This window comes from Artemia sp. Qi Xiang Cuo, chromosome 8, assembly GCF_049724085.1.
Source record: "Artemia sp. Qi Xiang Cuo chromosome 8, ASM4972408v1, whole genome shotgun sequence".
Taxonomy (NCBI): Eukaryota; Metazoa; Arthropoda; class Branchiopoda; order Anostraca; family Artemiidae; genus Artemia; species Artemia sp. Qi Xiang Cuo.
This window is the reverse complement of record NC_142801.1, coordinates 21221975-21366153: the sequence shown is the minus strand read 5'-3', so window position 1 is coordinate 21366153 and position 144179 is coordinate 21221975. Positions and strand designations below refer to the sequence as shown.

The window sequence follows — 144179 nt, the reverse complement described above, 5'->3', positions numbered from 1 at the left end:
GATTAGTGATGCATTTGAAGCTGGTCTCATACCCGCAGCTGTGTTTTTGGAAATGAAAAAAGCGTTCGATACGGTGAACCACTCAGAGCTTATTCAAGCTCTTGACTCGATTGGGGTGAGGGGTTCAAGCCTGGAGTAGTTTTCATCGTATCTAAACAATCGGTATCAGATAGTTCAGAATGGGTCATTTTTATCTTCAAAAAAGAAAATACAGTGCGGGGTCCCACAAGTATCAATCCTGGGACCCCTAATTTTCATTATTTTCATTTATCGAGCGAAACACTACCTGTCAGAGGCTGGTGTCATCCTCTTTGCAGATGACACTTTGCTTTTTCTGGCAGCGCCTTCACATGATGTTTTATATTATAAAACTCATAATGCAGTTTCTGAATTTCTAACTTTTTCTCAGCAAAATATGTTAACACTAAACTTTTCTAAAACGTTCTCCATGATATTTTCTAGACTTTCGTCTAGTGCTGGAAATGACCATATTCCGGTTCAAGAAAATATGATAAAGAGAATAGCAACAACGAAGTATTTGGGGTTTTTAGTTGATGAAAACCTGTCGTGGAAAAACCATTCAAGTGCAATAGCTGAAAAATTAAGCAGAGGCCTTGGGGTGATGCGAAGAATTAAAAATCTAGCCCCAAAAAAGATCCTGAAAATGATTTATTTTTCTATATTTTACCCATATATTAGCTACGGATGCTCTATATGGGCGAGTAATTTTGCAACATGTTTCAAAAGAGTACAAAAACTTCAGAATAGAGCAGTAAAATTAATATCTGAATTTAAAGATTCTGATGAGGTTCCTGCTCATGAGCATTTTAAAAAGAATAAGTTAATGGTCGTATCCCAAATTTGAGATTACCAAGTCGCGGTTTTCTCGTATAAATATTTGAATCAGCTGCTCACTCCTGCTTTTGAAAATATTTTTACTTTTAATAGAGACCGTCATGATGATAATACAAGAAAAGCTGATAACTTAACTCATGACTCTAGGAACACCACTCGGGCATCTTTTGTGATTCGCCATTATGGTCCCCATGTTTGGAATATATTGCCCGAGCGTGTGAAAAATGCGCCTAGTCTTCCGGCTTTCAAGTCACGGGCAAAGAAGTTTCTTTTATCTCGTGAGTGAATTTGATGTCAAGCCCACTGAAGGTTGTCATTCTATTTAAAGTATTTCCCCGATAGACTTTTTGTATTTTTTTTCTTTTCTATCTACTTCTTGTATTTTCCTCTTTCTCTCTTGTTTTCTTTTATTCCTTCATCAGATGAGTTTCTTGTGTGTTGAGTAGCAAGGCATGAATGTTGTTTTAATTAGCAGACAGTGATAACCTTGCTTGCCCTTTCAAGTTTATTGCCTTTCTTGGCAGGCGGAAGGCGAATAGTGTTCTTTTTCTTTTTTAATAAATGTATATCTCATATCTCATAAAGGGATTACAACAATTCAAAAACCCTAAATAAAATTTGAAGCTTAGTAGAAATTATTGTTAGACATTGGACTTGCGGTATTTATCTTTGAAGTCATTTTTGTTAATTATTTTTATTTTTGAAATTATTTTAATTTCATTTCATTATTTAATTTAAATTTGTTATTTTAATTATAATTATTTTTGACGTGATTTTTATATATATCAGCATTGCAATGGCGTTGTCAAACTTGTAACATTTAGGTGCGGAAATTGAAGATATTCATATATGGAGAAGTTTATATTAAATTGCTTGAAGAGCAAAAAACTGGTCATTGCAAAAATGTTTGTATATATTTTGACAAGGGATTATGAAAATTTAAAAACATTAAAAAAGAAAACAAAAGTTTGAAGCTTAGTAGAAATCATTGTTAGAAATCGGACTTCGGTAATAATCAAATATCTTCGAATAGATATCAGTATGAAAAGACATTAAGTTGCGTAAACAGCAAATAACTAGCAATTGCAAAAATATTTGTATATATTTTAACAGGGGACTACAACAATTCAAAAACCTTCAAAAAGAAAACCAAAAGTTTGAAACTTAGTAGAAATCGTTGTTAGATAAATATCATTACCGAATTTATTTTCTTATAATTATAAGCTATGTCTTTTTAAGAGATGAAAAAACGTTGAGAAATTTTTAACTTCAGTTCAGAATCGCTAAAGTTATTATGTAAATTGCGAAAAAATTTATGGTAATTGAGCATTAATTTTAATAATTTAATTAAAACTAAAAAATACCAAATATTAAAAAAATACTTTGTTTTTTGTTAGATAAAATCAACTCGCTACGTTAGTGAGCTTACAGGTTTAAACGCATGCAACCAGTTATATAATGTCAGTAGGAAGGCCCAAAAAGCAAAAATTTGCAATTACTGTAAATGGTAATTTGATATCATCAATAAAACAATTTGCAACTATTACCAGTGATGATTCTCTATTTTGAATATTCAAAAATATTTGAGTATTACAGCTCTAACAACGATTTCAACTAAGCTTCAAACTTTTGGTTTTCTTTTTTAAGGTTTTGGAATTGTGGTAATCCTTTTTAAAATATATATAAATACTTTTGCAATAACCCGGCTTTTCGCTCTTTAAGCAATATGACCATAATTTGTTCTTTAACATAAACTTCATTAATCAGATGTTTTACTTACATATTTAAAATCAGCGTAAAAATCTGATCCTTTTTATGTATCTATTGGTATCAAAATTCCATTTTTTAAAGAATTCAGTTGCTCTTACTATACAGTTCGTTACCACGAACTATCTGAATATGGGCTAAGTTATGTTCTTTAACATAAACAACAAAAATTCCCATTTATAATAAGCTATATACTGATCTTTTATGTAACACGATTTTAACACTTCAGTTGCTATGAGATTTAGTTCGTTCTTTAATATAATATTTAATATAAAATATATGACGGTAAGTTTTCTATATAGGGGTTTTGGACAAGGCGGTTCTAATGTTGTACATTTTGTTTTGATGTGACTCTTTTTTTTAAGAGCTAGGGGTTTTTATATTTCTTAACATTGGACATGATCGTCTCTTTCTAGGTTGCTAGCTACCGCTACAACCCGGATTACCCATCAGTCTCTTCAGAGGCGTGGGTTCAAATCTTACCGGTATACAATTATGATTTATGCACAAAAATCAAATATCTTTGAAAAGACTGCAGTATGAAAAGACATCAAAGATGCAGTTTTTAGTGAAAAAATTTATTCTCTTTTAGAAATAATTTATTTTAGTTAAAAAATATTTTTAACCCAATTAATTTTCTTTAAAATGAGCCATTGAACAACTCTCTACGATGTACCAGTGCCAAGGTATCTGTGGAAAAGAAGAAACAAAAAAGAAACTAAATCCCGTTTAGGCAGAATGTTGCAGTAGCCGCCACTTTTCTTGATTTTCAAGCCAATATATTTCTCTTGCTGTTCAAGCCAAGGTTGCATGTTTAATGAAAAGCTTCCAAGGTATGGACCGGCAACTGTGGAGCAGTTTACAGATGTAATGGGAAATATTAGACATCGCTGTGAATATATGGAGGCATAATTGTCCTTTACTTAGTTTCAGCTTTATTCGATGATCGAGCCTTTATGTACTAACTACATCCAATAACTATGACGTCATTGATCAATATTGTATATAAAAAATTAAGTTTTTCGTAAAAAATTGATTCTATTAAAAAAAAGTAAGTACAAATGGCACTGGATATAGAGATTTCTTTTAAAATGAGCCATTGAACAACTCTCTACGATGTTCCAGTGCCAAGCTATCGGTGGAAGAGAAAGAAGTAAGAAAAAAGATGCCGTTTAGGCCGAATGCTTTAGTAGCTGCCACTTTTCTTGATTTTCAAACCAATATATTTCCCTTGCTGTTTAAGCCAAATGACAGAAAGTTTCCTATACAAAGGTTTTAGACATTGCGGTTCTATAGGTGTACTTTTTGTTTTAATCTGACTTTTTTTTACGAGTTATGGGTTTTCATATTTCTTAACATTGGACGTGATCGTCTCTTAATAGGTTGCTAGCTACCGCTGCAACAAGGATAACCGAAAAGTTGGTGGTTCAAGCCCACCCAGGGTCGATTTATTTTGTTTGACATTCAACTATCAATAAATCTTGTTTATAGTATCGATTCTTTATGTATAATGGATAATTATATAAGATAAACCTAATTGACAAACATCATTTATGATGAGCTATATCGGTCCTTTATGTAATTGTTCAAGCCAAGGGACTATAAGTTTCCTATATAGGGGCTCGCTCTTACTATATAGGGGTTCTATTGGTATCAAAATTCCCTTTTTGGAGTTTCGATTACTATTGAGCCGAGTTGAGCTCTTCAATTTTTTATGTCACGTCACATATTACTAGGTTTCATTACTAGGTTTCAGATATACTAGGTTTCATTATTTACTAGGTTTCAGATATTTCTGATGAAACTTAGATAGTTCCCATTTATAATGAACTACATAGGTCTTTTATGTAATAATATAAAATTACAAACAGGAAAAAGCCTATGGCTTTTTCTTCTCTGGAATAGTAAGAGACGAACCTCAAAGACATAGAAACTAGGTCCAATAAATGCAATGGTCTGTTCTTCCAATGGTAGTCTCTTAACATAAATCTTTTAATATAAACTAGGTTGCTAGCTACCTCAGCAGCCCGGATGTTATTAGATTGCAGCTACAGCTGTAACCATGATACTATAACAACACCAAATACAAGCACACTTTTCAGTTACTTTAGGCTAGAGTTCGTTCTTTATTGTAACAAAATTCCAATTTGCAGTATCGATCTTTTATATAATCTCTTACTATATTGCTAGCTACCGCCGCAACCCGGATTCCAGTAACTATGGGCTATAATTCGTCCTTTAATGTAATCGGTTTTTGTGAATTTTTTTTTCGAAAAAACTAAATTGAAATTTAAATTCGCAGTATGAGCATCTCAAAACCCAACATGAAATGTGTCCTGATGATCTTATTGATATTAAAATACTGTTTTTTAGAGTTTTGGTTACTATTGGGACGGGTCGCTCTTACTATACAGTTCGTTACTACGAACTGTTGGGTTAAAGATAATTTCAAAACCTTATTATATGTCATTAATTTCCGGTGAAACTTACCTTCTTTCCATTTATAATGAACTATATTTCAATCCTTTGTGTATTAGTATAGGCAAGAGTTCTTTCTGTATTGTAATAATAAAAATATGAAGACATTCATTATTGATCTAGTAGGTTTCAGACAATGTGGTTCTAATGAAGTATCTTAGTTTTTATCTGACTCTATTTTCAGGAGTTCTGGGTTTTTATATTCCTTAGCATTGAACGTGATCGTCTCTTACGAGGTTGCTAGCTACTGCTGCAACCCGGCTTCACATATATAGTTATGAGAGGCAGCGTGACTGAGTGGTCCAAGGCGCTGGTGTTAGCCACCAGTCTCTTCAGAGCAAGGGTTCAAATCTTACAGCTGGTATACGATTATGACGTTATTGATCAATCTTTAACGTGAATTATGCAGTTTTTCGTAAAAAATGACTCTATTTTGAAATATAGTTAAGTGGCCTATAAAATTTAGCAGAGGCAAGAGGTCGTTGTTTATTATACTACTTAAAAACTATTTTATTTTTAATTACAAAAATGACTAGAAGTAGCAATTTCCTTTAAAATGAGCCATTTTACTGCTCTCTATCATTTTTTAGTGCCAAGCTAGCTGAGGAGTAAAAAAGCGGAAAATGAAAAAGATGCCGTTTGTGGAGAATATCGTGGTTAAAGTCAGTTTTCTTGATTTTCAAGCCAATACATTATCTTTGTTATTCAGGCCAAAAGACAATAAGTTTGCTATATAGAAGTTTTGGACAGGCGGTTCTAATAGTATACTTTTTGTTGAGACCTGAATCTTTTTTCAAGAGTTATGGGTTACATTAGTTTTTTACTATGGGGCGTGATCGTCTCTTACTAGGTTGCTAGCTACCACTGCAATCCGGATGCAAATGGCAGAACAACTATTAGAAAACTTGTAAAATATATCGGGTTGTTTCTTGAACATTTTCCGACACAACTTGCATAGTCCTCATTTATAATGAATTATATAGATCCTTTATGTACCCTTCCTTGCCTTGATTTGCCTTGATCCAGTTGATTTAAAAAAAAAATGCGTCAGGTGCCCACACCACCATATTTCTAGTTTTGATGATATAGCAATAAAATGTGCAGGAGTGGAATGAATTTTCAAAACTGATGCTGCTGATTTCAGCACATTTTGAAAATACTAATTTAAGAGGTTTCTTTTTTGGCTCATATCAGTTCAAGCAGACGGAAGAGGTGTTTGAAGGTATCAACATTGGGCTGATAGTTGAAAAAGTTGCTGGAATGGCTGGCAGCACAAAACATCATGATAAGAAGTTGAGGGCAAATTTGGAAAGAGATGACGGAAGATAAAAATGTGTTGCATCATCATTTATATATTGATTCCATTTAATAGTTGGTTAGAGTCCTGGCTTCAGCAAATACAAGCTGAAGTAGCTCAAACGGGAGAGCGCATGCATTAAACCAAAGAAAAACCAAGAATATTGTCTAGATAAATTGTTTGAAGCAAAAGAAGTTTTGTCCCACCACCTGAACAATAAAAAGAAACAAAATTCAGCAATATGTATTTCATAATGAAAACAGACAAGCCGAGGCAAAAGAAGAAATTTTTTCTATCACTTGAACAATTAAAAGAAACAAAGATGGTCATTAATGCCCAAAATAGCTTTGAAAATCAAAAAACTGGACTAGACAAATCGTTGGAAGAAAAATAAGTTTCCTATCGCCAATTGAACAATTAAAAGAAAACAAAGCTTCGGCGATGTCTTTCACAATGAAAAAAACAAGAAAAAACAAGGCGAGGCAAAAGAATAATTTTTTGTCCCCCCAACTGAAAAAAAAAAAAAAAAAAAGGTTCGGCGATATGTCTTTCATAATGACAGAAGACAAGCTGAGGCAAAAGTTAAAGGTCTAATAAAAAAAGTAAATTTTAAAAAGGATAATTTTAGATAAATTTGGACGTCATGACATCAATAAAAGGATCAAATTGTGTTATATTATATATATTATGATTCAAATTTGAACTTTGCATCATAAGCCAAATCTTTATACACGAGAAAGAAATGAAAAAGAATAGTTGTAAGCAAAATTAATAATAAAGCCAGGATTTGAACCTGGGTCCTCATACTTCATGTATACTGCACGCACTCTCCCACCTGAGCTACTTCAGATTGAAAGTATTAATTTTTGAATCGGTATATGATGAGTTAGAATAACATAAGAAAATCTTAGCTTTCTTTTTTTTTTGATTTTAGCGTATTGGTAAATGTCTTATACATATGTATATATAAGACAGGCATCTTCTGAATTTTTTTTACCTGGCTTTTAATACGCTAAAATTCTTAAAAAAAGCTAAGATTTTCTTATGTTATTCTAATTCATCATATACCGATTCAAAAATTAATAAAACCAAGCTGAAGTAGCTCAGGCGGGATAGTGCATGCAGTATAAATGAAGTATGAGCTCCCAGGTTCAAATCCTGGCTTCAGCAAATACAAGCTGAAGTAGCTGAGGTGGGAGAGCACATGTAGTATACATGAAGTATGAGGACCCAGGTTCAAATCCTGCCTTCAGTATTAGTTTTTGTTTACAATTATTCTTTTTCATTTCTTTCTCGCATATAAAGAATTGGCTTATTATTCAAATTTCAAATTTAAATCATAATATATATAATATAACACAATTTGAGCCTTTTGTTGATGTCATGACGTCCAAATTTATCTTAAATTATCCTTTTTAAAATTTACTTTTTTTATTAGACATTTAATGTTTGTCTCTATGTCATGTCATAATGGCTTCTGTCATTATGAAAGACATATCGCCGAACCTTTGTTTTTTTTTAATTTTTCAGTTGGGAGGACAAAAATATTATTCTTTTGCCTCGGCTTGTCTTTTTTCATTATGAAAGACATATCGCCGAAGCTTTGTTTTCTTTTAATTGTTCGGTTGGCTATACGAATACTTATTTTTCTTCCAACGATCTATCTATTCCAGTTTTTTGATTTTCAAAGCTATTTTGGGCATTAATGACTATCTTTGTTTATTTTAATTGCTCAGGTGATGGAAATAATTTCTTCTTTTGCCTCGGCTTGTCAGTTTCATTATGAAATGCATATTGTTTAATTTATTGTTAGGTTCTTGGCACTTGATACGTGACTTAAACATTCAACTGAAAGTTAGATAATGGTTTTATCAAAGCAAGCTACAAGCAAGTTAAAAAAACAGTACTACAAAAAAAACAGAGATAGCATCTTGAAAAGAAAAAAGCAAAGGTATTCAACCGACCAGGCGTATCGAAAAGTAATAATTGATAGTGACAAACAGCGTTATTATAATGATGTAGTTTATAGACATGCGAAAATCGAGACAGCCAAACAAAGGAGCAAGGAACGGAAAGATAATGATGAAGATTACAGAGAAGCAACAATTGAGCAGGCTAGACAAAAGATCAAGGAACGTTATCACAATGATGAAGATTACCGAATCAAATATAAGAAATGAGAAAAGCAAAAGTATTCAACCGACCAGGTGTATCGAGAAGTAAAAATTGAGAGAGCCAAACAAAACATCAAGGAGCGTTACTGGGGTGTCAAAGGCTATAAAGAAAAAATAAAATTATCTGCGAGGTTGTACCGAAGAAAGCATAAGGACAAAGGGAAAAATTACATTCAGAAATACAAGAAGATGGCAAAAATGCAGGCTAAACTTCGTAAATTGAGAAACATTTTACGCATGTTTAACCAGGATCACAAAAAGCATTCAAAATTACAGATTAAAATTCTCTTTGAGAGAGTGGATGCTGTTGAAAAGTCGGCTAAAAATGCCCTGGCAAAACTTCATTGTAATATCCAAAAGAAATGTTGTCAGTTTAATGAAAAAATTCCAAGATATGGATTGGCAACTGCGGAACAGTTTATAGATGCAATGGAAAATATTCAACAACACAGTGAATATACGGAGGCGTACTTCTTTGAAAATTCGTATATTAATTTTGGAAGGAGCAATTGCGGTTTATGTAGCAGCAATAAAAATATATATACAAGCATACCTATCAACAGCGAAGGAAAAGCAATGTTTTTCAATTATGGCGAAAACGAACCTGTTAGGGTTATTAGTGTATGTCTTTGTAAGACGAATGATTTAAAACCAATTCCTGGAACACATCCTCAAAAAATAAATTATTTCTAACTGTGTTTTAAACAGTTCTTTTAGTTCTACTGTGTAATCGGCAAAAAATGCTCTATGTTGTAGAACAAACTGTCCTGAAAAGTACAAGACAACTATTGAAAAATGCTTTGAAACTAGATCTGACAAGGAAATTATGATGGCTGAAGTCACCTATAACAATCTGAGTAAACATTCAAAAACAAAAACTGGGCAGCAGGTTACTTGGCAATGTCATCCTGATATCTGCAAGCTCTATCCGACGGATTTTTAATTATGTCAAATTCTTTTTGAAATCCTTGAAAATAATATAGCATTAAAATTTTCAACTGACAAAGTGGTTAATTTCTACCTTGGCGGCTTGGATTATTGTGAACAATTACAGAGGCACAAGGAACCATGAGCATTCGTTGTACTGTAACCCAAACAAGGGATGTGAGAGCTATTTGCGTTCTCTAAGGGCACTAGCTCCACATTTTCCTGTCTTGACCTGTTTCATTAATAGCGTATATACGGCAGTATCAAAATCTAAGATTATACAACATATTAATCTGCTAAATCTGAGGGTTCGTACAAGGAATTCAGTCATTATTTAGAAGAGGTGTCAAGTAGACTCTATCGTAATAGTCAAGACGTCATCTACGGTGATAGCAAAATTAGATTTTCTGTAGATGAAAATACAATAATAAAATTATTTGGTGAGAGCCTTGATTAGGTAGCTAACATCAGGGATGTATACCCCAAAATGCATTGTGACAGTTGCGAGCAAAGACAAAATACCAATTGAAGAGTCTAAGATCCCTTTCAAATAAGAAAGGTTTTGATGTAATGTTGGCCACGATTGTAGAACCAAAAGGACATACCTAAAGATGACAGAGAACAGCTGATTCATTGTACAGTTTGGAAAGAGGATGTCATAGATTCATTCTCTGTCTGTGATTACTGTGCTGGGAAAATGTTGAAAAGTCAGGAGAATGTCCGATCAGTATTAAATAACTTTCATATTGACTGTACCCAGGAATGTATACAGTGTCTAAATAATTTTGAAATGGCATTACATAAAGGATCGATCCTGTTCAATACATTTACATTAAAGAACGATCTTCAGTCCATAGTAAATGAAGTGTTATAAGGAACCATTATATAGATGATGCTTACAGTTACAAGATATTAAAATACTATCATTGGAATATCAAACCATTGTCTACATTGGAACTAGTTAGTCACTTGATTGTTTGAAGTTCGTCTCTTACTATTTGAAAGAAGAAAAAGCCGTAGGCTTTTTCCTGTTTGTAACCAGATTATTATTAATGGTTAATGGTTCAGATTATGTTTAATAGCTCATTTTAAAGAAAATTGCTACATCTAGTGTATTGTGTAATTAATTAGTTAAAATAAAGAACGAACTCTTGCCTATGCAAACTTGTATAGTGGGACATAATTACATTAAAATACGATCATTGGAATAACGAACCATTGCTTACATTGGACTTAATCCGGGTTGCAGCGGTAGCTAGCAACATAGTAAGAGACGATCACGTCCAATGTTAATAAATATAAAAACCCATAGTTCTTAAAAAAGGAGTCAGATCAAAACAAAATACTCAAAGGATCGATACATTTTTTATATAAGATCCGGGTTGCAGCGGTAGCTAGCAATTTAGTCGGAGACGATCACGTCCAATGTTCAGAAATATAATAGCTAAAAGGGAGAATTTGCCTTGTTAACTAACAATATTTAAGAAAAAACCAAGTTGGTTGTATATGAGGATTTACAAATTAGGGGATCGAATACCCATACTAATTAATAAGTGAAAATATAAGATTCCTTTCAAATTAATTGATGGTTATCGCATTAATTGGATTATGCTAGCCAATAATGTAATAAAGCCCTTCCTTTAACGACTTAAGCTCAAAAGCCCACTCAGACCATATAAAAGATACTTTTAAGTGAAAATCAGTAGTAAAACCCCCCACACTTCAGACGGTGTAAAAAAATCTTCTATAAAATTTGTTAAAATTTCTCATAAAACCACGCCAAAGAAAGAAGGTGAAAACACCCTTAGCAAAAAAAATCGGTAGTAGCACCCCTCGCACTTCGAATGGAAAAAAAAAAATTATTTTCAACAATTAACAAAGGCTCAACGTAAATGGCAATTCTAATTCATAAAAGCAAAATAAAATAATAGTCAGCGAACAACCCCATGAAATACTCTGAAAACGGAATAAGAGCAATAATTCAAATGTCTATACGATATACGATAACGAAGATGGATGAACCCACAAGGATAGGAGGTTAGAGCCGAGGATGAGCATGGTGTATATTGTCCCACCATGCAATCACTTGACTTTCACCCTCTCTTGAGAAAAAGTTATGTGGATACGAGACTTGATTGCACAGCAAGACGTTGCTTGGCAAGAACTGCCTATTCGTCAAACTTCTTAAACAAATAAACCCTCAACCGTGAAAAGCCTTAGGCAATCAGGTGGGAGTCGTGTATACTGTCCCTCTGCCTCCTGATTGATCCCAGGCTACCTATGAGAAGATACTACCCAACTAGGAAATGAACGATGAATAATAAGGCGCTATAATTTACAGCTAAATTGAAGGACCCTAAACATGGGGACCCGCTGGTCAGATAGCGTGACATGTGGTGCATTTTATATCCCTTTTGTCATTATTGTTTGACCGGCGAGCTCTTATGAGGAAATCAACAAACCTCCCTGTAAAAAGTTATCCGCAAGAATTACCCTACCTGGCCCCCATCATTAGAAGATAATGTGGTAACACAAGTGACCATACGGAAATATGCGATTAAAATGGAAAGATGTCCGATACGTAGGGAATACTTTGGCTCTGTGTTTTTAACTGTTGATTATTTCAGGGAAAGACGCGTAGCAAAGGTATTTCTTACGAAGAAACAACTCGAACAGGAAAAGGAACTCAAGGATACCAGTAAAAGTTAAACACCATAAATTAAAAGGGCCAAGTAAGAAGCTATATGTAATAACAAACATCGGTAAATTTAAAAAAAATATATTATGCCATAAACCACTATAACCATTTTGAAAATATACTACTATTAAGTAATCAATTATTTTATAATCACTGATAAATTTTATATAAGAACACATTTGCAGATACGGTACGTGAGTAGCTGTCAACCACTGGTTAAGGGAAGCGCTGAAATGAGCAACCATACGGTACGTTGCCAATATTAACCTAAAATCTGGTAGAATAAATTTAAAAAAAGTAACCATGATACGATACCCAAGCCATCAACAATTAAATAATCGTAGACTAGAAAATATAATCTCATGGAATCTTAAGAAAAGACATAGTGTAGACAACATCAATGCTCCATTAAGAGAATGGGGACATGTTGATAATTCAATAAAGGAAGATGAGTTTATCAGAACAGTAGAAAATCTCAACTGTCCATAACTATATTATCTTCTGAAATCTCGAAGGACGATCTTAGAACAAAAAATGTTCCTAAGATTAACGGCAAGCTTAGTTCATTATAATTTTAGTGCGGGTGCAATGACAAGAAAACTCGAACACACCTGACTAAGTACCAACTTGGTTTTCCGAATTTTAATACAAACTGTCCCAGAAACAAAATATAGCTTATTGTCTGATTATATCGCCAACAACATTTGGTACGATCAACAATATAACTACAATTTGGCCCATTAAATTTCTCTCCATACTAATAGACCAAGGACATATGCTAAAAGGTGAAGACTTCCTCAAGGCCTTGTACGTTATCTGTGTAAGTAATATGTATCTAAATCCAATAAACCCTTCAATGGGATCCGTAATTTTTCAAGTTACCCCAAGAGACTATAAAGACATAAAGAAAATAACCCTAAATATCTTCCAAGAAGACGAAAATTTTGGAAGAAAAATATTCCCTGGGTTAGACATAATCGTGCGTGAGCAACTATGCTGTTGCCAATCACACGTAAACTTAAGTTTTTCCAGAGTAAAATAATAAATGAACAACTATCATTATCTCAGCTATGCCGGAAAGTCATTCGACAAAATATGCGAAGGAATGACATAATGGCCAGACTAGGGACACATTGTTAATATGTTGACAAAAAAAGGTAGTTTCTCAAAAGTCTCTATACCTTTAAGACGACCGCAAAGTCGTTAAACTAGAGTACGGAACTTTAGAGAATCGAATTATGTTCGAACACACAAAAAGCCAGGTGCAAGCCGGCACCGGTGAAAAAGTAGTTCAACTTCGACCCGAAGTTACCTTGTTTTCCACTCAAAATAAATATTCATTATTGGTTAATATGGAGCTTTAGATGACTCGAATTACGTTCGAATGAATGAGCACCCGATGTATTGAGGAAATGCCGGTGAAAAGGTAGTTTGACTTCGACCTAGAGTGTACCATGATCATAACTAATCTTGAAAAAATTTTAACTAGACAAAGATCAATAGAAACTACCTTTCATTTCAGAACAATGGCCAAAGCAATTATTGATACAGAGTTTATATGTATAAAGCACGCCAAAGAGAATGTTATATACTCGGCGGCAATGATCATTGTGAATAAATAAGGGGAAGAATTTTTTACGAAAAAGTGGGATGTCAAATACGATTTAAGAGAATACAACATAGGATCATATATCTTCGGATTACGTTTAGCAAATACACCCAAATATCGGCCCGCAAGAGGGAAACTGGGAATAAAATACAACAGCAGAAAGGGCAAGTACCTCCATTTTGTTCAACATGAAATAAGAAAGTTACAAAAACAATATAAAGTTCGGTAATGGTATGTTAAAGGTCCTTGCCAGACAGATTTATTACTTCTTGACAAATGAAGAAAGCAAAAATTAGTCTACAAAATTGAGGGAAATCCAAACTGTGTAAAATATCAAGGCAAACATGACCCCCTCCAAAACATAAAATACTACAAACAGTACCTATATAATCCAAAAAGTGTACTCTATAGAGCGAGGAGAAGTGAAATTATATTTAAAAGAATAAAAACCTATCAAGCAAAATGAAAAGTAACCAAAAAATCAAAAAAACTGTACAAATCGAAGTAATTAAGTCAATCCATCCACCCCTTAATGTTGAAAAAAAATTCTTGGGTGAAAGAAATTAAAATAACCACCCCCCCAGCCTAAGAAATCAGCCGTATGTTTACCATAGTAAATCAACATATTCTATGACCAGAAATTTTAACCTCACCTTGGTTACTCCCCCGAAAAAAAAGAAATCCCCTGTAATAAAATTCTGAATTCACAATCGGTTTCTAATCAAAAAACTTTTTCTTCCTATATTATGTTTAATGAAATATTAATTCCAGAAACAGCAAAAAGGATGTGGTTAACAAATTTCATGATAATCGTCGTTGCCCAAATTATAGCAAAAGATATCGTAAAACATGGAATAATCTTCAAACATAAGAATTCGTTATTCACAAGCCACAATGCCTGGAAAATATTTATGAAACTGGATTCCAAGCCGTTTGAAGCCCTATTCCTACAAGTAATGAGACAAGAGAAGAATACCAATGAATTAGAGGATTCTATATTCCAATTCTGAAAATCAGACAACGGCCACCAGACAACTAAAGACATGCACCATAAGGAAAATACAGGAGATCTACCCCCTGTACTTCCCAAACTAAAATCAAAATTCCTAATAGATGACTTTGATAAGAAAATGGCAGGGATCGATAAAGTTCTAGGAACTAACAATAGAGAAAACAGAAGGAAAAGAGAATTAAGTAATGTAGACGGATCTATAAGCGAATATACTACGGAAAAATATACTATAGGTTTCTTGTTGACAACTCCCAAGAAAAATAAGCTCTATGATGGAAATTACGCAATGCTAAATGAACTACCGAGCCTATGGACGTTTCTCAAGGAGTTATGGCAAAATCATGCTGAACAAATGTTACGAGACAAATATTATCAAAACTCACAAAGGAAAAGGACTACGGACAAATTATTAACCTAAAGGAATTAAAATTCTCAAATACACAACAAGATGATAAGAATAAAAATCCCACAGAAAGAAAAAGAAAAGATACCACGACCACCACGCCCAAACTCATGGCAAGAACAGAGGAAATACAGCCCTCACTAACGGATGCCACAACCAATACAAGTCCAGAAATAATAAAACTCAATGAATTCTCCCAAGAAAAAATTAATTACCATAACACAATTGAAACCAACGACGTTTAAAAATGGTCATGGTCCACAGGACCAACGTTTACAAAGACCAACTCCTTCGGCAACATGTATGTAAAATTTAGGGCAAGACTCCCAGTATTGCATACCGAGATACAAACGATAAAAGTACAAGCGATTAAACCAGAAGAAAAGAAAAATAAAAATAAGAAAGAGGAAGAAGACGATTACGTACATAAGAAATGTTGGAAATGTCAACAGCAACAGCAACCTTTTAAGAAAATCGAAATATATTTTCTTGTGATTATTATCTCTTCTAATCAGTAGTCGTGCCTAACCAATTCTCCTCAAGACATCCTCAGGGCTATACTGTGGTGTTTATCCTCCCCATAGTATAGTGCGGACGGTTTGATATCATCTACTTTCCCTTCTTGTTTTAGTTTTATTTTTGTGTTTAAAGCTTTTTCCAATAGGCAATGATTAGAAGTCCTCCAAAAAAAGTCCCCCCAGATCCCAAATCAAATTCCAGTGAAAGTGTCATAGTGAAAGATACCCATCCTGGCTGGTCAAGCACCCTATCTCAAAGTTCTAATGATAGCTCTAATTCGGAGAATAGGACAATGATAAGTGTAGGCGCTAATGTAACCATTAATGATGATAATGGGTTTCAAGAGGTCCTCTCAAAGAGTTCTAAGAAAAGGAAAAAAATCTCCCCATTTAAAAGCATTTCCCCTCTCCCTGCCCAAGATCCTCCCTCCAAAAACTTAGGAATCTACCTTAAAATTACTCCCACTACCCCCTTTGAAATAAAAATGATCACTGCAATAAGAGTTGCAATTTTTAAATTGCTAAAATCAATGTTCTCTCTTAACATTAACCGTGATGGACCTCTGCTAATAGCTGTAGAAGATCAGAAATCAGCAGATACAATAATTAACCTAAAATCCCTTCTGAATACCCCAATTGTTGCATCTAATTGGATCCCAAAACAATCACCAACAAAAAAAGTAGTTTAGAATGTTCCCCCAGAGATATCTACTCAGGAGTTAAAAGAAGGCTTTTCAGATAGTGCTGGAAACACAATCCCAGCTTGGGATGTTATTTAACTTAGAAAACCTAACTCTAAGGATCTAAAAACTAGTAGATCCTTTTTATTCACACTGAAGGATAAAATTGATATCCCAGAAAAATTATTCCTATCTGGGCAAATCAAACCACACAAGGAATACAAACCTAAGCCTATTCAGTGTCAGAAGTGTTTCAAACTAAGACACACGACAAACAAATGCAATGAAATTCTCCAAGAGTGTAGTAATTGTAAATCTTTCCATCCTAAAGAGCTGACAACTTGCAACAGCACTCAGCCTACATGCATCAATTGCAAAGGCCCATATGAATCTACAAATAAATCATTGTGCCCTGCATACAAGAAAAGAGATCTAACACTCCGAATATCAACAGAGAAGGCCATCCCATACCCCTTTGCAGCAATGGAAGCAAATGCTGCCCAACAATACCAAATAAAGCCTGTAATGAAACCAACCAAAACCCCCAAGTCAAACGCCCCCAATGCATCAAGCACCCCATATAAAACACCATCTTCTAAGCCCCCTAGTTCAAATTCCTATCAGAAGGAATCACCAAGCCAACAAGCCCCCTTGTCCGGTGAGATGAGGTCAGCCTGGGGCCCCCCCCCCCTCCCAAGAAGAAACAAACCAGAAACACTACCAGGAATCAATCCCTTAACCAACAAACAGGATGCACAACCAAAAATACGAACCCCAAATATATGCTTATTCATTCTAAACTGTAATGCAGTGCAGGCCATGAACATACATCATCTACAGAAAACAAAAATTATTGCAGAATTGGCAAACATCTACATCCCAGATGACATGCTCATTCAAGCAAAAAAAGATCTTGCTTTACTTTTAATAAAGCTGAACGTTGATACTCAGTCATATGAAGAATAAATCAACAACACAACATTTATCAATACTCCAATGGAATGTAAGATCACTCACAGAAAATAAGCTAAATGAACTAATATCATTTATGAATAATAGTTCCATTAATATTGCTTGCCTCCAGGAAACTCATTTAACCCAAAATCAACAAATTAAGTCTCTGGGATATACTATCCTGAGAAAGGATAGATCTTCAGAGAGAAAAGGAGGAGGTGTAGCTTTATTAATTAATAATAATATAAAATTTTGCGGCATCAATTTTCCAGATTTTGAAAATGATGTTGATGTAATTGGTATAAGTGTTTGGCTGAATAATTTAAAAACCTACATAATAAGCTTTTATAACCCTAATGGCCAAACTACAGATGCCAAGGATTTCTTTAATTATATAAATAATTCTAATATGTTAAAAAATATCATTATTTGTGGTGATTTCAATAACCACAGCCTTTTGTGGGGGAATAAACCAGCAAATAAAGCTGGTAAATTTATTGAGCATATGACTTCAAATAATCATGAATTAGCTGTTGCTACCCCTCCAAACCTGAATGCATATTTCAACCCCAAAAGTGGCAAATTCTCCACAATTGACCTACAAATTGTGTCATTAAATTTTTTGAACAAAAATTACATAAATAAAGTTGATAGTCTATGTACAAACCACTTTGCTATAGTTTGCTCCCTAAATCAACCTGCTGAAACTTTATCTCATACCTCCAAATATATCAACTCTAAAGCAAATTGGTCTATGTTCCAAAATAAGCTAAATGATGAAATCACAAGTTTCACCCAAAGTTCATGCATTTCTAACACAACAGTTGAAACACATGCTGAAGCATTGACATCTTTACATATAAATACAGCTAATCATGCTATCCCCAGGAGAACATCTAAGAAAGTATTCCCTAAAAAAATTCCTAAAGCATGGTGGACAAATGAGTGACTAAATAGATGGAGGATAAAAAAGGCAGCAAGGACAAAATTCATAAAAAAAACCAACACCTACTACATACTTAAAAAAATTACAAGCAGAATCTAATCTAAAAAGGACTATAATAGATGCTAAATATAAATACTGGAATAATTTTGCAAATAATCTCTCCAGAGAAACGCATGAGCCAATTATACATAAAGTCATATGCCAAATATGTGGGAAAAAGACTTCCCCCAACCCACTCCTGTATGAGCTTATACATAATAAAACCCATTATGATAATGATAATGAAAAGGCTAACCTATTTGCAACTCTTTTTGTTAATAAGCTAACATCAAATAATCAAAGCAAACTGTCCACAATTCCTATGAATCCAAGTTACAAACCACGCCCAGGATCCGAGTACATAACTAATCCATTTTCAATCCAGGAATTGAATAATGCAATACATCATATTAGGACCAAAACTAGCGGCAGCTATGACAATATACACCCTACATTGATAAAGAATCTCACAACTTCATACAAACAAGAACTGCTAAATTGTTATAATCACGCTTGGGCATCTTCTATGTTCCCCAATATATGGAAATGTTCGTCCCTCCTACCGATCCTAAAGAAAAATAAACCAAAAAATAACCCTGAGTCTTATAGGTCCATAATGATTACACCTGTGATGGGGAAAATAATGGAGAAAATGATTTATCACAGACTCCTCTGGTTTGTTGAGAAAAATAACATGATCCCACACACTCAAACTGGATTCAGGAAATACCACTCCTCAACAGATGCTTTCATTTTGCAAACAAATGCAATAAATGAATCTTTCTCAAAAAATAGTATCCTAGTGGCAGCTTTCCTAGATTTTGAAGGGGCATATGACAATGTGAACCACCAAATCCTTTTAAATAAACTTGCAAACCTTGGAGTACCACCTAAGCTAGTATCTTTTATTAAATCCTTCATAGAAGTGCGAAGTTTCATTATTTGTGTTGGTTCAGCCTCTTCACCCCAAAAGACAATATCCAAAGGCCTACCTCAGGGAGCAGTCCTCAGTTGCCTTCTATTTGCCCTATATCTCTGGGACATGAACCTACCCCACACGAATCTACAATATGCTGATGATCTGGTGCTATGGTCATCTGGCAACACCTTCCAGATAGCACAGTCAAATCTGCAAAAGTCACTTTTCCAGTTCTAAAAATTCTCTCAACATTCAGATTTAACCATTGCACCCATCAAGTCAAAAATTTCACCGGAAGCGAAACCATGTTAATGCAAAACTAACTCTAAATAAAACAACTATTCCAGAAGATAATCATATAAATTACCTAGGTCTCATGCTTGACCAAAAACTTAATTTCCACCTCCACATTTCAAACACAATAAAAAAATGTTATAGAAAAGCAAATATACTAAAAAGACTTCTTTCCACACCCTGGGGTTGTAAGGAGAAAACCTTACTCCGGTTTTATAAATCACATATAAGACCCCATATTGACTATGGGCTCATTGTCTATGGTGCATGTGCAAAGACCCAGATGCAAAAAATTGAAACAACACAAAATGATATAATACGTATCATATTTGGTCTTAGGAAACCCACAAGCACCAAGTTTCTGCTTATGGAGAGTGGATTAACAACAATAAGAGAGAGACGTAGCTTTCTCTCGACAAAACATCTTACAAAAATTGAATCAAATAGCTCACACACATTACATAATTGGTTAAGAAATCCAGCCATGTATAGAGGTATTGCAGATGAGTATGCCAATGTTCAAAAGAAGTTCCCTGTACCAGCAAAGTCTATTGCACCTACTTTCCCCCAATCCCCTCCATGGAATTGGTCATTTCCCATAATAAATACTGAATTTTCAAAATGGAATAAAGATTTAACCCCCATTGCTTTTGTCCAGAAAAAATTTGCAGAACTTAATACAATTACCTATAACAACCACTTCCAAATATTTGTTGATGGTTCAAAAATGAATGAGAAGGTGGGAAGTGGTGTATTCCTTCCTCACCTGAAAATTGCAATGGGCACGAGATTATTTAATAATTTATCGATAATGTCTGCTGAGTTGAATGCCATAATCATGGCATTAGAACACCTTAAGCAAAACCAATCTTTGATTGAAAATTCGAATTATATTATCATCTATTCCGACTCTTTATCAAGCCTTGAGTTGCTGGCCTCAGCTCCTCAATATAAGTTGGACATTGACACTTATCATTGTCTCAGTATTATTGATAATCTTGCTTCAAGTGGCATAAAAACTTACTTTCAGTATATTCCTAGCCACTCTGGAATAAGTGGTAATCATCAGGTTGATGAAATAGCAAAAAATGCTATAAATATTGACCAGCCAAGTGGGAGACCAATCCCGATTAGAGGTATTTACCGATTGAGGCTATCAGATATTATTTTTAATAAGATTAATCCTATCCTTTCCCCATTTCCCAACAAGTATCTTTCTAAAATGTATCATAGAATTCGTTATGGAACAAATGGACTAAATTTACTTTCATTCTCATATAAGCTTTCGAATTCAAGTGGTTCAATTCCCCTGTCCCCTCTTTGCAGGCATTGTAATATGAATAATGAAACAATTGACCATTGCCTATTTGAATGTAATATGCTGATGTCTGCACAACATACCTTGCTTTGTAAACTGTTAAAATACTTAAAACACCACAAAATCACACTATCAGCCAAGAGCCTAGCCAACTATACTTGCACACAGAAAACAGAAATCGACATCTATTATCTTATATTTGAACTCCTAGAGTCGAAAGATCTGCTGAAAGATATCTGAATATATGTAATAAATATGAGGCAATCAAGCCAGTAGCTCTGTAGCCCAAAGAGTGAAGCAAAAGGAAAAGGGCTAAATAGTTTTACTGAAAAGCCCGCTTGCTGTTAAATAGAAAAAGAAGAAGAAGGACAATAGACGGTAAACATACTTGTGCAAGATTAGCAATGGCCGATGAGCCGACAAAGGAAGATATTGAACCATTACCTAATCTAAATGAGAAAAATGCCCTAAGAGTATCGATTCACCAATCCTTCTTAATATTATATAGACAGAGACTGCAAGCACTGTTTGAATTATTCAATACAGAAATACAAAAGTTAAAGCAGAGTACCACAAGAATCTTCGAAGTATTCTTTCGAAAAAGCAAATACCGCAGATCAGCTAGTCTAGTACCTATCGTGGGAGAATTAGCCTCACGCTTGTTTGGGTTTTCGACCGAAGAAGACCTAAATATCCTAAGGGAAAACGTAGGAAAACTAAATAACGCCATGAACGTGACCTTGAATGTCCAAAAGATACAAGCTAGTATAGCCAATTATCAGAGAGACAAAATTGAGGCAATTTCAAAGAAAATATTAAAGACAGTAAACATAATGAATTATTAGAAGAATGAAGTAGATCGTTTGATTTCCGATTCGAGCCTCACCATGGTATCACTAGACATAGTGATACCATGGCAGCTGCTTAACCTGGTATCATTGCTTAACCTGGCAGCTGACGTCAGCAAATTTGAATTTGCATTATTTGCCCTTACTGGATGAACCTTGTCATATGACCTGGTGGACCCTTTGAACCTAAAAAGTATCCTGGATGAAATAAAAACGCACTTAACATTCAGACTACATCTACCAACAGAACCAGAAGTAGCAAACTTATTCCACTATTACACAAAGCTAAAGGTTCACATCACAGAAATAAATGAACAACTATTTGCAGTAGTAACAATTCCATTAATAAATCAGCAATCTATATATGACTTGTATAAAATTTCTACATTTCCAGCCAATATAGGCAAAACTAATTCATTAATGACTATCATCCCCGAAGCGGAATACTTACTTGTCGATCAAGATAGGAGAAAATATGCCTTAGCAAATCCACAGGACCTCAAGGAATGCGTAGCATTCAAAAATCTAGTATGTCAGTTAACCCTGCCAATATATAACGTTAAATCTGGATCTTGTATGTTAGATATATTTTTAAAAGAGACTCAACAAGAAGAAATTCCCAATTCATGCGAAACGCTAGTAGGCAGTACTAAACGGGAAATATTTAAACACCTTAGAAATGACCAGTGGCTATTTTCTGTTCCAAAAGAAACAGTTGGGACTATTTCTTGTTATAATAACACAGAAAGAATCGATCCAAGCTACAGAACTGAACTACAATTACAAGACGTGGGAACAATAACCATGAAACAAGGATGTCGATTAGTAGCCAAAGAAACCACGGTACAAACACCACTAATAACCACGAGCACGAATATAATAAGTCCTAAGGTGGTCAATTTCAAACCAGTCAATTTGTCGTATACAATTCCTCACATTGAAAATGAGGAAGTAAAAGCCACGATATGGTCAAAAATAGAGAATGTCAAGGGAGCCTTACCCCTAACAAAAATTAAAGAAGCCTTAGAATCTCAAATTCCCCTATTTACTAATGAAGACCAAAGATTGACATTCTTAGAAAGTAGATACGGACTATTTTCAACAAATTTTTGGTGGCATATCCTCCTGACGGTAGGATTCGTATTTGTGATCTCGTATTCTATAAGAATCGTATTGAACCTGAACTACGGAAGAATTTTGAGAATTACGCGTAGAAAAAGAGCAGAATCAGATCATATCGAGAAGAGTGAGATGCAAAACCTAAACCCGGAACTCCCAAATAGCCCTTAAGCAAAAAAATAAGGGAGGACATGATCGAACGAATGAGAGTAGAGGTCCTCATTCGTGCATTGTCCAGTCCCAAATTTCCACTTATTTTTTTGTGCAAGCCCATGCGGCTGCAAAGATGTATTTCTTAAGCGGCATGGATGCGCATAAACAATAAAGATTTGAAAATTTATAGTAAATCGAGACCTCTCATAAAAACCATGTAACCTACCTTGCAAGTAGTATTATAATAGAAAATTAAATGCTAAAGTAGATGAGTGTTGAATAACATTTAAAAATGTATTGAATATTGAACATGTGCCAAATGCACATATATACATGAATACATATAATCACCAAATTTTGAAAATCTTGTATAGTGTTATTTTTTGCAAACATAATCATTTTTCTTATGATTGACGTTACTACGAGATGAGCAACCTAGCATAGTAAACTAGTATTATTGCAAAAAGCATGTAAAAGCATGAAGATCGTTTTTACTCGTCTTGTCTTTGAATTTAACCGTACCCACATAAAAATTGATATTATTAGTACGACTAATCACGACTATTAGTTGAAACAATAGTCCCCATATAATGTTATATAAATTGAGTATTATTGCTATATGTGTTTTAACTTATGTAATTGTAAAGAGCATATGATTCTGCCCAGGTATTTATATTTTAGAAAGCAGAATAATCAGTGAAAATTTATTATTGGTGTACCCGCATGCAACACGGATACAACCCAGTAGTATCTACTCTCATCATTCGTCAACCACCGATAAGTACTCACCAAGGAAACCCCTGAAGACAATGACCTTATGACAATCCAAGTCAACCAAGCCTAGTACAAGGTAACATTACCCCAACCACTATCGGCGAACCAAGGACCCTATATATAGATATATATCTGAACTAATAATTATGTAGAAAACCACCCCAACCAGTCATGTTGTAAAACTGCATAAATATCCGTCAAATAACTATCCTTAGACGGCAAGGTCCTTAAGATTTAATGTTTAGAACACCAAGAATAACAGTGGAGTAAATCCCTTGAAGATTAAAGACCAAATCAGAGACAATATATCAGAACAAGATTCCAAATTTAAGTTTTGAACAAAAAAATATTCCAATCGTTGTTAGATGTTGCAAAACCACACCATCCTCCATGAGAAGAAGAACCAAACAGAATCACTTTTGTGGGAAATATAAACTGTACGTGCTAAATTTTTCCCAAAATGAAGTGTTAAGAAAAGAGAACGAACCATTCATTATTGTTTAATCCCCATGATTAAAAGAAGGAATAAACGTCAACAATTTACAGGAAACACAGACTGTACGAGTGTTAGATTTTCCCGAGAATAAAAGTGTCCAAGAAGAGATACCCAGCCTAGCGATTAATCCCTCAATGATGATGTATCAAAGACAATGCGCATGAACATAAAACCAGGATCAAATTTTGATTCAACCATAGTTAACGTTAAATGTTGTAACACAGCCCATAGTCCAAATAAAAGAAGACCTGAACGTGAACAATTTACGGGAAATACAGACTGTACGAGTATTAGATTTTCCCGAGAATAAGAGATACCCAGCCCAGCGATCAAGATACCCATTTCATGTAATCAATTCCCAAAGAGTTATATACCTAGTAACATGTCAATAACTTGGTAACATCCGCCCCTCGTTTTGTCACGTCAAATACGAGGTAATCACATGCACAAACCACGTGACAAACCACGCACGGACAATTTTGTGCAAGTAGTCATACTTAGGAACAACGTAAACGCTTATCCCAAGGAACAAGTGCCAAAAGATGAAACACCATGAAGACAAACTATAAACAATTAGCCGACACAATAATTAGTTCAACAGAAACCCAAAATTAAGTGACAATGTATGTGAGTATTATAGACACGTAAAATGATGAAGTAAGTGTGAATTTTATGTATCTAACTATAACTTTAGTGAATAATGAGAAACTTTTCATAATCAGATGAAAATAAGTGTAAGTTACATTACCCCAATGTTGCAATCAGACATCAAGTTTAAAAATTATATTGTGAAATCTTTTATTTGCAATCATTTATCTTATATATATATTAGTGCTCTTGAAGTCAGTTACGTATCGTATCATTATAGCGTCAGGTGGAAGTATAGTCAAGTTTAGAGAAAAAGCAAATATGTACCATTTTAACTGATAAAATAGTCGCAAAAGCAGAACTCAATTAGTTAGAACCGCGTAGAATTATTAGCATATCAGGTGAAGGAATTTTAGTATCAGGTGGAGGGAATAATAATTATTACATAATCATATAGTCAAATGTGTTAGTCAATAGAAACTCTTTGACCCTTTCGTCCAATAGAGTGTATAGGTGGAGGACTTTAAAGTGATGTTTTAATCCACGTAGTTTTATAAAACAATCACGAACATGAAAAGAAAAAAATATATATATACATATATATATCTTACCAAGGCTAAGTTAATTCAAGTAACAAATACCAAGTAAAAAAAGAAAAAGGGGGAAAGCGAGATCAAAATTTGAAAGAATAGAAAGATCAGGGTAACAAAACGATGAGGACATCGTTAAGAATGGGAAGGATGATATGTAATGGAATCAATTTCCAAGACCCCGAAATTTTCCAAGTAAAAATGCCCAGAATATAAACCCAAACAATTTAAGTAACAATTAATTGTCAAATTTGAAAAGTAGCGAAACATTGTGTTAGAATTGTAACTATGAAAATATCATTCCCAAAAAAGAAGGTAACAGCAATAAATATGCAGAATAACCAATTTCACTTGACATGCAACCAACCATGTAATCTAAATCTTGAGTTTGAAATTCCAAACGATCGACAGATGGTCTCTTGAGATAAGAAATAAAACTATGTGTACCACTATAATTACAAAGTAAAACTTTAAAAACATTTTCTTGAGATACAAAAATAAAATAAAATATCCCGCTATAATTAAAAAGTAAAACTTTAAAAACATTTTCTTGAGAGACAAAAGTAAAACTATGTAGCTCACTCTATTTATAAGGTATAAACTTTATTCAGCTAAGAAAAATTCCAAAGTGAAGTTTTAAAGAGTCATAAATCCTATCAAAAGTTAGTTAAAATTGAGTAGCTGATTTGGACAGCACTGCCCAATAGTAATAGAAGACAAAAAATTTGAACCAATAGGATCAATATAATGCGCTCTTCAGTAATGCCCATATGTAACCTTTGGCTAAAATCTCAGAGCATAGTATTTTTGAACTTAGCAATTTGCAGTTAGTCTATTTCGAGTCTTTTTCCAGTCTAGTTGCAGTCTTATTTACAGTCTTGTTTGAGCAGACTCATTTTCAACCTTTTATCCCATGTGAATTAAATAGACAATAGTATTGAACGTTACTTGTATTACCAGTGAGCAGTTTTAACCTAGTGACATATACTGCAAGTGTTTTGATATACCCGAAGCTCTGTTCCAGTTATGTGAGTAAATAAACGCATCACTTTTTATTTTATTCTCTTTATGCTAGTATTTCTCAAGATAGCTTGTCCTTGTGGCTCCACTCACTCTCAAGGGAACCAGAATTCATTCAATCTGATTTCGACTCAGGATGGCCGTTGACTCAAGCTCCCCATTTGAACTGGTAATTTAAGCTCCCTACACACGTAGTTTCGCCCCAATCAGGTATGCCACTCATGAACCATCAGCTAAGAGTTTAACTGATAATTGCCCATAGTAATAATTAACTGAAAAACTCCTATACAAGGAATTAACTTAAAGTATAAGAATAACTCCCCTTAAAATAAACCCCCCCATTAAAGAAATGAATTTCAGCCCCCCCCCCCTAAAATTGCCAATTCTGGGTTATGTTTGGTATAGCCGATATAGGGGGGGGGGGGGATGAAATTAATTTCTGATAGAAATGTTTATTATATTCGTAAACAGCATAAAAAAGGTGGTCAATATATACCAAATCATATTATTGAGTTAGGACTAAAGTGAACACACTATTCAATGCCTTTTTTTATGCTGATTACGAATATAATAAGCATTTCTATCAGAAATGAATTGCAGCCCCCCCCTATATATGCCAATTCAGGGTTAGGTTAGGTATAGCCTATATAGGGGAGGGGGGCTGAAATTCATTTCCGATAGAAATGCTTATTATATTCGTAATCAGCATAAAAAAGGCATCAAATGGTGTATTCACTTTATTTGAAACTCAATAATATGATTTGATATATATTGACCAAAAAGGCATCGAATGGTGTATTTACTTTAGTCCTAACTCAATAATATGATTTTGTAGAACTTTACCGGGGTGCATTGCCTGCACAGGCCTAAACAAACTTATCAGGCAATACCACATAGATAGCCCTTTTAACCACTAGTATTACCAACCCAAGGTTAAACACATTTAAAAAAAATATTTATTCAATAACTTCTTTGAAATCCCTTATAGCCTACAGTGATTTTTATGGGTACAGCAAACCTGTATTAGCAAAGGAACAATAAAAAACGGCCTATATAGTTCAGGGCTATATCTGGAACCATTAGGAGGGAGGTGCATTGTCTTCATAGCATAGGCAAAACCAAACTTATCAGGCAATACCATGTAGATAGCCCTTTTAACCACTAGTATTACCAACCAAAGGTTAAATTACAGTCTAGGCTACTTTTTATAGGTCATTTGACTTATTTAGAAGTCAATCAGGCTTTTTATAACCTCCAAAATAGCATTTTCTAAAATAACTCACCAAATTCCCTAAATTTATTTGAATAACAATCAAGTCATTTTATAATTTTCTATAGCCTAACATCACTCTATCTGGATAGATACTCGAAACTTGCTACATGAGCAAGTTCTTGCAATTCCTATCTTGGTTCGACAGGACTGGAATCATTTCTCGTCATTCCTTAATAAAACGGAACAATTTTTAAAGAAAACACGCGATTTGAGGACTTGTCCTAACTTTTGTGGAATCATTCCATTAAAAAACCGGCCTTTATGCGCTGAAAAGTGTTTTTTGGTTTTCGATATATTTCTTTATGGTTCGTTTACACATTGCGGAAATTCATGCGGATTTAGCAATCCGTGCGGAAATTCCGTCCGTTTTTGTGGTAGAAAAAATCTCTAGCTTTCCGCAACGTTTTGGTCAAATCATTGCGGAATCTTGGCAAGATTTTTAAATGAATAAAATCATGAGTATGGATTATCAAAAGCCACACGATCTTAAAACTTCGGTTCAAGGCTACACCCAGCTTCTATGATCCTGCGCACCCAGGCTACAAGAAAACTAAGAAAAACGGTGTCATTTGGCTCTCTATTGTTCAACAGTTTTTAGAATAGGGTAAGAACATAGGTCATGCTGTTTCAATAATTTGAAATATTTGCCTTAAAACGCAGCGTTATTTTAGCCATAGTTCGAACAGAAACGAACGGATTTCCGCAATGTGTAAACGAACCAATAAAGCGCGTCTCCATTTGGCAGATTCTACAAATCTGCACTGCCAATCTGCAAATTTTATTTCAATGGAGACTTCTTTTCCATCTCCGTATTGGCAGTTTGCAGATTATGCAACCTTCGACGTTGCTTTTTCTGCAAGATGGCAGAATCAGGGATAATGGAGATCAGACTTGGCGGATACAAAATAACTACCGGACAAATAAAAGACTCTTTTAAATATTCTCAGAAAAGAATTTTTAAAAGAAGTTTTTGATGATTTATGAAAATGGGTAAAACAGCTAAAGATACAGAAGATATAAAGGGTTATAGAAAATGAACAACAGAAGAGGTGAGTTTATTAATAGAAATATGGAAGGATTTTTATGACCAACTTTGTTCAATGGCAAATAAAATTATTATATGTGAGGAACTTGCAAATCTGATGGGGGATAAAGGCTATGAGAAGACATCCCCTACAGATTTAAAAATAAGAATTAGATACTTAACAGATCAGTACAATAGAGTGCGACCAAGATCTTCTGATACAGGGAAAGGTGGAGATGAAAAGCCAGCATGGATATTTTACAGTCAGGTGCATGAAATCTTAGGTAAGATTCTTTCTTAAACTTGTTATGGCTAATGATACCTTTTTAAGATTTTGGTGAAACTTGCATTTATAGGCATTGCTGCTTTGAAAAGTGTTCGCTCAGTCTCTTCTAAACCAAGTGCTGTAATACTGAAAAAAAGAAGCCTACCATCTCATCCCCTTTCAACACTTTTTAAATATAATAGGCATCCTTGCCCGCCCCCTTCCCCCTTAATGGGGCCAGGGATAAACCTAGGCTCTTTATAAAACTTTACAGGTTCTGTTGACTTTTACTAGGGTAAAAGGACACTTTACTAGGGTCTATGACAGTCCCAAATCTCACACTTATATCTACAAAACTGCATATGTGCTTTGGCTGTATCTTACTGATTCTATTAGCAGCCAAAACATGGAAAATGAAGAAAAAACGGGTTTAAGAAAAACAGAAATGTCAAAAGCAATTAGGCTATGTTTCAGGTTGTAAACTATTGTGGGTAGGCTTTTGCTATATTTGTTATTAGTTAAAGTGTTTTATTTGAATTATGCTTAGCCTTCTAGTTATAATATTCAAAGACCTAAATTTTAAATTGCATTTCACTGTGAGGTCCCTAGAAACTGATTAAAATAAAAATGTAGAATCTTGCAACCTAAAAAGTTGTTGGACACACTATCTAGTATTTAAAGTATTTATTATGAATCTTTATAGTTATGGATTATCTTATTTTTGTATGATTTCTTTTGACTATGTTCTATTTTCAAATTTATCTCTTAGACTAGGCACCCCTGCCTCTACTTTCTAGAAGAAACTTTGTATTGGCCCTCTTAAACTTTTGTTGTAAATGGAAACTCTTGGCATTAAATTAACTAAATGACAGGGCAGAAAAAATTGCTGACAAATTTAAATTTTCTTGAATACCATATAAAAAAAACCTTAGATATAAAAAATTCTGAGTCAAATATAAACAAATGAAAATCTTGTTCCTAATATGGCTCTGTAAATACAACAGTGACAGCTAATACCTTTTTGTTTGTGCTTTATAATTTTCAAATTTCTAGGAGTACGCCCAGCTTTCAATGAAGAAATTGCTGAGACACATGAAACACCAATTGAAGCAGATGTAGATGAAACATTGGAAAACCATAATCAAGGTTAGTAATTAACTTGTACAGTATATATTTTTTGAGTGTTTTTCTTAATTTTTTCCCAGTAATTAGTTTTGTTGGGGTCAATAAAAAAGAACTCCCATGGGATCTCTCAAATTCATAAATCTTTTCTAAGAAATGACTTTGAACAATTAGCTGAATTGTGGTTGAATAGAACTATAGCTTTTAGAAAGAAAGGGTTTTTTTCTTATTGAGGCAATGGGATTCCAACTCCTGGCATGACTATGTGTGGCCTAACATTGTTATTTTTAGAATTATAAATAAAATGTTTTATTTCCTTTTTCAAACAACTTAAAAAGTTGACACAAAGCAACAACTAGGAATGGAAATGATTAATGGCTGAGGTATTTTGTTTTTACCATAACAGACATTTCAAGACAGGTTTGCAGTACTATGAAAGGGTTTTGGTAAGATATGCAAAATACTGGACGTTTAAGCCACCGTCTTCTGTTGCCATGACTGCAGTGAAGTCAAAACCTCCATTCTTGTTGGGAGAAGTCTGTAAAAATGATGCTTTTCTTGATTATATCCAAAACATCACAATTTTTGTGGTACATTGTGAAATATTTCCCTGGAGGGGAGTGGTAAAGCTTTCTAATTTAGTTGAGTATTAATTTAGTAAAAATATATAAGACGCAAATATGAAGTTTTGAAATACCACTTTTTATTAAGATAAGGAACATATCCTGCTAAGCTCTGTTTAAGGGGAAATTGAGAAATTACCACTTCCTAGCGATTACGTGGGAAGGTGTGGTTGAGAAAAATGTATAAAAGATACATTTTATCGGAAGGGATAATCACTTATACTAACTTTATGCCGGACTGACCTCTGATCCGTTGTTTTAGAAATACTTTGGAACTTTGTCTTATCATTGTAAGTGTCTAAGTATCTTTTTATATATTATTGTTGTTTTTTTTAGACTTGTGGTCTACTTGGGACAGCCAGTCAAGCACCAAATAGATATTACTGAGGTGAGGGCACAACAAAAAGGCAAAAAGTCAGAAAATTCCATCTGAAGCTTCTTCAAACTGATTCGCAAAATACAAATTTAGCTATTGTTGAATATAATTTTGAAAAAAAAGATATATATTCTTTTAGAAAAGGATAAACCTTGCATATGTGAATGACTACTGTTAAACCTAGTATTATGCAAAAAAAACTTGCCTCAGGTTTTTGACAACCCTTGAGCACACGTAGCACGTAGCGCATAGACGTAGTTTGAGTTTTTATTTTGCGCATCATAGCGCATAGAACTGTAATTATATTTGCAAACTCGTGTTACTAAGAAATGAACAATAAATCGCTCCCCGGAAAAAAAGACTTACCTAGATGGAAATAGAAAGAACCACTTATTATAAAGGCTTATTAGCCTCAACTTGGGGATATTTCATAACTGCTATCGTGATCATGGGATTAATTCTGTCTGCAAAAACCATAATCTATTGCAAAGAAACTAATTATTAAAAAAAAAAAAAAAACTTATCTACAACCGCAGACAATTCGATTGGCACTATGATTTCATGAATATGAAAGTAAAAGAGAGATCTATGATTGATATTGAAGAGATTTTATTACTGTGTCAGCAATAATACTTGTTACTAATGTAAATAAATTCGCAGTTCGAGTTTTTACGGAAAAAAAGAAGAGTTATACCACTTTTTAAGTTGCTTTGCGAAAAATCGACGTTACAAGAAAAAAAAATGCTTGATGCTTTAATGTATTTTTGTTACTTAACATAATTGTGTAAGTTATTACACAATGCTTATATATATATATATATATATATATATATATATATATATATATATATATATATATATATATATATATATATATATATATATATATATACTATGTTTTTATCAACTTTAAGTTTTAACTAGTGATTTAATGTTTATGTAAATGTTTGACCTCGAGTCAACGTATTAAATTTTTTTGATATTTTTGATCAGTTTGATCAGTAAAATAATCAGTTTAGTGTTTAGTTTGAAAGAACAATCCAGCAAGGAACATAATTTTTCAATTTAAGCGGGATATTATTTTTGGAGTAATTAAAAAAAAAGTGGAGAAAGCAATTAAAAGTAACTAACTTTCGAATGCATTGATATATACGAAAGTTTAGCTTTTCATTGTACTATATATGTAAAAATGTATGCTTTATATGTATAATAATGTGGATATTTATTTTAGATACAGAATTAGCTATTTTTTTTTGGAAATCAAATTTTTCGTAGCATCTTTTCGGATCCATTTTTCCTTCAATCATATTTTTTTACACATTTTGGGAAGCAACAAACTTTGAAGACAGTTCAAATATATCCTGATACTATCATCGCTTACTCAATTAACTGATATTTTGGGAACTATAGCAGTAATAGAAACTTTACAACAAGTTTCTCAGAAAGTGAGATATAAACAGAACTTAATTTATGCATAGATAATGTACTACATAGCCACATAGCTTATGTTATTGAAATATGTTAAAATGCTTTGTTCTAAAAAAAAATATATGTGAAAATTTAAAAATCAATAATGTTATATGTAATTTACCCAAGGCATTTCTAAAACAAAAAAATAAACGGTATATCAACCACATCACACAGATAAATTAAATTATTAATGGGAATTAAATTTAAACTCAAAAAATTCATAAAACTTTTCTAATATAAATCTAATTTAAGCAAAACCACTAATATTATGTATAAGCCGCTTGGAGTCAAGTAAAACAGAAGATGCATATTAAGAGGGTAAAATAGTAATTTTCAGTCCTAGATAAATATAAAAATAGAAAAAATTATTAATTTAAAATTTAAATCCTTCTAAAAAAAAAAAAAAAAAAAAAAAGGAAGTGGCTAAAAAGGGACCACAAAAAAAACCTAAAGGAAACCCAATTTGGGTCGATGCACAAAATTAACCAAAGATGGCAGCAAAATAGCTGTAAACGAAATTAAGATGGTTTAAAAGTAAAATATTGAGAATTGGGACAATTCTTCTTTAAATGGGGAGTATTGTGGTAAAGCTTTCTAATTTAGTTAATTATTAATTTAGTAAAAGTATATAAGACGCAAATATGAAGTTTTGAAATACCACTTTTTATTAAGATAAGGAACATATCCTGCTAAGTTCTGTTTAACGGGAAATTGAGAAATTACCACTTCCTAGCGATTACGAGGGAAGGTGTGGTTGAGAAAAATGTATAAAAGATACATTTCATCGGAAGGGCAAATCTCTTATACTAACTTTATGCCGGACTGACCTCTGGTCCGTTGTTTTAGAAATACTTTGGGACTTTGTCTTATCATTGTAAGTGTCTAAGTATCTATTTATATATTATTGTTGTTTTTTTAGAATTTTGGTTTACTTGGGACAGCCAGTCCCAGTATACAGAATGCATCTGATTATATTATAGGTTAAATGAATAAAAGTATTCTATTTTAGACAACCTCTCTACAATCTATTTTTAGCCTCTTGAACATACCCAGTCGGTACGCCTCATTAGTTCGGTCATAGCCTAATGCACGCTACCAAAGTTTAATTACCTTAGGGCCAGAGTTTATCTCCCCTATAAAGGGAGAATAAAGGCATCTACGACTAAAACATCCAAATACCATAAGAATAACAATTCACAACAGGGGAGGGAGTAAATGTATTCATAACTTATTTTTAACAAAAACTATTTCTATTCCTCCCTCAAAAGATTGATACCAAATACAATATTTGCTAGTGAAAATCTAGTAGCAAAGTTGACATTTTGAAACTTTTTAACTTGTTCTTTATAAAAAAAAGAAGATAGAATTCAAAATTGGACATAGATCAAATTATGTAATTACGAGTTATATCCTTTTTTATATAGATCCAATGTTTAGCTAGCCCCTCATATACATTTATATATGTGTATTTTCTGTTTAAGGAACTCAAAATGCAAATCCAGGGCTAAGAATTTCAAGGAAAAGACAGCTTATCAAAGATGATACCAGTAAGTATATTCATTAAGTCTTACTAATATTAGTAAAGTAAAAATGACTTTGTTGCAAAAGCAATTGGTTCATTGCTCTAATATTTACATTCTCCCATCTTCATTTTTGGAAATAGCTATTATTCTCCATGACCACACTGCCTATTCTATGACGAACTCAATCAGAATTCCAAATAGGGATAAGTCCTTTTTTTAGACAGTGAAACGAAAATATAAAAGAAATACTCTAAATATTTCGTTGACACAGTCGGTCATCATCATCAGTAGAGTCACTAACATATCAAAATTAAAACAAACTGCTTTTATACTAAACAAAAAAATCACTTCCCGGTCAAAGCAAGTTACTAGTCCATTGACTTAAAAAGTTCACTAACTGTTCTTGAATGTTTTATACTGCGTTGAGTAAAGGTGGTACAAGTTTCTTTGAAATTGGAGGTCAAAGCAGGTTACCGGTCCATTGACTTAGAAAGTTCACTAACTGTTCTTGAATCTTGTAATACTGCGTTGAATATTCTTCTAATTAAAAATGAAATAATGCTGAATTGAGAAAGTTGCAAGTGGTGTTTTCCTTCCTCACCTGAAAATTGCAATGGGAGAGAGATTATTTAATAATTTATCTATAATGTCTGCTGAGTTAAATGCCATAATCATGGCATTAGAACACCTTAAGCAAAACCAGTCTTTGATTGAAAATTCAAATAATATTATCATCTATTCCTACTCTTTATCAAGCCTTGAGTTCCTGGCCTCAGCTCCTCAATATAAGTTGGACATTGACACTTATCATTGTCTCAGTATTATTGATACTCTTACTTCAAGTGGCATAAAAACTTACTTTCAGTACATTCCTAGCCACTCTGGCATAAGTGGTAATCATCAGGTTGATGAAATAGCAAAAAATGCTATAAATATTGACCAGCCAAGTGGGAGACCAATCCCAATTAGAGATATTTACCGATGGAGGCTATCAGATATTAATTTTAATAAGATTAATCCTATCCTTTCCCCCTTTCCCAATAAGTATCTTTCTAAAATTTATCATAGAATTCGTTCTGGAACAAATGGACTAAATTTCCTTGCATTCTCATATAAGCTTTCTAATTCAAGTGGTTCAATTCCCCTGTCCCCTCTTTGCAGGCATTGTAATATGAATAATGAAACAATTGACCATTGCCTATTTGAATGTAATATGCTGACGTCTGCACAACATACCTTGCTTTGTAAACTGTTAAAATACTTCAAACACCACAAAATCCCACTATCAGCCAAGAGCCTAGCCAACTGTACCTGCACACAGAGCATAGAAATCGACATCTATCATCTTATATTTGAACTCCTAGAGTCGAAAGATCTGCTGAAAGATATCTGAATATATCTAATAAATATGAGGCAATCAAGCCAGTAGCTCTGTAGCCCACAGAGTGAAGCAAAAGGAAAAGGGCTAAATAGTAATACTGAAAAGCCCGCCTGCTGTTAAATAGAAGAAGAAGAAGAAGTCCTTTTATTAGACAGTGAAACGAAAATATAAAAGAAATACTCTAAATATTTCGATGACACAGTCGGTCATCATCATCAGTAGAGTTACTAACTTATCAAAATTAAAACAAACTGCTTTTATACTAAACAAAATAATCACGTCCGGGTCAAAGCAAGCTACTGGTCCATTGACTTAAAAAGTTCACTAACTGTTCTTGAATTTTTTATACTGCGTTAAGTAAAGGTGGTACAAGTTTCTTTGAAATTGGAGGTCAAAGCAGGTTACCGTGTCCATTGACTTAGAAAGTTCACTAACTGTTCTTGAATCTTGTAATACTGCGTTGAATATTCTTCTAATTAAAAATGAAATAATGCTGAATTTATAGGTGCTAAATTTATCTTTTTATTCTTCTAATAGCTAATGAAATGTTGCTGATTCTGAAGTTGGTCAATCATCCCCATATATACGACGTTGCTATTATTCTCCATGACCACACTGCCTATTCTATGACGAACTCAATCAGAATTCCAAATAGGGATAAGTTCTTTTATTAGACAGTGAAATGAAAATATAAAAGAAATACTCTAAATATTTCGATGACACAGTCGGTCATCATCATCAGTAGAGTCACTAACTTATCAAAATTAAAACAAACTGCTTTTATACTAAACAAAATAATCACTTCCGGGTCAAAGCAAGTTACCGGTCCATTCACTTAAAAAGTTCACTAACTGTTCTTGAATGTTTTATACTGCGTTGAGTAAATGTGGTACAAGTTTCTTTGTAATTGGAGGTCAAAGCAGGTTACCGTGTCCATTGACTTAGAAAGTTCACTAACTGTTCTTGAATCTTGTAATACTGCGTTGAATATTCTTCTGATTAAAAATGAAATAATGCTGAATTTATAGGTGCTAAATTTATCTTTTTATTCTTCTAATAGCTAATGAAATGTTGCTGATTCTGAAGTTGGTCAATCATCCCCATATATACGACGTTGCTATTATTCTCCATGACTACACTGCCTATTCTATGACGAACTCAATCAGAATTCCAAATAGGGATAAGTCCTTTTATTAGACAGTGAAACGAAAATATAAAAGAAATACTCTAAATATTTCGTTGACACAGTCGGTCATCATCATCAGTAGAGTTACTAACTTATAAAAATTAAAACAAAGTGCTTTTATACTAAACAAAATAATCACTTCTGGGTCAAAGCAAGTTACCGGTCCAGTCACTTAAAAAGTTCACTAACTGTTCTTGAATTTTTTATACTGCGTTGAGTAAAGGTGGTACAAGTTTCTTTGAAATTGGAGGTCAAAGCAGGTTACCGGTCCATTCACTTAGAAAGTTCACTAACAGTTCTTGAATCTTGTAATATTGCGTTGAATATTCTTCTACTTAAAAATGAAATAATGCTGAGTTTAAAGGTGCTATATTTATCTTTTTATTCTACTAATAGCTAATGAAATGTTGCTTATTCAGAAGTTGGTCACTAATCCCCATATATAAGACGGTTCTATTATTATCCATGACTACACTGCCTATTCTATGACGAACTCAATCAGAATTCCAAATAGGGATAAGTCCTTTTATTAGACAGTGAAACGAAAATATAAAAGAAATACTCTAAATATTTCGATGACACAGTCGGTCATCATCATCAGTAGAGTTACTAACTTATCAAAATTAAAACAAACTGCTTTTATACTAAACAAAATAATCACTTCCGGGTCAAAGCAAGTTACCGGTCCATTGACTTAAAAAGTTCACTAACTGTTTTTGAATTTTTTATACTGCGTTGAGTATAGGTGGTACAAGTTTCTTTGAAATTGGAGGTCAAAGCAGGTTACCGGTCCATTGACTTAGAAAGTTCACTAACTGTTCTTGAATCTTGTAATATTGCGTTGAATATTATTCTAATTAAAAATGAAATAATGCTGAGTTTATAGGTGCTAAATTTATCTTTTTATTCTTCTAAGAGCTAATGAAATGTTGCTGATTCTGAAGTTGGTCAATCATCCCCATATATACGACGTTGCTATTATTCTCCATGACTACACTGCCTATTCTATGACGAACTCAATCAGAATTCCAAATAGGGATAAGTCCTTTTATTAGACAGTGAAACGAAAATATAAAAGAAATACTCTAAATATTTCGATGACACAGTCGGTCATCATCATCAGTAGAGTTACTAACTTATCAAAATTAAAACAAACTGCTTTTATACTAAACAAAATAATCACTTCCGCTCAAAGCAAGTTACCGGTCCATTGACTTAAAAAGTTCACTAACTGTTCTTGAATTTTTTATACTGCGTTGAGTAAAGCTGGTACAAGTTTCTTTGAAATTGGAGGTCAAAGCAGGTTACCGGTCCATTGACTTAGAAAGTTCACTAACTGTTCTTGAATCTTGTAATATTGCGTTGAATATTCTTCTAATTAAAAATGAAATAATGCTGAATTTATAGGTGCTAAATTTATCTTTTTATTCTTCTAATAGCTAATGAAATGTTGCTGATTCTGAAGTTGGTCAATCATCCCCATATATACGACGTTGCTATTATTCTCCATGACTATATTCAACGCAGTATTACAAGATTCAAGAACAGTTAGTGAACTTTCTAAGTCAATGGACCGGTAACCTGCTTTGACCTCCAATTTCAAAGAAACTTGTACCACCTTTACTCAACGCAGTATAAAAAATTCAAGAACAGTTAGAAATGTCTAAATTCTAACTGTTCTAAGAGTATTTCTTAGAAATGTCTAAATATTTAGACATTTCATTAGCTATTAGAAGAATAAAAAGATAAATTTAGCACCTATAAATTCAGCATTATTTCATTTTTAATTAGAAGAATATTCAACGCAGTATTACAAGATTCAAGAACAGTTAGTGAACTTTCTAAGTCAATGGACCGGTAACATGCTTTGACCTCCACTGTCAAAGAAACTTGTACCACCTTTACTCAACGCAGTATAAAAAATTCAAGAACAGTTAGTGAACTTTTGAAGTCAATGGACCGGTAACTTGCTTTGACCGGGAAGTGATTATTTTGTTTAGTATAAAAGCAGTTTGTTTTAATTTTGATAAGTTAGTGACTCTACTGATGATGATGACCGACTGTGTCATCGAAATATTTAGAGTATTTCTTTTATATTTTCGTTTCACTGTCTAATAAAAGAACTTATCCCTATTTGGAATTCTGATTGAGTTCGTCATAGAGAAGGCAGTGTAGTCATGGAGAATAATAGCAACGTCGTATATATGGGGATGATTGACCAACTTCAGAATCAGCAACATTTCATTAGCTATTAGAAGAATAAAAAGATAAATTTAGCACCTATAAATTCAGCATTTTTTCATTTTTAATTAGAAGAATATTCAACACAGTATTACAAGATTCAAGAACAGTTAGTGAACTTTCTAAGTCAATGGACACGGTAACCTGCTTTGACCTCCAATTTCAAAGAAACTTGTACCACATTTACTTAACGCAGTATAAAAAATTCAAGAAAAGTTAGTGAACTTTTTAAGTCAATGGACCGGGAACTTGCTTTGACCCAGAAGTGATTATTTTGTTTAGTATAAAAGCAGTTTGTTTTAATTTTGATAAGTTAGTAACTCTACTGATGATGATGATCGACTGTGTCATCGAAATATTTAGAGTATTTCTTTTATATTTTCGTTTCACTGTCTAATAAAAGAACTTATCCCTATTTGGAATTCTGATTGAGTTCGTCATAGAATAGGCAGTGTGGTCATGGAGAATAATAGCAACGTCGTATATATGGGGATGATTGACCAACTTCAGAATCAGCAACATTTCATTAGCTATTATAAGAATAAAAAGATAAATTTAGCACCTATAAACTCAGCATTATTTCATTTTTAATTAGAAGAATATTCAACGCAGTATTACAAGATTCAAGAACTGTTAGTGAACTTTCTAAGTGAATGGACCGGTAACCTGCTTTGACCTCCAATTTCAAAGAAAATTGTACCACCTTTACTCAACGCAGTATAAAACATTCAAGAACAGTTAGGGAACTTTTGAAGTGAATGGACCGGTAACTTGCTTTGACCGGGAAGTGATTATTTTGTTAAGTATAAAAGCAGTTTGTTTTAATTTTGATAAATTAGTAACTCTACTGATGATGATGACTGACTGTGTCATCGAAATATTTAGAGTATTTCTTTTATATTTTCGTTTCACTGTCTAATAAAAGGACTTATCCCTATTTGGAATTCTGATTGGGATTTTTGGAAATAATATTAGATAGAGAATTGGAGAGTATTTTCCTCTTTTATTTGCTTTATAAGATACCCAGTAGTCAGCTACTTGCCAAATCAATAGGTCAAATAGTGATTTATTTATTAATACAGGAAACGTAATAATAATGCTGGTCAAATAGAATATATTGCACTTAAAGAAAAAGCCAAATAAATGACAAAGATAAAAATACATTATTTGCTTCATAAGATACCCAGTAGTCAGTTACTTGCCATATCAACAGTCAAATAGTAATCGAAAATCTGTTTTTTATTTATTTACACAAGAAATATTAGAATAATGCTGGTTAAATAAAATATTATACACTTATAAAAAAAGACAAATAAATACCAAGGATAACAAATACATTATTTGCTTCATAAGACACCCAGTAGTCAGCTACTTGCCATATCAACAGTCAAATAGCAATAAAAACCCAGTTTTTTTATTTATTAACACAGGAAATGTTAGAATAATGCTGGTTAAATAAAATATAATGCACTCAAACAAAATACAAATAAATTAAAAGGATAACAAATACACAAACCACTGCTGATGAGATAAGAAATACACAAAACATTGATATTGCTGTATGGTTTGATAATTAAAATTACAAAAAAAATGGCTGAACAGAAATTTATGGGTGAACACCATTATATTTGTCCAATTTTACAGGAGTATAATATTTTGGTGAAGAAATCAGTTCTGGTGAAGAAATCATTCTTGTGGTCTTCATAATTCATCATTCTTACGTAACAATTTTTGATAATTGCCAGGATCATGGCAACTTATCTTATGGAAATTAAAGTAAAATTAAAAAACTGAGATATATTCTCAAGGATTTTTAGGGTAGCTTTATATTTTGAAAAACTCAATTTTGTTTTGTTCAAGAATAAATTTTTGAATTTGTAAATAGGTTAAACATTAGGATGATAATCGTTTCTAATGTTAAACAATGTCTGTAGGGGGGGGGGGTGTTCATGAATGTTAAAATTTAAGAACAGCATATCTCTAATGCATTTTTTTTTAATTATGCTCAAATCCTATTATTGAGCACCTTTTCACTCGAAACGACAAAGAGTAAGGCGTTAAAAAGGGGAGGGGGGGGGTTGAAAATGCTGAAATTACAAAACTAGCACTGAAAATACAAGAAATACCAACATTTTCCTTTTTCTATCCTGTATTTACAAAAGACACTAAACTTTAAAATCAGTGGCCTGCACAATCATCCTGTATAATATATAGAAAAGATATAAAACTTTAAAATCAGTGGCCTGTATTATTACCACGTATAAAATATTATGCAAAAAAAAATATAGTTCCATAAAGGAGTAATCACTACATATTTTTTTTTCCTTTCTTTTTTTGTGACTTTCAAAAACATAGCAGAAAATAAAGAACAGGTTCCTTATTGACAGAGCAGCGAAAAGTAATTCAGAAGCTTAGGGAAAGTGTCATTGTCAATCATGTATTTACAAAAGGCACTAAACTTTAAAATCAGTGGCCAGTATTATTACCCTGTATAAAATATTATGCAAAAAAACACAAATTTAGTTCAATAAAGGAGTAGTCACTACATATTTTTTTTCCTTTCTTTTTTAGGTGACTTTCAAAAACATAGCAGAAAGCAAAGAAGAGGTTCCTTATTGACAGAACAGCAAAACCTAATACAGGAACTTAGGGAAAGTGAGATTGCAGAGAAGGAAGAGAGGAAACAACTCTTTTCTTTATTCTTTGAAACTCAAAAATCACTATTGGATGCTGTTACAAAAAATAATGAAATTCTAGAGGAAATTTCAAAAGAAAGACAATCCAAAAGAAGTGTGAATAGCATGCATAGCTGCCATCACCCCAAAATGAGCAATGTGAAGGTTCTTCAAACAAATTCTTGCAATTAGATGGATGATATTCATATCATTTCCTCTGCTCCCACAGATGCAAAGAGGGCAAATAGTGTTAATACAGTAAAACCAAAATTTATGATTATTAAAAAAGAGTAGAAATAACTGCTGCTTGTTTTTTTAATTTGTAAGCATATAATTTAATAGTTTTAGATGTTATAAAAATTAAGGTGAATAAAATATATTTTGTGATGGAAAATTATGCATGTTCTCCTGGAATTAGGATCTCTTGCTTAAAGGCAATTTGAATTTATATATTTATTTTTGTATTACTTAAAGCCAAGACAGTTTCATTTTAATTGGCATCTTAGGAGACACTTTTCTACACATAAAATTATGTTAAATTTCAGGCGGTAGAAAACTATTAATTTGACAGTTCCAAGGCAATAAATACTTTATCCAGTTGATAAAGTAATACTTTTTAATTACCAAAATAACAGTTGCACTAAACAAAAATTAGTGACAGACTCTTGACAACTGAACTCACAAATTTATAGCCTTCTCTGGTTGAATTTCATGGGGTAGAAAACTAGTTATTTGACAGTTCTAAGGCAATAAATACTTTATCCCCATAGGTAAAACAACTTTTTAATTACCAAAATAACAGTTGCACTAAACAAAAATTAGTGACAGACTCTTAACAACTGAACTCACAAATTTATTGCCTTCTCTGAGCCCAAAAATGACTCACTAAGGCTTGTCGGACATCAGATCCACTTGTAGAGACCCCCTGGTGACTTTCATGCAGGAATATTCGTGGCTGTGCTCCAATGACCTGGACACGGTTTACCCTGCGATTTTGTAAATGCCTTTCAAGGCCAGACAAATAATTTTTCCACTCCTGCAACACTTCAAAGTTCCTCATTGAGCAAAACACACTTTATTTTCTGTCCCAAACTTAAAGTTTAAGCTATAAGCAAGCCTTGGAAATCTGGTTTTGACATGGCCAAATAGATTTTCAATGACCCTTCTTTCTCTGGACAACCTAAAAAAATAATCTATTGCTTAAAAGAAACAAAAAATAGCCCTGAAGTCTCAATAGTTTTATAAAAAAGCAAAAGAAACAGTCGAAACTTGAGTAAAGGGTTCTTAATTTTAAACCTTGACTTTATGGTATGGTAGAACATAATATGAACACTAAAAAAAAAAAAAAAACAATTGAGATATAGTGAGGAAAAAGATTGGATAAGAGACACCAAGTTAGAATGAAGTTAAAACAAAAAGAAAATGAACAAAATTAAAAAGACATGTTCTTACAATCTAGAGCTTTGGATAAAATGTTTTACTCTATTTTTGCAGTACATGATTCTTTATAATGACTGGGTATTATAGGGAGATACCATCTTTTGCAAAATCATCTATAATATCGTATGGCATGACAAATCTAGGAACTGAAATAAAATTAACTTTCTTAAACATATTACACACAAGAGAGCTGGGTGGTTGGACACAAGCATCAGAGCATAAGACCTACAAGAGGGAGTTTCATAACCTACAAGAGAAAGTGACACAGTCCAATGGTCCTCAGGTAAGGTCTGCACATATCACTGGGGTCCTTTATCTCAGATCAATTCATTGACTAGCAAGAATCATGATTTTACTTTCTTTTAGAGAATGATATAAATTGCTCCAGAAAATACAAAATATGTCTTGTTTTCAATAACTTTCAACCAATTTGCATTTTCTTTTTAATATTAAAAACAGGGTAAACCAAAATTTAATTCAGATTATGGATAGAATAGAATTGCAGCTATGAAATAGTAGCAAAGTGATTGGTTTTATTCACATGCTAAAACTGTGAGAGCAGAAAGATAGCATACCAAAACATATGCAGGGAATACAAACCTTAAATACCATGCATAAAATTAATAATTTGTCTTTAATCAACAATGTTCAACCAATTTACATTTGATTTTTCATTTGTAAAACAGTTTACACAAAATTTTCAAGATTTAATTCAGTAGATGGATAGAACAAAATCTCAATTATGAAAAAATATTAAAATTTTTTGTTTTTATTGACAAACTATAGGAGAGCAGAAAGATAGCATACCAAAACTTGCACAGGAAACATAAACCTTAGATCTTTCATTTTTGAAGCCATATCCATAACAGGATTTCATTATAATTAAATTTTTCAGTTTGTATTGTCATTGTCCTATCACTTTTAAAACAATAAACATTATTGTTATCATTATTGATTTTTCTTTTAATTTTTATGGAACCAATTATCTTCTGAGCTTGGAATTCTAACTGTTATTCATTTAGGTTTAATAACATATTTAAGTGTTTAATCTGTGTATCTATACTAAGCTGAGAAATATTTGACTGATTCTGGACATACTATTCTGATAAATTTACTTAAAAAAAAAACAAGCAAAATTACTTGCTTTAGAGAAAACATGGACCTTAAATCCTCTACATCTTTTCCCTACTCTGTTCACAGTGACAAGAAAAAGGAAGCCATTTGCTGGTTATGCTTAACAACAAGTTTAACAGCTTTATTTTTTGTTGTAGTATGTATTGCTCATTAAATAAACAGTCAAATATAGCAATTTTATTCCAAGACCTATAGTTTTTAATTATACTGGAAAATTAATGATATTTTTTTTCTAATTTAACCTACAAAGTTTCTAACAACCAAAAATACTTTAAAGAAAGCAGACATGAATTGGTCAGCTAATGAAAGCTCAAGAAGTAGACTATAATCTTTGGATGAAAGCTTTGAAGCCTAGAGAAAATGCAAAAAGCTTACCTTTTATTGAAAAGAATTTCTTCTGGCTCAGTTGATTGCTTTCTAAAAGGCTTCATCATCCAAGCCTCTAGTCTAAAAGTCCCATCCCCAAGAAGATGAAATGGAATCTTGACATCATTCAAATACCTTGAATAGCTGGGAAAGAGAGTGCCATTCATAGCTTTTTGGTAAATACTGGTGGACATAAATGCACCATCATCACTACATCTACCTGGTATGCCTGCTTTAGCATACAAACATTGGTACTTGGCATCTGATATCACAAGCATATTCACACTATACCAGCCCTTAAAATTATAATAGTCACTTTGATATCTTTTGGGAGGGTGGAAAGGGACATGACAACCGTCTATAGCTCCAATAGTCATAGGAAATCCCCAAAGTTCGTCAAATTCCTTTTATTTTACCATTAATTGTTCCAAGCTGGTAGGCCATTTGATTAATTCTGGCACAATAACTCTCAGTGCAGCATCTATAAAATCATGAAAGCACTTCCCAACAGTACTCCTTCCCAAGCCAAATAGTGAGCCTATTGTTTTATAATCACTGTTTGTTGCTAAAATATAGATGGCAACAGCAACTTTCTTGTCCACTCTAATTGCTGGCCTGAATTTTGTGTCATTTATTTGTATAGCATTTTCTACTTTATTCACAATCCAATAAAAGCTGTCCCAGTTCATTCTGAAATAATTGTAGAACTCAGCATTGGTGTACCTTTCACGAATATTATCCCACCAATCGTGAGTTTGAGGCATAACCCAAATTCTTTTAGAATAAAGCTCACTCCTTAGCCTTTGCAGCTCCATGAGCTGTGAATTTACATTGTCTCTCCTCCTTCTTCTTCTATTTAACAGCAAAGCGGGCTTTTCAGTAAAACTATTTAGCCCTTTTCCTTCTGCTTCACTCTGTGGGCTACAGAGCTACTGGCTTGATTGCCTCATATTTATTATATATATTCAGATATCTTTCAGCATCTTTCGACTCTAGGAGTTCAAATATAAGATGATAGATGTCGATTTCTATGCTCTGTGTGCAGGTATAGTTGCTCTTGGCTGATAGTGGGATTTTGTGGTGTTTGAAGTATTTTAACAGTTTAGAAAGCAAGGTATGTTGTGCAGACGTCAGCATATTACATTCAAATAGGCAATGGTCCATTGTTTCATTATTCATATTACAATGCCTGCAAAGAGGGGACAGGGGAATTGAACCACTTGAATTAGAAAGCTTATATGAGACTGCAAGGAAATTTAGTCCATTTGTTCCAGAACGAATTCTATGATAAATTTTAGAAAGATACTTATTGGGAAAGGGGGACAGGATAGGATTGATCTTATTAAAATTAATATCTGATAGCCTCCATCGGTAAATATCTCTAATTGGGATTGGTCTCCCACTTGGCTGGTCAATATTTATAGCATTTTTTGCTATTTCATCAACCTGATGATTACTACTTATGCCAGAGTGGCTAGGAATGTACTGAAAGTGAGTTTTTATGCCACTTGAAGCAAGATTATCAATAATACTGTGACAATGATAAGTGTCAATGTCCAACTTATATTGAGGAGCTGAGGCCAGCAACTCAAGGCTTGATAAAATGTCGGAATAGATGATAATATTAATCGAATTTTCAATCAAAGATTGGTTTTGCATAAGGTGTTCTAATGCCATGATTATGGCATTTAACTCAGCAGACATTATAGATAAATTATTAAATAATCTCTCGCCCATTGCAATTTTCAGGTGAGGAAGGAAAACACAACTTGCAACCTTATCATCCATTTTTGACCAATCAACAAATATTTTTAAGTGATTTTTATATGTAATTTTATTAATTTATGAAAGTTTTTTCTGGACAAAAGCAATGGGGGTTAAATCTTTGTTCCATTTTGAAAATTCAGTATTTATTATGGGAAATGACCAATTCCATGGAGGGGATTGGGGGAAAGTAGGTGCAATAGACTTTGCTGGTACAGGGAACTTCTTTTGAATATTGGCATACTCATCTGCAATACCTCTATACATGGCTGGATTTCTTAACCAATTATGTAATGTGTGTGAGCTATTTGATTCAATTTTTGTAAGATGTTTTATCAAGAGAAAGCTACGTCTCTCTCTTATTGTTGTTAATCCACTCTCCATGAGCAGAAACTTGGTGCTTGTGGGTTTCCTAAGACCAAATATGAGACGTATTATATCATTTTGTGTTGTTTCAATTTTTTGCATCTGGGTCTTTGCACATGCACCATAGACAATGAGCCCATAGTCAATATGGGGTCTTATATGTGATTTATAAAACTGGAGTAAGGTTTTCTCCTTACAACCCCAGGGTGTGGAAAGAAGTCTTTTTAGTATATTTGCTTTTCTATAACAGTTTTTTATTGTGTTTGAAATGTCGAGGTGGAAATTAAGTTTTTGGTCAAGCATGAGACCTAAGTAATTAATATTATTATCTTCTGGAATAGTTGTTTTATTTAGAGTTAGTTTTGCATTAACATGGTTTCGCTTCCGGTGAAATTGGATTATTTTTGACTTGGTGGGTGCAATGGGTAAATCTGAATGTTGAGAGAATTTTTCGACCTCCTTCTAGACCTTTATAAATTAGTGAAGGTCGAGTTTGTGATTATAGATAGACTCTGCAACAAGATCATTAATTCTAAATTTGATTGAACAAGACGCATCTGAAGCATATCCATTGTTTTTTTTTTACACCCGCGAATCTGTTGTTTAAATATTTGGCCGAGTGACTGCAAATGGAGATGACAATGATTGCGGATTCGGCATTCTGGCAGATTTGCAGAATCTGCCAAATGGAGACGCGCTTTATGGTTTGTTTACACATTGGAGATTTGCTCGGGTGGTCTGGCATACACGAATTCATAGGAAGAAAGGAAAACAAAACTTGAATAATTGGCGGGAGATCTGCGGGTATTTTTAGTTTGAATTGTGGTCTATCGTCTTTGATTATCTTTGCAAACAGCCAACCTTAAGCTGGTTTTCTTTTGCATAGTGAAACTAGGTGTTTACTAGTCCAGGTGTCACATTTCTTAAGTAGGCTATTCATGTAATCTAGACCTAGCATACATTAGGCTAGGCTTATATGAAGCTGAGAGTAAACCCTGTAAGCTAAATAAAATTCTTTAACATGGGAAGGAGTGGAGGTAGGTACTTCCAATAGCTTCCCAGGACATACTTTAGTCTGTAGATCCATCCCTGAAAGTTTATTTCCCTACCTAACCACTTTCCAAGATAACAAAAAGGGTAAATATTTACTAAATCATTTTATTGAGTTACAACTAAAATGAATATACTATTTGATTCCTTTTGGTCAATATATACCAAATCATATTATTGAGTTAGGACTAAAGTGAATACACCATTTGATGCCTTTTTTTATGCTGATTACAAACATAATAAGCATTTCTATCGGAAATGAATTTCATCCCCCCCCCTATATATGCCAATTCAGGGTTAGGTTGGGCTAGGTTAGGTATAGCCTATATAGGGGGGGGGGGGTGCTGAAATTCATTTCCAATAGAAATGCTTATTAGGCTATATTCGTAATCAGCATAAAAAAAGGCGGTAAAATTCGACTTTAGCTACTTTTGACTATCTTGGAAAGGGGTTAGGTTAAGAAAATGAAACTTTCAGGGATGGGTCTACAGGCTAAAGTATGTCCTGGGAAGATATTTTGAAGCATCCACCTCCACTCCTTCTCCCTCTAGAGGGTCCTGACCTTTGATGACCTTTAAAAATATATGAGTTATATAAATTAAACCTTGCAAAATAGATCTTCCGCTTAAATGAGGTACAACAAAATGGTTTTTAGCTTCACAACTTTGCTCAATCCCAATTTATAAGGTTTTAAAGATATTCAAATACATTTCATAAATTTTGGAAATAAACTATTTATAGGCTATGTCTTAAAATTCTGCTAAAATAACTGAAATTGCATTTTCAGAGCTAAAGCCAGAGAAAAAGAAACTGATAACTGAAAATTAAGGTAAAATGTTGTTGTCAAAATTTCAATGGGTATAGACCTGTCATGTAGGCAAATTTCAGGACCCTCTAGAGGGAGAAGGAGTGGAGGTAGGTACTTCAAAATACCTTCCCGGGACATACTTTAGCCTGTAGACCCATCCCTGAAAGTTTCATTGTCCTAACCTAACCCCTTCCCAAGATAGCCAAAAGTAGCTAAAGTAGAATTTTACCAAAAAGGCATCGAATGGTGTATTCACTTTATTTGAAACTCAATAATATGATTTGGTATATATTGACCTTCCTTTTTTTATGCTCTTTACAAATATAATAATCATTTCTGTCAGAAATGAATTTTAGCCCCCACCCCTATATATACCAATTCAGGGTATATATTTGCACATTAGGGGGATGGGGACAAAAGTTTAAACTTACCTCTCAGCTACATCAGAAATAAAATAACCACCCCCCCCATAATGTGAAAATATATAACCTGATTTGGTATATATAGGGGTGGGGGCTAAAATTCATTTCCAACAAAAATGGTTATTATAGCCTATTTGTAAAGGGCATTGAGTGGTATATTCACTTTAGTTGTAACTCAATAATATGATTTGGTAAATATTTACTGTCCAAATTATAATCTTTCCATGAATTTTTCTGTTGCTTGATATGGCAAGAATGTTGTCAACTTGCAATTTTTCAAGGTTCAATAGGCTATAGGCCTACACAAGATCCCATAACTGACTAGGACAAGGTGAACATAATACTTTTTCTCATACCAACTATATACTAATAATCAGTTCACCTATAAATGTAATCACCTGTAAATGCACCCCACCCTCTCATAGCCCTGGGAATATTAAAACTAAAGGAATTACTAAAACAGTGAAATTTTTATTTTATAATTTTCATGATGTTTCTATTCATCAGATAATCATGTTTTCTCACTATTATATACTTTTTAAAATCATATTCAATTATATTTTGGTAAATGATTCACTCAATCACACACAGAAATAAATTGCAAATTGAAAAGATTAACTGGTTTAATATAGGAGCTAGAAGAGTAGGCTATTGCTCTATGTTTAAGCCTACTCAAGAGGTAACACTATGCAATTCTGAAAGCAACTTGAAAAAAGTCCAAGAATAATAATAATTTCTTTTAACATTACTTAATCAAGTAAATTTAATTTAATCCTACCCCCCCCCCCCTGCATTATTATAAAAAAAATATAAAAAAAAATAATAATTTTTTATAAAAATTTTACCAAATTAAGTTATTTAATATTATATATATATATTTACATTTTTAATTTAGTTCTCAAACTTTTACAGTGTTTCCATGGGGGGGGGGGGTCAGTAAATTAGAACCTTGCTGTTGTTTAAGGTTGTTGAGTTAGGAAAATATATTGTGAATTTATTATACAAGATTCCTTTTTCTTAAATATGCATAGCAAAAGATTAGGCCAGTAAAATTCTTACTTAAGGACTTCTTGCTATCTTGAAAGGTAGTGGAATTAGATTAATGGAAATTTCTGGGCTAAAAATATAATTAGGGAAGGTTTTGCCCAGCTACTCTTTCTACCCTTTATTACTCTCTAGGGCTTAGAAAATTGTATACATGACTATCTAAGTTTTGACAAAAATGTTTTACCATGATTTTGAGTTTCTAGTTTCTTTTCCATTGGCTTTAGTTGTTGAAAAAAAAATCCTGTCATTTCAATAAAATATTAGGGCATCAAGGCAGTGGCACCAATTTATGAAAATGTAAGGAGGGGGGCAATATTTTTTTTTTTTTAATGAAGATTCCAAAAAAAACATTGAGCAAACATACATAAAACAGAGTATAGCAGCAACTTGGCTGATTGGCAAAATTGTCAACTAATCAATCCAAATCAAGTTTCTTTACCTCTTGTTTTTCAATGGCAATTATCATGAAATTGCTGAGTCTGTTGTTTCCTGTTGTTGATTGCAGATAGTTCTTCACATGCCCTAATACCAAGAAGAATTGTTCATTGCTGGCAGTGGTCACAGGCAAAGTAGCCACTAGCTTCATCAGTTTTAGCACTGTGGAATAGGCAAATAGGAGGTTGGATAAGATTTTGATGGCTTGAAGAAAATCCATCTTTGAAATATCACTTTTTGACAGATGCAGCTTTGCAAGAGAAAGCTGGGATTCTATGGCATGGTCATCTACATTGAGAATCCCTTGATAATGACACATAAACCTTTCCACTTTCAAAAGTTTGAGAAAACTGGAACTTGAGGGGTTGAAGACAGATAAAGCATTAAGCAGGGGCATATTTTACATGAAACACTGATCTATCTCACTTGTGAAATGGTCTGTTACCTCAAAGTACAGAGGTTTACTGGAGTCTGATTGAGCTGGCTGACTGTTATTGTGTTTACTGGCTTGTGAGTTTGAAAGAAAGTCTTTGAGACAAATGGAAATGGCTTGACATCTCTTGCTATGATCACTGGTTTTAGATTGTGGAGATTTTTATTCCTGGATATCATGTAAAGCCAAGAATTTGGATATGTTTTTGCTTAGAGTGTCTTGTATGTCCCAAAAGTCAGTGCAAGTGCCTTATAAATCAACAAGCAGAGCAGAACAGAGTTTATCAGAGCAACTGCTCTGATAAACAACTTACAATGACTTTTTCCATTATGTGCAAAGTTGAGACAAAAGAGGCAGAGTTGATTTTGTCCATTGCCTCAAATGCTGCCTCACCATTGGAACTATCAGAGATTGTGGCAATCACAGCAACAATACAATCAAATCTTTCCTTCACCTTTGAAATAGAGTGGACTGCATGAAACCAGCAATTCTGGATGGTCCTCTCAAGCTCCAAGACTTTTTGCCCACTGATATGCTGGGATTCCACAAATAGCTTGTATTGAGAATTGCTGCATGATATAAATGTGTAAAGTCTTTGCACCACAGAGAAAAATTCTGAAAGTTTGCTGATATTTTTTAGGCAGTCTGTCAAAACTAAGTTTAATCTGTGGGCATGACAGTGTACATAAACTGCATAAGGTACCTTCTCCCTAAACTTCGCTTGAACTCCATTAAATCCCCACTCATAATGGATGCACCATCATAACATTGGGCAATATGACACGTCAAATCTACACCATACTTTTCTATAGTTTCACAAATCAAGGTGGATAAGCTCTTGGCATCTAATTTGTGCACACAAATGGTACTCATGGTACTAGGGCCCTCCATCCTCAAGTCTTATCCTTTAGACAATTGGTGCCCCCTCAGGCATGGTATTTTGAGATAGTGTTTACCTATCTCTCTTTCACAGCTAAGTAGCAAGGTAAATCAAATGGATCTGTGTTATCAAGGTTATCAAAATGGCATATTGCAATATGTTGGAAACAGCTGTGGGTATCAAGTTGAAACTTTCCAGGGGGTGGGGGGTGGGAGGGCAAGTTGACATTGAACTATGACTTAGAGGAGAGGGTACAGCTAAATCAAAAGACATTATGTGCATCCAGGTAATCAAAATATCATACCTGCTATACCTTGAGAACAACTTGAGGGATGGAGATGAAACTTTCAGGTAGCATAGGCAAAGAAAATAGGGGGGGGGGGGTCAGGGGGACTTATATATATATATATAAATTTATTTCCCATCATAAATGTAAAATACAACACTGATGGAGTATAAAGAAAGAAAATGGAAAAAAAAAAAAAATTATGTATTTAATTTATAACATAATAATTATAATTAAAAAAAAAACCAAAAAACACCAAAACACACAAGAAAAAAAAAAAAAAAAAAAAAAAAAAAAAAAAAAAAAAAATAAGGGCAAATATCAATCAATCAATCAATCAATCAATAAATTTATTTCCCCAAAAAAAAACATGATGTAAACACGGAGTAAAACTTTAGACGGTAACAAATTACATAAAGGCACTAAACAAGGTATTCGTCGGATCCAGCGACTTCTCAAATCGCAGTCTCCGTTCCGCAATTGCTTTATAGTAGTAGACTCATAGTAGACTCATTTATTTATAAACAACTATCGTAGCCGTGGCCGAAGCCCCGACTAAATGGCGCTGTTTAGTACATTGCATAAAACTGGTCACTGGCGGTTTAAATAACTGACAAAAAAAGGCACGAAAGAATTGCTGTGACGGGTTGTTCGACACTTTGGCGGCACTAGTTGATTTTTATGGCGGGTGTTGGCGGTGATAGGTGCAGGTGGGGGAAGCAACGAACGGTGTTTCTCGGACGAAAGAAGGGACTGCCCAAAATTGCACATTAACTGTAAGCGCCTATCACGCAAAGTTGGCAGTCGTAAGGTACTAAGGGCAGCCTCATAAGAGTTGTATTTCGGGCCTAGTATCACTTTCACTGCCCTTTTTTGAAGGGCTTCCAGATCTTCACTTTGGTGTTCAATATTATGAGATTGAGGGCCCCAAACAGGACACGAATCTTCAAAGATAGGGCGCACATACGTGACTTAAACTGTCTTCATCTGCCTTTGTGAGAAACCCAAACGGCGCAAGGTAATTAGCGACTGTAATGCGTAACTACCTTTTTTCACCAGACCGGCGATGTGCGCGCTAAATGAACAGTCGTCACTGAAAGTAACCCCGAGAATCACTGAGGTTGAGGTAGTAGGGTACCAAGGAACCGGGCAAGAGAGGTCACGCTTAAGCGGATTAAACCTCATGACTTTTGTTTTATTCATATTAAGCTGGAGGTCGTTAATGCTACACGCCTCGAGAAAGGAGTTCCTGATCTCACTGCTGAACTGGGGATACACGTCTGACTTTTCAGCAAGATATTTCAGAAGTAGGGAGAGATCGTCCACGTATTTGAATCTGTCTTCAAACTCGAGGATAATGTAGTTAATTACCGCTAAAAACAAAAGAGCTGCCAGCTTAGTGCCTTGTGGTGCGCCACACGTTAGTTCAGCCCACTCAGAGTTTAAGTCACTAGGGAAGAGAGCATAGACACACTGACAGCGGTTACGCAGGAAGTCAACAACTAAGAGCAAAATATGCTTCCTAGCGCCCATCTTTTTGAGGTTATTTGCTGCTGTATAGTGGCGGATCAAGTCAAAAGCCTTACGATAGTCGACTAAAAGCAGGTCAACGAGGCTACTGCCTTTGTCCAACCACTCGGTAATCAGGTGGTAGAGACGTACTAGATAATGCGTCGTACTACTCCCTTTCAAGCAGCCGTACTGAAACGGATCTAGGGCTGGCTGAACTTGGGCTAGGAGCTCTCTATAAATAAAAGATTCAGTCACTTTAGCCATATTAGGCGTAATAGAAATCGGACGAAGCTGATTGCAGGACTTCGGGTCTTTGACTTTAGGTAAGACGCGGACGTAGGCTTTTTCCAAGCACTCGGGAATTTGTGCTCCTTGAACGACTGATTGATCACTGATGAGAGTGGTTTTGCTAAAAACATAGAATATTCTCTTAAAAGTTTAACTGGCAATTCTCCTGGGTAAGAAGCACAGTTGCTTTTTAACTTTTGAAGTTCTTTATACACCGCGAACTCGGATACTTCAACGATTGTATCTTCAGAGACGTCAGCAATGAGGGCTTCGATTTCGGCTTCGGTGAAGGACGGGTGAGTAGTACAGATTGAAGTGAAAAAGGCGTTCACTTCGGCTGATTTTATCAGCGTTTTGTCGTCTTTCTGTATCTTAATTTCACTGGTGGTACGTTTACCGGTAAGACGCTTGACTTCAGAGTGCCACCTACGGGGCTCACCTTGAAGGAGAGGCGAGACTTTGTCATGAACGTACCTTTTCTGCGCTGCTCGTAACAGTTTAACAATGCGGTTACGAAGTTTGTTTGCTTGAACAATATCCCCACTGCGATGTAACTGGCAGCGAGTTAAGATAAGCTTCTTTAGATCGGGTGTTACCCAAGGTTTGTCAGTATCACTAACAGTTATTTTTTTCTCAGGGAAATGTTCGTGATATTTACATGACAGCAAAGAGTTGAAAGTATCAACTTTCTGGTCGATATCTGTCATAGAGCAAATCTCATCAAAGTCAAACGTCCCAATCCACTGTCCAAAGGAACGAATTGCCTCTTTAGTCATAGGTCGAGTGGCAATTTTTACTTTACGTGGTGCTGGAAGGCCAACTTTGGCCTTCCAAAGAAGTGTGTTATGGTCAGAGTTATGCAACGGACCGAGAGAGCAGGGTACTTCGTAAAAATCGGGAATGTTCGTAAAAATAAGATCTAATATACTACCACTGACGTGAGTAGGGATTGAGACAACTTGCTTAAGGTCAAGCATGCTGGAGACCCATGCCTTATTAGTCTGATTGAAATCACCAGCGATTACAAAAGCAGGCGCTGCGTGTCTGCGGCGTAGGTCATCAGTGCAGTTTTGGATATACTGGATCAGTTCTTTTCTGTTCTTTGCACTTTCGGGGTAGTAAACTGCAGCTACAACCAAGCACGAATATCGCTTTGATAGGCGCTTTGGTTTGCATTCGACCCAAATTACTTCATGGCATGATTCACTGGGCTGACTTAGTAATTTACAAGGTAAGTCTTCCCGAAAGAACAGTCCGACCCCACCGCCTCGTCGGTTAATTCCTCGGTCGCGTCTCGTATTAAAAAAACACTTGTACCCCTTGATATGCCCGGTTTCATCGTTAATATCCCAACATTCTGTGATAACAGCAATGGGGGAACTCGTCTGTTTAAGAACTACTTCAAGTTCGTCGGTTTTATTGTTTAGTGATCGGGCATTACATACTAGGATATTGGGAAGTCTGCACTTCGACAAGAAAAACTCAGGTGTTAGGGGGGGGTGGGGTACTTGACAGTGACGATACTGGGTCAGCGTACCACGGACGAAGCGAAGGAGGGATTTCACTAGGAGGGATGCAGTTAACTACTGTCAGAATACGTTCCCTTGCTGTACTGAGAGACCTCGCTCTGTTGTTAGAAACGAGAACAGGGATAGCACAATTTTTATTTCTTTGGCCTCCTCTTTTCCCTCTGTGGCTACGCTTGGATCGCTGTTGACTTGGATTGACATCTGGCGGCTTTCTCAACAGTCGAAAGAGCCTTAAGTTAATGAAAATAAATGGCGCCACTGTCAGACGAGATGAATTCAGTTCGTATAAATCAGCTTTTCCGTACTTTAATGCCATCATTATTGCACTAATGGAAACTCTGACAGTCAAATTTTCGATTATTCATACCACCACAGCAGAAAAGAAACCATGAGAAAATTCACAAATAAAGCTATACTTGTACGACGCTCAGGCTGCTATTTGAGCGCTCTGGAACGCCATCTCCAATTAAACTCCAAAATACAAAATATATGGCGCCACTGTCATCGAGATGAATTCAGTTCGTATAAGTCGGCTTTTCAGTTCTTTAATGCCATCATTAGTGCACTAATGGAAACTAGGAAAGTCAAATTTTCGATTACTTACACCACCACAGCAGAAAAACCACGAGAAAATTCACAAATCAAGCTATAATTGGACGACGCTCAGGCTGCTACTTGAGCGCTACACAGTAAGGAGTAAGGAGCAAAAAGGATTTAAAAGGATCTGTGACCCCATATACAGAAACCAGGCACCGGTTTCTGGCCCAAAGAGGTATGCCAAGGAGGAACTTGGCATACCGAAAAAACAACGTTCGTAGCGTCTTCTTATCCGAGATAGTTAATATACTCCAAAAGTGTGAAAGAGCAAGCAAAAGGGGCATAGCAAATGCATTGTAAATTTTTGATAATATACTTCTTTTGTATCGAGCTTTACAGGGAACAAGCATACCATATGTCTTACGAAGCTTCGAACCAACAAATTCTGGCAAAAGCGATCGGGTATGCCTCAGATCACTCCCAATCGGAAGTCCAAGGTAACTGATACTTGGCAATAGAGGTATCGGATGACCATCTAGACAAACATTATTCGGGGAGGGCCGGTTACGCGATTTACCAAATGCGACAACCTCACTCTTCTCAGCATTAAACTTCAATCCGATTTTCCTATACTCAATACATAAAATATCAAAATTTTCCTCTATACCCGAGACAGTCCTGCTGAGAGTCAATATATCGTCAGCGTAGTTCAGAAGCGACATATCAAGGCCTCGGTAGATAAATGTCGTGCGAACTTTCTTCTGAGCCTCCAGGACACTGTTATTATATAGTGGGGGTGAAGATACACCCCCCTGCCTAATACCTTTCCATACACGTATTACACACTTCGAAATTGCAAAACCATCTCGTGTCGGTACTTTAATAACAACATACAGTTTGCTGTACATATTCCTGTAAACACGTAAAATTGAGCGATCAAGACCACGATCCTCAGCGCTGATTAAAAGCTGAGGATGAATTCCCGAGTCAAACGCACGCGAAACGTCGTGACCGGCAATAAGAAGAATATCGTCTTTCTCTTCAACATCAACTAAAACATGAGAAATAAAAATCGGTACATTTTCTCGACTGTAAAATTTTTTAAAAACGAACTGATTTTCTTTTGTCGAACATACTTCTGTTATATCATCATAAAATATACTATCTAGCAAATTACAAAGAAAATATGACAACGGGATTGTCATATATTAACTGCATTTAATTTTATCCCTTCCCTTCTTATCAACCGGGGTTACAACACCAGCACAGAACACATCGGGGACTAACCCCCGTATTATGTATTTTTTTTTGGGAGGGGGAGTGACTATGATTAGCATGGCTCTGATCCACCTAAACCTTTTTGTACTTTAAGCTCCTATGAAGATTAGAATATGTTCACCACTGAAGGTGAGGTAAATCAAAAGCTGCTATGTCATCACCAAAATAACATTTGTAATATAATTGGAATGGCCTAGGGTATGAAGTTGAAACTTTTAGTTTTGGGGGTCAAGTGGACCTTAAGTTTTTCTTTTGGGGAGGTGGGGGAGGGGCTAAAAAAAAATTCGCCAATCCACTTAACGTTTTTGCACTATAAGCCTTTACATATTGCTACTTATTCTAAGTAACCTACATTAAAGAGTATGGATAATGATGTACAATTTGTCAGCTAAAAATAATGCACTTATCATAAGCAAGTTTACATTCTTATGGATCTGGCATAAACTGGTATGGTAGGCTTACATAGACAGTGTGAAACCACTCTTGCCTAGCTTTTTGCTAACTTAAAAAGCTAGATGAAAAAACATTCAGGAATGGATCTTTAGTCCAATTATGTCCAAGGAAGCTACTTTGAAGTTCATACCACTGCTTGAAAATCCCTTTTTAGACCCATGTATGTGTTGTAGATTTCATTCTGACAATTCTATTCCTCTAGCTCAAACATTTTCCAAGATTTTGAAAAGCCTGGGTCCTGAAAGGGTAGAGGTGGATGCTCAAAAAAAAATTTCCCAAGTCATTTTCCAAATCACATTTTTAGCTCAACAATATCCCAAGTTAGCAAAAACATTAAAACTGTTATTTTACTGAACAAACCTGTCCATAAGGGGTCTGCAGCCCAGATCAGGATAAAATTCTAGATAAGTGACTTTTGCTCTAATAGAATTTTTATTTTTAGCCAGGCAAACAAACTTTCCAGGAATAAATCTAGGAAGTCTGGTTTCTTGAGCTATAAAATATGAGCTATATTCTAAGCCAAATTTATTATTATTTAATTTTTTTACCTATTACCTACTTTAAACATATCCCATGTCCATGAAAAGCCAGTACCATACAGGGAAAAGGCAAAGGAAGAATCTTAGCACAATATCTAAATCATTACTGTTCAGAAAGTTGTGGTGATAAAATAACTTGAAGACATCTTTCCATGCCTTAATTTGGGCTTAATGTCTTTTCATAGTTTTTTTCACCCAGTTTAATAACATTCCAAGAAAGCACCAAGCTGCAATCTTGCCTTTTTATCAAATTATGACGTTTTGAACTTTAAAATGTCCCTTTTTGAACCCTGAGGAGGGGAAAATGTTCTCTCCTCCTAAATATTGGTTGCAGTGTCTTTATAGTGAATATGTCTGAACTCTGTATGATAGCATTTAAAATGGTATTTAGATGTCAGTTGACATCTAAGCACTTTTGCATTACCCTGACCTGACCATGCATTGTGCTGTTTTTCTCCCTAAATTTTACCCCTAGATAATTGGTTGAAAAAATGTAACTACATGAAAATAATATTTTAATTTGTTTGTTAGCTGAGTTGTGAATGTTTTTAAGACACTATTTTATATTTCTTTTTTTAATATGAGCCTAAAAATATCTCAAATAATTAATTAATTAGACCATTAGGCTTTGTCTACCTCTGAATGATAAAAAGCTTTGATGAAAAAAGGATCAGCCTCTGTAAAGATCTGAATAATTTTTGTGCTGTGGTGGTAGATTGTCAAAATGGCCCTCTCTGGCAGTTCTATTCTGTTGATGTTGAATCCCAAAACAGATCAAATTTATAATTTTGAAGGGATAAATAAATAACAGAAAATAATCCTGTTGCTAAATCTGTAAATTAATTTTCTAATCCAGAGACAGCATTGTTTTTATAGTCATTTAATTCCAGATTCTTATTTTATTTATCCTTATAGGCTACCACTGATGCTTATTGAAGAGAAATCATTTATGCAATGTTTAGCATGTTTTGTTCTATAGTTGAATTTTAATGAAAAAGAGGAGGCTTTAAATGAATTAAAGGCGTTAGAAGAAAAGCTTGTTTGAGCAAAGTTTACATATCTCCATGCAGAGCCATGTGTCCTCTTTTATATGCAAGCTGGATAGAGGCTTTTTAAACCCAAAAATTTGATTTTTGGCCCCTCCCAAGTAGAGAATCTTAAATACATGCCAGGACTAGACTAACCTAAAAGGATCAATTCTGAAACAACAAAATGCAGTTTAACAACTAACTGTGTAAAATGAGTACTAAAGTGTAATATGGTGTGTACAGTAAGTATAACACATAGAATGTAAAAGATATGACAAAGCTGGGCATGAAAAGTAGGCCTATGTATTAAGTAAGCAGTCAATATAAGCAGTATTTGACTTTCAAATTTGTGTGGTTCTTTTTAGGCAGGAATGAGTGACAGTGCCAGGAATAAAGACACTTTTCACTGCTACCTGGCCACAATACAAGTCCAGCTATAACAACTAGGACTGGGCAACATGCCAAAACTATCATCATATTGGGATATATTTTAACAGACATAAAAGTTGAGCATATTTTCCTTCAAATTGTCCTGGAAAATCATTTTGAGAAAAGAGTGGGAATGATGTAGAAAAACTTATTAATTCTAGAGTATCTGAGTTTTTGGAGAATATTTCCTTTTTCCATTCTAATCAGTTCGGTTTTTGTAAGGGGATGTCTACTGAACAGGCAGTTTTATTTTTGACAACGTTTGTGCATGATGCTTTGGACCAAGGTTTTAAGGTGGCGTCTATTTTTTTAGATATTGTTAAAGCGTTTGATTCAGTTGACCATGAAATTTTAATTAAGAAGCTAGAAAATTGTGGAATTAGAGGAAATACGTTGAAGTTATTTGAAACTTTTTGGAGAGGTAGGACCCAGTGCGTTGACATTTCTAATGTGAGGTCTGGTGAAAGAATGGTTGATTATGATGTTCCACAGGGTTCTGTTTTAGGTTTGCTTTTATTCTTGGTTTATATTAACGACTTACAATTTTCTGTTTTGGATTTGTTAGATAGTGCACATTCTAATTGTAGGGTGATTATTCCTAGTTTTGCAGATGATACCCATTTTACTGCTGCAGCAAAGACTGAATCTGATTTAATAGAGATAATGAGAAGTGGTATGTTAGGAATAGATAAGTGGATGAGAGTGAATAAGCTTTTGTTAAACCATAGTAAATCAGGTTTTATTATGTATGGTAGATCATCAGATTTTTACCCTTGGGTTGTTGATTTGCTAATGGAGAATTATGTAATTAAGCATACAAATACTATACAATACCTTGGTGTTATTGTGGATGAAGGCCTGAGTTTTGAAAATCATGTTTCTTTTATTAGTAGTAAGATTGCAAGAAATGTTGGAATGATGAGAAAGTTAAAAAATATTTTTCAGGATTCTGTTTTGAGATTGATTTATTTTTTGTTAGTTCACCCGTATTTAGTATATTGCGTGAGTATATGGTCTAGCACATTTTCAGTGCGTTTGCAGCAGTTACGTGTGATACAAAATATGGCACTGCGAGTGTTGTCTGGAGATAATTGGAGAACCTTGGTGAGATCCCAATATGTACAGTTAAATATTATCCCTGTGTCAGGTCTTGGAAAATTTTACCATGGATTATTTATGTTTAAGTATTTTTCTAATTTGGTTCCCAAGTGTTTTTTAAATTTATTTATTTCTGGTGATGATGTACACAATTATCCTACTCGTCATGCTAGAGATATACAGACACCTCAAGTTACTAGTACTAGATTGCTATTTTCAATACGTCATGTGGGGCCAGTTGTCTGGAATAATTTGCCTGTTTCTTTAAAAAGGTCAGCGAATCTATGTAAATTCTGTCGGGACCTTAAAGCCCTTTGTCTCCCTAGGTGTGAATTTGTTTAAAGGGTGGTATAATTGAGTCACTCAGGTTTGCCTGGAACCCGTTTTTCCTGTATTTTTTTTTTTTTTTTGTTTTGTTTATTTATTATTTATGGGATGGCAACGGGAAGATTTGGAGTATGTGAAGTATTGATTTTTGGTTATTGCAACCAGGAGCTGAGTGAGTGTAAGATTTTAATTTTTTCTTCTTTTTTTCTTTTTCTTTCTTTCTTCTTTTTCTTTTTCTCTTTTTTTCTCTTCTTTCTCTTTAGTATGTTATTATAAGTGCTAATTTTAAGAGGGTAAATACTTCCGAACAAGCATTAGCTTATGGAAGGTTATTTGTTTTTTTTTGTGTTGTGTTGTTTTTGGAATAAACCCTTATCTTAGATGGAAATGTGATTACTTGAAACTTACTGCATATTATAAAACAAGAATTCCATTGCTAGCGTTTCCTTTATTTTTGTATGTAGGCTATGACAGTATCTAGGGCCATTAGGGGGTGGAGTGCATTGGCACAAATGTGACTATAAAAATCAGCAAGAGCCTAAAATGAAACATCCATTGGTGCTACTCTTTTTGTTTTGCAGGATTTCCTTTGGAGGATCTGTGACTCTGTACTAACACCCACATGGTATTGACTCTACACTAAAACTCCAAATGTGAAGTTTTGAGTCCCACCTTTGCTCAATTCAAAATTTATAAAGTTTTAAAGATTTAAAATCTATTTCTTATATTTAGGAAAAAAAACTTTGATGTGGCTTAAAATTCTAGCAAAATCATATGAATTTGATTTTCAAAAAATGGAGGCAATTAAAAAGAGACTGAAAACCCAAGATCAAGGTAAAATGTTATGTCTCAAATTCAGATAGCCATAGACCTGTCATCTGTCCAATCTTCTAAGCCCTAGTAATAAAGAAAAGGTAGAGATGGTAGCTTGATAATGCCCTTTCAGAGTATATTCTAAGCCCTGGATTCATCTACAAAAGTTTCATTCACCTAACTCAACTATATTCCAAGATAGCAAGAAGCCCCTCAATTAACTTTACCATTCCTTTGCTTCACTTTGCAATCCTCCCCCAAGTGGAACAAATAGCACAGCTCTTTTCTTATTAATTTAGCATCAACTGCTTAACAAGTTGCAGGAAGAAAAGAGTCATGCTATTGAAGTTACAATGAGTATTATATAATATGGGCTATGTATTTGTCCATTGGGGGAGGGGGGTAAAGTGAAGAAAAGCAACCTTTAGGAATGATATAAGTAGGTATTTTAGAGTATTTTAAAGTAGTTTTCAGAATCCTATAGAGTAACATCCCCAGTACTCAGACAGTGCCTAATCTTGAATAAATATTTTGATTAAACTACATCTTTCATAAATATGGACAAAAGGTTCCAATTCTTAATAATGATGTAGGTACTCGGGATTGGCTAATGGTTGGGACTGGGCTTGTAAGTACTGGTTAACTACAATCTACTACAATTTTTTATTTTTTTTTTATTTAGACTTTTAACAAAAGTTGTATTTTGCTTCATAATGCTTGCTTTCAGTTGAACATATCCATGGTATAGTCTGTGTCTGATTTAGGTATTTTGTTCTAACTTTAAGAACCTTATGTCCAGGATTAAGATGTCCTCATATGCTGACATTGAATAAACTTACATTTGTGATTAAGGTATAGCATCATCCCCTACTATGGAGCATTATACTTAACCTTCAATTCTGCAAGATGGTTCTGCTGTCCTGTTGTAAAGTGGTTTGAGCACCATTATGTCCCCTCATACCCATTGGGAATTAGGCCTTATGCTTCTAAATTATTTTTTTAAATAGGCTCATGTCAAAAGCTAAATGAGGATATCTCACATCTTCCTTGACATGATACCTGGTTATACTTAGTTTTCTCCTGCTCAAGGAACCCATTGCAAACCAACTAGCTTTTCTGACAGCCCACACCAGGAGTCCTCCATGCAGAAATTTTTCTTGGGAGATGTATCTCATTGTGCTAGGGCCAGGTATCTCAGCTCAGCACTATTTATTACCTCCTTAAGTAGTATGGCCTATTTTTGTCCCAACATTGGACCCTGATAAAATTCTCCTCCAATCTTGTGGGAACATGGCTGGACAGAAATCAATCCTTCCACAATTTTTACTGTCCAGTGCATCTATAATGCACTGTACATCTTCCTATTTCAAACTTTTGCCATTAGTGCTTATCACCCTGGTTGTGATGAGTTTTGCTGCTTCTGCAAGGCTTGTTTCTTGGTTTGGTAGATTGCACTTCTTCTTATTCTTTCTTTTTCATTGCCAGTACCACCAACAGAAATATTCCCTCTGTCCTCAAGTCTTATCTTTTAGACAATTGGTGCCCCTCAGGTATGGTATTTTGAGATAGTGTTTACCTATCTCTCTTTCACAGCTAAGCAGCAAGGTAAGTCAAAAGGATCTCCGTATTATCAAGTTTATCAAAACAGCATATTGCAATATCTTGGGAACAACTTTGCATATCAAGTTGAAACTTTCAGGGGGGGGAGGGGAGGGCAAGTTGACATTGAACTGTGACTTCTCACAGCTAAATCAAAAGACATTATGTGCATCCAGGTCATCAAAATACCCTACCTGCAATATCTTGAGAACAGCTTGAGGGGTGGAGTTCAAACTTTCAGGTAGCATAGGTAAAGAAAAGGGCAGGGGATCAGGGGGACTTATTTATTTTCGGGGGGAGGGGAGTGACTATGATTGGCATGGCTCTGATCCACCTAAACTTTTTGCACTTTAAGCTCCTTTGAAGATTAGAATATGTTCACCACTGAAGGTGAGGTAAATCAAAAGCTGCTATGTCATCACCAAAATAACATTTGTAATATAAATGGAATGGCCTAGGGTATGAAGTTGAAACTTTTAGTTTTGGGGGTCAAGTGGACACTAAGTTTTTCTTTTGGGGAGGTGGGGGAGGGGCTAAAAATATTTCCTCCAATTCACCTAAACGTTTTTGCGCTATAAGCCTGTACATGTTGCTACTTATTCTAAGCAGCTTACATTAAAGAGAATGGATAATGATGTATGATTTGTCAGCTTAAAATAATGCACTAATCAGAAGTAAGTTTACATTCTTATGGATCTGGCATAAACCAGTATGGTAGGCTTACATAGCCAGTGTGAAACCACTCTTGCCTAGCCTTTTGCTAACTTAAAAACCTAGATGAATAAAAAACTTTATGGAATAGATCTTTAGTCCAAATTATGACCAAGGAAGCTACTTTGAACTTCATACTACTGCTTGAAAATTCCTTTTTAGACCCATGTTTGAGCTTCAGATTTCCTTCTGACAGTTCTATTCCTCTAGCATAAACATTTTCCAAGATTTTGATAAGGTCAGGGTCCTGAAAGGGTGGAGATGGGTGCTCAAAAACATTTTCCCAAGTCCTAATCTAGGCTTTAGATCCATTCCTGAAAGTTTAGTTCTGCTAGCTCAACATTTTCCCAATTCCTAATCTAGGCTTTAGATCCATTTTTGGAAGTTTAACTCACCTAGCTCAACAATTATCCCAAGATACTAATCTAGGCTTTAGATCCATTCCTGAAAGTTTAATTTACTTAGCTCAACAATTTCCCATGTCCTAATCTAGGCTTTAGATCCATTCCTGAAAGTTCAATCCACTAAGCTCAACAATTTCCCAAGTCCTAATCTAGACTTTAGATCCATTCCTGAAAGTTTAATTCACCTAGCTCATTCCCAAGTCCTAATCTAGGCTTTAGATCCATTCCTGAACGTTTAATTCACCTAGCTCAACAATTTCCCAAGTTAACAAAAAGTTTCAAAATTGTTATTTTACTGAACAAACCTGTCTGTAAGGGATCTGCAGCCCAGATCAGGATAAAATTCTAGATAAGACTTTTGCTCTGCTAGAACGTTTTTATTTTTAGCTAGGCAAGCAAACCTTCCAGGAATAAATCTAGAAAGTCTGGTTTCTTGAGCTATAAAATGTGAGCTGGATTCTAAGCCAAATTTACTATTATTTTTTTTTCTTAACCTATGACTAACTTTCGTAGAATTGTTGAAATCATACTTACAGAGAAGAAATATAAATTTAGGGTTGGCAGCACTTCTGTCCCACCTTCCCCCCAGTTTTGTTTGAAGATCTATAAATCTATTTCTAGAGGTTTTATTCTACCTGCAAAACATATCCCATGTCCATGAAAAGCCAGTACCATACAGGGAAGGGGTAATGGAAGAAAGTAAGCAGAATATTTAAATCATTATAGTCAGGAAGGTTGTGGTGATAAAATAACTTAAAGACATTTTCCCATGCCTTAATTTGGGCTTTATGTCTATTTATAAAGTTCTGTTCCCTCAGTTTAATAATGTTCCAAGAAAGCACCAAGCTGCTATCTTGCATTTTTATCAAATTCTTTTTTTAAGCCTCTTCATCCATCCTTTCCCTAGGACGACACACGAACATTCTAATGCTATGTAAATTGGAACATTCAATCAGGCATGTATTCAGAGGGAGGGGGGTATCTGAAGAGTCTATACTGATAGGGGGTATTCTTCAGAAGGCAGGTCTAAAGGATTCCATCCCTCCCATTATCCACGGAAATCTCTTGAAACAAAAATATTAGAATACACAAAGATCCCAATATCTAGAACTCAAAATGTGCCTTTTGGAAGCTCGTCCCATGGAAAAAATCTATAATCCTCCCTTCTTTGGGTCTTGAGTTCATTACCCTAAGGAAGTGAATATGGTCAACTTCATGAGAATCCAAACCTTCAAATAACAAGAGTAGGATTATGCTAGTCAAAATGAAAAAGACAGAAGAAGAAATCATAAATACACAGTCTACTTCTACAAACAAACTATTGCTTAGCAGGGAAAGGCTGATTTTCTTACAAATTTCAAACATTACATGATAGTTTAGCAAGATCATGCAAAACTGTATTTCTCCTTGCAAGGGTGGTATAGGTGCAGTAGAGCCATTATTTCACAAAGAATATCAGACGATTTTTCCCCAGGGATCAAATATCAATAAGAATGCTGTTTTGGTTGGATTCGTTTTTTTTTCTTTTGTTTTTTTTTTATAGAGGATGACCTTCTGTAACATATCGCTGAAGAGGCGAAAATGTTCTCTCCTGTATGAAAAATAAAGACTGGTTGCAGCGTATTTTTAGTGTATATGTCTGGATGATTTTAAAGTGATTTAAGTGGAGAGTTTAAAGTTGTATTACAAAGAGTTTAGATAAGCATGTTTGAAAGAGTTATCCTTCAAGTAGACATTGTTAGTGTGGCCCACTGTAGAGAAATTTAACCATTATGGTTATAATCAAAGATATTGTCTGCTACAGTCTCGGCGTGTATAAAAGCTCCTCCAATTTTCTCTGTGTAAACTTGGTTCAAACAATCCAGTGTATATTTCTCAGTAGCTCAAGCCACTTTGAATAATGCTGCGAATTTGTATTATTCATGGTTGGGAACGCAGAAAGAAATGGAGTGAGCCAGCGAAGTGGTTTACTACTGTCCCATCTCACGCGTATGACTTAACTGAGTGGCCTATCCAGTATTTCTAAAAGGGGAGCTTGGACTAATTTTTAGCAAATACGAAAATTGCTAGTGCTAACTTCTAATCAACACAACAACAGGGAAACAGCTGGAATTTCATAAATAGTGGGAGAGGGATCCACAAAGTGGTGGGACTAGTGGAAATTTGCCACAAAATGTTTTACCACAAAGAGCCAACCTAATAGTTATAGCACAGATTATATATTAGGTTTTACAATAATCTGTGGTATTATATACTAATATTGCGCCATGAAGCTTCAAAACTTTTTTCTTCTTGGTAAGGAAAAACTTTTTTTGAGCCATAAAAATGCCCTTCGAAATTTGATGTAGGGCCTTTGTTTTTCTTCTAATAATTGGTGAAATAGCCCTATCCAAGAAGGTAACAAACATCTGTTAAGAAGTGTTTTTTTTTGTGAAATTCTTAGTGAGTTTTCAGAGAATTGAAGGACATCAAAAGAATTGTATTATAAGAAGAATATAAAATACTATGTGTTTTTATAATTGTTGTAAATTATGCCGCGAACATGCAAATTACGTACAAGACTTCTCTTGAAAAAGCATTTTTTTATGACTCATTAAGTTAACCCTCACGATTCTTTTCATTATCTTTCCAGTTTAGGGTTACATGAAGTTTGGTATAAAACTTGCTATGTTTCAGAATTGTGTTAAGATTATTTAAAATAATTTAATCATTCTAGTCTATGTCAGTTGCTAATCAAACTTTTTTGTCCAGGGCGTGTTTGGAGTCAGAGGGAGGGGGTATGCCCCTCACTACATCCACCAATGGCCTTACTTGCATAATTTGTTGTAGCTTAATTATTAAGCTTTAATATAACATAGCAAAAGACTTGCAGATGCCAAAACACATGATTTTAGTCATGCGCAATTCTAGGATTTTCTTTCTTTTTTGGAGAAAGGGAGGGGGTTGAGTTTTTTTTTTGATTCTTTATATTCAGTTCTCGTTTTATCTGTCTTGGCAAAATTAGCTTCGTTTTTACGAAAATTGTGATAAGAAAAAGGAGGTAACTAAATTTAATTTAGCTGCAAGACTGCATTCATGCCGACCACATAATTTCCCTTTGAGAAAAATTGATAAAACTTTGGAACTGAAATATCAATGTGAAGCACCAAATTTCCTAATCAAATGTCATCAGGTTATGGTATTGTTTAAATAAAACTTGTTTTTACCTTGATTATCCTTATGAATTCTTCCTTATCCCCTAGACGCTCGATTCCTCTTATTTCTTTTCTTGTTCTCCAGGCTGTGAGTACTGATGTCATACGCGTGATTACCCATGAAAAAATCTAATGTTGCTTATGTTTCTATTGGTTTATATGTTCTCTGTAGCAGCTACATCTCGGTCCGGCTTTGTCTAATGGCTGAGATACGGAATGATTGTACTGTTTGTATCTCTACATTGGTGTGGCCCCAAGATAGCATGTTGGAAGTGAGGTTATTGAATCTGTTGAGTTGAACTCACTTTTGACATTGAATTTATTTGGAAGAAAAATATGACAGAAACAGTTTCATTTCTAGAATATAATCTTTATGTTTTTTTCAGAAAAAGGGTATATCTCAGATGAAATAATGCTTTTAAAAATGTTTGAACTTGTCTAAAAAGTTCAGATAGTTTTTTTTTTAAGCCTAAATCCCAGAATAATAATTTAAACATTGCCAGGAGACTTGTCTCTAATATTCTGTAGCCACAATTAGAAAATAAGCATTTTTTTTTGTAAAAAAAGGCATTGAAGTCATTGATATTTTTCCTTTCTTATTTTCAAAAGCTATAAACCTTATTTGTTTTCTGTCAACAATAAAATAAATGATGTTTCCTCTTTTCATTTATTGATCAATTTTGTTGAACTGTTCACCATTACCAGCTAAAACAAAAGAATTTGTCAAAAGCACTTCAAATCTTTAAACACTATTGCCAGTGGTCAGAAACAAATGAATAATAGTTTTAAAATTTTATAGATAGAAAGCACATTTCTGTAATAACTTTACTATCTGTATTTTCTGTAGAAAGGAAAAGTGTATTTTTCATTTCTTGTGCCACCTCTTCAATATTTTCCTGGGATATGAAGGCTTTTCTGCGGATTTTCATTCTTCAAGCATACCACTAACGAAAGACTTTGACCCATTTTAGTCTCTGATTTTTTATTTCTCTGACCATTGTATGTAAGTCATAATTGTACATTTATGACTTACATACAAGGGGGAGTCAAGAAGAAGTATGATTTTTATTCTAGAAGTTTATTTGTTAAAAAAGCTCTTTATTCATTTTTTAAGCAATCTCCTTTACATAATCTATTTGTTTTGAATTTATTTACAAGGTTAAAATTATTGTTGAAACACTTTTATTTGACTGCTGTTGAATTAGATCATAGAGCATCTCCATTGTCAATGAACAACACTAAACCTTATAATGAGGAGCAATGAACCATTGTAGAAGGGTCAGCTGAAATTCTCTCTTTGGGCTCAAATGTAATCTGCCCTGTACTGCCAGAATAAGTAGACATGTAATATTTGTCTCAAAATAAAAATTATGGGTTTTGCTTTTAGTAAATAATGCTTTTCGCAGAAGGCACGTTATAGAACAGCATTTACAGGGAACTTTTGAGGGGTAGCACTGTCCCCTTACAAAGCCTTGTTTTTTTTTTTTTTAATTATCATTTCAGGCCTGAATACAATTATAAACAGTGTTTTGAATTTTAATGCCTTTTGTTTATTATATGTCTATGGTAAGAAATTTTGCTTTTTCTACTGTGTTGAAATTTTTATTTTCAATTTTGCTTCTATTTAAAATTTGCTATTTCTTCTTCTAAATAGTGGAAAAGATTCCTCTTTGGACATTGATCTAAAAAATCACCATCATATCTTTTTTAAAGTTTTGATTTACTGCTTATAAATGATTTACACAGGAAGGATTTTTAGGGAATCCTCTTTTCCAAACATACTTTCAAACGCAAATTGTTTCTAGTGGGCAAATTAGAAGCTATGAAAAGTAACAAATCCAGAATGGGGATTCTTCACTGGTTGTAAAATTTTTCAAGAATGAAAAATATCTTTGAGAATGAGCACTCGTACCCCTCTTCCAATTATAGCTTTAACTGGGCTAATTAGAGCATATAATTCAAGCGAGACCTATTTTGTTTGGGAATTACAAAGCTTTTTCTAAATCACTCCAAGTTTTGCCATCTTCCTAGAACAGCATTTTCATACTCTTCAATTTTTTGAGATCTACATGACTTTATTTAAAAATATTTTTTTTTACAACATTATCCAAATCAAATAATGGTTATCTAAAGATTGCACAACTCACTTTTGGTGAATATTAAACTTGTCTTTTTTTTAGATTTCAAGATGGCAAAAGTTCATGTTCACAATGTTGTTGTTCTTGATAATCCATCAATGTTCTCCAGCCCGTTTCAGTTTGAAATCACATTTGAATGCATAGAAGATCTCCAGGAAGATTTAGAATGGAAAATTATTTATGTTGGATCAGCAGAAAGTGAGGAGCATGATCAAGTTCTTGATACAGTGTTTGTTGGACCAGTTCCAGAAGGCCGCCACATGTTTGTGTTCCAAGCACCAGCACCAGACACATCAAAAATCCCTGCACAAGATGCTGTTGGAGTAACTGTTGTACTTTTGACATGTTCTTACAGAGACCAAGAGTTTTTACGTGTTGGCTATTATGTTAATAATGAATATACTGATCCTGAACTGAAAGAAAATCCCCCTGCAGTCCCTGAGTATGATAAACTCAGTCGAAACATATTAGCTGACAAACCAAGAGTGACAAGATTTAGGATTGATTGGAATGTAGCCAACAGCACAAAGCAAAGTGAAAATAATGACGTGAATACTAATTCTCTTGACTCAAGTGCTGGCAGTGTTCTGGCAAATGTTGTTGAGCCCATGGAGTCATAATTTCATTATAATATATTGCTTTCTACTAAATTATCTTAATTAAAATAATACTTTAAGTGAATGTGAGTGAAGTTGATAGTATTTTTCAAAGAAAGCCTCTGCTGCTGCTTTTAAAAAATTATGATGGTAAAATCAGAAATAGGAAATTGTTTATTGCAATCTACTATCTTGAAGTTTTTGAGAATAGGGCAAAACTCAAACAAAACTAGCCCATGGAGTCATACCGCCATTGTAATACATTGCCCTCTACTAAATTACGCCTTACATTAAAAAAAAGTCCTTGAATAGTAATATGAGTGAAGTTGCTAGTGTTTTGTTACAAAAGCCTCTGTTGCTATTTTTTGAAAATTATAATGAATTTAAAAACAGGATGTCATTATTGCCATCTAGCATCTTGAAGTTATTGAATAATAGCCTGTAAGTCATCAAGAATGCTGTTAGCTTCCAGTAGACCCTAAAGAGGTTTCTAAAATAATTTGTCTTCAAGCTAGATGTCATTAGTGTGAACATATTGACCAGCATGTTGCCTTATCACTAAAATTATCCTATTGACACCTACCTATCAACAAAAGGCGACGTTTTTCTTGGAAGAATACCAAGTTTTTGGGGATGCTAGCATATAGTTTATTGGTTACACCTACCTTGGGTCATTTAAAAAATAGATACAATATTGTTAGAAAAGAAATTGTGAATGGTTAAAATCTTAATTGTGGGTATTCTGAAGTGGTCTGTATTTCTTGAATTTTATTAGGCTGTTACTCATTTAAGTAGCTTACTAAAAAAAAAACAAGCAAGTAAAACTTGCTTTAATTAAGGTAAGATCCTTGTTTTGCATGCCAATAGTTGGCAATGGAAAAGTTTTTATGCTTTGTAAAATTGAAATATATCCTCTTTTTGAAAAATTCAGTATGACCCTATATTCATAATCTTTTCTTTAAAAAAAGTTAGAATCCAAAAAGCTATATAACCGATATATCTATTTTTTTCATCAGCAACATAGGCAGCACAATAGTGCTGCTTAAGTAAAGAACAATGTGGGCACAATGTATTATTTATTATTTTTTTGTTTGTTTAGACCTGGGCACTTTGTATTGAAAGCCGTAGAAACTACGGAAATGACTCATTCGATTAAAAATTGGAAGGGCTTTTGCCCTTTTTAATAGTCAAAAGTGATTGGAGGGCAACTAACACCCCTTCCACGCCCACCATTTACCCAAACACATCGAATCAAAATTTTGAGATAGCCATTTTGTTCAACATAGTTGAAAGATCCGGATACTGTATCTCCGAAAATGAAACTCCCCCCAGAGACATCAGAGCAAGGTTTGTAAGTTATGCCCAGGGGACATATAAGGTTTTTTATAGAAAGCATTGTTGTAGAAACTTCAAAAAAGGCTCATTTGATTGGAAATTGAAGGGCCAGTACAATTTTTAATAGTTGAAAGTGATTTGAGGGCAACTAACCCCCCTCTCACGCCCACCATTTCCCCAAACACATCCAATCGAAATTTTGAGATAGGCATTTTGTTCAATATACTTGAAAGGTTCGGAAATTATGTCTTTGAGGATGACGCTCCCCCCACAGCCCTTAGGGCAAGCATTGTAAGTTATGTCCTGGGGGCATATAAGGTTTTGTTATAGAAAGCGTTGTCGTTGAAACTTCAAAAAGGGCTCATTCAATTGGAAATTGAAAGGGCTAGTGACATTTTTAATAGTCAAAAGTTATTGGAGGGCAACTAACCCCCCTCTAATGCCCATCATTTCCCTAAACACGTCCAATCAAAATTTTGAGGTACCCATTTTTTTCAATTTAGTTCGAAGTTCTGCAAATTTGGTCTTTGAGAATGACAACCCCCTCTCCCCCCCCGTTCACAGCCCTCAGGGCAAGGGCTATAAGTTATGCCGTGTGGGCATATAAGGTTTTTTCATAGAAAGCATTGTCATAGAAACTTCAATAAGGGCTCATTTGATTGGAAATTGAAAGGGCAAGTGCCCTTTTTAATAGTCAAAAGTGATTGAAGGGCAACTAGCCCCCCTCTCACGCCCATAATTTACCTGTACACATACAAACAAAATTTTGAGATAGCAATTTTTTTCAACGTAGTTGAAAGGTCCAAAATTCATATCTGAAGATAAAAAGCCCCCCACAGCCTCCTGGGAAAAGGTTGCAAGTTGTGCTCTGAGACCTATAAGGTTTTTTATAGAAAGTATTGTCGAGAGAACTTCAAGAAATGCCGATTCAATTTGGATTTGAGAGGGCTAGAGCTCTTAATAGTTGTCACAACCTATCGGAGGGCAAATGCCCTCCCCCCACGCCCATCATTTTCCCAAACACTTCCGATCAACATTTTGATAAAGCCCTTTTGCTGAACGTAGTTGAAGGATCTGGCAAATTATGTCTATGAGTATGACAACCCCCAACAGCCGTCAGGGCTAAGGTTGTAAGTTATGCCCTGGGGGTATATAAGGTTGTTATATAGAAAGCATTGTCATAAAAACTTCAAAAGGGCTCATTCGATTGGAAAGTGAGAGGGTTATTGCCCTTTTTAATAGTCGAAAGTAATCAGAGGGAGAATCACCCCACACGCCCATCTTTCCCCAAACATTTTGATATGGCCATTTTGTCCAAGGTAGTTGAAAGGTCTGGAAATTATGTCTTTGAGGATGACACCTCCTCCCCCCATAGCCCTCAGGACAAGGGTAATAAGTTAGACCCTTGGGGCATATAAGGTTTTTATAGAAAGTTTTGCCCACCCCCACTCTCATCATTTCCCCAAACACTTCTAATCAAAGTTTTGAGATAGCCATTTTGTTCAACATATTTGAAAGGTCTTGAAATTATGTCTGAGGATAACAAATCCCCCAGCCCTCAGGGCAAGGGTTGTAAGTTATGCCCTGGGGGCATATAAGGTTTTCGTAGAAAGCATGGTCACATAAACTTCGGATGGAGCTCATTGGATTGAGATGCCCTAGTGCTCTTTTTAAGAGTCAAAGTGATCGGGGGGCAGCTATTGTCCCTAAAATGCATCTAATAGAAGTTTTGAGATAGCCATTCTATTCAAAATAGTCTAAATATTATATAACAAGGCTTTTGGGGTTGAAAGACACCCCAGAGATTAGGGGCAAGGGTTGTAAGTTATGCTTAGGGGGTATTCAAGGTTTTATGTAAGGGATGGTTGTTTAACTTTAAAAGAGACTCATTTGGTTGAAAATTGAAAGTTCTAGTTCCTTTTCAAGCGTTAAAAGTGATGGACGGCATTTACCCCTCCCTCCTACAACCCCTCTTTTCACCAAACACATCTGATTAAAATTATGTGACAGGGATTGTGATTTTTTTCAAAATAGTCCAAAGAACATATAATAATGTCTCTAGGGATGACAGACGCCCTTGGGATAGGGTTGTAAGTTATTTTATGTGGGTATATAAGGTTTTTATTAAATGGGCGGTAGTGTAAACATCAGATGGGGCTTATTTGATTTGAAATGAGAAGTTATAGTGCCCCTTTTAAGAATCAAAGTGATTTGAGATCAAACAGCCCCCGTCCTTGCTCAGCATTTTCCTTAACTCCTCCAATCAAAATTTGGAGATAACAAATTTATTAATTGTAGTTGAAGGTTTCGGAAATTATGTCTGTGAGGACTACACCCCCCACCCCTACAGCTCTCAGGGGAAAAGGGTTGTAAGTTATGCCCTTGGGGCATATAAGGTTCTTATAAAAAGGGTGGTCGTATACGCTTTGGAGGGGACTCATTTGGTTGAAATTGGAAGTTCTGGCTCCCTTTTAAGAGTCAATAGTGATGGAGGTTAAGTAGCACCCCCACCTAACTACCCCTCTTTTCACCAAATGCATTGGATTGAAATTGAGTAATGGCAATTTTGTTTAAATAGTCCAAAGAATATATAACAATGCTTGGTTCAACCCCCCAGAGCCCTGGGAATAGGACTTGAAGTTATGCCCTGGAGGTATATAAGGTTTTTATGGAATGGTTGGTCGAATTAAATTTAGATGGATTTCTTTTGATTTTAAATTGGAAGTTACACTGCCCTTTTTAAGTGTCAAAGTGATTTGAGAGAAACCTCCCCCCCCCCTCCTCCCACGCCGATCTTTCCCATAACAAATATCCAAACAAAGTTTTGAGACATCAACTTTTTCAGCATTGTTGAAAGATTCAGTATTTATGTGTAGCAATAGTTGTAGTAGCAGTAGTATGCAAATAGCACCTTTTTTCAACACCCCCTTCAACACATGGTGAAACTTTTAACTTAATACTGTCAACCGGTCCTGAAGCATTGCTGATACGTCGTCTTGACAACCTATATGGGCAGGGGCCAATGTGTTTCAATTTATTTCAATGCAGTTACAATAATGCCCAAAATTTTCGCCTTAATACCCTTAGGTTTATTAGTTGTAGAAGTAGCACCAGTAAGTATAGTAGTAGCATTAGGAGTACAGTTAATAGTAGTAATAGTAATAGTGGCAGTAGTTGTAGGAGAAGAAGCAGTAGTATTTTGATGCAAATATTGTCTTTTGCTTAGTTCAACATCCCCCACAACAAGCGTCGTAAATTTTAATTTCACACACGAAACTGTTCCTAAGATGTTGCTGATATGCCCTTTCGACAACCTGCATACGGATGGCAGGTTTTCATCTGTATGACAGAAATATTCTCTGAAAATTTCACCTTCATAGGTTGTGGATTTGAGCTAGCCAGAAGACACTGTGTGTATTCATTTAATGCTGCTTCCGCGGTTACCGTAACTAACGACACTCATGGCATTAAGTTGTGACTTTTAGGGGGAGTTTCAATTAAATGAAGAACCTATGTCCATGAAGGTACTAAAAGGGCGTATAAGGACATAGGCAGCCATGCTCTATCATAGCTAGTAATATCATTGATATTTTAAAGGAGCTATTTTGATTGGAAATTAAAAGTTCTAGTGCCGTCTTAAAGAGTCAAAAGTGATTGGAAGGCAATCAGCCCTCCTCTTTAGCTCATATTTTTCTACAAACTTCCAAACAAAATTTTAAGACAGCCATTTGTTCAACATAGCCAAGGCCGTACCCAGAGGGGGGTTTGACCCCCCCCCCCTCCCCCAGAAATGTTTGTTTGAATCGTAAAAACGTAACAAAAATGGATATAAACAAACTTTGTATGCGTTTTTTGTGTACCCCCCCCCCCCCCGAAAAAAAATCTTTGAGTAAAACCCCCTCCGAAAAAAAAACATGGGTACGGCCTTGAACATAGCTGAATGGTTTAGTAAATATATCTCTAGGGTTATTGGTTAGGTCAACCCCCCACAGTTATGTAATTTATCCATTATGCTTAAAAACTAACTGTTGCTTTAAAATTAAATCAAAACACTGTTTGTATGCTGGTTGCCAATAAGACATCTCAGCAATATATTATTTTCGGGGCTACTTCTATTACTACTTCTGCTCTTAAAGTTTACTAAATCAAAAGAGTGTAATTGTATCCAGGCTGTAAAAGAGCATAGATATAAGTTTTTGGGAATGGTATTAACTTTTATTTATTAGGTCAACTAGACGATGTATATGACTAAATTAAAAACTACTATTTGTGTCATAATTTTCAAAAGGGCTTATGTTGTTAAAAATTGCTGAAAAAGTGTCTCCAGCCTATAAATAGCAGGCCAAACTATAAATTCTTAAAGGAATACCGGAAAGATTCAAAAAATTATTTTTTTCCCTGAAAAAGACCATATCAATATGAAACGAACAGAAAATAATTAGAAAAAATTTCCCACAAAATAAGTTTTTCAAAAAAAAGTAAAGAACTCCATTAAACCAAAAATGAACAAAAATAGAATCAAATAATCTACCAAGCATACAACTAACACAAATAAGTATCAATTAATAAATGAAACCCAAACGAGCAGAAATTAATATGAGTAGGGTTCTAAGCCCCTAGCTTTCTAAAAGCCAGAATATAATTTGTAGTTTACTGAACAAAATTCTTTCAAATGTTTTCATTTTTATAACTTTAAGAAATCAAAAAGTAATGAAGATTTTTAGGAATAAATATCAGCATATTTAAATCAAACTGATAATGCACATTCATTTGAATTTTTTTCAGTAAAGTCCAAATTATATTCTGGCTTTTAGAAAGCATAGGGGTTTGAACCCTACTCATATTAATTTCTGCTCGTTTTGAGTTTGACTCTGCTATCTATTTTAATTTCTGTTCATTTTGGGTTTCATTTATTTATTGATGCTGATTTGTGGTAGTTGTATGCTTGATAGATTATTTGATTCTGTTTTTGTTCATTTTTGGTTTAATGTAGTTCTTTACTTTTTTTTTGAAAAACTTATTTTGTGGACATTTTTTTTATTAATCAACATAAAGGATTGCTTAAAACAAAATCAGAGAAGTAAGGCAAGCTATGATTTTGAAAACCTCTGCTGACAAAGAAGTTAAAAATGAAGATATCTTTGTAACCCATCAAAGAAATTAAAATCTCGATTTATGCAAGAAAAGCACTAAGAGTTGCCATTGTAATCACAGTAATTCAAGAAATTCGCTCATCCTTGTCATCCTGGTGAAAGGTGACAAGTTATTTAATTTGATGGATGTTTAGTTGGTTACTAAATTTGGTAGATGTAGTAATTTTGATTAAGTGAAACTGAGTTTTTTCATAGTCTAATGATATTAGTGACATTTTTCATAAGGGGATAGAACCTGCCCCAGAAGCAGGGCTTGTCTTAGATAGTAGTGTAAATTCTAAGATAAATAGGAACATTCCTGCTCTAGGAGCAAAGAGAGAACATGACCAAGAAAAAGAGAGCTGAATACAACATAGAATTTGCTTCCCACCATCTTGAGGCACACCTTGTGTCCTTGTCCCACCTAAAAAAAAAGAAATCCCATGCCAAGCATCTCACTTAAATAGTATGGTTAAGAAATAATCAATTGAAAAGCAGAGGTGAATGCCTAAACTCAGCAAAATTTTTATATTATCCTCCACTCCACTTCAAACAGTAGTGGCTCAATAAATAAACGAAAAATTTTCTACTCCATCCTTACAACATAATTAATGAATTTCTTGACCATATTTTATTTTGAATTGGATTACAATCAATACGAATTGGATTGTGAAGCCAAATAATTTAACCTATATTCAAATCGTTTATTTTCTTTAGATATTTATAATATTCAATGAGTGTATGTTTCAAAACACCTCTTGACAATCTTCAAATAGATAGGCCTATTCATGCAGCGAGGAAGAGGTTATAATCTTCTGCAAATGCAGGCTTTATGTTTAATCCTATGGGGCAACCACCTCTGTGGAAAATCGTTGCGTTGCCTATTATTATTCCTTTTCAAAGGGAGAAAAAAAAGATGTTTAATAATCATTAATAAAATAACTACTTAGGCATATATTCACTATAGTCATAGCTTCTAAATGGAACGTCAAATTCAATAAGTCCATGTGCTTTTGCCTTCAGTATTTCAACTAAGAGTTGGCTTTGTCTCTTCCTGCACAAACCAGTTTTCCTAGAATAAATATGGGTTTTACTGTTTGTAGAAATAAATTCATGTATAAAATACAGGCTTCATAGAAGAATTAGTTTTAACCAGCAAATTCGAAATGAAATTATTGAAATGCATTCGATTTAATTATTTTTCTTCAATCGAAACGTTTTCAAGTTTATATTACAAACAGAATGTTCTTCCTGCATTGAGACTCATTCTACCTTCATAAAAAATTGTATTTGTTGTTATTTCAACAGTTCTTGGTTTTCCAACTATATGGTTCACTCCTTGCAATTCAATGAAACGTCCTTTCCTTAAAAAATTCTAAGTAATTTTACAAATAACCAGGATTCAATCCCCAATTTTCCCATTTATTTCCTTCAAGGTTCAGAGCAAAAAAGTCTTAACTCTTTTAAGTTCGTCCTATCTTCACCTGTCACGAGAGAAATCCATTAAAGAAAGGTCACTAATGATACTTGTCCTGATGTCTGATTCAGTAGACTATAGGATCTACTCTGAATGTGATGATATTAATAAGATATGTGTTTTTAGGTCTTCACCTAAATCTAAAAAAGGAAGCAATCTCTGAATTTACAACAGAATTTAGATATTTCAACAATTTTAAAAGTTCTGAAAAAAAATTGATTATTTCCCCTGTACCAAAGTCAAATGAACAGACATTTGCCCCCATGATATAGACAAAAATCTGGCCTTCCCAGTTCATTGGGAAATTACTGAAATGGTTGACTTTAAACTGAGTTACTTCTAGTAGTTGACTCTAAAACGAGGATCACATTTCTTTCTTCTTTATTTTTTACTCTAAGACTCCCTACTTTTTTGTAATATATTTCATCATAATTCACTGTCATTTTTTTCACATTACTACCTATCGACCATACATTTTACTTAGTATTCCATAGCTGTATAACTTTCTGATTTCTCACATACATAATTTTTTCTCTCCTATTACATTTTACTACTATTTCCCTAAAAACCTTTTTTTTTACAATTTTCCCGTTCATACTATTCTCCATCCATTAATTTACGATACAATAATTGGAAAATTCACATTCTAGCTACCCACTGCGGCAAGGGGCTGCTCCCATTCATTAGGCCATATTTATTTATCATAATATTTATTTATATATAAACTATATATATATTACATAAACTTCGTATATAACCATATTTATTATAAACAAGTGCACACAAGTGAAAAATGCTTTTAGTTTAATATATATGAGAAAAGGTTTTCTGAATCAGGCTCTTTGAATAAGCACAAAAGAATTCTTAGAAGTAAAACGTCTTCGAATATTATATATTATGTTTTAGCTTATGTTAGAAACTTGAAAATTTTTATATGTATTTTTGAAACGACCATCCTATTTTGTCTTACAATTTTCAGGAATCACTTAAAACTTCCACGAATTTTTAAACTGACTTACTTCTAGTAGTTGTCTCTAAAACGAGTTAAGTGGTTCGTAGAATACTGGGGCTGTTAAATTAAGGATGAATCGCCTTCGTGAGTCGTTTAATGAGCAAAGGGCTGCTAGCCCTTTTGACACAAACTGACTCAACTCAGAAAATCGGCAACTTTGGTATGAAGGTCATAAATACAAAGAAAGTTCAAAAGAAAATACAGAAACAATAATCGAAACAAGCAAGAAGAACAATATACATGAAAGACGGTAAAATTTACCAAACAAAAACAATCCAGCTGATATGCCTTATTAAAAAAAAAAACTCCCAGGAAACTCCTTTGAAAAGAACTTCAAAATCTATCTAAAAAGAATCCCAACACTGCATTTTTGCCGTAGCATAAATATTTCATCTTAAATGCATTTTTGTATTTTATTTAAATACATGTGTCTCAAATACAAAACATCTAAAAAGAATCCAAACAGTGCGCAAACATAAATCTGGAATTTATCTGAAGTAAATATTATAAAAACTAATCTTAATTATAATTAACCTTATCTTTATAATTTATCAAAACATTTATTAATAGTATCCTATCCTTTAAAATATTTATCTGTACAGTTGCGTTGGCAAGTGTTTATAGATAATCGAGGAATTAACTAAAACTGAGACTCTATTAGTAACCGAAACTCTTCGAAAAAGGGGAGAAACAACCTCTAAAAGTCAAAGAATTTTAATGAAAATAACACCATAAGATTCAGCGTATCAGAGAACCCTACTGTAGAGGTTTCAAGCTCCTATCTGCAAAAATGTGGAACTTTGTATTTTTTGCCAGAAGAAAGATCACGGATGCGTGTTTATTTGTTGTTGTTTTTTTCCAGAAGCGATCGTATCGACCCAATGGTCCCAGAATATTGGAAGAGAGCTCATTCGAATGGAAATTAAAATGTTTTACTGCCCTTTTTAAGTGACCAAAAAGATTGGAGGGAACTAGGCCCCCTCCCACGCCCTTTTTTTCCAAAATCGTCCGATCAAAACTTTGAGATAGCCATTTTGTTCAGCATAGTTGAAAGGCCCAATAACTATGCTTTTGAAGACAACATGACCCCACAGCCCCTGGGAAAGGATCTTTAAGTTATAAAAGTTGTCCATTTTTACGTGTTGTATCTGCTATTGGGAAATATGCATACATGTTTCCGGTGTGGGGTAAATATTCTACTAGGGGTATTTTTTACAAGGAGCATTTTCCATGGGGAGAGAAGTTTCTGGGGGGGGGGGTGAGCTTTTCACGAGAAATTTCACATTTGGAGAATTTACCTGAATTGATATACGAAATTCTTTTTATTTGTCTTATTTTCTCTTTGCCGACTCAATTTCAAGCATGGAGATGTTAAGGGTAATTGCCCGGGGTAAATTTACCCGGGATTGAATTGTCTAAAAGATCTTTCCATGGGGAGGGGGTATTTTTCCGTGGAGATGGAGCCGGATTTCTTAGCATCATTTAAAAAACGATCAGGAATAATTACGTATATGAGGAGGGTTGGGCAACCCTGTTCAACACCTTGCTCTTTATGCTAAAATTTGAATTTTGTCCCAATTCTTTAAGGATGACTCCTGAAACACAAGGGTCGTTTAATTTGAACAATAATAAGCTTTTTTTTAACTACTAAAAAAGTCTAGCGTGAAGAGGGAGGTGTTGAGGAGGGGTAACCCCGTCATATACGTACCAATTTCTGTTGGTTTTAGGTTATAATGGTGCTCCTTACATTTAATTTATATTAAATGAATCCCATATGAGATTCATTTTATATACATCATGGTCAATTGGATTAATCGGAGCAATTTTCGTAAAGGTTGGTCATGACAAATAATGACCAATATAATCAGACAATTTAAAAATTTGTATTTGTTTACAATAATCTAGGATAATGATCCTAGAATAATTATAAATTACAATTTATCTCATTGGCTGGTCATTGTAAATACTCCTATTATTTCTCTGGTCACTTTAATTAATTGATAGCAATTTGGCAACGTGCTTAGAGCGTGACTCTCATCGGCCTATCAGTAATAAGCTCTCTGCTGGGCTCTATCGTTATTTTTATATATTTCTAAAGTTTGTTCAAATAAACGGAGACTCTATGATTTAACATTTTGTGTGTATATGTATTTGAAAGTACATATCTAAAAAACAAACAAATTTTTTAAATAGAAATCCTGAATACAAATGAAAATTTTCTCAAATTTCCAGCATTATTCAAAATGTCTAGGTAATGTAATATTATGAAATCATTTTATCCCAATTCCAATGGACAGTTTAAATTACCCGGGTATTATAAATAACGCTCAATTATTTACATTGACTATAATATATATACTTCATATCATTAAAGAACAACTTATGTGAATTCAAATGTTTTCCAGATCAACCCTGATCAAGGGCCCATTTTCATGAGGGTGGCAGTTGAACTCATGTGGTCTTCTCATCATTGTAAAAATATCATTTCTTTAACAAAAGATGGATCTCACCATCCAGCTCTACTCTGATCTCAAGGCACTAGAGCTCTTCGTCAAACTGAACGACAGATGGGTGAGAGGAGAATGGAAGCAAAAACTTACATCCGTTGAATAGATATAGCGCGAATACAGGTTCACATACTTTGATGAGTTCCACCCAGATTTCATCCTCGAGAAAATGGGCCCCAAATACCCAGAATATATCTAGTAAGCAGCATGGATGGTGATAATAGAAAGGCTGGACATACAAAATTAGGATAATATAAAAAATGACGCGAAAAATTTAATTGGTCAAATCCACATACAAACGAGAAGGTTTTTATCGATTGACAGAAACTTTGAAGGGTTTGGAGGTTTCTTGAAGGAAGGCCGAAAGAACCTTTAAAAAAATAAGGGAAGGGATTATGAAGGCGTTTATCAGTCTATGTTGGCTTGAAACAGTTATGAATTTACAATAGTAGTATTAAACTCACATATTGCTCAAGGTTTCTCCACTGTATGGATCAATGAATTGTTGAAGCAGATTTACATTCTCAAAGTGCAATAATAGATTTTCATCTCTACATATTGGACAGGCGTTGCTTGTGGTTAGTTCCCCAGCTCTCTAGAAAGTAAATTAAAGACAAGTGAGTAAACTTAAAAAAGACACTGCATATAGGTCATATCAAAGAGTTTAGTTAACTTATATGAGTGGAAACTGGCGCTAGTATCGAAAAAAGAAACTATCAACGCCATCTAGCGTCTGGCGACACTAGGCATTTGTTCATATTTTGTAATCGTTTTTTTTTAGGAACTGAGATGAGACACTTGCACTAATTAAATTAATTGATCATTATTATACTAGAAAAATGCCAAGTGTAACTAACCGCTAGATAGCGCTGATAGTTTTTGTCGACACCAGTGCCAGTTCCCACTCTTATAAGTTACCCATACTCTTTGTGACATATCATCACTTTTCTGAATATACCTTTAATATTGGATCAAATTCATAAAGCAAGCCAAAAAAGGAAAAGGAATAAGATTGACATGCCTCAAATTTCCATCAAGACTTTCATCCACTTTTGGACTTAAAAATATATTACACATAACTTAGTAACTACTCTAGACTAAATAGTATTGCCTGTTGTTCATATGTTACAAATATTGGTAGTCAGCGATGTCACATAGGTCAATTGATGCTCCTGGAAAGTATCGATACTTTCTATACTTCAATATTTTTTTTCATACTTCATATTTCTAGACTTCAATATTGTTCATATGTCACAGATATTGGTAGTCAGCGATGTCACATAGGTCAATTGATGCTCCTGGAAAGTATCGATAGTTTCTATACTTCAATACTTTTTTCATACTTCATATTTCTAGACTTCAATATTGTTCATATGTCACAGATATTGGTAGTCAGCGATGTCACATAGGTCAATTGATGCTCCTGGAAAGTATCGATACTTTCTATACTTCAATTTTTTTTTCATACTTCATATTTCTAGACTTCAATATTGTCCATATGTCACAGATATTGGTAGTCAGCGATGTCACATAGGTCAATTGATGCTCCTGGAAAGTATCGATACTTTCTATACTTCAATATTTTTTTCATACTTCATATTTCTAGACTTCAATATTGTCCATATGTCACAGATATTGGTAGTCAGCGATGTCACATAGGTCAATTGATGCTCCTGGAAAGTATCGATACTTTCTATACTTCAATATTTTTTTCATACTTCATATTTCTAGACTTCAATATTGTTCATATGTCACAGATATTGGTAGTCAGCGATGTCACATAGGTCAATTGATGCTCCTGGAAAGTATCGATACTTTCTATACTTCAATATTTTTTTTCATACTTCATATTTCTAGACTTCAATATTGTCCATATGTCACAGATATTGGTAGTCAGCGATGTCACATAGGTCAATTGATGCTCCTGGAAAGTATCGATACTTTCTATACTTCAATATTTTTTTCATACTTCATATTTCTAGACTTCAATATTGTATGTCCATATGTCACAGATATTGGTAGTCAGCGATGTCACATAGGTCAATTCATGCTCCTGGAAAGTATCGATACTTTCTATAATTCAATATTTTTTTTCATACTTCATATTTCTAGACTTCAATATTGTTCATATGTCACAAATATTGGTAGTCAGCGACGTCACATAGGTCGATTGATGCTCCTGGAAACTATCGATACTTCCTATACTTCTATATTTTTTTCGTCAGTATTACGACAAAATTCAGGCTCTACTCATTTTCATCTACTCATTTGCTCTACTCAAATTCATCATCAGACCTCATATGAGGCAGACACCTCGGTTGAGTTCAGTTCTTTTGCGCGAGAACTGGTGGTGATTTTTTATTTCAAGAGCTTATTACCATTGAGCACAATTACATCTTTATAAAAGTCTTGCAATAAGCCCATCACCGAATATGGATGCCCTTTTTGCAGGGGATCCTTTAACCCTACTGGTGACATCCATGAGGATCTAAAATTGGGTTAAAACGAGTTGTTGCACCATCCAGAGACTATTACAAACTCTAATTCAGAAATTTAATGTGGCATTAATACATGTTTTCTATAAGTACATCCACTACGGTACTATCCATCTACGGTACTTACATCCACTACCTTTCGTAAGCTATATCAACTAGTGTCACTGTTACCGTGAATGTCCGAAATTGGTGAATGTCAAAATTCACAGGTAGATATCAGGAATAGCTTTTTTTTCTCCTTGGATTTAATCAGATTTGATGGTGACAGGTTAGGTTGGGTTAAGTTTTTAACCAACTTCTGAGATTTATAACCTAATTTAACCTAACCCTAAATTTTACCATCAAAGCTTGGATAAGACTGAAAAAGCTGATTCGCAAAGTTAATTGAATATAAGAAGCGAAATTTTTATTTCCATGATAGAGGCATTTTTTATAAACAGAAAAAGGGGCTTCCAATGGGCGCCTCCCTTTCACCAATAGAGGGTGATATTTTCATGGAATACAATGAAGAAAGGGCTAATTCACAAAGTCTTTGTAAATCTGAATTTTGGGTTCGTTTAAAAGATGATATTTTTTATTCATAGGAGCATGGTGAAGAATCTTTGGGGTCTTTCCTTCACTTGCGTAACTCCTTTGACCCAAAACTCAAATTTTCTCAGGAATCAGAGGTAGATAGGCGTTTTCCTTTCTTGGATGTTCTGGTGCACCGACATGATACATGTTTCGAGTTCGGGGTTTATAGGAATCCTACATATAGTTACCGTACTTAAATTATTCCTCCAATCATTCTCCTGTAGTTAAAAGAGGAGTGGCCACTTGTCTAGTCGTAAGAGCATTGCAGGTCTGTTCACCACGTTTCCTGGATTCAGAGCTCGATCACCTTAGGGATGTTTTATTTGAGAATGGTTATCCGATTAGTTTAATAAATTCTGTAATTGAAAAACGTATTAAGAACCTACCAGATAGTGACAACAGCTAACACAAATCAAAGGGAAAATTCCATTTACCTTGGTCTCCCGTACGTAAAAGGGGTTTCAGAACGCATTTCCAGAGATCTAAAGAAAAATAACATTTACACTTATTATAGACCTGGTAAAACTATCAGTTCCCAAATTTATCAAGGTAAAGACCCTATCCCAAAAGGTGAAAACTCTAGTGTCTACAGAGTTCCATCCTAGTGTGGTCTTTGGTACATCGGGAGAACTCACCAACGGCTTACGGATAGATTAAATCAATACTCTACTTCAATAGATAACGCTTAAAAAGGGGAAAAAACCGGAAAATTTGACTCTGCCCTTGCATAACTTATCTTTGATTTTCCGGAACGTACTATTTTATTTAACCAAGCTAGTTTAATTTCTCATGACAAAGGTATTGTCCAGAACTACAGGGAAGCAGCTGAAATTTTAAATACCAACATTTAAGTCTAGCTTTGAACAGATTCTGGTGAGTTAAGAATAAACAAGTAATATTTCGGTTTTCTCAAAAGAGAAGCCAATACTTTAGCAATCCCTGAAATAAACCTTGAATCACTTTCCCAATCATATAATAAACACATCAACAACCCCTTAGGTCTCAAAGGGTGTCTGCAAGGACTGCAATAATTAAAATCAGAAATCAGATGCCATAGTTCTCCAACTTATTTAATTGCTTGTTGGTTTTGTTTTGAGTGAATGAATTGTTTTTTTTATTATTTCTCAGTTGTTCGCTTGTATCCGTTGATGGCAGTTCATAATTTTTGGATTTTGTGCAAATCGCGGATAATGGCGAATGATTCGCTTTAAGGTTCTTAGGTATTTGGTTTTAATTCTTATAATTTTTTTGGGTTTTTATTGAATTTTATTCATCTTTTGGTTTTTTGGCTTTTTCATTAGTTTTTTGTTTTTTTGTTTTTTTTTCACATTGACTTTCCGCGTTTGTTTTGTTGGTTTTTTCTTCGGGACTTTTCTTGAATATATTATTTCGTTTCGCGCTGAAGAAGAGAGGGGGTTGTCCTCTCGAAATATTCGACTTGTTTGTTTATTCAGTATTCTCATTGGGCCTTAAAAACTCTGTTTTTGATCATTTACTTTTCTTACATAATAGCAGCGAAATTGAATTTCGGACATTCACCGGTGAATGTCAACTTTAATCAGATTTCTAACATTCACAGTAACATCACCGTTTACAAATATAAGACTGCAAACATGCAGAAAGAGGGCGTGTTCAAATTATCTAAAAGAGGAGAGTACTGAGTACTGAGGAGTACCTTGCACTGTAAACAGTAGCCTACCTTGAGGAGTACCTTGCACTGAGTACCCGAGGGACAGATTTGCACTTCCTCTTAACAAACTGTCTCTTCATTCCTTCAAAAGGGTATGCAACAGAAACAACCATAGAAAAAAACAATCAAGGAACAAAGGAAGTTGGTTGGTGGCACATCAGGCGCTAAGATTTTTAGTGGCCTGGTGTGGTGAAGGGTGTAAAAAAAATTAGATAATTAACCTTATTATTTATTATAAGGGGTAGCTGCATTTATTCTACAATTTCCCTAACAATCGAGATTCAGTCTTGATTATAATGGCTGGGGAATTCCGCCTCTTCACTACTCTATTGCAAAAAACATGATAAATAACATAATTTGAAATAGGTTTTATATGCACAGCATTGAAACTGTTTTAGCAAATGGGCATACATATTTTTTTTTTTTTGTTAAACAATCTTCTTGACATAGATCTACTCCTACCATTAATAGGGGTTCGAACAGGACCGTGCGTAAAGTGTTAGCCTCAGGTGGCTTAGTGTACTGATGACTCGTTATTAGCAGTAATACTATTATTAGGGGATGGATATTTTTGTCTACAGAGGGAGTAGACAAAACACAAAACGTTTATCGAATTGTGTTACCTGCATAGCTACAATTTTAATGTAAAAAAGAGTAGATTAGCCTCTTTAAAAGTGAGGGTTGCGAGCTAGCACTGGGTCGTAAAAAATATTCGGGATCGCACAAAATTTTGCTAAGAAAAAAATTGTTGCATATTACATTTTCTACATCAGGGAAACCTAAGACAGAGTGGAAAGTGTGTATTTGTACTCTTTCTTGTAGTTTTATCACCCGCACGTAGGACTGGCAACATTGCTTGGTGTCGGGATACTACTATGGTACTTCTTGTTGATTTCCTGGCTTAAATGTTTTCTGATATCTTTACCTTTTCTCGAGAAATATCAATATTTGACTGAAAAAAAAACGAAAAAAAATTTACTTCTAGTACATTCGAACATCCCTTATCCGCTTAAGTTCCCATGTACTTGATTGTAAACAGAGCTTATTTAACCCCCCCCCCCAAAAGTGTGTCACATTTCACAATTACTGTCCCTTTTTGTTCTCTGCGTATAATTTCGCATCTTTTTTTCATTTCTGAAACATTGATTTTTTTGTTTATATATGACGTCACTTATCCTAGTAATTCTGCATTTTTCAGAGTTAGCAGGTGTAACCTATCGATAACTAATCCAGATCGTTTCAAGTAATAGTCCTACTAACCTCTGACGTAATTTACGTCTCGTGAAACGCTAAGGATAAGAAACCGGCTTTGTCGGGAACATTATCTTGGAATGTTTGAACGCACTACTCATGTACTTCGGTTATAAATGAATACAACTGTTGATTTTTTCATTGTTTTTTTTTTTTTTAATTAATTTAAAATATTAAAAAAACAAAAAACGAATGGTTTTTTTTTTTTTTTATAGTGTGGGCTGCAAAAAAAAAAATTAAAAACCTCGTACTCTACCAGGCCTCAATTAAAATTTGGGAAACGTCGAAGTAGACTATGGAGAAGAACAGGAGTCGTAGAAATTAAGAGTGAAGATCAGAGGTGATTTTAGGGGGGAGGAAAAGGCGGCACTTGCCCTGGACGCAGAAATTTCAAATGAATAACCTAACGGTTATAATGATTTTGGAATTTTATTTTTATCAAAATAAAGAAGAGGGCGCAATTGGCAAAATCTTGTTAATAACTGATAATTTTGTTAAAATTTGGCCTGAAAATTTTTGGTAGACAGGGGGTAAGGGGGATGCACTAATCAGGATTTAGCCCCGGGTGAAAGAGAGGCCAGAACTGCCACTGGTGAAGATATGTAATGAACTTGTATGACAATGGAATTGTAAATTCAATGCGTTTCTTTTAGGTACAAAATTATAATTGAGGAAAAAACGTGTACACCCTTCCTTAATACTTACTATGCAGGTTTTTCTCAGTTTGGGCTGAAACTGGCCAGCAAAATTTCTCCTATAATTTTTCCAAACTGGATCCTCTCCATATGTTTTCTCATAGGCTGAAAAAGAAGTTGGCATAAATAGTAGTGGTGAGACAAAGAATAAAACAAGAATCAAATAAACGTTCTAATTTAGTGAAATCATTCTAATATTTTCTCATCGTAAATGTTTAACACTTACTTAACAGACAAAAATCTTAAAAGCAAAAAATCAAGCTTTCTCCAATCGTTTCAACTAGTGACGCGCCTAAAATATAAAAAATACGGAGATACAAATATAGATGTAAAAATATCTCTAAAATATAAATACCTTGAAACTGACTAATAAACTGTCTTTATTGTGTTAATTGGTTTTAGGATAGAAAGAGAACACCACAAGCTTGTCAGGGTTGATAAGTCATTCAACGATGTTATTCAATGAATAACATCATGAATAACAATGAATAACATGAACGAAGTCATTCAATAATGTTGGGCACCAATAACATTGAATAACACCAATTAATGTTGATCAGTTTTAGGACTGGGTTTTCAGGCTTGCAGACATTTTTATTTGAGCAAAATGGAGCAGAATATTCACAAGATTGTCCCTTATTAATCTTCCCTAAATTAATTCCTACTCTCGACCCTTTAAGATTATGATGAAATCATTGGGATAAACGCAAGACCCCAAGTTTTCACCATTACAAAATAATTTGATTATTGCTACTTTTCTTATTCCCCAAGCTAAAAACTGCACAAGGACCTTATTATATCAACAATTACATAGTAGTACCTACTTCATCCTCTGCAAATCCCCAAACGCTTCAATATTTCTAGTGGGTAATGCTAATGATCTAGAATTTGTTTCCTCTGTAATTTCCTTAACTTGAAACAGTTAATAGAAATACAAACAACCAAGGAATTTGACTTTGTTCAAATATGTATTCTTTCTATAGCCCACCAGTCCCTCTCCCCCTTTAAGGAGAAGCTACCAGATTCATTTATTAATCTTTAGCTTCAATCTTGCTTTTCTAATTCTCCCATCAACTAATTTCAAATGCTGGTATTTCCATTTTTGGATCTTACATTACAAATGAAAACTGGCTGGCTCTCACTGGGACCAAAAACTCCTTCCCTGAGAAAAAAAAGTAAAACCTATTCTAATTGTAAATTAGATTTTAGCAGTCAATTAAAAAAAGGGTGAAAATGAATCTACTTAAGCAAGTTAAAACGTCTGAATCTAACTCGCTGTGTAAACGCAAAAAAATAAGTAAATCTGCCTTTCCATAATACACATCTAAAGTCAACGATCTGTAAGTCAAAACAATGGTATAACAGAATAAAAATGCTCGTGGAAAAACCCAAAACAATATTGATTTCCATCTCCAAGAAGAGCTCTCAGATGAAACTAGTCTCAACAAATTATTTTCCTTCATAGTAGGCTACTGAGCCCCCCGCCCCTCTCCCTAAACAAATGCCCCCAGCTTCCCCCTTACTTTGCCCTTAGATGTGGAGACAAAAACTAAGAAGATAAAAAGTGCACCACTTGTTCACTACAAATTTTGATAGAACTAATTAAAGCCTTTGCTAATAATCTTTCAAAATCGTATGTCCTTAATTTTTAATGAAATTATCTCTACTAGTGATTTCCTAAATTGCTTAAATTTTATTTCTCCTGTGAAAAAGAAAGGTAAAAAATAGGACTTTGAGAGTGATCAACCCATTACACTTACTCTTACTGTTGAAAGTAAATCTTAAGTTGTCATCTTATACGGGTTTTGAAATTTATACACAAGGTCCACCGATCTTGTTCACCTTAGAGACAAAATAAGTAAAAAAATATAAAAACTTATTTTTAACAATATTTTTCTAGCATTCATTCTTCTAGCCATGGAGTTAAAAAAGCTTTTGATTTAATTAACCACAATACATTGGTAGAAATTTTTTTTAATGGGGCTTAATTTGACCCTTATTTAGTTCAAATAGTTTTGTGTTTCCTTTCTGACAGAACATAAAAAGTTAAATACCTAAACATATATTCTGACCCTCTCCTAATTTGAAATGGTGTGTCCCTGGGAATCCTGTTAAGCCCAATTTTATCCCTTGCACTGATAAACATCTGGGTGTTGATTTTCCAGATAAATCTTACATTTTTTGATGATCTTACTGTCTAGAAAGATCAGTATACCAACCAAAATTAGAATGTTGGAAGCTAGAGCGATAACATTGGTCAAATACGCTCCTGAAACGTCGACGCTCCGAAAGATGGAGAAGGATTTGTTAGATGTTTTCCAAAGGAAAAGACGATGAAGTATTTGTTAGATGTTTTCTAAAGGAAAAGACGGAGAAGGATTTGTTAGATGTTTTCTAAAGGAAAAGACGGAGAAGGATTTGTTAGATATTTTCTAAAGGAAGTATCTACGGACTGTTTTGGGTAGCCGTGTGCTGACTGTAATTCAAACACTCCAAAGGAAAGAGAAGGATTTGTTAGATGTTTTCTAAAGGAAAAGACGGAGAAGGATTTGTTGAATGTTTTCTAAAGGAAGTGTCTACGGATTGTTTTAGGTAGCCGTCTGCTGACTGTATTTCAAACACTCCGAAAGACGGAGAAGGATTTGTTAGATGTTTTCTAAAGGAAGTGTCTACGGACTGTTTTGGGTGGCCGTCTGCTGACTGTATTTCAAACACTCCGAAAGAAGGAGAAGGATTTGTTAGATGTTCTCTAAAGGAAAAGACAGAAGGATTTTTTAGATTTTTTCTAAAGGAAAAGACGGAGAAGGATTTGTTAGGTGTTTTCTAAAGGAAAAGACGGAGAAGGATTTGTTAGATGTTTTCTAAAGGAAAATACGGAGAAGGATTTGTTAGATGTTTTCTAAAGGAAGTATCTACGGACTGTTTTGGGTAGCCGTCTGCTGACTGTAATTCAAACACTCTAAAGGACAGAGAAGGATTTGTTAGATGTTTTCTAAAGGAAAAGACGGAGAGGGATTTGTTGAATGTTTTCTAAAGGAAGTGTCTACGGACTGTTTTGGGTAGCCGTCTGCTGACTGTATTTCAAACACTCCGACTGTATTCCAAACAAACACTTTTTTTTTTTTTTTTTTTTAGTTGTTGTGCTATTTCTATGTCTTTTTTTATTATATGACCCCGAAATGCGAATTCGGCCCTTCGGGGCTTGTGATAGTCATTTTTTGAAATAAATATCTTATCTTATCTAACTCTGAAAGACGGAGAAGGATTTGTTAGAAGTTTTCTAAAGGAAGTGTCTACGGACTGTTTTGGGTAGCCTTCTGTTGACTGTATTTCAAACACTCCAAAAGACGGAGAAGGATTTGTTAGATGTTTTCTAAAGGAAAAGACAGAAGGATTTGTTAGATGTTTTCTAAAGGAAAAGACGGAGAAGGATTTGTTAGATGTTTTCTAAAGGAAGTATCTACGGACTTTTTTGGGTAGCCGTCTGCTGACTGTAATTCAAATACTCCAAACGACAGAGAAGGATTTGTTAGATGTTTTCTAAAGGAAAAGACGATGAAGGATTTTTTTGATGTTTTCTAAAGGAAAAGGCGGAGGAGGATTTGTTAGATGTTTTCTAAAGGAAGTGTCTACGGACTGTTTTGGGTAGCCGTCTGCTGACTGTAATTCAAACACTCCAAAAGACAGAGAAGGATTTGTTCGGTGTTTTCTAAAGTAAAAGACGGAGAAGGATTTGTTAGGTGTTTTTTAAAGGAAAAGACGATGAAGCATTTTATTAGATGTTTTCTAAAAGGAAAAGGCGGAGAAGGATTTGTCAGATGTTTTCTAAAGGAAGTGTCTATGGACTGTTTTGGGTAGCCGTCTGCTGACTGTAGGCTATTTCAAACACTCCGAAAGACGGAGAAGGATTTGTTAGATGTTTTCTAAAGGAAAAGACAGAAAACGATTTGCTAGATGTTTTCTAAAGGAAAAGACAGAGAAGGATTTGTATGTTTTCTAAAGGAAAAGACGGAGAAGGATTTGTTAGGTGTTTTCTAAAGGAAAAGACAGAGAAGGATTTGTTAGATGTTTTCTAAAGGAAAAGACGGAGAAGGATTTGTTAGGTGTTTTCTGAAGGAAAAGACGGAAAAGGATTTGTTAGACGTTTTCTAAAGGAAACGACGGAGAAGGATATGTTAGATGTCTCCTAAAGGAAGTGTCTACGGACTGTTTTGGCTAACCATCTGCTGACAATACTTCAAACAGTAAGTTGTACAAAAAATGTGGTTCAATTCCGTTTTCTATGGCTATAATGAGAGAAAGGTTGAGATGGCTAGGACACGTTCTACAGGTGAAGGATGACAGATTGCCAAAATTCTCCTTTTTGACCAACAATCTGTGGCGAAACGAAAAGCAGGTCGTCTCGCATTGGGCGGAGAAGGTCTCAAGAAGGATTTAAGGAAAACTAGAATTTTTTGGGAAGGTCTAAAGAGGGAGGCATTGAGTAGATTGGGATGGAGGATGAGCGTGCGTAGCTGTGTTGGCTTGGTGCTGCAGTGAGTTATTATTAGTAGTAATACTTATTGTCTTAGAGACGTATTACACAAATTTAAAGTGGCGTAATGGACACCAGACGAAGTTCTTATTAATGATATAATATACCTTCAAAGTCAAAGATTATAAAAATTAATTTCCTTAAGAGGTCCCCTTCTTTCACTTGCCCTATTCCCCCTGAATTGTTGGTTAAAACTTTAAAATTACTGGGTATTGCCATGTCAAGTGATTTAAAATGCCAACACCCAATTGGTGATTTTCCGAAACATGTAAATACCACATATTATCCCTCCTTAAATTCTCTAAAAAGTTTAGGGAATAAATCAAAACGTTCGAGAATTTTCCTCTTAATAATGGTTAAGTCACATACTGAAGTCTTTCATTGCAGATCCAATCTGGTCACCCTTTAAGGGAGGAGAAAACAAGTTCCTTACATTACACCAATAGTGCTGTCCATTACCCCCTGACAAAGTCGCTTTTGCTTAGCCATTCTTTCCCTCTTTAGACTACGCCTCCCCTGTTCTGCTTCAACAAATCCCCATTTTTACCCCAACAAAATTTTCACGGAAACATACAGAAGAATCTACCCCCTACACAACTGATAAGTAAAGTAAGAGAATTTACCCCTCCTTATTATTTATTTTACTAATTTTGGACATTCTTTTCATGTATGAAATATTTTTCAATTTGATTTTTTTTTAATTAATTATAAAGCTTTGTTTGCTGTTTCTGTTTTTTTTTCTATACTTGACATAATAATCGAATTTGGCATATTAGAGCTTGTAATAGGCTTTTGAACAAATCACTATCTTATCTATCTTACAACCCTTGTGTTTCTGGTATTATTTTTTTTTTTGGTCTAAGGGTTTGTGTCCCATGTAAGTTTTCAAGTACCTCATTTCTTCTGCAATCCTTTGGTTTCAATAATTTTGCTATCATTTGATAGCTAATATTTAGTTTTATTCATCTACCAAATTACATTTTTGAAGTTCGCTTTGCCCTTTTTTTTAAATTGAAAAATATATTGATTGAGACTAGAGAAATGTGTGAAAGTAAACAAGTTTAGACCATTTTCTACGTAATATCATAAGTCTAGGTCGATGAATGGATAAGTTGAGTTAATCGTGTGAATTAAGCTTCAAATCAAGACAGAGCTCAAATCAAACTTTAGAACATTTGAATAAGCAAAAACCATGGTTCTAAGTCATTATTCTCATCATCTATACAAGAATTAAAAACTAAAAAAAAAAAAGGAATCAGGACCTCGCAGAAGTTCCTACACTTATCCATCAAATACTGGAAACTAGACTTTCTAATAAAAGTAAAGAGGTGAAAAGAATACAAAAAAGTTGGCGTCAACATATAATCTGATTTGATAAACACAAAAATTTTAACCAAACCCTGGAATTTCACATACATCGTTCTTATAGTAGCTTTTCCAATCGAGAATCACAGTCTTTTGATACGATTTGTCATTCATTCAAAATGTGTTTACAATCAAGAGAAGGGTGTATTATAAAATGATTATTAGTTTGGAAGTGCCATCAAGTCAAAACAAAAATAAAAAGGGCAAGATCAAAAGAAAATAACACACTATAACTGTCAATCTATAAAATATAGTTAAAAAGAAGTCAATTAATCCTATGTTTCTGCAGGTTTTAGATTGCTACAGCACAATTACCTAGAAACCAGCTACTTGGGATAAACCTAAAATATTGCATTGGGAAAAAGTGGGCAAAATATTTTTTTCTCTGGTCCCAAAAAAAGGTCCTAAATACATTATTTTTTCCTGTCTTTTGTCTGACAGGTTTCACTGCTAGCATACAAATATTCTAATAACATTGTATGTTTGTTTTTCTTATCTTTCAGACTAGGTGCTTTGTATATGCATGCACATTGGCCTTTACCCTCGTTTATAAAAGTACAAAAAATATTAAGGAATCCTTAAAGAAATAATTAGTTTTTGATATAGCCCTAGGCTGAACAGGGAAAATTTTCACAGCAATATGTTTTATCAGAATTTTTAGGCAATCAAGAGCTAAATGAGACAATTTTATAAACATTATATTGACATATTTGCATGGAAATGGTTAGGTGAAGTAAATAAATGTGAAGGTGCAAGTGTACACAAACTCTAAATCTAAAAAAAAAAAAAAAACATAAAAAACACACAGGACAATGAAGAGCCAAATGATAAAAGATATCCTAGGATATCCAGATGGCTTTTGAGGATTTAGAAGTGGAAGAAAAAATTTGTCTGTGAGCTTTCTACTATGAGAAATGGAAACTAAAAAACAACAACAACAAACAAATAATTGAAGCAAATTACAATAAAGAAGTTGACTCAATTAGCAACCAAAAAAACAATAGAATTATATAATATGGCAAAAAAAAGCCAAAATACGAATTCAATATTATATGCCTATGATCTATGATCCCAGGGGCAGATATGTATCTTTAGAGGGATAGAGATCTATGATTTTTAGACAGAGAAAGAGAGGGTGGCAGAATCAGAAAAATTTCCCTTGGCAGAGGTGAGGACAGTTGACAGCACCAAAAAGTGTATTTTTTCAATATTTCTGAAGGGAGGCAGTGGTCGTTTAAACTAATCTCAAACGGGAGGGTTGCCACTCACCCCCCTACAATCCTACAGTATGTAGGCATTCAAGGTATTCCCTTGGGGGACAGGGTTAACAGCAATGAAATGTATTATTGGGACACTATCTTTCTACAATTCAAACACCCCTTCTCTGTGGAGGTTTGTTACTAATAAAAAAATTAACTACACTTCATAGTTGCCAATTCAGCCCACATGACTTCACAATTGTGAAGAACAAAAACTTCACAATTATATGTTCTTAGTACTATCATATACTATAATGTACTATCAATTGTACTATCATGGTCTTAAGCATTAGACAACAATTGCTAACCTACATTTGCTTTTCAGGTATGCAAGTGAGGTTTCTAGTGGAACTTCAATATATTTTTCTCTTCTCTGTTTCCCATTTCTTGAATAAGCCTTTTCATCATTCTTTGCTTCATTTGAACATAACCTTGATGAAACTGATGCCTAAAGAGAAGAATCAATTAAAAGAGATTCACACAATTATCCCAAATTCCATAATAACTACCAAACAGATCACTAAAAGAAAAAGTAGCCGAATAAGAAGTAATTTCCCAAATCAAAATATTTAATTTTCTCATTACAAAGGGAATCTGCTGGGATGATTTTATGAGCTATGCCAACCTCCTGACCCTCAATGCATGTAGTGCAACATATGCTGAGATAGTGTGGTCATCTACAATACTACAATATACCCTGTATTACAGTGCCTATGATTTTAACCTTGTGGCAACCAGGTGGAAATAACCACGTGGTTATCCAAGAATGAGATGGTCCAACAGCCAGCATCAGTTACTAAAAAGGCGGGGATAAAATCTAAAGATGAACCTGCAGCTGTTCAACACTGCTAGCCCTGGAAGATGATGGCATGTACTTTTTTGATACTTTAAACTTAAAGAATTAGGCCAAAGCATGTTCAGTGAATTGCATTCTGACACTACAACTGCTTTAATTTGAAAGATTAAGTCAAAGCAATTTAAGTGAATCATATTATGATACTACCGCTCTGAAATGCTACCTTAAATACGGCATTCAAGATAGTTAGTCATTTTTATGATACAAAGATCTCCTGAAACTACTTACTCTATAAACAACTCCACAGCCCTATAACTGCATGCTTATCATAGATACAAATAAACTAGCACTGTAATAACTACCTATAAATCAAAGTGGTTCTAAACTAAATGTAAATATATAGTATTCAAGAGAAGCTGTATATATATATATATATATATATATATATATATATATATATATATATATATATATATATATATATATATATATATATATATATATATATATATATATATATATATATATATATATATATATATATATATATATATATATATATATATATATATATATATATATACTTATGTATAGGTAAATTTTTCGCAAATCATATTATTGACTTACGAATAAAGTAAACATACCACTCGATGCCTTTTTATGTTCTTTCCAAATATATATATATATATATATATATATATATATATATATATATATATATATATATATAATAAAAAAAATCTATGAACCGAAGTAGCTTCACGGGATGTACAGGATTATGGTAAAGTAGCTACATAGCTTAAAAAAAATCTATAAACAAAGCTGGCTTCAGTAGTGCAAGGCACGCCAAGGCACGCAGCATTGTAACAATTATCTATAAATTAAAGTAGCTCTAAATTATCAGTAGATATATAGTAGCTATAAAGTATTCAAAAGTAGATAAATAGCTTTAAAAAAAATGTATAAACCAAAGTGACTACTAGTCTATGATGATCTACCCAAGGCTATGTTCTCCCTAGGCAATGAGGATCTACTCATGTCAAAATTCAAACTCTTGCCCTCTCAGTGTAGATAACTGCATACGTCCACGGAAACATGCACAATGTGCTGTTCCACATAAAACTCAAGGTAAGTCCCTACCTGTTGGCCCTAAGGTGCATGAACTGTGGTAAATTTGACCACCATTTGAACTTGTATATTGGGGTTTAGCCCAAAACCTAATGAAATGATGCATCTGTGTTTAGCTTCTCTTTTGGAATGTGGACAACTTTAAGTGTAATTTAAAAGCTGATGCTATTGGATGACAAGTCATTGTCCATCTGACATTATTTTGATGAATTCAAGCTAGGGTAAGTGCTGTGCAAATTTAATTCAGTGTGTTGGCAAATGTTTTTATGAATTTCTTAGTATCTGGTTCCATGGATTTTGACTTCCCTGGTGGGAATCTACTTGAGATAAAGAAATAACCCATTAAAAGATTTGGCAATTGCAAATAATTTTATAGGATAACATTTTTTGGAATATGGGCAACTTTAAGTGTAATTTAGAAGCTGGTGTTATTGCACTGCAAAGTTGTTCTCCATCTGGCATAAATAATGTAGTTAAATTGAAAGGGTAATATTGAGATAAGATATTTTATTTCAAAAAAATCGCTATCACAAGCCCACAAAGGGCCGAATTCGGACTTTGGAGTCGACAATATAAATGGTTACACTAAAAATGCAAAGAACAACAACAAAATAGAGAAAGCCATAATGAACAATCATTTAAAAGTCAATAATTAAAACTGTAAAAAGTCAATTAATAAATTTAAAAGATAAAAACTGATCAAACTAAACTTAGAGCAAGACATAAATGCATTAAAAACTGGTCAAACTAAACTTAGAGCGATAGTCGGATAAACTAGGGACTCGAATCAGCTTTGGGTAAAGGTTACTCTTAGTAAAGAACAAAACACCGCCAACTTTTTTTCCAAGTGGGTCGTCTAAAGGACGGAGTTTAATAAACTCCGTATAATTTGTCAGGCGCAGAGACCACAATATTTTAATTGATTAACTTGTCAACGAGTTCAATATTGATCCCTTACTGGTGAAATTAGTTGCCTCCTTCTTAACAAATAGATCGCAAGTTGTCAATGATTCCTTTTCCAACGAACAATAATAACAGCAAAAGAGTACATATACTACTCTTTGATTCCTGTGTTAATACTCTTTCCAAATATAATATTTGCTATCATGACAATTGTACCCCCCCCCCATTGCCTGGATACCCTGGGTTATATGCAAAAGTTCACTAATTTTGTTGTTATCATTATCATTTTTTTAACATTGGTGGAGAATATTAAATACAGAAAGAGTACTGAAAAGGAATCAAAGGATAATAGGCTTACTCTTTTGTTGTTATATTAGCTAGTTCAGAATAATGATCAATTATTTTAAATTACACGTTTTATTAAACCAAGAGTTTGGTTGGCACTGTGTACAACAAACTGTGCATGAAAATTTAACTTGAGCTTATCATCAACCAAGACTCCCAGATCTTTTTCACCATGACTACATATGAGTAGCTGTTTTGAACCATTAATGAATTATATAAAATACTGGTACAGAGGGTTATTTGCTCCAAAATCAATGACTCTACATTTCTGGATATTAAATTCAAGCTGTCAGGATTTTTCCCACTTTGACAATGCATCAAGATCAGCCTGGATGGCTATAGCACTTTGAGGGTCATGGACATGGACATCAAACTCAAATACATACCATCTCAGCCCCCAGCCTGGACAGAGCCAGGCATAGCCTGATGTCATGTACAAGAGATGATTGATATTTTTTAAAATTAGCTCTACCCACAATTAAAGACAAACAACCTAAAAAGCAAACCCACAAGATCAGTTGGCTCTATTTGGCCCTAGTAGAAGAAAGGTGGTGGGATACAATTACAGAAGCAGTTGATATTCTATTTGGAAAGATCATTGGTTGGAAGCAAATAGTACATTTCTGTTTTGGTCAAATTCTTGTGTATGGCCACTTCTGAGCAAAATAATATAAAAAGAAAGGATTAGTACTAATTAATTCTCATTCAACACAGTTTCCAAATATAATGATCACAACCTTAACAACTGGGTCCCTATGTTCCTAGACTATGTTGAAAACTTTATTAATCTTAATGGTCCGTAGACTAATAGTAAACTTTACCAATCCTGATGGTTTGCATTATGCTTTATTACTTATTTCTCATTTGCAGTTGGTTCATAATAAAATAAAATGTAAATAGACCAGTCAACAGATGGCTCTTGAATCTGTCCAACAGATGGATAACAAATTGCATAGAAGGGCTTAAAGATAACGAATTTGTGTGCCAACTGCGTAGCTTCAAGCTACCAACATTAAAATACTGTTGATGTAGAGGTGATATGGTAATGACTTAGCTTATAAATATTCGAAATATGGATGAATATGTAAACATGTAGATTAGCTAATTAGGTAAATAATGTGGTATAATCGTAGTAGGGTTTACCCAATTCAATAAGTCAGCATAAATTGATTGCTATATATAGTGTTGTAGGTTTAGATCCATTAACAGTTTGAAAGCATGTATGAAAAAATCTCTTTTTGAAGATTCGGTTTAAGTTTTTACATCTGTCAGAGGGTTTTAATTCAGTCCTAGTTGAACATTTAAATTGAGGATATTCACTTGTTTTCTTTCCAACATTTTACATTTCAGTAGTATGTGCTCAGGGGTTTCTTCTTTGATCTTACAGTACTTGCAAAATGGGCTACTGGCAACTTCTTCATTTGGCTGCTTAATTTTATATGAGAAAAAATGGTGGTTGAAGTTAGCTGGATTTGTACTCAGGCGATGAAACCAGACTGATTGCATCCTGGTTGGAAAGGGGGATAGATTTGATGGCTTTAATTTGGGTAGTGTTTTCAGTCGCAATCTAGCTATGTCCCTTATAGTTAGAGGTTTCACTGGTTCCATTTGACTTTTTGCTCCTTGCTTTGCTATATTGTCTCATTTTTCATTTCCTTCTATACCCAGGTGACTAGGTATATAATAAAATTTAATAGCACAGCCTAATCTTCCAAGGCTGCTAAGGTTTTCTTTAGTTTGATGTAAGTCTATGTCCAGTGTTTCAAAGTTAGAGTTTGTTAGGATATTGAGAGCCGATTTGGAGTCAGAGAATACTACTATATGTTTATTGCTCTGTTTCAGTTTAATTAGCGTCTCTAAGCTCAAATTGATTGCAGCTACTTCAGCTGTTAGTATGCTGGTCCCTGCCTTATGTTTTCCCATAATGCATAAGTTGTGCTCTCTTAGAAAGCACCCGCTTCCACATCCATCTTCACTTAATGATCCATCAACATATAGTTGGTTATATCCATCATATTCCTTTTTTAAGAGCTGCCCAAAATGTTGGATTGCAGTTGGGGATTCAATTTGTTCCTTTTTTGGGGGGGAGCAATTCTAGTTTAACCTCTGGGGTGATTGATATCCATGGTGGATCTTTTGCTATTTTAGTTTTAACATGCTCTAGTTTGATGGGGTATTGTGTCCTGGCCATAATTGCTGACATCAGTGGGTGATTTTTTGGCTCAAGTCAGCTAGCTCTGGCTTCTGGAAATAAGAAATGGTGAGGGGTTGTTTCCAATTTTGTCAGGTTTCTTATGGTTAAAAGTGTGTATCTATTTTCAATATGTGGAAGCCCTCCTTCTTGTAGAAGATTTTGAATCTTTGTTGTTTTTCTACATCCTGTGGCAAGGCGGATTGCTGTATCTTGCACACATTCTAATTTGTTGAAGAGCTGTTTTGTCTAAGTTCCATAGATAATCAGGCCATACTCAATTACTGGTATAATGTTCTTTGTGAAGAGTTTAAGGAGGGGTCTATCAATACTGCCCCAAGCTGTACCACATAGTTTTTGCACAAGTCTCATCTTTTTCTATGCATGATTGTATGATATGGCCAATGTGAGGGTTAAAGGTAAGGCTGTTGGCCAGGATTATTCCAAGATACTTAGTTGCACGGGTAGTTGGCATTGTAGAATTTCCTAGGGTAACTGGCTGTAATTCTACTTTTCGTCTATTATGGAAATATATGATCACTGATTTGGGGACTGATATGGGTAGTTTCATACTGGTAGAAAAGTCCTGGAGGTTGTTAGCAATAATTTGAAGTTTATTTGCAACTTCAGCAAATGTTTTCCCTGTTGCCCATGCTCCAATGTCATCTGCAAAAATTCCATGTGGTAAATGAACTTTAACGCTGTCATATATAATATGAATAATAAACAGCTGAGTACAGCTCCCTGTCGGAGTCCCTTTTTAACAGGTCTTGGGGTTGATAGTTTCCCATTTACTTTAACTTTAAAGGTTCTATTATCTAGAAAGCTATCAATCAGTTTTCTGATTGGTTGAGGGAAACCTAATGCATGGAGTCTTTCCCCTAGTATGTCTTTTTGTGTGTTATCCTATGCTCCTAAATCAATCAGTACAGCACCCAGTATTAATCCCTCATTTCATAGTTTTCTGTGCATCTGTCAAAAGTTTCAAAATGATGTCTATGTTTGAATGGTAAGCTCTGAATCCAGCTTGCTATTTTGGAAGGATGTTATAGGTCTCTGCATACCACTGGACACGGTTGTACAGCAGTCTCTCAAGCAAATTACCAACGGTTGGTAAATGAGCAAATGGTCTGTATGAATGTGGGTCATCTTTGGGTTTCCCTTGTTTGGCCACTGGTGTAATAATTGCTTGTTTTCATTGCTGGGGGAATACTCCTTGTGTGTAGCAGAGATTAAATATATGCATAAGAGCTTCTTGGAAATTTCTTGGGGCATTTGATATCCAAGAGATATGGATTTCATCTTCACCTGGGCTTGCTTTTTGATTCATTTTATTAACTGCTTGCAGGAATTCATTTGTTTTAAAGGGTTGTGTTAGCTGTGTTAGCTCATAAACTGTATTTAATCTTTCATTATGCCTTTGCTTATTTAACTCTTCTTTGTGGCCAAACTTCTGTTGGTAGATGTCAGCAAGTGCTTCAGCTTTTTTGCTATCATCTTCAAGTTGGATACCAGATACAAGTAGGGGATGCTTAATGTTATTCTTTTTTTTTCCTGCTCTCATGATTCTGTCTAAAAATTGGTGTATTTTTGATTCAGGTGTGTATCTGTCAATCTAGTCCCCGAAGCCGCGCGACGCCGACATGACGGCGGCGAATGTCGAAAATTTTTTGGCGGCGCGCCGCCAATTTTAGACCGGCGGCGCGCCACAGCGCGCCGATTTTTATGATTAAAAATAATAATTAAAATTCCACTTTACCGAGCACGTTCAACCTCGATTTTAGTAAGGAAATTTATATGGTTGGCTAAAAACATACAAGAACAATATGACAAAACAGGAATTTGTTGGGCCGTGCGGAAAGTGTTTATGTTCACCGTCGATCAGACCAAGTAGAATTCTCATTTTTAGCCACTAGACCCAGGGAAACCTATGTTGTGTTTATGTTTAACATCGCATTGTTCCTATAAATCCCGTGTTTAGTCATTTCCTTCTTGTTAATGATTTGGGCTAATGTGTGTATAACTTTCAAAGTTTGAAGTTCAAACATCTCCTGTTTATCAAATACATACGAAAAGGAAGTGACAAAAAAAACAACAACAAATAATAACATAAAAAAAAACACTGTATACAAGTCAGATACCATGGCTTAACAACACCAACAATTTTAAATCAGCGGTTACATCACTTCAGTTACAATTTATGTAACAAAAGTGAGTTTGTTCACTCTGCCTGGAGCCATTGATCTTTTTGCAGTCACTATCAGTCCTGTCGTGCTAAAAAGCCGTTTAGCTGGGGCACTTGTGGCCGGTACAGCCAGAACTTGACGAACGTAGACTGCCACTCGCGGGGTCTGATTCTAGCATTGGACCTTGGGGTCCCACAGAATGCCACAAATGGGCTTCTCCTTTGTATCTGCTGAAATAAGTTTTCATAAGGGAGAACAAACCTACACCTTTACCATAGGGCTCCTGCGCCCTACACTACAAGAGGATCTAAACTGCATCTTTACCCTCTTTTCTTATCAACACGGAATAACCCTCCAAAATTCTTTTCTGAAAGAAGTGATCAAGTTATAACGTTTCAAGTCAATTTTTAAAGCTACTTCAACTTCAGTGTGGTCTGCTAACTGTGCGAAAAAATGTAATTCATTTCTATAGATATATCTCTATACTAGCTCTAGATAATCTACCAAGAGTGATACTGCCGCAAATCAGAATCTATAAATAAATTAAACCCAAAATAAACAGAAATTGCAATAGATTACTGCGCCAAATTCAAAAAGAACAGAAATTGACTCGAGTTGGGCTCAAACCTCTTATGCCTTTCCGAGGCCTGAACAAAATTTTCACTTTACTAAAAAAATAATTTTTTTTACTTTTATAACTTTAATAAATCAAATAATATTAACATTTTGATTACTAAATATCAGTATATGTATATTAAACTGACAATGCATATTCATTTGTATTTTTTTTCAGTAAAGTGCAAATTATGTTCTGCCCTTGGGAGGGCATAGGGGCTTTGAGCCCAACTTATGTTAATTTCTGCTTGTTTTGAGTTTGATTCGGTTATTTATTGTAATTTCTGTTCGTTTTGGGTTTCATTTATTTATCGATGCTAATTTTTGGCAGTTTTACGCATGGTAGATTATTTGATTTAATTTTGCTCATTTTTTGTTTAATGGAGTTCTTTACTTTTCTTTGAAATACTTATTTGTGGACACAGTTTTTTTTAATTAATTTCTGTTCGTTTTATATTGACATAGTCTTTTCAGGGAAAAAGAAAATAATACTTTAAATTTTTTCCTTTTTTTTAAGAATGTATAGTTTGGTCTGCTATTTATATGCTGGAAAAAAATTTTCAGCAAAATTTAAAAACATTGACCCTTTTAAAAATCTGGACACAAATAGTAGTGTTTAATTTAGTTTCATACCTCCTCTAGTTGACCTGAAATGGAAAACTTGATAACATTCGCAAAAAAATTTGTTTACTTTCTTTGATAGCCTGGAGACACTTACGCTATTTTGATTTGGTTAAATTTTAAGAGCAGAAGAAGCCCCGAAAGTTTGAACATAATACCCTCAGTCGTTCTTAGGATACTGCTGAGATGCCTTATTGGGAATTAGCATGAACACAGTGCATTTTGATTTAGTCTTAGGGCAACATTTACTTTTTAAACATAAAGGCAAAGGGGAGGGTGGGCGTGGGAGGAGGATTAGTTTCCCTCCAATTACTTTCGACTATTAAAAAATACATCAGCCCTTTCTATTTTCAATCGAATGAGCCCTTTTCGAAGTTCCTACGACAAATCCTTCTATACGAAGTGCCCTGGTCTAAACAACAACAACAACAACAAAATGATTCATTATACCCACATCTATCTCTATTATAAAAATGTCAAGCCTTCCAATAACTTTCGATTATTAAAAAGGGCACTAGGCTTTTCGATTTCCAATCGAATGATCCCTTTTTGAGTTTCTACGACAAGGCCTTCTATAAACACCGTATATGCCCCAGGGCAAAAATTACAACCCTCACCCTAAGGGTTGTGAGGGTGGTTGTCATCCTCTAAGACCTAATTTCCCGAACTTTCAACTACGCTAAACAAAATGGCTATCTCAAAATGTTGATTGGATGTGTTTCGGGAAATGGTGGGGGTGGAAGGGGTGTTAGTAGTAGGGTGTATCTATGGAATTCTACGACCGCCATAGGACCATGTTATTCTACGACCGCCATAGGACCATGTTATTCTACGACCGCCATAGGACCATGTTATTCTACGACCGCCATAGGACCATGTTATTCTACGACCGCCATAGGACCATGTTATTCTACGACCGCCATAGGACCATGTTATTCTACGACCGCCATAGGACCATATTATTCTACGACCGCCATAGGACCATGTTATTCTACGACCGCCATAGGACCATGATATTCTACGACCGCAATAGGACCATGCTATTCTACGACCGCAATAGGACCATGCTATTCTACGACCGCCATAGGAAAACATTTCTATGTTTTCCTATTGCATAGACACCTTTCCAGAGCATGTACTTAAGGATTCTAGTACTTTATGTTCCTTGACACCTTTCCAGAGCATGTACTTATGGATTCTGGGCCTTTACGTTCCTTCCTTTGATATTTGGTGCCTTTATGTTACTTCCTGTGTTATTAGGGGCCTTTATGTTCCTTCCTATGCTATTAGGGGCCTTTACGTTCCTTCCTATGATATTATGGGCCTTTATGTTCCTTCATATGCTATTTGGGGCCTTTACGTTCCTTCCTGTGTTATTTGGGGCCTTTACGCTCCTTCCTATGCTATTCTGAGGGTTTACGTTCCTTCCTGTGCTATTCTGGGCCTTTACGTTCCTTCCTATGCTATTTGGGGAGCCTTTATGTTCCTTCTTATGCTATTTGGGGCCTTTACGTTCCTTCCTATGCTATTTGGGGCCTTTACGTTCCTTCCTATGCTATTTGGGGCCTTTACGTTCCTTCCTATGCTATTTGGGGCCATTACGTTCCTTCCTATTCTATTTGGGGACTTTACGTTCCTTCCTATGCTATTTGGGGCCATTACGTTCCTTGACACCTTTCAAAGGGGTCAAGCATGTAATGAAACTAAAGTCAAGGTTCTATTGCACATGGAATTATCACATGCACATTTTTTTTAAAAGGTAACAAGATATAATGTGGTCTAACATGTTTTGAGAGTATGCAGTTTGTTATTAAAAAATTGGACACTACAATCAGAATTGTTTGATTGACATTTAAAAAAGAGGTAATGAGATTTGTGAATTGGAGTTTAGGATTTGCGAATTTGATCCTATTAAGGATTGACTTGAAATAAAATTTTTTAACAAGAAATGGCTGAACAGTGTTTTGGGGGAGATGGGGTGATTGTGTACCGTATAATACACAAGTGATGTTCGGACAGTGTTGTCAATTTAAAATAGTTTAACGTTATACTATACGAAGAAGTTGATACTAAGAGGGGTGTAGATGACAAGAAAAGAATTGTAATAACGAATAGCTTTACTTCTTCGAAGTGTTCCGAATAATACACAAGTGGTGGGGTGATGGCAGAAGGATCTCTTAGAGTACTTATAGTGCTGTACGATGGGCCGAGCTGCTAGGCAAGGTATAATGTGGTCCAACATGTTTTGAGAGTATGCAGTTTGTTATTAAAAAATTGGATACTACAATCAGAATTGTTTGATTGACATTTAAAAAGGGGTAATCGGATTTGCAAATTGGAGTGTAGGATTTGCGAATTTGATCCTATTAAGGATTGACTTGAAATAAATTTTTTAAACAAGAAATGGCTGAAAAGTTTTTTGGGGGAGATGGGGTGATTATGTACTGTATACTACACAAGTGATGTTTGGAGAGTGTTGTCAATTTTAAAATAGTTTAACGTTATACTATACGAAGAAGTTAATACTAAGAGGGGTGTAGATTACAAGAAAAGAACTGTAATAGCGAATAGCTTTACTTCTTCGAAGTGTTCCGAATAATACATAAGTGGTGGGGTGATGGCAGAAGGATCTCTTAGAGTACTTATAGTGCTGTACGATGGGCCGAGCTGCTAGCGAAAACCTCGTGTGGATGAGTTGAAATAAAAAATTTAATCTCTTTAGGCTGTTTGAGTTATTTTTTTTTGTCTGTGTTTGTCTCTTTGGGCTGTGTGTGTGTCTCTTTGGGGTGTTTGTGTCTCTTTGGGCTGTGTGTGTCTCTTTAGGCTGTTTGAGTATTTTTTGTCTGTGTATGTCTGTTTGGTTTGTGTTTCTCTTCGGTCTGTCTGTTTGGGGTGCTTGTGTCTCTTAGGGACTGTGTGTGTCTCTTTGGGCTGTTTGAGTCTATTTGGTCTGTTTGTGTCTCTTTGGATTGTTTGTGTCTCTTTGGACTGTTTGTGTTTCTTTGGGCTATGTGTGTCTCTTTGGGGCGTTTGTGTCTTTTTTGTCTGTGTGTGTCGCTTTGGTTTTTTTGTGTCTACTTGGTCGGTTTGTGTCTGTTTGGGCTGTTGGTGTTTATTTTGGCTATGTGTGTCTCTTTGGGCTGTTTGAGTCTGTTTGGTCTGTTTGTGTTTCTTTAGCCTGTGTGTCTCTTTGGGCTGTGTGTGTCTCTTTAGGCTGTGTGTCTCTTTGGGTAGTTTGAATCTTTTTTGGTCTGTGTGTGTCTCTTTTGGATGTTTGTGTCGTTTTGGGCTTTGTGTGTCTCTGTTGGATGTGTGCGTCTCTTTGGGCCGTGTGCGTCTCTTTGGGCTGTAAGTGTCTCTTTGAGCTGTGGGTGTCTCTTTGTGATGTGTGTGTCTCTTTAGGCTGTGTGTGTCTCTTTGGACTCTGTGTCTTTTTGGGGTGTTTGAGTCTTTTTGGTCTGTCTGTGTCTCTTTGGGCTATGTGTGTCTCTTTGGGCTGTTCGAGTCATTTTGGTCTGTGTGTGTCTCTTAGGGCCGTGTGTGTCTCTTTGGGCTATGTGTGTCTCTTTGGGCTGTGTGTGTGTCTCATATTTCTAGTTGAAAATGCTTATTTTTTAATTTAATTGGGATGAAAAGTCAAAGTCTAACATAAAGAACAAGGTATTTTGGAGGGGGTAGCTCACTTCATATAAGGGATAATTTCCATTCGTCTTAGTTTTTGACGATGATCCTTATTTCTAGTTGAAAATACTTATTTTTTAATTTAATTGGGATGAAAAGTCAAAGTTTAGCCTAACGAAAAAGGTATTTTGGAGGGGAGCAGCTCACTTCATATACGGGATAATTTACATTCGTCTTAGTTTTTAACGATGCCCCTTATTTCCAGTTGAAAATGCATATTTTTTTAATTTAATTGGGCTGAAAAGTCAAAGTCTAGCATAAAGAGTAAGGTATTTCGGAGGGGGTAGCTCACTTGATATACGGGATAATTTCCATTCGTCTTAGTTTTTAACGATGCTCCTAATTTCTAGTTGAAAATTCTTATTTTTTAATTTAATGGTGATTAAAAGTCAAAGTCTAACATAAAGAAAAAGGTATTTCGGAGGGGGTAGCTCACTTCATATACGGGATAATGTCCATTCGTCTTAGTTTTTAACGATGCTCCTTATTTCTAGTTGAAAATGCTTATTTTTTAATTAAATTGGGATGAAAAGTCAAAGTCTAACATAAAGAAAAAGGTATTTCGGAGGGGGTAGCTCACTTTATATACGGGATGATTTCCATTCGTCTTAGGTTTCAACGATGCTCCTTATTTCTAGTTAAAAATGCTTATTTTTTAATTTAATTGGGACGAAAAGTCAAAGTCTAACATAAAGAACAAGGTATTTCGGAGAAGGTAGCTCACTTCATATACGGGGTAATTTCCATTCGTCCTAGTTTTTAACGATGCTCCTTATTTCTAGTTGAAAATGCTTATTTTTTTAATTTAATTGGGATGAAAAGTCAAAGTCTAACATAAAGAACAAGGTATTTCGGAGGGGGTAGCTCTCTTCATATACGGAATAATTTCCATTCGTCTTAGTTTTAAAATTATTTTTTTGACTTCTAAATTATTCAACTTTTTTTTTACATCTCTAAATCATATCAGAAAAATAGAATGGCACTTTTGATTTAAATTTTAAAAATATATTTTTGTTCATGACCTTACTCCTAATTATGAGGAATGACGGATATAATTCAATAGTTTTTTAATGAAATAAACCAATTTTTTTTAACAAATTTTTTTTTTGGACCTCGAAATTATTCAACTTTTTTTTTTTAAATATCTAAATCATATCAAAAAAATAGAATGACTATTTTTATTTAAATTTTAAAATATATCCTTGTTCATACCCATAATCCTATTGATGAGGACTGATGGTTCTAATTCAATATTTTTCATTAAAGCAAAATATTTTTTTTTAACTAAATTTTTTTTTTTTACTTCGAAATTATTCAACTTTTTTTTTACATATCTAAATAATATCAGAAAAATATAATGACACTTTTTATTTAAATTTTACAATATATTCTTGTTCAAACTCATACTCCTATTGATGAGTACTGATAGTTCAAGTTCAATAATTTTTTTTCATGAAACAAACTATTTTTTTAACAATTTTTTTTTGGAATTTGAAATTATTCAACTTTTTTTTTAATATATAAATCATATACGAAGAATATAATGACACTCTTGATTTAAATTTTAAAATATATTCTTGTGCATACCCATACTCCTATTGATGAGAACTGATGGTTCTAATTCAGTATTTTTTTTTCATGAAAACAAACTATTTTTTTTAACAAAATAAATTCTTTATCAATGTCTTTTGACAGATACGTTTGATAACACTGACATAATTTAAATATCAAATTGAACAAATTCTTTATTAACATTCTTTATCGATATCATATGTCGGATACCTCGGATAACATTGACAAAATCTATCTATTAGAATGAACAAATTCTCTATCATCATCCGTTGTCGGATTTCTCATTATGAAAAAATTGTAAGTAAGTAAGTAGCAAACTCTTTCTTGAATTCACCTCTTGGATACAAAATACAGAAAAAAAAAATATAATTTCCAGACTTCATTTGCATGCAATAGATACCGAGAGTTCTATGACTCCTCCCCGAAGTGAATTCTAAGGGTTTTATGTCACTTCCCCACAATGAATTCAGATTGTTTTAGGACTCATCCCCCTAGCCATAACTCCATTCAACCTTGAGCGAAGGTATAAAAGTTTGATGAAGTACTTCTCTACTTAACAATTACATTAATACCTTCAAAGATGATAGGACTGTATGACACAGAATTTATAGGTTTGAAGAAATCATCTTGTGGTGTTATATTTGAATGTGCATTTTTCTTATTGTCTATGGAACTCGAAGAAATTGACTGTTATCATTGGATAGTGAACTATAATATGCTAGAGGTTGATAAGAGCTTGTGGAGTACTACATTACATCATATAAACAGACTGGGATTCTACGATAGAGTGATTACACCACTTAATAATACTGGTCAGGAACTGAGAAATGTTCAGGAGGAATTCAGTGAAATTTGCTGCTTTTTCGGGGTTGAAGTACTCGACGTAAAGGGCAATGTACCTACAGATAAAGTTTTGATTCAAAAGTGCAACCTTAGGATTCTACTTTTCAATCTAGAAGAGTTTAAGTGTCCTAAATTTGAAGGGGGCTATCACCGTCCTGAAAACGAGGTTAAGTTCTTCGCGCACTGGATACCAAAGGACATACCTGATCGTGATAAATCCATAAGATATGGTAAAAACTATTCTATATCATGGAACCATCGTTTCTGGATGTTCAAGAGTGAACTCTAAGTACTATTTTTATGTAAACATGTGTTGTTGTTTTTTTTTCTCAAAAAATCTGTTAATACGTTTAAGCAATAAATATCTTTAAGCTTAATCCGTCTTTATTCTTTAGAATAGTTCTATTCATTTCATTAAATTATGAAGAAATTGTAAGTAAGTAACAATCGCTTTCTTGAATTCGCTTCCTGGACACAATACAGATATTTAATTCAAGAAATCATGATAAAATCGCAAGTAAGTAATAAACTCTTTATTGTTTTCACCTATTGGATACACAATACGAAAATTTCATTCAAGAAATTATGAAGAATTTGTAAATAGGCAACAAACTCTTTCTTGAAGTCACCTCTTGTATACAGAATGCAGAAATTTCATTCAAGAAATTATGAAAAAATTGTAAGTAAGTAACAATGTGTCTGTGTGTGTGTGTGTGTGAGTGTGCAAGGCAGAGCAATTTCCTCACAAATTTCACTATTTAATACCCCCCAACCTCCCTCCGCCCCACCGCGGGGGGTAGGCAACAAACTCTTTCTTGAAGTCACCTCTTGTATACACAATGCAGAAATTTCATTCAAGAAATTATGAAAAAATTGTAAGTAAGTAACAATGTGTCTGTGTGTGTGTGTGTGAGTGTGCAAGGCAGAGCAATTTCCTCAAAAATTCCACTATTTAATGCCCCCTCCTCCGACCCCCTCCGCCCCACCGCAACCCCTCCGCTCTACCACAGTGGCCCCCCTGGCGTTCACGCGAACACCGTGGGGGGCCGCTGTGGTGGGACGGAGGGGTTGCGGTGGGGCGTTACCATGTTTACCATAGTTTTTACCATGTCTTATGGATTTATCACGATCAGGTATGTCCTTAGGTATCCACTGCGCGAAGAACCTAACCTCGTCTTCCGGACGGTGATAACCCCCTTCAAATTTAGGACACTTAAACTCTTCTAGATTGAAAAGTGGAATCCTAGGATCACACTTTTGAATTAAAACTTTATCTGTAGGTACATTGCCCTTTACGTAGAGTGCTTCAACTCCGAAAAAGCTGCAAATTTCGCTGACTTCCTCCTGAACATTTCTCAGTTCCTGACCAGTATTATTAAGTGGTGTAGTCACTCTATCGTAGAATCCCAGTCTGTTTATATGATGTAATGTAGTACTCCACAAGCTTTTATCATACTCAAACTTGTTATAGTTCACTATCCAATGATAATAGTCAATTTCTTAGAGTTCCATAGACAATAATAAAAATGCACATTCGAATATAGCACCACAAGATGATTTTTTTAAACCGATAAATTCTGTGTCATACAGTCCTATCATCTTGAAAGGTGTTAACGTTGTTTTTAAGTAAAAAAATATTTCATCAAACTTTTATACCTTCGCTCCAGGTTGAATGGAGTTATGGTTAGGGGTATGAGTCCTAAGACCATCTGAATTCATTGTGGGGAGGTGACATAAAACCCCTAGAATTCACTGCGGGGAGGAGTCATAGAACTCTCGGTATCTATTGCGTGCAAATAAAGTCTGGAAATTACATTTTTTTTTTATAATTTCTGTATTGTGTATCCAAGAGGTGAATTCAAGAAAGAATTTGCTACTTACTCACTTACAATTTTTTCATAATGAGAAATCCGACAACGGATGATGATAGAGAATTTATTTATTCTAATAGATAGATTTTGTCCAAAAAAAAAAATTGTTAAAAAAATAGTTTGTTTTCATGAAAAAAAATATTGAATTAGAATCATCAGTACTCATAAATAGGATTATGAGTATGCACAAGAATATATTTTAAAATTTAAAAAAAAAGTGCCATTATATTTTTCTTATATTAATTATAGATGTAAAAAAAAAGTTGAATAATTTCGAAGTCCAAAAAAAAAATTTAGTTAAAAAAAAAATATTTTGATTTCATGAAAAAAACATTTAATTATAAACATCTGTCCTAATCAATAGGATTATGGGTATGCTCAAGAATATATTTTAAAATTTAAATAATAAGTGCCATTATATTTTTCTGATATGATTTATATATGTAAAAAAAAAATTTTAATAATTTTGAAGTACAAAAAACAAATTTGTTAAAAAAATATTTTGTTTTAATTAAAAAAATATTGAATTAGAACAATCAGTCCTCATCAATAGGAGTATGAGTATGCACAAAAATATATTTTTAAAATTTAAATCAAAAGTGCCATTCTATTTTTCTGATATGATTTAGAGATGTAAAAAAAAAGTTGAATAATTTCGAAGTCAAAAAAAAAAATTAAAAGACTAAGACGAATGGAAATTATCCCGTATATGAAGTGAGCCACCCCCTCCGAAATACCTTGTTCTTTATGTTAGACTTTGACTTTTCATCCCAATTAAATAAAAAAATAAGCATTTCAACTAGAAATACGGAGCATCGTTAAAAACTAGGACGAATGGAAATTACCCCGCATATGAAGTGATCTACCCTCTCCCAAATACCTTGTTCTTTATGTTAGACTTTGACTTTTCGTCCCAATTAAATTAAAAAATAAGCATTTTCAACTAGAAATAAGGAGCATCGTTAAAAACTAAGACGAATGGAAATTATCCCGTATATAAAGTGAGCTACCCCCTCCGAAATACCTTGTTCTTTATGTTAGACTTTGACTTTTCATCCCAATTAAATTGAAAAATAAGCATTTTAAACTAGAAATGAGGAGCATCGTTAAAAACTAAGACGAATGGAAATTATCCCGTATATGAAGTGAGCTACCCCTCCGAAATACCTTGTTCTTTATGTTAGACTTTGACTTTTCATCCCAATTAAATTAAAAAATAAGCATTTTCAACTATAAATTAGGAGCATCGTTAAAAACTAAGACGAATGGAAATTATCCCGTATATGAAGTGAGCTGCCCCCTCCGAAATACCTTGCTCCTTATGCTAGACTTTGACTTTTCATCCCAATTAAATTAAAAAATAAGCATTTTCAACTAGAAATAAGGAGCATTGTTAAAAAATAGGACGAATGGAAATTATACCGTATATGTAGTGAGCTGCCCCCCCCGAAATACCTTGCTCTTTATGCTAGACTTTGACTTTTCATCCCAATTAAATTAAAAATAAGCATTTTCAACTAGAAATAAGGAGCATCGTTAAAAATTAAGAAGAATGGAAATTATCCCGTATATGAAGTGAGCTACCCCCTGCTAAATACCTTGTTCTATATGTTAGACTTTGACTTTTCATCCCAATTAAATTAAAAAATAAGCATTTTCAACTAGAAATAAGGAGCATCGTTAAAAACTAAGAAGAATGGAAATTATACCGTATATGAAGTGAGCTGCCCCCTCCGAAATACCTTGTTCTTTATGTTAGACTTTGACTTTTCATCCCAATTAAATTAAAAAATAAGCATTTTAAACTAGAAATAAGGAGCATCGTTAAAAACTAGGACGAATGGAAATTAACCCGTATATGAAGTGAGCTACCCTCTCCGAAATACCTTGTTCTTTATGATAGACTTTGACTTTTCTTCCCAATTAAATTAAAAAATAAGCATTTTCAACTAGAATTAAGAAGCATCGTTAAAAACTAAGACGAATGGAAATTATCCCGTATATGAAGTGAGCTACCCCCTCCGAAATACCTCATTCTTTATGTTAGACTTTGACTTTTAATCCTTATTAAATTAAAAAATAAGCATTTTCAACTAGAAATATGAGACACACACACAGCCCAAAGAGACACACCTAGCCCAAAGAGACACACACGGCCCAAAGAGACACACACAGCCAAAAAAAAACACAAACAGACCAAACTGACTCGAACAGCCCAAAGAGACACACATAGCCCAAAGAGACACATACAGACCAAAAAGACTCAAACACCCCAAAAAGACACAGAGTCCAAAGAGACACACACAGCCTAAAGAGACACACGCATCACAAAGAGACACCCACAGCTCAAAGACACACATGCAGCCCAAAGAGACGCACACGGCCCAAAGAGACGCACACATCCAACAGAGACACGCAAAGCCCAAAACGACACAAACATCCAAAAGAGACACACACAAACCAAAAGGATTCAAACTGCACAAAGAGACACACAGCCTAAAGAGACACACACAGCCCAAAGAGACACACAGGCTAAAGAGACACACACAGACCAAAATGACTCAAACAGCCCAAAGAGACACACATAGCCCAAAGAAACACAAACAGCCCAAAGATACCCAAACAGCCCAAAGAGACAAACACAGACCAAAAAGACTCAAACAGGCCAAAGAGACACAAACAGACAAAAAAGACTCAAACAGCCCAAAGAGACAGACTTATCCCAAAAAAACACAAACAGCCAAAAGAGAGACAAACAGCCCATAGAGACACAAACAGACCAAAGAGACTCAGACAGCCCAAAGAGAAACACACAGTCCCAAAGAGACACAAGCACCCAACAGAGACACACAGCCAGAAGAGAAACACAACCCAAAGAGACAAACACATACAAAAAACACTCAAACAGCCTAAAGAGACACACACAGCCCAAAGAGACACAAACACCCCAAAGAGACACACACACAGCCCAAAGAGACAAACACAGACCAAAAAAAAAAAAAACTCAAACAGCCTAAAGAGATTAAATTGTTTTATTACAACTCATCCCCACGAGGTTTTGGCTAGCAGCTCGGCCCATCGTACAGCACTATAAGTACTCTAAGAGATCCTTCTTGCATCACCTCACCACTTATGTATTATACGGAACACTTCGAAGAAGTAAAGCTATTCGTTATTATAGTTCTTTTCTTGTCATCCACACCCCTCTTAGTATCAACTTCTTCGTATAGTATAACGTTAAACTATTTTAAATTGACAACACTGTCCAAACATCACTTGTGTATTATACAGTAAACAATCACCCCATCTCCCCCAAAAAACTTTTCAGCCATTTCTTGTTAAAAAATTTTATTTCAAGTCAATCCTTAATAGGATCAAATTCGCAAATCCTAAACTCCAATTTGCAAATCCCATTACCCCTTTTTAAATGTCAATCAAACAATTCTGATTGTAGTATCCAATTTTTTAATAACAAACTGCATACTCTCAAAACATGTTGGACCACATTATACCTTGCCTAGCAGCTCGGCCCATCGTACAGCACTATAAGTACTCTAAGAGATCCTTCTGGCATCACCCCACCACTTATGTATTATACGGAACACTTCGAAGAAGTAAAGCTATTCGTTATTACAATTCTTTTCTTGTCATCTACACCCCTCTTAGTATCAACTTCGTCGTATAGTATAACGTTAAACTATTTTAAATTGACAACACTGTCCAAACATCACTTGTGTATTATACAGTACACAATCACCCCATCTCCCCCAAAACACTGTTCAGCCATTTCTTGTTAAACTTTTTTATTTCAAGTCAATCCTTAATAGGATCAAATTCGCAAATCCTACACTCCAATTCACAAATCTCATTACCTCTTTTTTAAATGTCAATCAAACAATTCTGATTGTAGTGTCCAATTTTTTAATAACAAACTGCATACTCTCAAAACATGTTAGACCACATTATATCTTGTCACCTTTAAAAAAAAAATGTGCATGTGATAATTCCATGTGCAATAGAACCTTGACTTTAGTTTCATAACATGCTTGACCGCTTTGAAAGGTGTCAAGGAACGTAATGGCCCCAAATATAATAGGAAGGAACGTATAGGCCACAAATATCATAGGAAGCAACGTAAAGGCCCCAAATAGCATAGGAAGGAACTTAAAGGCCCCAAATAGCATAGGAAGGAACGTAAAGGCCCCAAATAGCATAGGAAGGAACGTAAAGGCCCCAAATAGCATAGGAAGGAACATAAAGGTTCCCCAAATAGCATAGGAAGGAACGTAAAGGCCCAGAATAGCACAGGAAGGAACGAAAAGGCCCCAAATAGCATAGGAAGGAACTTAAAGGCCCCAAATAACACAGGAAGGAACATACAGGCCCCAAATAGCATAGGAAGGAACGTAAAGGCCCAGAATAGCACAGGAAGGAACTTAAAGGCCCCAAATAGCAGAGGAAGGAACGTAAAGGCCCCAAATAGCACAGGAAGGAACTTAAAGGCCCCAAATAGCATAGGAAGGAACGTAAAGGCCCAGAATCCATAAGTACATGCTTTGGAAAGGTGTCAAGGAACATAAAGTACTAGAATCCTTAAGTACATGCTCTGGAAAGGTGTCAAGGAACATAAAGTACTAGAATCCATAAGTACATGCTTTGGAAAGGTGTAGAGCTGTCGTAGAAATGTTTTCCTATGGCGGTCGTAGAATAGCATGGTCCTATTGCGGTCGTAGAATAGCATGGTCCTATTGCGGTCGTAGAATAGCATGGTCTTATGGCGGTCGTAGAATAACATGGTCCTATGGCGGTACGCAAATAATATGGTCCTATGGCGGTCGTAGAATAACATGGTCCTATGGCGGTCGCAGAATAACATGGTCCTATGGCGGTCGTAGAATAATATGGTCCTTTGGCGGTCGTAGAATAACATGGTCCTGTGGCGGTCGTAGAATAACATGGTCCTATGGCGGTCGTAGAATAACATGGTCCTATGGCGGTCGTAGAATTCCATAGATACACCCTACTGTTAGTTGCCTTCCAATCATTTTCGACTATTAAAAAGGGCACAAGCCACTCTAATCTCTAATTGAATGAGCCCTTTTCGAAGTTTCTTCGACAACTTCTTCGATATGAAGTGCCCTGGTCTAAAGGAAAAAAAATAATACATTGTGCCAACATAGTTCTTATATACCCCCAGGGCATAACTACAAAACCCTTGCCCTAAGGGTTGTGGGGGAGTAACCTCCTCAAAAAACATATTTTCTCTCTGGAAATCAGTTACTCTGAACAAAATGGCTATCTTAAAATTTTGATTGGATGTGTTTGGGGAAATGGTGGGCGTTGAAGGGGTGTTAGCTGCCTTCCAATTACTTTTGACTATTAAAAAGGGCACTAGCGATTCCAATTTCCAATCGAATGAGCCCTTTTCGAAGTTTCTACGACAACTCCTTCGATATGAATTGCCCTGGTATGGAAAAAAAAAATATTGTGCCAACATTGTTCTTTACTTAGGCAGCTCGATTGCGCTGCCTATGATAATATCCTGAATTGTCTAATGCTCTTTTACCTACCTCATTTCATCCGAAAAATTAGAAAGAAAAACCAACAGAATTTTAAAGTGGAAGGTAGAATTTTTGTTTCAAGAAAAATTTCTTCTTCTCCTTCCTACGAACCGATATACATCGCGAACCCAAAATGACTGTTTTTGTCTTTAAGAAACAGATTAGCCGGGATGACGGTTGAAGCCCGGTGGTCGATATCTATAACCAAAAAAGAGAGAGAAAAAAAAACGGCGGCGTATTAGTGACGCCACCGCCGATAGAATCAGCGGCGGCGTCAGCGCGCTGATGCAAGCTCGGCGGCGCGCCACTGTCTTTTGTTCGGCGGCGTGCCGCCGACTTTTCGGCGCGGCTTCCGGGTCTATGTCAATCTTTTCCAAGTAGGAAGCCCATGTCAGGGCTTTGGCCTTTCTTATGTCTCTTCTGAGTCCTGCGGAAGCTTGTTTAAATCGGATTTATGTTTTGGGGTTTGGGTTTTTTCTAAAATTCTTTTCTCTATCTCTTTTTGCAGTAAATGAGGCTTGACACTAGTCATTCCCCTATGGCGTTGATGTCTTCCTTGATGAGTTTTTTATGTAGTGTGTGCTGGTAATTCTAGGTATTGATGATATTGCAGTTTCTTTGAGATGAGTAGTTAGTCTTTTGGTACAGAATTCTGTGTCTTGGCTTTCTTGAATTGGCATGTAATCAATATTTTTGAGAATTTCTTTAAATTCAGTCCAGTTTGCCCTGTTATTGTTAAATTTTGGTGTGTGTTCTTCTTCTTCATAACCAGCTCTACCAATTTCTAACTGTATGGCCTAATGGCCTGTTATTAGTTGAGGGACTGAACTCATTTTTGAGCATTTAGATAGTTTATTTGGAAGTAGTTGTAGGTCAATGGTAGAAAAAGGTTAGTTTTGCAGTCGTAATAGGTATTCATACCATGTGGTGTAACTATTGACATTTCTGGGAATTCATTTAGTAGGTTTTCTAAAAATTGGCCTGCCTTGTTGGTTTTCTTTCCTCCCAAAGTAGGGCTATGAGCATTGAAGTCTCCTGCTATTATTATTTTCTGATGAATCATCTTAGGTGCAATTTCTGTAAGGAATTCCTTAGCTTCTTGGTTACCATTGGGATTGTAAAAGGAGTATATTGTTAGTGTTTCTCTATCTTTAAGACTTATTTTTACTCCAACTACATCAACCTCATTAGGGTATTCCTTTGATATTATGAAGTTGTGCTTAACATCTTTCCTTACAAGGATAGCCACACCCCCTCCTGCCTGATGATCTTTCTTTCCTGTAGAGCTCATATCCTTCTACCCATAGTGTACTTTCTTGGTCAAGGTGGGTTTCCTGGAGACATATAACATGTGTATCTTTTACTTTAATATACATGAGCAGCTGGTCTAGCTTTTCTTTTGATAGTGAGCGTGTGTTCCATTGGAGGATCTTTAGTGTTGTTTTGCTCTGGTTTTGTTATGGATGGTTGTGGATTTGGTCTTTATGCATTGGCCATATAGTGGTAAGCTTGATGGTTATTTAAGATGGTGATTAGGTCTAGCTCTGCAGTCTGTACTAAGCTTTTAGAGAAGTTTTTTGTGGCTAGTTCTCTCATGATGACTGCCTTAAGCCCTTGGGGCATTTTAGCTTGGGAAAGGAAAGCACTTGCCAAGGTGTTGCCTATGAGGTTGGTGATTGCCTTGGCTGTGTTGATGGGCATTGCTTCTGTGGCCTGGTTTGTGGCTGATGCTACTGGAGCTAATGGCTTGGGGTTTTGCTTGATACCTGGTAGGCTTGTGGGTCTTGCTTGCCTATTGCTGTTGCTGGAGATGGTGCTTGCTGGGGCAGGGAACAGGGAAGAGAATCTGGTAGGTATGGAGATTTTTGTGGTGTGCTAGATGTTCTTGGGGTCCATGGGGTCTCAAGCATGCTGTATGTTGGGGAGTGGGGTGGGTTTGGAACTGTTTCTGAGTGGATAGCTGGCTGGTTGTATTTACTTACTTGTGGGGCAGAAAATGGAATTGGTATATTTTTTATTTCAGCCATTCTAATTATGTTAAGACGCTCTCTGTACTTAGGACATAGTCTTCTAAGACTATTGGCAACTTGTGTGTCAATCATATTTTCGAAACAACCGATTGAACCAACAGATGAAAAAACCTTGGAAAAAATATTATCTGGTACAGTACAGTTTTTTTTTCCAAAAACATACTTAAAGTCCAAACTGCAGCTTTCGTTTCTTTAGTTGTAATTTCCACTAGATCTTCTTCACCTTTTTGTTGTCAGAGGGAGCATCATCATTGATGGTTAGGGATTTCACAATTTCTTTATCAGTTAACATGCCATATACTGCTACGTGCTACCCCCTCATCAATAAGTGTATATTCTTCAAATGATGGTATCATTGTCTGATGACAGGTGCATTTTCACGTCATTCCGCTCGACCTGAATGTTAACGGTTTGGTAGTTCACCCTCTAAGTTGTTCTTCCACTTGTGACACATTTTCCGTTTCAGCTTGATTTTCTGGCAGTTTGAATCTACACAACCTAAAGCAGTTGGCTATTGTTTTGCTTGTTATGATATCCAAACACTTGTTGGCAAATCGCATGGCCTCTAAGAGGTTGATATTGAACACCTTTCCATCTTCAATGTCAGAAATTATATTTTATGACCAGTTCAAATCTATAGAGTATCTTGAAGTTTTTAATAATTCCTGCATCTAGTGGCTGTAATTAAGATGTTGTTTTGGCTGGCAAAAATTCTACATTAGCCCATTTCAGAGGAGGCCTGGGAATGTTTGAATGCAATTACCCACAAAGAACAGAATTTTGGCTTTTTTTTGCCCATACTTTATCTAATTAACTCAGTCATGAGGAAAATACCCAATTATTCATCCACGCCCTTTTATTTGACAGGCAGAGAATTCACTCCTTTAAAGCAAATCTATTTCCTTGCTGTGTTTTTCACCATGATATTTTTCATTGCTAAATTGATAGGTTGTGTGAGGGAGCTTGTATGAGAAGTACATAGCTGTTTTATCAGCATGAAAAATACTTTTGAGTTATAGTCCTTCAAAATATTCGTTTATAGGCCATTCCACCCATCACAAACATTACTGTCCACACATGCTCTCTCATCACCGACTTCCTAAAACATGATATTGTGCCTCTTTTAAAATGCTCGAGCCAACAACTGCTGGCCTTAAAATTATTGTGTCCTAGAGATTTGACAAAGTGTTAAGCCTTTCCTCTGATGATTGGGCCACCAAACTTCAAGATGCAGAGATAAACTTAAATTTGTGAAGGAAAAGTGATGATTAAATTTGACTAATCTACTGAATTTCAAGTTATAAAGGCAATTCTTGGGTCCTTTTGACATACAGAGATAAAATATAACGACAAAATCATATTGAGTAATGCATGGTATTTTTCTTTAACTATGGATTTTTCCAAGGGGATTATTGAAAATAATTTGAGATACCAAGGATTTGAGAGATATCAAAGTCTGGGTAATCAAGAGTCAACTGTAAAAAAAACAATGCCAATTAAAAAAAAGGAAAGTTTTGTATATATCTGTGTGCAAGATTCCTACTTCTAAAGGAAACATGCTAAACATAAACACATAGTACTATAACCTTCCCAATTTTCAGAGGCGTCATGTATGGGGAAGGGGAACTAATGTTTTTGGCCGCTCATGAAAAAAAGTCAGTAAAATTGCAGTGCTTTGCGCCACAATTTTCTGATGGTGTCAAAGTTTTTATTCAGTTAAACAAAAACCAGAAAAATACTGACACAACATCTACCAAAATCTTGATCTTGGTTGTTAAATGGCAAGAATTTAGTGATTCATGCCAAGATTTTACAGATGATGCCACAGTTTTCCATTTGGTTAAATAAAGAACATAAAAATACTAACATGACATCTACCAAAACCTTGGTCTTGGTTGTTAAATGCAGAGAATTTACCAATTTATGCCGTGATTTTACAGATGGTGCCACAGTTTTCCACTTGGTTAAATAAAGAACATGAAAATACTGACATGACATCTATCAAAATCTTGATCTTGGTTGTTAAATGCAAAGAATTTACCAATTCATGCTGGGATTTTACAGATGGTTTCACAGTTTTCCATTTGATTAAATAAAGAACATGGAAATACTGATATGACATATACCAAAAGCTCAGTCAGTCAATGCAATAGTTGTATTGGCCTGTGAAGTTATGTTATGAGTGGTACCACAATTTTCCGTTTGGTTAAATAAAGGACATAAGAATACTGACAAGACATCTACTGAAATTTCAATCTAAGTTGGCAAATAATGCAGTTTTATCGACTTGTGTTGTGACTTTATGGGAATAATAAATATCATACCTGTTTTCTCTCTATATTTTCAATTGTTAAATTTTATGACTTTACAGACAGTGCCAAAATTTTACGTTTGGTTAAATAAATAACATGAAAATGCTGACAAGAAGTGCACCATAAACTTGATCTTGGTCAGTAAATGTAGTATTTGTACCAACTCATGCAGTGATTTTACAGATAGTGACCAATTTTCCATTTGGTTAAATAAAGAGCATGAGCATGAAAATAATGACATGACATCTATCAAAACCTCAATCTTGGTTGGTAAATGCAGCAGTTTTTACCAACTCATAGCCTTCTTTTTGCAGGGTATGAATTTATTAACGTTTCACAATTTTTGCTTTGGTTACATAAAGAATATGAAAATACTGACATGATACCTTCCAAAATTCTGACCTCAATCTGTAAATAGAGTGGTTTCACTGACTGCAAAGAATAGGTGAAAACCTTACTTGGTAGCAACTAGCATCAGATACTTGCAAGGTAACAAGTTTGCAGTCACGTTTTATAAGAGGTTAGGTGGTTTGTAGATAAAGAGCTGTGGGTGGTAAAGAGAGTAATGGCCATCCAAGGGACCCACCAATGTTTTCAAACTTCACAAATTATGTGAGGTGGATGACTAAGTTACATTATTATCCACCTAGTTAGATATTCTTGCTGTGCCTAAGAGAAACAATTTATCTGGCTAGTTGAATATTATCCCAAAACTGTATAATGGAATTTACTTATCCTCCTAGTTGGATATATATCAGGAGTGTTAAGACTTGGTATTATCCACCTTGTTAGATATTCATGCTGTGCCTTAGATAATGAATTATCTGGCTAGTTGGATATTAACCCCAAACTGCTTAAGCAGCATTCACAAGCATGTCTAGCTAGAATCCCATGTCTAGACACGTGTCTAGCCAGAATCCAATGTCTAGGCAACAACCATTCACATGTAAAATTTGGTGCTTAGCTAAAACTACAACAGAGCTACAACTAAAACTACTTAGCTCAACAGAGCTTATGCAGGCAAAACTTTCAAATATTATAATCCCTATTTTTACTGTCACAAGCAAATGGATGAGATAAGCGAAACAATTGCCTTAGTGTGATTCACTTTTATGTCTGGTGTTGTATATTTGCCTAAAATGAAAAAAACAATTAATGAGAAAATAAAAATTAAATCCAGTTTAAAAATGTAAAAATAGTGGAACTTGACACATTCTGATTGGCTGTAATCAAAAATCCTAGACATTGAGTTCTAGAGGCTAGAACTCAATGTCTAGCCAAGCACCTTGTCTAGCATGTCTAGCTAAGCGCCAAATTTTACTTGTGAATGGTTGTTGCCTAGACATTGGATTCTGGCTAGACACGTGTCTAGACATGGGATTCTAGCTAGACACACTTGAGAACACTGCTTTAGAGAATCTTCTTATCTGCCTAGTTGGATATTTATCAAAAATACTAAGCTACATTATTATCCAACTAGGTAGATATTCTCTCTGCCTAAGAGAAACAATTTATCTGGCTAGTTGGCTATTAACCCCAGACTGCTTAGAGAATCTTCTTATCTGCCTAGTTGGATATATATCAGAAGCACTAAGCTACATTATTATCCACCTAGTTAGATATTCTTGCTGTACCTAAGAGAAACAATTTATCTGGCTAGTTGGATATTATCCCAAAACTGCATAATGGAATTTACTTATCCTCCTAGTTCGATATACAAGGGTTGTTTTTAAAGTAAGTACCGTTTTGGAATTAAAAAAAGACGTGCAAAGATATTGCAATCATTTTATTTTTACATGAAAGCCTTTACCTTAATCTACTTTTCTACATAAATCTACTTAATCTACTTTTGCACTTGTCATAACATGGCACCAGTTTTTGAACACCCTCCCCATAGAATTCTCCCGCCTGACTTGTTAACCACTGTATCACAACTGTTTTGACTTCATTATTGTCTTGAAGACGCTGACCACCCAGGTGTTTCTTCAAGTGCAGGAACAAATGGTAGTTGCTGGGCGCCAGATCAGGGCTGTATGGAGGATGATCTAGAGTTTTCCATTTAAAATATTTGATGAGATCTTTGGTCCGATTAGCCACATGTGGACAGGCATTGTCATGCAGCAAAATGATGCGCTTACTCAACTTGCCATGTCTTTTGTTCTGCATTGCATTTCTCACAATAAGACACTGTATTGATTGTCTTATTACGAGGCAGAAACTCCACTAGCAATACTCCTTTTTTGTCCCAAAAAACTGTGCACATGATTTTCCGGGCAGAAATTGTTTGCTTAAATTTCAGTTTTTTGGGTGATGATGAATGTCACCATTCCATGGATTGTTGTTTTGATTCTGGTGTGACGTAGGCCACCCATGTTTCATCACCAGTAACAATTTGGTCTAAAAAATCTTCACCTTCATTGTGGTACTGCTCAAGGAAAGTTAATGCACTGCCTAAACGTTGGGTTTTGTGCAAATCTGTCAACATTTTTGGAACCCAACGTGAACACAATTTCTGGTAATTCAAGTTCTCAGTCATAATGCAATACAAAACACTACAAGAATATTGAGGAAACCAGTTGCACATTGATGAAATTGTAAAGCGTCTGTTTTCTCTCACTTTTTGCACCAAATCTTCATTAAAGACCAAAGGACGTCCACTTGGTTCTTCATCATGCACATTTGTGCAGCCATCTTTAAATGCTCTCACCCATTTCCTTACCATTCCATCATTCATAATGTTTTGTCCGTAAACTTCACAGATCTCACAATGAATATTGATTGGTTTTACGCCTTTACCACTAAGAAATCGTATAACCGCATGTACTTCACAATTTGCAGGACTCACGATTGTCGGTGGCATCTTAAACACTCATTAAAAAACATATACAATTAAGAATCAGACTGTAATGGCGTCAGTGCATAGACAAGAGATGTAGGTAACCAGCGCACATGCACAGAACGATGACCTTAGCGCTGTGGCAGCAGATTGCAAAATGGTACTTACTTAAAAAACATGCCTTGTATATCAGGAGTGTTAAGACTTGGTATTATCCACCTAGTTAGATGTTCATGCTGTGCCTAGGAGAAATGAATTATCTGGCTAGTTGGATATTAACCCCAAACTGTTTAGAGAATCTTCTTATCTGCCTAGTTGGATATATATCAAAAACACTAAGTTATGTTATTATACAACTAGGTAGATATTCTCTCTGTGCCTGACAGAAACAATTTATCTGGCTAGTTGGATATTAACCCAAAACTGCTTAGAGAATCTTCTTATCTGCATATTTGGATATATATCCAAAATATGAAGCTAGCCTATGTTATTACCCAACTAGGTAGATAGGTAGATATTATCCAACTAGATTCTATATATTGCATTATTTGAAAAAAAAACTATGTTTTCTAAAGAGTTAAAGAGCCTGAGTCCCAAGTTCAAACCTTAAAATGTACAGGGACTAGAAGGTACAGTTGGGAGGCTGCCGCCCCCCAAACCTCCCGCTTTTGCAGCCTTTAAATAAAAAAACAAGTTTTTTAAACTGAGAGTAAGGAGTGACATTAAAACTTAAAACAAATGGAAATTATTCCATATATGAAAGTGGCTGTCCCCTCCTCAAAGCCTTGCTCTTTACACTAAAGTTTGACTTTCTCACAACTCTATTTTTGTTAAACAATAAAAAACTTTAGCATAAAGAGTGAGGCGTTGAGGAGGGGACAGCCCCTTTCATATATGGAATAATTTCTGTTTGTTTTAAGTTTTAATGTTGCTTCTTACTTTCAGTTTAAACACTTTTTTTTTATTTAAAGGCTGCAAAAGGGGGGGGGGGGTTTTGGGGGTGGGACCCCCCCAAACCTATATGTTTTAAGATTCAAACTTGTGACTCAGCCTCTTTAACTCTTTAGAAAACATAGTTTTTTTCAAATAATTTCTGCATGTTTTTGTACAGTTTATTACTTATTATTGCTTGACTAACTGTTAGCTGATTGTGTCAGGAGTTAAAGTTGGGGGGCTACTGCGTTTAAAAAAGAAACTGAGTTTTTTTTTAAACTTTAAATTTAAGAGATACTACTTTAAATTCAATATATAAAAAATTTACTCTGACGGGGAATCGAACCCAGGTCTTCCGCATGACAGACAGCAATAGTGACCACTGTACCATCAGAGACTATTGTTAAATTATTTTTAGTCTCTGCAATCTATTTTCAATGCAAGCAAATACAAAGTAAAATTTTTGTTTTTTGACAAAAAAAAACTTCTGGGAAAGAGCTGGAATTTTTGGAAGCTTGCAGTTGGTCTTGTCAGGTAAGAGGACTATTTTGATCTAATTTAATAATGAAATACTATGCTTTTAGGAATTTCAAAAATTAACATAGGCTCTTATAGGAAAACAAGGTTTTTTGTAAATGTAAATTTGGGGGATAATTTTTTTCGGTCTGAAAATATCAAAAGGCCCTAACAGGTCAAATTCCGCTTCAAATGAGTCCTCATTCACCCGGATCTGTTGCCAACTGTGGCCTGTAGGCATGGATAAAAAAAAACTTGATATTTGGAAAACAGGGAAGGAGTGATCAGATTGAGCTGAAATTTTGAGGATAAGCTCCCAGGCCCTAGGAAAGCTTATCCTCTAAATTTCAGCTTGATTGGACAACATTAAAGGGGGACTGTGGTGGGAAAAATGAACATGGGCTCTTATAGGAAAACAAGGTTTTTTGTAAATGTAAATTCAGGGATAATTTTTCTGGTTTGAAAATCTCCCACTCCCTAACAGGTCAAATTCCACTTTGAATGAGTCATTATTCACCCGGATCCATTGCCAACTGTGGCCTGTAGGTGTGTCAGATAAAAAAAAAAACTGATGAACATTAAGTGGCTACATTTGGTTTTTGGAAAACAGGGAAGGAGTCATTGGATTGAGCTAAAATTTTGAGGATAAGCTCCCAGGCCCTAGGAAAGCTTATCCTATAAATTTCAGCCTGATCAGACAACATTAAAGGGCTGTGGTGGGAGGGTCAAAACTTCCAGCCCACTTTCCCCCATGAAGACAAAGTCAGAGGGGGTGAAATTTTGCATGTTTCTTAGTTTGAGCTTAGGCTAAAAAATGGAATCACTGCCGTCTCTCTGCAACTGCTAGGACCGGAAATTGCTTTACATTGTGGTGAGTTGCCTCTTTAAAGAGGCACAAGTGTGCCTCTTTAAAGAGGCACAAGTGTGCCTCTTTGATAGACAGTCAAATATTCAGCTAGGTAGGTAAAGGTGTAAGAATCTTAAAAATGTTATTATCCATCTAGCATGATATTGTACCTTAATACTAAGTGTAGTTTGATATTATTTTTGCATTCTATGGAAAGTATTTTTTTTTAAGAATATCCATTGGGCACCTTCCCCTTTATTCATATATAAACAGGCTAATAGCCTATGAACTGTAAAATAAATACCAAAAAAATTAGGCATACTAATTTTTTTTATTAAGTATCTACTTTGATTTCCTCTATGGACTCAAATTACAGAACTGATTAAACATGATAAACCTCATGTCAGTAGGCTACTGGAATCATGTCTAGGCATATATTTACCAATATATAAAGTGGCATGAATTTATTTTCGATAGCAAAACATGCTGAATTTACTAATTCAGCTAGGATCAAAGAAAAAGCAAGACCTCCATAGGTCTAAGGGAAGCCAGCCTATCAACTTAATGGAAGAACTAGGCTAAAGTACTGAATAGAGTGAGACGAAGATTATTACATGCATTAAAGTTCCCAATTTAGCCATTATTCATTAAAAAAAAAAAAACTTACTATAGATGGCAAAAAGCGTCTCAGTTTCCTGGTTGAGGCAAGACTCATTTTCCACAAATTGCTAGTTAAAAATCCTTCGTTTCTTCAAAAAATGTTTATTTATTTGCTCAATTCCTTAAAACATATTTAGGTAGCGCTTAGACTATAAGCCAGAATAAAGTTTGGCAAAAATAACCAAATACAGCAGTACAGCGCTTCAGAAAGAAGCATGACATGCCCTCCTTCCAAGTGATGTTACAAAGAATCTATGTATTATTACAGTTAAAGAGCTCAATTTTAGTCACCATGCTTAGCCAACTGTAGCAAAGGACAAGCTAGTCATTGGTATAATTGAACAGACCTTTAATAGACTATCGTGTGCTATCATGACTAACCTTTTCAAAGACTTAATTCACCCTAAAGCCGATTTTGGCTTATATGATGCTACCCTTGTCAACGAGAGAAACGTCCGTAAACCAGATTCATTCCGTACAAACACATGCCACCAACTACACAAAAAACACAAATTATGTTGATCACCCATTACGTCTTGAAAGGTTCGAGTTTTTAACATTCAGCTACTTTATAAGAAAAAGGAAGGTGTTATAATAACATAAAAGATACTAAATCCGAAGAATCCTTTCAAGTTGGATAATATTGCAAGAACAAAAGGCCATCCGGCGAAGTTATTTCCAAGAAGAACAAAACACGAAGTTGAAAAAAGCAACTTTCCTCTCAAACCACATCGTGAACATGTCAAATTTCCTTGCTAGAAAAACAGTAACTATGCGTAGTGTTGATATTTTCATTAAAGACAGGTGTACAAAGCCGTCATAATCGGCGCGGGATGCTGCAAACGCCCCAGCTTGCTTTATCGCTGACCCAACATCAACAGATTCATGTTGATTATAGGATTATGTCATTTAAAATAGCATAAGAAAACTTTAAATTCTTCCGGACCTGAAGTAAGCGAGTGTGATAGGCTGACTTGGCCAATTTGACACCAATACAATGCATATATAAAAATAGCGTATTTGAGAGCTTATAGCCTTTCGCAGCTAACGAGATAAAATAAAAGTGAACAAAGGATATTAATTGTTTTTAACAAGTTATTACATGCATAACTCACTGTTTTGACTCATACACGTACTTTTTTTTATAATAGACTAGTAACAGCGTGTGTTTTAGGGGAGCTTCTTGCACTTTTACATGGAAGCTATCAGTGAATTTTCTATGGTGACTGAAGCAAACAAAGCTGGTTCTTCAAGTCTGCGTCCCGCTTTCCGTTTATCACCGTTGATTCTTGAACGTTCGGTGGTAATTTAAATGCTAATTTACCACAATATTTTTCTTTATTCCATAGCATCTATTCCTGCAATGAAATTATAGTTATACTGTATTAACTTGGCTTTGCCTTGATCCCAATCTTAATCGGTGATTAATCAAAAAAACTTTTTGCGCAAAATAAGTTATTCAAAAAAAATTAAAGAACTCCATTAAACCAAAAATGAACAAAATAGAATCAAATGATGTAACAAGTATACAACTACCACAAATCAGTATCAATAAATAAATTAAACCGAAAACAAACAAAAATTAAAATAAGACAAACTCAAAACCAACAGAAATTAATCTGAGTAGGGTTCTAAGCCCTGTGCTTTCTAAAATCCAGAATATAACTTGTAACTTTACTAAAAAAATTCAAATGACTTTATTGAAAAAAAAGTGCATTGTCAGTTTAATATACATATGCTGATATTTATTTCTTAAAATCTTAATTAATATTTGATTTCTTAAAGTTATAAGTGAAAACATTTAAAAGAATTTTTTTCAGTATAGTACAGATTATTTTTTGCAAAAGGTTTTTTGGTTAATTTCTGTCCGTTTTATCTTGACATAGTCTTTTTCAGGGAGAAAGACTGAGCCTCTTCTGAAGTTAAACAGCCATCCCTCCCATAAAAACCTTTAATACCACCTGGGCGTAACTTACAACCCCTGCCCTTAATCTTTGGGGTTTGTTTCAACCCAAAAAGCCTTGTTATATGATATTTAGACTATTTTAAATAGAATGGAATGGCCATCTTAAAATCTGTATTAGACACATTTTGGGATAATATGACGTGTGTGTAGGGGTGAGAGGGTAGCTGCCGTCTGATCACTTTGACTCTTAAAAAGAGCACTAGAGCGTCTGATTACCAATCCAATGAGCCCCCTTCGAAGTTTATATGACCACACTTTGTATAAAAACACTATATGTCCCCAGGGCACAACTTAAAACCCTTGCCCTGAGAGCTGGGGGGATTTGTTATCCTCAAAGTCATAATTTCGAGACCTTGCTGATAGGTTTAACAAAATGATTTTATCAAAACTTTGATTGGAAGTCATTGGGGAAATTATGGGCTTGGAGGGAGACATTTGCCCTCTGATCACTTTCGACTAATAAAAAGGGCACTAGTCCTCTCAATTTCCAGTCGAATGAGCCCTTTTTGAAGTTTCTACGACAAAACTTTCTATAAAAATGTTATATGCCCCATGGACATAACTTACGACCCTTGTGATGAGGGCTATGGGGGGAGGGTTGTCATCCTCAGAGACTTAATTTCTGGATCTTTCAACTACGCTGAACAAAATGACCATATCAAAATGTTGATTGGAAATTTTTGGGGAAATGATTGGCGTTAAGGGGGGGGGCTATTTTCCCTCTGATTACTTTCGACTATTCAAAAGGGTAATAGCCCTGTCAGTTTCCAATCGAAAGAGCTCTTTTTGAAGTTTTTACAACACTTTCTGTATGACTTTATATGCTCCCAGGGCATAACTTACAACCTTAGCCCCGAGGGCTGTTGGGGGTTGTCATACTCTAAAACATAAGTTCCGGACCCTACAACTACGTTCAACCAAATGGCTGTATCAAAACGGTGATCGGAAGTGTTTGGGGGGAAATGATGGGTATGGGGGGCATTCGCCCTTCTATTGCTTTTGACTATTAATAAGGGCACTAGCCCTCTCAATTCCCAGTTGAATGGGTACTTTTTTGAAGTTTCTATGACAACGCTGGCGAAGACCTAATTTCCAGAACTTTCAACTACGATGAACAAAATGTCTATGTCAAAATTTTGATTGGATGTGTTTGGGGAAATGGTAGGCTTGAGAGGGGCGTTAGTTGCCCTCCAATCACTTTCGACTATTAAATAGGGCACTAGCACTTTTAATTTCCAATCGAATGAGTCCTTCTTTTAAGTTTCTACGACAACGCTTTCTTTAAAACCTTATATGCCCCTAGGTCATAACTTACAACCCTTACGCTAAGGGTTGTGTGGGTAGTGTTATCGTCAAAGACACAGTTTCCGGACTTTTAAACTACGTTGAACAAAATGGCTGTCTCAAAATTTTTATTGGGTATTTTGGGGAAATGGTGGGCGTGGGAGGGGTGTTAGTTTTCCTCCAATCACTTTTCACTAAAAAGGGCACTAGCCCTTTGAAGTTTTCGAAGTTTCTATTACAATGCTCTATAAAAACCTTCTTTGCCCCCAGGACATAACCTACAACCCTTGCCCTGAGGGGTGTGGGGGGGTTGATCATCCTTAAAGACATAATATCCAGAACTTTCAACTACATTGATAAAAAAGGCTATCTCTATATTTTTATCGGATGTGTTTGGAGAAATGTTGGGCGTGAGAGGGAGGTAAGTTGCCATCCAATCAGTTTCGACTAGCCTATTAAAAAGGACACTAGCCCTTTCAATTTCGAATTGAGTAAATCTTTTTTGAAGCTTCTATGACATTTTCTATTATAAACCTTATATGCCCCCAGGGCGTAACTTACAACGTTAGCCCTGAGGTCTCTGGGGGAATTGTCATCCTCAAAGACCAAATTTCCAGAACTTTCATCTACGTGAACAAAATGGCAGCCTCAAAATTTTGATTGGATGTGTTTGGGGAAATGGTGGACGTGGAAGGGGTGTTAGTTGCCTTCCAATCACTTTCGAATATTAAAAAGGGCACTGGCCACTCCAATTTTCAAACGAATTATCCCTTTTCGAAGTTTCTACGACAACTCCTGTGATACGAAGTGCCCTGGTATAAAGGAAAAAAAAATAATAATAAATAACACATTGTGCCAACATCGTCCTTTACTTAGGCAACGCGATTGCGCAGCCTATAATCTGTGAGTCTCAAGAATTCCACACCTTAAGAAGCTTATATAAAATCAAAGAATTATAATTTCTCTTATTTTAATTCATATATAGGACTACTGAAAGAATCCACACCACCCTCTCCTTCCGACTTAATAACCATTGTAAACATGTAACCTCTTAATGCCATCGAACGCAACAGATTGTAAAATTATATATAAACATAATTTTATTGCGTCAAGCCTATGGCTTTCTCCTTTATTGAATAAAATAAATAATGAAATTTAATGAACTAACTGGTCAATAATAATTGGTTCTAACAGAGTCCTTTAGTGTAGTCAGAAATCGATGTACCTACAAAGTTTCAACTCAATGGAACCATGAAAAGCCGATGAATATTGCCTAAATAATAAGATGATCAAGAGAAATAAAACAGGATTCCACATTTGTTTTACTAGCGCAATTACCTTATTCATGTTATCGCCTAAAGATGAAGATATTTTATTACCGTCATTCACCAAAAAAGATTAGCAGCCTGATTAGTTAAGGTAGGCGTAGGTCCTACCCATATTATTTATATGGCTCTGTATTACGGCATTTTCTATGAGACACTGGATGGGAACAGGATTTACTGAAATTTAATTTATCACTTTCTCATGTCTCCCTACGATTTCTTGGTTTAATACAATCCTAATGTTGATCATACAGCATTTCAGTACTATCTTCTTTCTTTCACTTGTCCTATCGCACCGCATTATTCCTTGTTGAAAAGCCTCCGTCATTAGTCCGTCTGACCAAAACAAAGATTAAATCTAAAATCCTAATCTTACTGCAAACATTTTTTTGATTTCAGTAATGAGATGGTGTGCCACATCCAAATTATTTCACCAGTATAGTCTTGGGCAAATTTACCTCAAACATGGTAAGAAGAGTAGCACCACCAGCTAAATAGTCTTAAAGAGTAGCCTTCTCCCCCCCCACCCCCATAGCTTAATGGTCATGAACAATTGAAAAAAGATGTTTGTGTCAGTGTATAAATTTTACAGTAAAGATAGCAATGAGCGGAAATATGATGATTTATTTATGTAATCTTGGTGCAGTACTAAACTGTCCGAGAACCAAACGTTGGAAAAGCTCTTGTACCATTTCCACTTTGTTTTAAGCTTTGTTTCAATGAAGTCCGAAAATACTTTATTGAAATAACTATAAACTTACCCTTGCTTTGTCTGGGGATTCTTATGTGCCTTACCAGCTAAGTAAGATGTACTGCATGGCAAGTTTTTTTCAAAAGAGAATTCTGGTTTTAAATTATTCCCCAAATGGTTGTTGGCTAAGTGGAATGGCTAAGCTCAATCCTTTTATCACCCCATGTTTTCACTGATATGCATAGATTCTCGATTTAGCTTTCCTGTCTATTTTGAAAACAAGTTTAATTTTTAAAAAATAAAATGTCTTCTTGTTTCCCGAGAGACACAGCACCCAAGGCTTTCCTGTCAGCGTTCATTGGGGATATCCCTGTAAATAGAAATTTGTCTGAAAATCTCATCTTGTAGACCATGAAAATGATGGTCCTGATGATTTGATATTTTAGACACCCCCGTCTTGATAAATATTAGAGCACCTTATCTGCGTTAATCATCTTTCTTGACGCATTTATAGAAACCCCAAACTTGAGTGTGATGCATTGGGATTGAGGTAGAAAGTAGTAGCCTCCCTTGCATTTTCAAAAGCCTTGGATAAAGCAGTTGGTGTTTAAAACTATATCTAAGAGTTGCCCTTGTCAACAGAAACCGAAAGTCTAGAAACGAAGTTCGGCTATAGTTTATGCAGGAGCAGAATCTATTATTTAAGACTAATTCTAAAATGCAAAAGATATTAACTTTGAAGTTACTAATAATTATTATTAAAGGTAAGGTAAAAAGGTGCAGAATACGACATTGGACTTTGAATTCCCTTGCCATGTTGCTGATATCCGTTCCATATTCCTTCGGCCAGGAAGTGCATTGGGGCTGGGGACCAGCCATCCTCTGCTTTCGCACACCTTTCCTTTTATACCTTCCCTATATCTTCAGGTACCAGTTTAGAGCTCTTTCGACTCTGGATGAGTTTACAGGGTCACATTACTGATTCCCGTTCTGAACCAAATAACCAGTTACACCAGGGCTCAAACCCCTGTCCTCTTGGACAACGAGTTTTAAGTTTAGTGGGCTAGCCACCCAGCTAGGAGGGCCTTAAATGAAAATGAAAATTTTCATAATTTTAGAAATAGGATAAAATTTCGCCAAAAAGGTCGCAATCTTAATGGCAATTATGCAATAAATTTTCCGTAGGTTCTGCGTTCCAGTATTTCGACCTGAAAAGGGCTAATATGTTGTCAAACAAAATTCTGATTGCTATTGGAAGATTATTTATACTGACTCTCAGTTTCATGGACAATACTGGCATGTAGTATATTATTCATTCTTAATCATAAATGCAGTTCATAAAAATTAACCGCTATTATAGACCATTTATCAAATAAAACTAACGGCTACAATTCATCGCACATTTGCATAATATCTATTACCCTGTAAATAATGGATTCTGTTATGAGGAGAAAGGTACAAAGGCCCCAAAAAAGCTTTCCAAGCCAACGGTTTTAAACTTACACTGAGAGATGCTTAAGAGAAATTAAATGAATATTCAGATGTTCACGGATTTAAACTCTGATCTGGTTGTCTGTGTGTGTATCACTGAGGAGGCAGAAACTCTCTCATTCCAGAGACGATAGTTTATTTTGGACAATTACAATTTATTTCGAAAAGCAAATGCATTAAATGAGCCCTCTCTCTCGAACTATTGTTCCCCAAAAGTTAAACTTAAATAGTCCAGTTTCAGGGGCACTAGCCCTCCTCATATTTAGGTTAACCCTACGTGTGGTATTAAAAACAAACGCTTATTAAACTGAAAAAACGGCAACAATTTCAAATGAGAATAAAGAGCAACCTTAAAACACAAAACAAAAAACTATTCCGCATATAAGGGGGGGGGGTATTTCTAAAAAACAGTATCCAATTTATACAACAAAATGTGTGTTTTCTAAGGTATCAAAGTATTTAATTACGCGTAAAATTTTATAAAATAGAAGTAAGAAATGAATATAAGGTAAATGAATCATCCTCAAATGCTGTTTGGTAAAGCCGGTATTTAATAAAACAGATACTTAAGGGTTATTGGAGTCACTAATTACAAATGCAAGGCTGGCGTCTCAATTTGAGTAGTATTTTTTTCATATATTTTCATTTTAAAGGAATTTCTGATGGGACAGAATATTTTGAGATTTTGGAGAAGGGGAGACTTTGGTGAAAACACCCAAAAACAGCCGAATCATATGAAAAGAAAAATAACAGTGTCATAAGAACAGTCCTTAAAATTTTCGAAATTCTTTAAGAAGGGGGGCTAGAATGGGCCCTGATGCTATATACGCCTCTTATGTAGCCCCACACTTAAAAGTCCAGCCCATTTGAACTATTTCACCCATCACTTACATGCAGGGACGTATCCAGGGCATTTTTTCTCGGAGGAGAGGGATCAAAGATTGCCTTTTTTTCCAAACGCAACAAAAATATTTTATATTTATTTTATTACTTTGCACAAGTCGGACAAAATTTCTGGGGTAGAGTCAAAACTGGGTATTTTTCTCACCCTCTGGATACGGCCCTGCTTACATGGTATTAAAGTCAATAGTTTGGAAACCGAAACCAAATTTTATGGCCAAAAACCAATTTTTAATTGAAATTCTGTAGTATAGCGAATAAAGGTGTTCTCAACTTCTTTTTATATTCTTATATCTGTTCTGTCTTGGGTGTCCGACTTTTCCCTTTCCTCGACTTCCAGATTATGTAGTAAGATTGTCCTTGAGATTAGGTCTATGTGCGTGGGTTTGGGAGCTATTTTCACTCTAAAATGCTCTTTATGATGTTCATTCTTAGTGACAAGAACGTATCCAGGATTTTTTCGGGGGGGGGGGTGTTCCAAAAACTTTAAATAATGCATCAAAAAATCGTTCATTTTGTTACGTTTTTATGAGTTGGACAAACATTTCGGGGTGGGTTTGACCCCCCCCCCCGGATAGACCTTTCTGAGTAAGCTTAAACAGTTCAACATCGATATTTAAAAAGGTAGTAAGACATTCTGCATAAGCTTGGCAGGAAAGTGGGAAAACTGAAATATATCTTTTAAGTTATCTATATCCTTTTTATGTCAATAAAGTATATTTTCGGCTTCCAAAGTAGGTGGAAAAAATTCTGACATTAAAGCTACAATTTCCATCTATTCCTATTAGTGGGGAAAGAGGACATATCGCAAACTGAAGAAGGGGCTAGACTTCAAAATATCTCACAAAATAAATAAGATGCCAAAATCGGATTAAAGCTTCGGAATCAGATTTGAAAATCGGATTGAACTTCTCATGTTTGATGAGGTGGAATATATATATATATATATATATATATATATATATATATATATATATATATATATATATATATATATATATATATATATATATATATATATATATATATATATATATATATATATATATATATATATATATATATATATATATATATATATATATATATATATATATATATATACAATGTTCTTAGAAAACATTATACAAAGTCGATTTACCACACTCGAGTTAAATACAGGAGAAGCACAGTCAGTCACAATGTCAAATTTTTTGTTCAAACTTGTTTTGAATCAACTAAATTCGGAAAAAAAAACACTTTTAAGTAGACTCAAATGCATCAAAAATCCTAGCCAGCAGCGTACCAAGGAAGGGAGAGGGTTTGAGCTGGAAGCAGGAAAATTAAAAGACTCCCAGAGTTTTCCTGCAATTATTGAGGTCACGAATAAGTGACTTCTCCCACCCCCTCAAAACAGGTCTTTCGTATGTGCCTGATCTGTGTATCGACATTGCCTGATAAGCACCAATTACCCGAGAAGAGTAAAACCATAGCTCGGAATGTCATTTTTTACAACAATATCCGGTATATCCCCTACTATTTTTTGATGTCATGACATGTCCCTTGTCAATCAAAAGCTACATATCCGGAATTCATTAAGAGTTTCCAATGGATGTTTAATACCAATTTAAATCCTCTTTTCCTCATTAAGTACTTCTCTACTCCACAACCACGAAAGTTCTCTTCCAGAGAGAAAGAGAGTATTTGTGTCAGTGTCGCATGTTTATTTTTTAAGAACAAGGTTCATGCACTTGGAATAGTATTAACGAACATGATGTCAAGTATCAAATTTCTACAGGTAAATCCATCCTAGATTAATTTAAATACAAGTTGCTATGCTTGTATTTTTAGTCGTTGAATAACACTCGAGTCAAAAAGTATATTTGGTACTGGATTGGCAAACACAAGGTAAAATAATTTTTGTTTTTGGTAAAATTCTGGATGACGAACTTTTAATAAATCGAGAGGCTAATTGTACCTTGGAAGGTCTTTTGAAGAATCTGACCCCATGTCCCCCCCCCAGAGGGATTTTTCCTTTGATGAAATTTGAAAAATATTGTTTTATAACCATTTGAATTATTTTTTGTCATCATCAAGCGTAATACTGACGGAAAATATCTTTTGCTATCACTTGCTCGAGATTTCCCAAATAAATTAATTTTCAACATAAATTTTGTGGGTAAAAGTAAGTACCCCCTCCCCTCCAGATTTATCCATATATTTATTTGAAGCTGGGTCGACTCTGGTTGAGCTGACTGAGATACACCGTTCCAAACCCAAATAGCCAGCAACACTAGGACTTTAACACCTGGCCTTCCAGACACAGAATTGCAAGTCTAGCACGACAACCGCTCGGCTAGTACGGCTAAAAAACTCTCGGCTTGTGAGAACCTTTCGGCTAGTTCGACTAAAACCTCTCGGCTTGCGGGAACCACTCGGTTAGTATGGCTAAAAATCTCTCGACTCACGGGAACCACTCAGCTAGTACGACTAAAACCTCGCGGCTTGCGGAACCATTTGGCTAGTACAACTAAAACCTCTCGGCTTGCGGGAACCACTCGGCTAGTACGACAAAAAACCTCTCGGCTTGTGGAATCACTCGGCTAGTACGGCTAAAGACCTCTCGGCTTGCGGGAACCACTTGGCTAATCCGACTAAAATCTCTCGGCTTGCGGAACCACTCGGCTAGTACTGCTAAAAACCTCTCGGCTTGCGGGAATCACTCGGCTAGTACGACTTAAACCTCTCGGCTTGTGGAACCACTCGACTTGTACGGCTAAAAACATCTCGACTTGCGGGATGCTAAAAAAAGTAATAGTGAAAGTTTACGCATGATAACTCTTTGTTTTGACCTTAAATTGGAATTATTTTATATGCGTTATTATTTATTTTTTTTAACCCTATACGACTAGCGTATCCTGATCCAGGATCTTTTAAGAACTCGTACAAAACCTGTGTTAAAAAAAAAAAATAATAATAAAACTTGCAGAAACAGATCCATGGAGGCCCAAAGAAACTGTTTTGAGCCTCACACTTTTGCGACGTCCTGATCTTTAAAGTTCTGAAGAATTTATATAAGTTTATCTTAATTTGGCAAAACAAATTCTAATACGGCTTAAAATCCTACTTAAATCAATTAAATTACGTTATTAAAGGCCAGAGTTAGAGAAAAGTAGGCTTTAACCAAACTTGAACTTGAGGAAAATCCTTTTGTTGACAAAAGTTCTCTGCGAGGTTCCAAAAACTATTTACTTTTTACGTGTAAACTATGCAATCTTCTAAGCTTTAGGAATAGGGAGGAAGTCGCCAATTCACGAGAATGCAGGGTATGTAGGCAAAATGTAATTTGAAAATCTACGGGGGGGGGGGTATTATGTTTTTTTTTCAGCTTGTTCAATGAAAGTACCACAAAAAAACCTTTTTCAAGGAAAATGTAAAAGGTTTTTTTTTAATCTAGGGGGAGGTAAGCAAAAAATCTATGGAGAAAATGTCCCCACCCCTGTCTCTTCCCATTGGACGCTCCCATAGGGAAGGAGTGGTAATGGGAGCTTGAAAATACCTTCCTCTGGTATAATCTAGGCATTAGATCCTGGGTCCATGGCATATTAAAAACAAAGAATCACCCTTAGTCTAAAATTGGACTGGGTCTTGGCTCTAGGTATCAAACACAAAATCTTAATGAATTGAATATAATTTTGAGTTATGTTGGGATTCTTTTTTCAAACTTAAGGGATATTTTTCCTGATTTTTAAAAACATTCAAGTCATAGCAAAGATACAAAGCTGAAAATTCTTTCCCTTTCCCTCATTAGTGCTAATCTAACACTAATCTAAGGATAAAAAAAAATTAACTTTCTTAAGCTAAGTTCTGACAGAGCGCGACGAAAAATTGCTTGTGAAAAAAACAGTTGGCGGGGCGAAACGAAAATCGCTTGGCAATGCGCACTGAAGTCAATTTTTCTTTTGCTTCGAGAGACGAAGGAAAAAATTAGAGTACTTTCTGCTTCTGCTTGTGCCCTCACTTTACTTGTAACAAGTAACTTTACTTACTTTGCTTACTTTACCTACAAATAAATAGCTTGGGATATTATATTTTCCTTTTTTTATTAAGAGCTAGGCTACTCATTTCAAAGGTTGAACAAATACCAAACACATTTTTACCTGAGCCATCAAGTTTTATGCCACCTCCTTCCATGTGTTTTCTTTCATTTCGAAAAGCTTCCTTACATATCATTTTGTCTAAGTTCATCAAGGGTTAATGCCCCTGGGAACGGGGGGGGGGGTGAAAATATATACTTCCAAATACCATCCTATGGGATAATATATACTCTGAATCCATTCCCGGAAGTTCCATTCCCCTAACACCACTACTCTCCATGATAGCGAAAGGCCCCTCATCTAGAATATTAGCCATATTTTTTAATGCTTCATCGGACGTTGAGAAGAGCAGGTAAATTTCTTAAAGTTTCAGGGTCTTATATCCTTGCTAGATCTTGATATGTTGAGGTTTTAATGAGGAATTAATATAAGACAGTGAATATTTTATCCTGAAATGAATGCTTCACTTCTGTATTCAAGGGCCATTGTTAGAAAAGCACATATAAAAATATAAAATAAGACTTACAATAAAATGGCTGATCATTCTTTGAAGTAATGATTCTAGGACTGTTTTAAATTTAGTTTTAATGATCCTGAATTTTATTTTAAGTATTATTGTATATTTTATTTGCGCTTTTCTGAGGATATAGAGCCAAAACACTAATCTAAGGATAAAAAAATTAACTTTCTTAAGCTAAGTTCTGACAGAGCGCGACGAAAAATTGCTTGTGAAAAAAACAGTTGGCGGGGCGAAACGAAAATCGCTTGGCAATGCGCACTGAAGTCAATTTTTCTTTTGCTTCGAGAGACGAAGGAAAAAATTAGAGTACTTTCTGCTTCTGCTTGTGCCCTCACTTTACTTGTAACAAGTAACTTTACTTACTTTGCTTACTTTACCTACAAATAAATAGCTTGGGATATTATATTTTCCTTTTTTTATTAAGAGCTAGGCTACTCATTTCAAAGGTTGAACAAATACCAAACACATTTTTACCTGAGCCATCAAGTTTTATGCCACCTCCTTCCATGTGTTTTCTTTGATTCCCAGGTCCTTGTTTTCTTTACAACGTATATCATACAATATGGGATACGATCTATCGCTTATTATTAATTTTTCATTCTCTTTTTTTCTTATAAGCATCGCCTCGCTACACGATTTTTTAAAACTTCGAGTTTCAGGGTGTCAAAGTGATTTTTTCCGCTTTGGAAGGCCTTTTTGTGGCTCGGCGAAGCAATTTTCGCTAGGCGAAGCATTATTCATGCTCTGTCAGAACTAAGCGTTAGATTAATTCCTCATTGTTTTACCTATTGTTGTTTGTATGATGGAAAGGCAGTGTGGTTTTCGTAGTTATTCAAATCAGTAGCAATAAGGAATTCAGTTACAAGCAGCCAAGTCTGAAAAACTTTCCTAGGCTTTCCAGACTATCATATGATGTAATGAGACCATTCTATTAATGAGTTACCGACATTTGGCTAGAAATTTGGACATTTCTAAAGAAATCTACACCAAAAGTCATTAACTCCTTAACAGATTTGTCTTATTGCATCATATGATGGTCTGGAAAGGCCAATGAAACAGCTAGGGGGACTGTGCTGTTTACAACTGGATCACTCATTACTACTCAAATCCTTAGAATTCTGTTTTCAAATTCTAGAGTGAAGAAAAGGTAGACTCAAACCAAAATCAAGGAAACACATATTCTTTCCTAAGTTTAGACAGGTAGAATTGACCAGTCTTCTGTGTAATTTTCTAAGCCTTAGAAATAGACAAGGAGCAGAGTTATGAGCTCCTTCCCTCCTTACAAGTCTATATACTGCTAATTTGTTAGAAGGCACTTAGGTCTGTTCAATTTTTCCCAAACATGATTTTGCATGGTCTTTCAGTGTGTCTAAATCGATTGCCAAAACACCTCTCTAGGACATATATTACACTCTGAAATGTTTTTTGGAGTTCTATTGTCACAAAACAACCACTTTCTTATTCTAATAAATCAAATACTTTTAAGATTTGAAAAAAATCCCTTTAGGAATGTTTATTTCTTTAAGATTTTAAACGTTTTTGTTTCATAAGATTTATTCATAAATCCATTCTTCAAGATTCTTCTAAAATTCTTATTTAAAATTTCTTAAGATTTCTTAAAATTTTTAAACATTTCTTTTCTTCTTTAAGATTTTCTTTTCGATTTTTTCATATATACCTTTACGTTTTTGCTTGACTGAAGATTTTTCGAATAGGAATCTTTTCGGTGCGTACCTTCAAATGCAATAGATTTGTTTTCTAATGAAGGGAAATACTATCCTTTGAAGAAATTTGTCATCCCGATTAGCTGTCTTGAAAGAATATTTATTTATAGAAGTCCCATTTGGGCTTCTTATTTCTCCCTGCTTAGATGTAGAAAAAAATGAGAGTATCTAAGATGCACAAAGCATAGTTAAAAGCTACTGACATGACTTAAAGTTCTTACTTTGTAGGGTTGCCATGCAGGGTATACAGAATCAGTGTTTCGATGGGGAACCAACGAAACTTGGCTCCACCAATGGCATTTTCAGCCATCTACCCCTATAATCAATGCAGCTTTCAGCATTCTAGGGGACAGGGCACAAGCCCAAAGAACCAATCTCTGGATCCCCCGTTTCGCCACGGTAAAGAGATTGGGATTATATATATCCAAGGTTGTATTTCTGGTTTCAACCGTAGCAACAGGTATTTCAGGACTAGGACTGCCAACACAACCGTCCGTAGGTGTATTAGATTCTTTCTGGGATAGCTGGATATTCAGAGGCATGGGGAGATTGTTCTTCAAGAGTTTCAAAGGGTATGCAAAACTAAAAAGCTATGCTAAGAGCTGAAAGCCATGCTAAATTAAATTGTAAAACTCAAAGACAATGCGAAACATAGTCTGGTAATTCCTGAATTTCGCATACTCTTTGAGCAAAATTAAACTAAAATAATTTAAGTTAAAGCTAAAACGTAAGTAACGAATGTATTTCTCAGAGAAAATTGTTTTTGTTTGTTTTCTAAGAAATTGAATATCATTTTCATTTTTATTGTTGACTTCCTTGACAAATGTGAGACGACACTGTTCGAAATGCCTATTGTGTCGTTTTTAGTAAAAGGCAAATAAGGGTTGACCCTTTAGGAGGTATTTGGCACTGAAGCTTGTTTGGGGTAATTTTGCCCATTTTATTTTTATTTTAGAATTTACTTTTCCATTCACAGCAATCTGTACGGATTTCCTGTGCGACTTTATTTCTGCTCGTTTTTAGATTCTGGTGTCGCTCTTCATTGCTCTTTCGAAACTTTAAAAGAATCCCCTTAAACCATCCCTTTTTTGCTCCTTATTTTTCCATTATTAAATTTATAGAAACAAATAATAACAAAGAGTGTTTAGGATACACAAAACGCAGTTTAAACAATGGTTGCAACAATGGTTGTAACCTAGTAAAGAGCAAATCACAGCCCATAGTAACCGAAAATTTAAAAGCACCTTTTTTTAAAATTAATCGTATATCGGGCTAAATCAACGAACGTTAAATTAAGGCGTACAGATTCATTTTTGAATTACTGACACATTACTAGGATCGTTTAAGATACGTGTATTTTAGAGTATCATTGTTAACTCCTATTAAGAATGGCTATTTGACACTATGGTTCAATAAAAGTACCATCCAGTTTTCATTAAAGGCTTGGGGGATTTGAACGCTGATATATGACGGCATTCCTTTTTTGGAAATATAATATCGTATTACTTTCTTAGTTTGACTAACTAGCACGGCTGAAAAGTGCCATGTTGTAGTACTTGTAGAACTTATAGCAATCCGAGGGATTGCCCACTTGCAAAATCGTTTAAACCAACTGGTGTGAACCACGCGTGATGGAGCTGTACACACGTGGAGATGGGTTTTCATATATGGCACAAAAAGACTTGGCGTGATGGAGCAAGTGAAGGACCAAAGAAGTACACCAGATGTCAGAGAATAGGAGATAATACTTTTTGATCGCAAGACAAAGCGTATTATATTGACCCTGGAATCCGTAATTCGCCACCGGTAAGGCATGACAATATTTTGGTGGGTCATGAGTAGGACGTACACCTTTTGGCTGAGTATACTTTAGTCTTTATTTACAAAGAAA

The 144179-nt window shown here is 34.8% G+C and overlaps 4 protein-coding genes across 10 annotated transcripts in view; 2 read left to right on the top strand and 2 right to left on the bottom strand.

Annotated features, from left to right (window-relative positions):
• Positions 1-47445: 47445 nt before the first annotated feature.
• On the top strand, positions 47446-70624 carry asf1 (histone chaperone asf1). Of its 5 annotated transcripts, none has more exons than XM_089093285.1 (2): positions 47446-47509; positions 69986-70624. In XM_089093285.1, exon 2 carries the CDS (start codon positions 69994-69996, stop codon positions 70561-70563), a length of 570 nt encoding a protein of 189 aa, XP_088949411.1. In that variant the 5' UTR covers positions 47446-47509; positions 69986-69993; the 3' UTR covers positions 70564-70624. The 5 variants fall into 5 exon arrangements, with proteins under 5 accessions (XP_088949411.1, XP_088949410.1, XP_088949412.1 ...); XM_089093284.1 differs by lacking the exon at positions 47446-47509 and adding an exon at positions 47514-47632; XM_089093286.1 differs by lacking the exon at positions 47446-47509 and adding an exon at positions 47521-47616.
• LOC148949239 (uncharacterized) lies at positions 56067-57137 on the bottom strand. The gene has a single exon (XM_089092659.1). It carries the CDS (start codon positions 57135-57137, stop codon positions 56067-56069), a length of 1071 nt encoding a protein of 356 aa, XP_088948785.1.
• A 7268-nt stretch (positions 70625-77892) lies between the features above and the next one.
• On the bottom strand, positions 77893-128400 carry mRpS18B (mitochondrial ribosomal protein S18B). Its single transcript, XM_089093287.1, has 5 exons — positions 128319-128400; positions 96177-96312; positions 88717-88811; positions 82467-82597; positions 77893-78078 (listed from the first exon to the last, which is right to left on the bottom strand). Exons 1-5 carry the CDS (start codon positions 128364-128366, stop codon positions 77949-77951), a joined length of 540 nt encoding a protein of 179 aa, XP_088949413.1. The 5' UTR covers positions 128367-128400; the 3' UTR covers positions 77893-77948.
• A 9220-nt stretch (positions 128401-137620) lies between these two features.
• LOC148949236 (uncharacterized) overlaps positions 137621-144179 on the top strand; it is a 137139-nt gene continuing 130580 nt past the window's right edge. The window contains exon 1 of one of the 3 annotated variants that reach the window (XM_089092884.1): positions 137621-137745. The gene's annotated coding sequence lies outside the window, so the exon portion shown is untranslated. Of the gene's footprint in view, positions 137746-137837; positions 137856-144179 lie in introns of those variants that run through there. The other 2 variants (XM_089092882.1, XM_089092885.1) reach the window with 2 other exon arrangements.

What these genes read in the sequence shown, in the direction of transcription:
- LOC148949239 (XM_089092659.1), bottom strand. Translation starts at nt 57,137, where the DNA reads ATGACAATCCCGTTGTCATATTTTCTTTGTAATTTGCTAGATAGTATA.
- mRpS18B (XM_089093287.1), bottom strand. Translation starts at nt 128,366, where the DNA reads ATGAGTCTTGCCTCAACCAGGAAACTGAGACGCTTTTTGCCATCTATA. An exon ending in TGCATACCTGAAAAGCAAAT is followed by an intron (nt 88,812 to 96,176) that starts GTAGGTTAGCAA and finishes CTTCTTTTTCAG; the next exon opens with CCTATGAGAAAACATATGGA. An exon ending in AACTGAGAAAAACCTGCATA is followed by an intron (nt 82,598 to 88,716) that starts GTAAGTATTAAG and finishes TTTACTTTCTAG; the next exon opens with AGAGCTGGGGAACTAACCAC.
- asf1 (XM_089093282.1), top strand. Translation starts at nt 61,193, where the DNA reads ATGGCAACGGGAAGATTTGGAGTATGTGAAGTATTGATTTTTGGTTAT. An exon ending in CAACCAGGAGCTGAGTGAGT is followed by an intron (nt 61,263 to 69,985) that starts GTAAGATTTTAA and finishes TCTTTTTTTTAG; the next exon opens with ATTTCAAGATGGCAAAAGTT.